This window comes from Mobula hypostoma, chromosome 9 (genome assembly GCF_963921235.1).
Source record: "Mobula hypostoma chromosome 9, sMobHyp1.1, whole genome shotgun sequence".
NCBI lineage: Eukaryota > Metazoa > Chordata > Chondrichthyes > Myliobatiformes > Myliobatidae > Mobula > Mobula hypostoma.
Window position 1 is genome coordinate 63,266,699 of NC_086105.1, and position 144,179 is coordinate 63,410,877.

Genomic DNA, 144,179 nt, shown 5'->3' on the forward strand with positions numbered 1-144,179 from the left:
AAAAATATACTATATGTTCCTCTCTCCTCTAATCTCCTTACTCACTTCTTTAAATCTATGCCCCCTATATCTTGACTCCATCAGACTGAGAACTAAATCGCTAGCATAGACTCTACATGTAGAACGTAAAACAGTACAGGCCCTTCGGCCCACAATATTATGCTGACTTTTTAATCTACTTGATGATCAGTCTATAACCCTTCCCTCTCACATAGTCCTCTATTTTTCTTTCATCTATGTGCCTTTCTAAGTTTCTTAAATGTCCCTAGTGTATCTGACTTGACCACCACCCCTGGTTGTTCCACATACCCACAATTCTGTGCATAAAAAGCCCTATGTCTGGCATTCCTCCAATCATCTTAAAATTTTTTCCCTCATATTAGCCATTTCAATCCTGGCTGTCCACTCTATCTATGCCTCTTATCATCTTGTACACCTCTATCAGGTCTTCTCTCTTCTTTGGATCCAATTTCCGACTCCCTTCCTAAAATTCTATTCCACCCAGCCCAACCTCTTCTGACTGGGATCCTGTGATATCAGGTCTTACCAAATCACCTCAGTGTTTTTCCTCATTAAGCCACCTTCCTCATACTCCATGTCAATGGCAGGATGATCCTGTACAAGGCTTGGGTCCTACTGCAGAGCAGGAGGTGAGATATTTATGGGACTCAGAGTGAGTGTGACCTGGGTTGAATTAACACAGTAAGAATAGAATAGATAGAATTCTCCTGAAATTTGGCCAATAAGTTTCCAGGAATTGTAATTTAGCAACTAACTTATACACACCAAAATCTCCAAGTAGTAATCCGTGGAAATGCAGTTCTTCAGTTTATTCAGGCTGGGAAGTGAATATAGAGATGAACAGGAAGCAGATGGGGTGTTGTTCCTGTCCCTTCCTCTCCTTTCCGTGACTGAAAATAGCAGAGACAAGTTTATTACAAATCACAGTAAATATAAATATTCACTGGAGGAAACTTCCCATTGCAAAGCTTTCAGTATACATGGAAAATCTTCCAGGACATTTTCTTCTCTTTACCTCATTAACATCATATTAATGGAAGTCTTTGTCTGAGGCTGACCCTTTAATGTTGCAAGGATATCTCATGGCGTGCCAAAATCAAGCAATACCAATAGCAAAGGTCGCAGCCCGATGGCGATCAGAAGTCCAGAAGCCAAAGTCCCATGGCGGAAGCCCTGAGTCTGTGAATCTGCAGGTCCACTGGGGTCTCCACTGGAGTCTGGAGGCTCGGGAGGGTAGGGGTGTAGGGATGTGTGTGTGTGTGTGTGTGTGTGTGTGTGTGTGTGAGAGAGAGAGAGAGTGTGAGTGTGAGTGTGTGTGTGTGTGTGTGTCTGTGTCTGTGTGAGAGAGAGTGTGAATGTGTGTGTGTGTGTGAGTGTGTGTGAGAGTGAGAGCATGTGTGTGTGTGTGTGTGTGGGGGGGGTGTTTGTGTGAGAGTGAGAGTGTGTGTGTGTGGTGTGTGTGTGTATGTGTGTGTGTGTGAGAGTGAGTGTGTGTGTGAGAGTGAGAGTGTATGTGTGTGTCTGTGTGTGTGTGAGAGTGTGTGTGTGTGTGTGAGAGAGGGAGTGTGTTAAGGGGTTAAGAGCCTTGTTTTGTTGCTGTGTTGTTGTTATTCTGCGAACACGGTGGGTGTGCAGTATGCCGGCACTTGTGGGCTGCCCCTGCCCCCAGGTTGTGTTGGTTGTTAATAAAAACAACACATGCGATGTATGCATGATAAATAAATGAATCTGAAATGCAGATTGACACCGTGCCACATTAGGAGATATTGGGGCAAAGATTCAACAAAAAGGTACAGTAAGTTCTAAGGAAGGTCTTGAACAAGGAAAGGGAGGGTTTGAGCTTTAAGGCGGGAGTGTCAGATCTCAGGCCCTGGATGCTGAACACACAGCTGGCAATAACAGAGCGAATAATCTGAAGAGCAGAGGAGGTGGAGTAGCACAAAATGGTGGATTGGCAGGATCTATGGAGAGAAATGGACAGTCAACATTTCAAACTGACACCACCCAACTCAGCCTGAAACAGTCTGGTACAGACTGGATGGGCCAAAGGGCCAGTCTCTATGCTGTAGAGCTCTCGGACTATCCCTGTCTGAACTGGATGGAATAGTGCTGCCTGACTCACCAAGTTCTTCCAACATTTACACAAGAGATTTCAATAGCTTTCTAAGGTACATTTAGTGTCAGACAAATGTATACAATATACATTTCTTCGCAAACATCCACAAAAACAGAGAAGTGCCCCAAAGAATGAATGACAGTTAAATGTTAGAACCCCGAAGCCCCCACAACTCCCCCCTCCCAGGCATAAACAGCTGCAAAACAATGACCCCCCTGACCCCCACCAGCAAAAAGCATCAGCATCCCCCACCGAGCACTCAAACATGCAGCAAAGCACCAATAAAGACACAGACTTGCAGTACCCCAAAGACTACTCATTCACCCAATAATTCGACATACCACAGGCTCTCTCTCTCATCTAATAAGGGTAAAAGAGGTGTCTCCATTTCACAGTGAGAGTGGAGACATAACAAACAACTCGCTGATTTACAATGTTAAAAACCTGTTGTGTTGCTTTTTCCGAGTTCTGCACCCAGAGACTCGGCCCCAGAAGGGCGCAGCTCTCCAGACACACGATCCCCGGCAGCTGACCCGCTGCTCCCGATGTTCCATGTTCTCCCACAATGCTTCAGTCAGGCACCGGCCTAGAAACAGCTCGTCTCCAGAGCCACAAAAATCCGGCACCCTGAAGGCGCGCTAGTCTTCCAGGCCGTGTCCTTGGCATATCAAAAAGCGGCTGATCGTGAGGCCCTAAGAGCAGGTCCCATTCCCCCAAAGAACCAAAGTCAGAGTGTAACTCCAGGTCAGGGTCTTCAAAAGAACCTTGAAAAGGAAAAAAGGAGATTTCAAAGTTAGAAATAGAGCTGATCCCGAAGATGTAAGCAAAGGAATTGCCATTTAGCACCATCTTGACTTTGCTCCCATCCCCTCCAGTTCTGCAGATCTCTCCCAGCACTTACCTCTGCAAGCAGCCAAAGTCCTACACCTGCCCATTCACCGCTACCCCACCCCACCTCCTCCATCCTCATTCAGGGCCCCAGACAGTCTTTCCAGGTGAGGCAACACTCCACCTGCAAATCTGCTGTGGTTGTCTAATGAGTCCAACACTCCCAATGGGGCCTCCTCTACACCGGTGGCACCCATCGTAAATTAGGGGACCTCCCCATCAAGCACCTATACGGCAAGAGCGGAACTTCCCGGTGGCCAAACATTTTAATTCCGATTCCCATCCCATTCTGACATGTGGATTCATGCCTCCTCCTGTGCCATGATGAGGCCACCCTCAGGGTGGAGGAGCATCACCTTATATTCCATCTGGGTAGCCTTCACCCTGATGGCACGAACATTGATTTCTCCTTCTGGTAAAACAAAATGTTTCCTGCTCCCTCCCTCTTCTATTTCCCACTCTGGCCTCTTACCTCTCCTCACCTGCCTATCACCTCCCTTTGGGGCCCGCCCCCATTCACTTTCTCCTGTGGTCCACTCTCCTCTCCTATCAGGTTCCTTCCTCTCCAGCCCTTTACCTTTCCCACCCACCTGGCTTCACCCATCACCTCTATCTATCCAGCATCCCCTCCCCACATCTTTTCATTCCAGCACCTTCCCATTCCTTTCCAGTTCCGAAGTAGGAACTCGGCCTGAAATGTTGACTGTTTATTCATTTCCAGAGATGCTGCCTGACCTGCTGAGTTTCTCCAACATTTTGTGTGCATTGTTTTGGATTTCTGCTGACGCTAGGAATCTAGAACCGCACACACAAAATGCCAGAGGAACTCAACAGGTCAAGCAACATCTATGGAGGGGAATAAACAGTCACCATTTTGTGCCAAGACCCTTCATCGAGACTCTCCATCCAACATTTTGTGTGTTGCTGCAGGTTGCAGTGTCTGCACTCTTGTGTGTCTCCATTAGAGGAGATGGATAACATGGAGGGTTGGAGAGCTGTGCGGAGACTGCAGAGGCATGGACTGGCAAGATGGTGAGGACATTGAAAACAAGGATCAGAATTGTAAATAAAAGCAAAAAATACTGGCCGCTCTCAGTAGACCACTCAGCACAGTCTGATGAAACAGAGAACAGTACAGGCCCTTTGGCCTATGATGTAGTGCTAAGCTTTTTACGCTACTCTAAGATCAACATAACCCCTGTATTTTTCTATCATCCACATGCCTATCTAAGAGTCCCTTAAATGACCCTAATGTATCTGCCTCCACCACCACCATTGCAAAGTGTTCCAGCTCTCACTGTGTAAAAACATTACCTCTGAAACCCCCCCCGAAACTTTCCTCCAATTACCTTAACATTATATACCCCTCCCCAAAGAAGTGTCTTTGACCTGAAATGTTGTGTTCCTCTCCCCGCGACCTGCTGAGTGTTCCCAGCTTTTTCTGTCCACATTTCCTGCAACTTTGTAGATTTACATGTTCAGTTTAAAATGGAGGTGTAGCTTAATGGACATGCAATGGTTTAATTACCCAAAAAAAGGAAATGAATTGTAAGCAACAAGCAAGCTGCAGGATTCCGTCCTGATGTCGGGTTTCGACCTGAAGTGTCCACAGTTCCTTCCCCCCACAGATGCTGCTTGACCTGCTGAGTGCCACAACAGATTATTTGTTAAGGAGATAAAGAGATTAGTTTTATTTTTCACATGTACATCAAAATATCAGACTGTGTCATGTGCATAGACGATGAGCTGGGGGCAGCCCACAAGTCTTGCCATACTTCAGGCCCTAGCACAGCATGTCCAGGGTTACTTATGTTTGTATTACCTATTTATTTATTTATTTATTCATTTATTATTTGTTTTTTTTTGTATTTTTACAGTTTGTCTTCTTTTGTACGTTGGTTATCAGTCTTTGTGTGTAGTTTTTCATTGATTCTATTGTAAGACCACAAGACATAGGAGCAGAATTAGGCCAGTCAGCCCAGCTAGTCTGCTCCAATGTTCCATCATGGCTGATTTATTATCCCTCTTATGGTAAACCATGTATAAGGTTGCAACTGGGTTACCTGTCTGGACATGCCTGGACAGGTCCCTCTGCTGACTGCTCCTGCGGCTCCTCCCACAGACCCCTGAATAAAGGCGATTGTGTCACTGCTCCTCCCTCAGTCCGGGGCAGATACTCAGCAGGGACGCTGGACTATTTACTGTTAATAAAAGCCTATCAGTATTTACTCTACTTCCAGTCTTTTGGAGTAATTGATAGTGCATCACCTCTCAAACCCATTCTCCTGCCTTCTCCCTGTAACCTTTGACACCCTGATTAATTAAGAACTTATCAATCTGCACCTTAAATAAACCCAGAGACTTGGCCTGTACAGCTTTTTGTAGCAATGAATTCACAGTTTCACCTCCCTCTGGTTGAAGAAATTCCACCTCATCTCTGTTCTAAATGGATGTCTCTCTATTCTGAGGTTGTTCCCTTTGGCCCTGGACCTCCCTCCTCCCCCACTGTAGGAAACATCCTCTCCACATTCACTCTATCTAGGCCTTTCAATGTTCAATAAGTTTCAATGAGATCACCCCTCCAGTGAGTACAGGCCCACAGCCATCAAGTGCTCCTTGTATGTTAACCCTTTCATTCCTGGGATCATTCTCATGAACCTCCTCTGGACCCTCTCCAACGCCAGCACATCGTTTCTGAGAAAAGGGGCTCAAAACTGCTCACAATAGTCCAAGCACAGGTACAGTCTGACCAATGTCTTATAAAGCCTCAGCATTATGTCCTTATTTTTGTGTTCTAGCCCTTTCAAATCAATGCTAACATTGCATTTGCCTTCCTTGCCACTGACTGAACCCGCAAGTTAACCTTAGGGAATCCTGCATGAGGAATTTTCTCATCATTTAGAAAATAGTTCATGCCTTTATTCCTTCTCCCAAAATACATGACAATGCACTTCCCTACACGGTATTCCATGAGTCGCTTCTTTGCCTATTCTCCCAATCTGTCTAAATGCTTCCGCAGACGTCATGTATCCTCAACACTACCTGCTCCTCCACTTATCTTCGTATTGCCCGCATACATGGCCACGAAGTTATTAATTCCCTTATCCAAATCATTGATGTACAACATGAAAAGAAGTGGTCCCTACACTCACCCCCTTTGGAACACCACTAGTCACTGGCAGCCAACTAGAAAAGGACCCATTTATTCCCATTCTTTGCCTCCTGCCTGTCAGCCAATCTTCCACGCCAGTACACTGCCTGCAATACCATGGGCTCTTATCTTGTTAAGCAGCCTCATGTGCGGCATTTTGTCAAAGGTCTTCTGAAAATTCAAATAAACAATACCCACTGACTCTCCTTCATCTAACCTGTCTATTATTTCCTCAAAGAACTCCAACTGATTTGTCGGGCAAGATTTCCCCTTGTGGAAACCATGCTGACTACGGCTTATTTTATTACATGCCTCCAAGTAAAATACCATCCAGGACTCCTCATCCTTAATAAACGACTCCAACCTCTTCCCAACCACTGAGGTCAGACTACTGGCCTATAATTTCCTTCCCCATGCACAGAATCTGCTTTCTGCTCCTCTAATGATGGAATCCCCTATCACTGCTGCAATCCTCTTCTGCCCCTTCCCTTCTGAGCCACAGAGCCAGACTCGGTGCCAGAGACCGGTCACTGAGATCACCTCTCTCCCCACTGCAGGTCATCCCCCCACCACACCCTCCCCCATAAGTATCCAAAGCAGTATATTTATTATTGATGGAACAGCCACAGAGATACTCTGCACTGGCTGCCTATTCCCTTCGCCTCTCCTGACAGTCACCCAGCTACCTGCTTCCTGTAATTTAGGGATGATTACCTCCCTGTAGCTCCAGTCCACCACCTCCTCATTCTCATATATGAGCCAAAGGTCATCCAGCTGAAACTGCAGTTCCTTAATTGTATGACTTTGTTCTACTGAGAATGCCTGCAAGAAAACGAATCTCGGGTTAGTATATGGCGACATATACATACTTTGATAGTAAATTTACTTTGAACTTTAATTGTACTTAATGCTTCGTAAAACTTAGTAATCCCAACTGTATGTCTTTGGAATGTGGCAGAAAACTGGAGCGCCCAAGGAAACTCACGTGGTCACAGGACAGCATACGACTCCTCACAGGAGCGGCAGAAATTGAACCCCAATCTTACAGCTGTTGCTGTAAGGTGTTACACTAACCACTATGCCACATGCCTCCCAGATTTCACATCTGTGCTACGTTTCAATATCTGCAGTCTATCGTGTGCACACAGCTTGCTTTGAATTGTAAGACCAGTGATTACCGCAATATTTCCTCAATTCCTGTCTGATTTTTTATGCATTCAGAGGAAAGATATATTTATAATGGCACTGTGTGGAGGAGATTAGAAGATTAGACAGTCTAGAGGAAAAATCTATTCCTCTGCATGGATTGGACACTCCCAAGGCATGTAGAAGACAGGAAAATACAAAGGAAAGACAAAACTATGAGCGGTTTTGCAGACACTGGAAATCCAGAGCAACACGCACCCAAATGCTGAAGGATCTCAGCAGGTCAGGCAACATCCATGGAGAGGAATGAACGGTCAACGTTTCAGGCCGAGACCCTTCATGAGGACTGGAAAGATTTAGGGTTTTTCTATTTGGAGCGAAGAAGGATGAGAGGTGACGATAAAGGTGTTTAAGATTATAAAAAGCCTAGATTGAGCGGACAGCCATCACCTTTATGGCAGGGTGACAATGGCCAAGACCAGAGGACATCAGTTTAAGGTGAGTAGAGGAGAGTTTAGGGGGGATGTCAGAGGTAGGTTTTTTACGCAGAGAATGGTGTGTGACTGGAACGCACCGCGGGGTTTGATGGTGGAGGCAGATACATTAGGGATATTTAAGAGATTGTTAGATAGGCACATGGATGAAAGAAAAATGGAGGGCTGTGTGGGAGGGAAGGGTTAGATTGGCCTTGGAGTAGGTTAGAAGGTCAGTACAACATTGTGCAGGTTCTGTGAGATGGAGGTTAGCAAGGAGGGATGAGAAGTGTTTAAGGAAAGATCCAACACATTGAGCTGCAGCTTAGAAGAGTGTACGGGCTTGAGTGAAGCTTATGAGATCTGGAGCGATCCTGCCTGACAGAGTGACTGTGGGAAGGATGTGGGAGAATCTAGAACTAGGGCTGATAATTTAAGAATAAAGGGTATCCTTTTAAGGCAAAAGATAGGGCCGTTTTTTCCGATCTCAGTTGCCCATGAGTCTTTAGATCTCAGAATCAGAATCTGCTTTATTATCATTGACCTATATCATGAAATTTGTTGTTTTGTGGTCCAGTATGGTGCAGTACATAAAAAATTACTACAAGTTACAATAAATGAATAAAAGATGAAGATTAAAGATTACCTTTGCTTGTCACATGAACATCAAAACATACAGTGAAATGTGTCGTGTGTGTTGAGGGTGTGCAGGTGTTGCTATGCTTCCAGCACCAACATAGGATGCCCGCAACTTACTAACCCTTATCTCTTGTCTTTGGAACGTGGGAGCAAACCAGGGATGGGGCATCTGAAGGAAACCAACATGATAACCAGGAGAACATACAAAATAGTACAGAGAACAGAACAGTGAGGTGGTGCTCACGGGTTCATGGACTGTTCAGAAATCTGATGGCAGAGTGGTAGAACTGTTCCTAAAACATTGAGTGTGTGTCTTCAGGCTCCTGTACCTCCTCCCTGATTGTAGTAATTAGAAGATGTAATTATAGATGTAGTAATTACATCCTGGATGGTAAACTTATGGATGCTTTCGGCCTGGAAGGCCAAAGAAAGCTGAATCTTTGCATATTTTTAAGGTCAATGTAGATAAGGCTGTTGCTCGGCAAAGGGGTGAAAGGTCACCAGAGACAGGCCGGAAGGCTGTGACTGAGGTTACATTCTCAACTGCCATTGGACATCAGGACAGGGTGAAGGGGTGCCTCATTTCCTGTGTTGTTTATTGGTAAGCTTGTGAAAGAGGTCACTCCTTCCCCACCTCCCTACCACCACATCTATCAAAGCAATTACTTCTGCTGCTGCTCTCCAGAACACAGATGTCAGACAGGGAAACCACAGGCTGAATGAAAATCAGGGTTCGACAGCCAACAGGTCCAGGGGCAGAGCCATCCCTGTGACATTCCCTGGCCTGTCTGCTGTGTTTAAGTAACAGCTCTGCTGTGAATGTGGGCCCAAGGTGTTTAGTGCTCAGGAAAGAGATAAAGCATTAATTTTATTTAGAGATACAAAATGCTTACGGGCCCTTCTATCCCAAAGAACCCATGCTGAGTTAACCTACTAACTCAGGTGTCTGAGATGTGAGAGAAAACCAGAGCATCAGGAGGAAATCTATGTGGTCATGAGGAGAACGTACAACCTCTTACAGACAGCAGCAGAAATGAACCTGGATCGTTGCGCTGTAACAGTGTTACACTAGCCACAACACTGGTGTGATGTCCATAACTAATGTGGACAAATAACCAGCATGGTAATTGTCAAAGAGGGAGTTTAAATCGCAGCTTTCACCCATTTGTATTTTCACAAACTAATTCCCTGCATTGTGTCAATAGAAAACACTGCTTGGAGTGTTTACACTAAATCAAGCATCACACGTGGACAATCTTGAGACTGGCTGGGTTCATTTGGAAGCATTCTTAGCGGACTGAGCAGAGGTAAGATGAAGGTGCTGATGGGTGTGGAGGTGGCAGAGAGGGAGTGTAGGTGATAGATTGTCAATGAGGGACCGAGGGAGTGCAGATTATAGAGTTGGGTTGAGGCACCGAGGGAGTGTAGGTGATAGAGTTGTATTGAGGGACCGAGGGAGTGCAGATTATAGAGTTGGGTTGAGGCACCGAGGGAGTGTAGGTGATAGAGTTGTATTGAGGGACCGAGGGAGTGCAGATTATAGAGTTGGGTTGAGGCACCGAGGGAGTGTAGGTGATAGAGTTGTATTGAGGGACCGAGGGAGTGCAGATTATAGAGTTGGGTTGAGGTACCGAGGGAGTGTAGGTGATAGAGTTGTATTGAGGGACTGAGGGAGTGCAGATTATAGAGTTGGGTTGAGGCACTGAGGGAGTGTAGGTGATAGAGTTGGATTGAGGCATGAAGGGAACGCACGTTATAGAGTTGTATTGAGGGACTGAGAGAGTGCAGGTGTTTGAGTTGGATTGAGGGACCGAGGGAGTGTAGGTGATAGAATTGGACTGAGGTACTGAGGGAGTATAGGTGATAGAGTTGTCAATGAGGCACCGAGGGAATGTAAGTGATAGAGCTGTCAATGAGGCACCGAGGGAGTGTAGGTGATAGAGTTGTCAATGAGGGACTGAGGGAGTGCAGATTATAGAGTTGGGTTGAGGCACCGAGGGAGTGTAGGTGATAGAGTTGTCAATGAGGCACCGAGGGAGTGTAGGTGATAGAATTGTCAATGAGGGACTGAGGGAGTGCAGATTATAGAGTTGGGTTGAGGCACCGAGGGAGTGTAGGTGATAGAGTTGTCAATGAGGCACCGAGGGAGTGTAGGTGATAGATTGTCAATGAGGGACCGAGGGAGTGCAGATTATAGAGTTGGGTTGAGGCACCGAGGGAGTGTAGGTGATAGAGTTGTATTGAGGGACCGAGGGAGTGCAGATTATAGAGTTGGATTGAGGCACCGAGGGAGTGTAGGTGATAGAGTTGTATTGAGGGACCGAGGGAGTGCAGATTATAGAGTTGGGTTGAGGCACCGAGGGAGTGTAGGTGATAGAGTTGTATTGAGGGACCGAGGGAGTGCAGATTATAGAGTTTGGTTGAGGCACCGAGGGAGTGTAGGTGATAGAGTTGTCAATGAGGCACCGAGGGAGTGCAGATTATAGAGTTTGGTTGAGGCACCGAGGGAGTGTAGGTGATAGAGTTGTCAATGAGGCACCGAGGGAGTGCAGATTATAGAGTTTGGTTGAGGCACCGAGGGAGTGTAGGTGATAGAGTTGTCAATGAGGCACCGAGGGAGTGCAGATTATAGAGTTTGGTTGAGGCACCGAGGGAGTGTAGGTGATAGATTGTCAATGAGGGACCGAGGGAGTGCAGATTATAGAGTTGGGTTGAGGCACCGAGGGAGTGTAGGTGATAGAGTTGTATTGAGGGACCGAGGGAGTGCAGATTATAGAGTTGGGTTGAGGCACCGAGGGAGTGTAGGTGATAGAGTTGTATTGAGGGACCGAGGGAGTGCAGATTATAGAGTTGGATTGAGGCACCGAGGGAGTGTAGGTGATAGAGTTGTATTGAGGGACCGAGGGAGTGCAGATTATAGAGTTGGGTTGAGGCACCGAGGGAGTGTAGGTGATAGAGTTGTATTGAGGGACCGAGGGAGTGTAGAAAATTGGGCAGCGCTGGCTGATTGGGTGGGAAGGGCCTGTTAACATGCTTTATCTGCAAATAAAAATCAATAAGTAAAGAAAACTCAGCAGATCAAGGAGCAGGGGAAACGGACAATTGGGATTTTGGGTCAAGACTTTCCTCTGGACTGAAAGAGTAGAGGGGAAATAGCCGGGAAGGGAGGAGCAAGGGAGAGAAGTGGATCCAGGTAAGAAGGTCCTTAGGCAGAAGGAGAAATGAGGACGATGTCAGAAGCTGGGAAGTTACAAAGGGCTAAAGAGAATGGAATCTGATAGGAGAAGAAGGTAGATTATCGAATGAAGGGAGGTTGGTGGGGGAGGGGGGAGTGGAACCAGTGGGGAGGGAGGAGTGTGTGAGTGATGGTGCCTGAAGCCTGGCGACACTTGCACAACCCATTCTGATTTAATTTGACACAGACAACATGTTTCACTATATGGTTCGATGTTTCGATGTACCTGTGACTAATAAAGCTAATCTTTAAGACCTTTAACCTTTAATCCCTTCATGCCTGCCACTCAACTGGGATGGAACTGGCTGGTGGGCAGTTCTCTCCAGCATCTAGGGCGTCTACAAGGAGCAACGTCCATCATCATGGACCCGCACCGCCCAGGGCTGGAGGGTGACTGCCAGGATCAAGCACAGCCTCTATCCCACTGTAATGAGATTCTTCAACAGACCCCTGACATGCTAAAGATGAATCTTGATCTCCCAGTCTACCTCATCAAGGCCCTTGCATTTCCTTTGTCTAACTGCACTGCACTTTCTCTGTAATTCTGCATTTTTTTTCTTTTGTGCTTCCTCGCTGTATTCATGTATGGAATGATTTGTCTGGGTAGCAGAAATAAACAGCTTTGCACTGTGTCTATGTACAGGACTGTGCAAAAGTCTTTGACACATACAGTGCCTGTAAAAGGTATTCATCCCGCCTTGGAAGTTTTCATGTTTTAATGTTTTACAACATTGAATCACTATGGATTTAATTTGGCTTTTTTGACACTGATCAACAGAAAAAGACTCTTTCATGTCAAAGTGAAAACAGATCTCTACAAAGTGATCTAAACTAATTACAAACATAAAACACAAATAATTGATTGCATAAGTATTCACCCCCTTTAATATGACACACCAAATCATCACTGGTGCAGTGAATTGGTTTTCGAAGTCACATCATTAGTTAAATAGCGATCACCATATGCAGTCAAGGTGTTTCAATTGATCGTAGAAGGTCCAACTGCTGGTCAGTCAGTATCCTGGCAAAAACTACACCTTGTAAGCAAAAGAACACTCCAAGTAACTCTGTGAAAATGTAATTGAAATTTCCAAGTCACTGAATATACCTTGAAGTAGAGTTAAATCAATCATCAAGAAATGGAAAGAATATGGCACAGCTGTAAATCTGTCTAGAGCAGGCCGTCCTGAAAACAATGAATGACCATGCAAGAAGGGGACTAGTGAGGGAGGCCACCAAGAGACCTATGACAACTCTGGAGCAGTTACAAGCTTCAGTGGCTGAGATGGGAGAGACTGCACATACAACTGTTGCCTGGGTGCTTCACCAGTCACAGATTTATGGGAGAATGGCAAAGAGAAAGCCACTGTTGAAAAGAACTCACATGAAATCTCAGCTAGAGTTTGCCAGAAGGTATGTGGGGACTCTGAAGTCAGCTGGAAGAAAGTTCTATAGTCTGATGAAACCAAAATTGAGTTTTTTGCCCATCAGACTAAACGTTATGTTTGGCATAAGCCAAACAACGTACATCATGAAAAACACATCATCCCTATCGTGAAGCATGGTGGTGGCTGCATCATACTGTGGGGATGCTTCACTGCAGCAGGCCCTGGAAGGCTTGTGAAGGTAGCGGGAAAATGAATGCAGCAAAATACAGGGAAATCCTGGAGGAAAACCTGATGCAGTCTGCAGGAGAACTGTGATTTGGGAAATTTGTTTTCCGGTAAGTCAATGACCCCAAGCATAAAGCCAAAGCTATATAGGAATGGCTTAAAAACAACAAAGTTAATGTCTTGGAATGGCCAAGTCAGAGTCCAAACCTCAATCCAACTGAAAATTTGTGGCTGGACTTGAAAAGGTCTGTTCACTGAGGACCCCCATGCAATCAGACAGAGCTTGAACAGTTTTGTAAAGAAGAATGGAGAAAAGTTGCAGTCCAGATGTACAAAACTGTTAGAGAACTATCCACATGAATTGCTGCCAAAGACGTATCTACTAAATACTGACTTGAAGGAGGTGAATACTTATCTTGTGTCCTATATTTGTAATTAATTTATATCACTTTGCAGAGATTGACTAGAAAGAGTCTTTTTCTGTTGATTAGTGTCAAAAAAGCCAAATTTAATCAACTGTGACTCAGTTTTGTAAAACAATAAAATATGAAGGCTTCTGGGAGGGGTGAATACTTTCTATAGGCACTGTAAATATAACTAGGGAGCCTAAGACTTTTGCACTGTACTGTAGTAAATGTATGTATTTCACTGTACTGCTGCCGCAAATAAAACAAATTTCATATCATATGTAAGTAATGATAAACCTGATTCTGATTTGGGTCTGTACTGTGGACTGAAAGTGGGAAGGAAGCAGGGACAGGGGAATCATGGTTGGGAAAAGGGGAAGGGAGAGGGGAGGGAGCGGGAAGCATCGGGGGGCAATTCTGTAATGATCAGTAAACCAATTGTTTGGAATCAAATGACCTTATCTGGTGTCTCAGGGCTGGGTGTGTCTACATCCCCACTCCCTCACTCCTCTGCCACCTGACCCACACCCCACCCTCGCCATTCCCAACATCCTTCGCTCCCACCAGATTTACAAACTCGCTCTCCACTCCACATTGACAAATACAGTACTGTGCAAAAGCTTTTGACACCCAAGCTATATATACTGTATATGCCTACCACTTTTGTACAGTACATGTGACAATTATAACAAATACTGATTATTCATGGTTCTAAGATAGTCGTAGGTTTAAAGTCAGTAATCAGAATCAATGTAAACCTATTGGTAGAGGGGGTATTGAAGATGACTATCTATGAGGATTGGCTCCTGATCAGTATTGTTGAACAGGCTGGGATAGGGAAAGGACAACTTTGCCTGGATTCATTCCAACCTTCTTTCATCCGGCAATTACGTCATAACTACGGAATCCTGAGACACACAATGAAGTAAATTCACCATTAAACTCAATCATGTCAATTCAACTGTAATTTAGCACGCATTTCTTCCACTTGGGCTTAAGCTACACTAATTACTTTTCACCTAATGACGGTATCAATTGTTGGAGTTTGGTCATTGCTTGAAGCTTTTAAAGTACTAAAGTGCCTAATGTTGAATCCCAATGGGCAACAATTTCAACAAAATAAAGATTTGTTTTTATGAAGTCACGAAAGACTGCAGATGCTGGGGGAGCTCGGCCAGTTGAGCAGCATTGCAGAGTTTTAACCTGAAATGTTGACATTTCTTTTCACCTACAGAAGCTGCTTAACTCTCTGAGATTCGGCAGCAAGATTGTCCGCTGCATTTATGAAGTTCTTTTAAGTGCCCTTGCAGGCAAACACAAGCTGTTCTGCTGTGGTTATGGACAGGAGGTTCTCGAAGGTTGAGCACCTTCGCTCTATCTGTACAAGCTGGATGTCCCAGTCTCCAACCATTTTACTTCCAGTGCCAGTTCCCATTCCAACGCGTCCGTCCATGGCCTCCTCCACTGCCACAAGGAGCCACTGTCAGGATGGAGGAGCAACATCTTATATTCTGTCTGGGTAGTCTCCAACCTAATGGCATGGACATCGATTTCTCTAATTTCTAGTAATTTCTCCTCCCTCCTTCTTTCCTGCTTTTTCCGCTCCCTACTCTGACCCCCTCTTAACCCTTCTCTTCTCCTCACCTGCCTATCGCCTCCCTCAGGTGCCCATTCTCCTTCCCTTTCTCCTATGGTCCACTGTCCTCTCCTATCAGATTCCTTCTTCTCTAGCCCTTCACCTTTTGCACCTATCACTTCCCAGCTTCTTACTTTATCCTCTTCCCATCCATGTACCTTCCTCCTCACCAGGTCTCACTCATCACCTGGCAGCTCCTTACATTATCCCCTCCTCCATCCATCTACCTTCCTCCTCACCTTTCACCTCCCAGCTTCTCACCTTATCCCCTCCCCCATCCATCCACCTTCCTCCTCCCCGGGCCTCGCTTATCACCTAGAAGCTCCTTTCTTTCTCCTTCCTTTTCCAGTCCTGATGAAGGGTCTCAGCCTGAAACATCAACTCTTTATTCCTCTCTATAGATGCTGCCTGACTTGCTGAGATCCTCTAGAATTGTGTGTGTGTGTTGCTCTGGATTTCCAGCATCCGCAGAATCTCTTCTGTTTATGATGTGCTGAAAGGTCATCAGCCCCACCATTAGCTTACAAACAATATATCTCTCCCTCTCCCCCCACCTTCTCATCAGCGAAACTCACATCACCTAAACTGAATTTTAAAATAGCAAAACAAGTGTTTGTTTTATTTATTTCAGATCTATGGCGTCTGGAGTATTATGCCTCCATAGAAACAGTTGATCTGTCTCGACTCCTCGCTGCCAGCACAATCTGGGACTTTCCACCCACCTGAGACTTTCTCTCTTCTCTCCTCTCTCCTCCCTGATCGGGCAGAAGATACAAAAGCCCAAAAGCACATAGCTTCAGGCTCAGGGACAGCTTCAGCATCTGCCCCCGTTATAAAACTATGAACAGTTCCCTAGTTCAGAAGATGGACTATTGACCTCACAAACTACCTCGTTATGATTTTGCACCCTCATCGTTTATCTGTGCTGCACTTTCCCTGTAGCTGTTACACTTTATTCTGCATTCTGTTAGTGTTTTACCTTGATCTATTTCAACACACTGCGTAATGATCTGATCTGCATGAACGGTATTCAAGACAAACTTTTCACTGTTTCTCAGTACATGTGACAATGATAAGCCAATTCCAATACCAATTTAGTTAATTTCTTATTAAAAAGGTAATCTTTTGTGACTCCAGGTTAAAAAATGTGATAAGGAACTGCCTAAATTAAGAGGCAGGAAATGCCGTAGTCCAAACTACCTATGAGAACTACCATAGTGAGTCGCCTTTCTGACCCACTGCAGTCCTGCTGATGAAGACACTCTCATAATTCTTCTGAGTGTGGAGTTCCAGGATTTAGACCCAACACTGGTGAAGGACTGGCAATGTACACAAAATGCTGGAGGAACTCAGTGAGCCTGAGTGATGATGAAGGGTCTCGGCCTGAAACGTCGACTCTTTTCCATAGATGCTGCCTGGGCTGCCGAGTTCCTCCAGCATTTTGTGTGTGTTGCTTGGACTTCCAGCACCTGCAGATTTTCTCTTGTTTGTGGAAGGATTGGTATTGTGGTTCTGAAACATCCACAGATGTTGGGCTGTCCCAGACGGTTGGTCCCGGGATCAGATGTCTGTGCAAACAGAAGGCATGAGGAGCCAATGGGGCCAGTGTGCTTGGAATTCAAGCCCGAAGTTCTAGGTCCCATCTTCAGCTAGTCCGGGGTCAATATAAAAGATCGGGGCCCAAAGGTCAGTCGTAAGTCCAGAAGTTGAAACCCGATGGAACACAAGAAGATAAAAGTACATACCCTTCACTTTCCGTAAAGATTAGCTTTATTTGTCACATACATCAAAACGTACAGTGAAATGCATTGTTTGCATCAACAACCAACACAGGTTGAGGATCTGCTGGGGGTTACTCACAAGTGTTGCTATGCTTCCAGTGTCAACATAGCATGCCTACAAGTCAGTAACCCTGACCTGTGCGTCTTTGGAACGTGGGAGGAAACCAGAGCACCCGGAGAAAACCCACACGGTCACGGGGCGAACATACAAACTCCTTATAGACAGTGGCAGGAATTGAACCCCGATCAGCGATCGCTGGCGCTGTTAAGTGTTTTGCTAACCACTGTGCTACCATACCTGTACTGATAAGTAAACCCTGAAAGATGCAATTAGCTGTTTTTATTTTTTTATCTAGAGATCAGCGGGGTAACAAGCCATTCTGGCCTAAGGAGCCTGTACTGTGCATTACACCCATGTGACCAATTAACCTACTGCCCCATACATTTTTGAAAGTCTTTGAAAATTCACTCTCGCTCAGTGCACTGTGTAACGATTTGACCTGTATGGACAGTATATAAGACAGGATTTTCACAGGTCACAATAAACTCATTCCAATTCCTATGTTCCTGTTCTGAGTGGATTCCCTAGACGCATCTCGCCCTCTAGTGGCCAATGCATGAACACCAGGTACATCCTCCCGACTGTTCATTCTTTCCAGAGCTTGCTGTTGATTCGAATAAACTAAATGAGCAAGACCTTCAGTCCATGGTAACTGCAACCTGCAAGGAAATGTCACCTTACCACCCCCGCCCCCCCCCCCGGGTATGATTTTCCATCCAATAATTCTATAAAAGGAACTACAATCCTCAAGAAACAAGAGAAAAAATGCAGATGCTGGAAATCCAGGCAACAGACACAAAATGCTGGAGGAGCTCAGCAGGCCAGGCTGTATCTATGGAAAAGAGTCAACAGTCAATATCTCCAGCCAAGAGACCCTTCATCAGGACTGGATTGGAATAGGGCCAACATTCCATATGAAAACGCTGATCTTTCAAATTCAATATCCTGGTCTTCCCCTGATCTCTCTTCCTCCCCTCAAAAAAAACACATTTTTCCTGAATATATTTAAACATTTTTCCACAGCAGGTTTCCATGGTTGAGAATTTCATGGATTCACCGCTCTCTGGTTGGTGAAAACTCCTCATCCTAGGCTTAAATGGCTCACCATAAAACCACAAGACATACAAGCAGAACAAGGCCAGTCATCTCATCGAGTCTGCTCCATCATTCCATCATGACTGACTTATTATCCCTCATAACCACATTCTCTTGCCTTCTCCCCGTATCCTTTGACCAATTAAGAACCTGTCAACCTCTGCTTTAAATATACCCAACGACTTGGTCTCCACAACCGTCCCTGGCAATGAATTCCACAGATTCACCACCATCCGATGTTCCTAAGAGCAGCCTCCAGTGCTCCAACACTTCCTGACATTTCAGCCCTTTGTATTCCACCTTTGACCTGAGTTCTGTTCAACATGAACTCTGTTCTTGCTGAATTGCACTGGCTCCCTCTGCCCCTCCGTCACCCACCCTGCCCACCTCTCCAATGTGCACCAGCCTGAAATTCCTTAAACAGCTACTAATTGTTGAAAATCTACTTGGCCCACCCGGGGGAGGTTGCAGTAGTAGAAAGATTCACTCCTGACTTTTTGGTGAGACATTCCTTCTCTCTGCTGTAAAGTTCGTAATGGCCAAAATTTGTCTCTGGGTATGAAAACAGACCCCTTATTCATCTGCACATCAAGCAGCTTTTACAAACACCTTTTACCAATGAAACTGCTGCTGTTTTAAAACACCCATCGTTCAGACTGTGAAAACTATCAAACTCTTTAAACTCAGCATGACCTCTGACTAACCTGGTCTCACCTATCACCTCTTTTCCCCACTTTTCTATTCTGGCTTTTTCCCTCTTCCTCTCCAGTCCTGATGAAGGGTCTCAGCCCAAAAACGTCGACTGTTTATCCTCTCCATAGACGCTGCCTGACTTGCTGAGTTCCTTCGGAATTTTATTGTGCATTGCTCAAGATCTCTGGCATCTACAGAATCTCTTGTGTTTAAAATTTCACAACATACATCAGCAATAATAAGCCTGATCCTATCGTTGAGCTCATCTGCAAGGAGCGTGGCCACAAGTGAGCAGCATCAATCATCGAAGACCCCACCATCCAGGCCGTGTTCTCCTCTCACTGCTGCCACACGGAAGGAGTACAGGAGTTTTAGGCACCACATCACCAGGTTCAGGAACAGTTGTGAAGATTCAGCCTACTATCTAAAACTTTGATGAACTTCTCTAGATGTGTGGTGGGGAGTATATTAACTGGCTGCATCATATTGGTATGGAAACACCAAGGTCCTTGAACGGAAAATGGCCCAGGGAAAGCCCTCCCCATAAATGAGCACATCTACATGTAGTGCTGTCGTCGGAAAGCTGCATCCATCATCAGGGACTTCTACCATCCAGGACAGGCAGGTAGGCAGGGGGGGACGGGGTGGCTTTGTTGGTAAAAAAAAAATTAAATCAAACCTTAGAAAGAGGTGACATGGGATTGGAATGGGGAATCCTTGTGGGTAGAGCTAAGAAACTGCAAGGGTAAAAAGACCCTGATGGGAGATATACACAGGCCTCCAAACAGTAGCAAAGATATGGGCTACAAATTACAACAGGAGATATAAAAGGCAATGTTATGATAGTGTTGGGGGATTTCAGTATGCAGATAACGTGGGAAAATTAGGTAGGTGCTGGATCCCAAGAGGGAGAATTTGTAAGATGCCTGCAAGTTGGCTTGTGGATGAGCCCACTCAGGGATCAGCTATTCTGGATTGGGTGCTGTGCAATGAACCAAAGGCAAAGGAACCTTTAAAGGTGATCATAATGATAGACTTCACCCTGCAATTTGAGAGGGAGAAGCTAAAGTCTGATGTATCAGCATTACAGTGGAGTAAAGGGAATTACGGAGACATGAGAGAGGAGCTGACCAAAGTTGATTGGAAGGGAACACCAGCAGGGATGATGACAGAGCAGCAGTGGCTGGAATTTCTGAGTATTTCAGAAGGTGCAGGATAGATACATCCCAAAGAAGGAGGAATCTATAGGCAGGATGAAGCAACCATGACTGGCAAGGGGAATCAAAGCCCACATAAAAGCCATATAATAAAGCAAAAATTAGAACGAAGGTAGAGGATTGGGAAGATTTTAAAAACCAACAGAAGGCAACCAAAAAAAGTCATTAAAGTAAAGATGGAATACAAAGGAAGGCTAGCCAAAAATATCAAAGAGGATACCAAAAGATCCTTCAGATATATAAAGAGTAAAAGAAAAGCAAGAGTAGGTATCAGATCACTGGAAATGCTGCTGGAGAGGTAGTAATGGGGGACAAGGATATGGTGGATAATAAGTACTTTGCATCATTCTTCACTGTGGAAGACACTAGCAGTATGCTGGAGGTTTGGGAGTGTCAGGGAGTGGAAGTGTGCGGAGTTGACATTATTAGGGGGGTTCTTGGGAAACTGAAAGGTCTGATGCCACATAGGTCTTCTGGACCAGATGGCCTACACCTGGGTTCTGAAAGAAGTAACTAAAGAGATTGTGGATCATTATTAATCAATAGATTCTGGCATGGTTCTGGAGGACTGGAAAGTTGCAAATGTCACTCCACTCTTCAAGAAGTGAGAGGCAGAATAAAGAAAATTATAGGCCAATTAGTCTGACCTCAGTGGTTGGGAAGATATTGGAGTCGATTGTTAAGGATGTGATTTCGGGGGTACTTAGAGGCATATGATAAAGTAGGCCAAAATTAGTATGCTTTCCTTAAGGGAAAGCCTTGCCTGACAAATCTGTTGGAATTCTTTGAAGAAATAACAAGCAGGATAGACAAAGGAGAATCAGTGAATGTTGTGTTCTTGGATTTTCAAAAGGCCTTTGGCAAGGTTCTGCACATGAGGATGCTTAACAGGTTAAGGTCCTGAGGTATTACAGGAAAGACAATAGCATGGGTAGGAGATTGAGTGGCAGGAGGCAAAGTGTGGGAATAAAGGGGGCCTTTTCTGGTTGGCTGCTGGTGACAGACAAGGGTCTGTGTTGGGGCTGCTTCTTTTTACTTTATATGTAATGATTTGGATGACAGAATTGTTGGCTTTGTGGCCAAGTTTACAGATGACATGAAGAAAGGTGGAGGGCAGGTAGTTTTGAGGAAGTAGAGAGGCTACAGCAGGATTTAGACAGATTAGGAGAATGGGCAAAGAAATGGCAGTGAGTGTTGGGAAGTGTATGGTCATGCACTTTGGTAAAGAAACAAAAAGCTGTATTTTCTAAATGGAGAGAAAATTTGAAAATCCAAGGTGCAAAGGTGCAGAGCCCTTGTGCAGGATTCCCTTTAAGCAGAGGTTCTTAACCCGGGGTCTATGTTTGGATGAGAAAAATTTATATCTTTATTTTCACTAACCTCTAACTGAAATTTAGCATTTCGTCAATGATGAATGTAGGCAACAAACCACAGTAGTATTAGTCATACCTGTGACTTTGTCACCAATAGAAATCACAAGTATTTTCATATCACATTACAGTTGTTACAAATATCTCAAACTATTGTTTACAGCACACTCATCGCTACTTTCAAATGATGGTAGTTATGCTGGTAGATTGAACATGATCATAGTCTTCCTGTCTTCGGATGCCCATGCAATGTAGTTGGCCAACTATCAGGCAGCCCTGTGATTGGACGCCCAACATGACATGCCAGTTGCTTTGTCAAAATCCACCCTACTGTTTAATATTCTTATTCAAGCCAAGCGACACCAGACTTCACACTGATATGTTTTCAAAAATATGAATTTTAACTTGCCTACATTTTTAAAGTATGGTCTTATTAAAGAAGCACATACAGTTTATTACTAGATCACAAATTTGTTTTTCTTAATATTTTCATAACTATATTCAATATAATTGTTTTTTTTTGTAACCCTGTGTATTTTTATTATATATTTGTATAATACATCCTTCTGAGAAATGGGTCCATAGGCTTCACTGGACTGCCAAAGGGGTCCATGACATAAAAACGGTTAAGAACCCTACCCTAAAGATTAATTTGCAGGTTGAATCAGTAGTGAGGAAGACGAGTACTATGTTAGCATTCATTTTGAGAGGACTGTATAAAAAAGCAAGGGTGTAATGTTGACGCTTTATAAAACCTCACTTGGATTATTGAGAGCAGCTTTAAGCCCCTTATCTGAGAAAGGATGTGCTGATATTGGAGAGGGTCCAGAGGAGGTTCACGAGAATGAAAGGGTTAACATACGAGGACTGATTGAAGGCTCTGGGCCTGTACTCACTGGAAGTCAGAAGAATGACGGGAGATCTCATTGAAACCAATCAAATGTTGAAAGACCTCGACTGAGTGGATATGGAGAGGATGTTTCCTGTGGTGGGAGAGCCTAGGACTAGACGGCCCACCCTCTGAATAGAGACGTCCATTTAGAATGGACATGAGGAGGGATTTCTTTAGCTAGATCTGTGAATCTGTGGAATCCGTTACCATAGGTGGATGTGGACATGAAGTCACTGGGTATATTTACAGTAGAGGATGATGGATTCTTATCTTAATTAGTCAGGGCATGAAAGGATGTGGGAAGAAGGCAGGAGATTAGGGCTGAGAGGGAAATGAATCAGCCATGATGAAATGGCATAGTTGACTAGTTGGGCCAAACGCAATCTCAATGGCACTCTACACGGCTTTAGACCAACTGGATAACACAAACACCTACGTCAGGATACTGTTCATTGACTATCACTCAGCATTTCATACCATCATTCCCACAATCCTGATTGAGAAGTTGCAGAATCTGGGCCTCTGTACCTCCCTCTGTAATTGGATCCTCAACTTCCTAACCAGAAGTCCACAATCTGTGCGGATTGGTGATAACATATCCTCCTCGCTGACGATCAACACTGGTGCACCTCAGGGGTGTGTGCTTAGCCCACTGCTCTACTCTCTATATACACATGACTGTGTGGCTAGGCATAGCTCAAATACCATCTATAAATTTGTGACGATACAACCATTGTTGGTAGAATCTCAGGTGGTGATGAGAGGTGTGACGAGAATACACATAAATTAAGATGTTTGCTGGCCTGGGCTAGCATCAGTGGCATCAGCAGTTGGTCTGCCACCTGTCCTCAGGGGAGGGAGAGATAAGGCACACAATGAAGCAGCATTTGGAGATGTTAATGAAGGAGCCATCAGTCTGGGTATTGTCAAGATCGGCTCCCCCTTTGAACCCTGAACTGTTTGAGGTGATGAACAGGCGATCTGGAGATGTGTAATGAAGGGACGGGAGAGAGAGCTGTCTCGAGCGGCTCCCCCTTTGAACCCTGAACTGTTTGAAGTGATGGACAGGCGATACCCCAGCAAGGGGATAAAAAGGGACAGGTTCGCTAAGGCAGGACACACACGACACTACGAAGTAACGAGACCCTGGAAGCGGTGCCCCCCCCCCCCGCAAGTCGGCGGGAGTCGTTTTGGAAGGCTGGTGGCGGAACCAAGCCTTAAACGCACAGGGTGGAAAGGTACGATCAGCGGGAACCTGGTGTGTCTCCGCCCTTGCTTGGGTGTCAGGTTCACTGCAGAGGATCGACCGCATCTGGAGGAGGGGTCACAGTCGGTGACCTCAGGTGACATCACAAAGGACCCGCCCGAAAGCTGCTTGTGAGCAATATCGCCGGTCTGTGAGTGGAAGCCGTTTTGAATGATCATTCGTTCTTGTTCTCTCTCTCCTTCCCCCCACATTGTCCATCGCCGTGGCAACGATTACTGCGAACTGAACTAAATTGAACTGGACTTTGTGTCACTTTGAAATTGGTCATTTACCCCGAGACAACGATAGAGCTTGATTGATCCTGTTATCTTAATTCTGTGCACATGTGTGTTTATCATTGCTGAACTGTTGCATTTATTATCCTTTCGATTACTGTGTTGCTTGTTTCTTTAATAAAACTTTCTTAGATCTAGTAATCCAGACTCCAACTGAGTGATCCATTTCTGCTGGTTTGGCAACCCAGTTACGGGGTACGTAACAGAGGGCGTAGAGGAGTGAGATATGCCAACTAATGGAATGGTGCCACAGCAACAACCTGGCACTCAATATCAGTAAGATGAAAGAGCTGATTGTGGACTTCAGGAAGGGTAAGACAAAGGAACACATACCAATCCTCATAGAGGGATCAGAAGTGGAGAGAGTGAGCAGTTTCAAGTTCCTGAGTGTCAAGATCTCTGAGGATCTAACCTGGTCCCAACATATTGATACAGTTATAAAGAAGGCAAGACAGCAGCTATACTTTATTAGGAGTTTGAAGAGATTTAGCATGTCAACAAATACACTCAAAAACTTCTATAGTTGTACTGTGGAGAGCATTCTGACAGGCTGCATCACTGTCTGGTATGGGGGGGCTACTGCACAGGACCGAAAGAAGCTGCAGAAGGTTTTAAATCTAGTCAGCTCCATCTTGGGTAGTAGCCTACAAAGTATCCAGCAGGGAATGGTATCTCAGAAAGGCAGCGTGCATTATTAAGGACCTCCAGCACCCAGGGCATGCCCTTTTCTCACTGTTACCATCAGGTAGGAGATACAGAAGCCTGAAGGCACACACTCAGCGATTCAGGAACAGCTTCTTCCCCTCTGCCATCCAATTCCTAAATGGACATTGAACCCTTGGACACTATTTCACTTTTCTAATATATATTATTTCTGGGTTCTTTAATCTATTCATTATACCTATACTGTAACTGATTTACTTATTTATGTATTTTTTTTTGCTTCTTCTATATTATGTATTGCATTTGAACTGCTGGTGCTAAGTTAACAAATTGATAATAAACCTGATTCTATCTGAAATGCCCCTCATATATCTGCCTCTACCACCACCCCTAGCAGTGTGTTCCACACACCCACCATTTTGTGTAGAAAAACTACCTCTGATAGTCTCCCTATACTTTCCTCCAAGTACCTTAAAGTGATTCCTCTCATATTAACCATTTTCATCCTGGGGAAAAAAATACACTCTATCTATGCCTCTCATCATCTTGTACACATCTATCAAATCACCGCTCATCCTTCTCTCCAAACAGAAAAGGCCCGGGCCGAGCAACTTCTCATAACCTACTCAACTCTTTCAGACCTTGGACTACCAAACTCCCAACGCCAAATCTCAAGCTACACTGCCTGGAAGTGGCTCTACTACTACCACTATGCTGGATAAATGGACCACAACTTCCCAGCTCTCAGGTAATTCCTAGCTTGATGTGTCAGGGGTGAGAAAAAACATTATAACTGTAAAACACGACTCCTTATTACTGTATTCAAAGCTGATGCAGTGACCTAGTCTAGAATAAGATGTATTAAAATCACTGCATAGATACACACGCAATCACACTGCATATACACACATGCCCACACAGCATGTATACACACACTGCATATATACACATGCATACACTGCATATATAGACACACACACACACAGGATTCCCATCAATTTGATCTTTATTAAAATATGCCACAGCTTACAAAAGCCATTTTATTCAAATTCAATATCTTAAAAAGTAAAGAGAGTAAATTCTCTTTAATAAAAAATAAATTTCCACTTGCAGTCAATATAAATACCATAACACTCAGTCCTATACACTGCTTAAATTTGTGCTTCTTCACACACGCAAATCCACGATTAAAAGTCCAATGACCATTACTTATTTGTACCCTTGCATATGCGGACAAAGCAGTGATGGTGATTTAAATGATACAGAATACAGCTCATGGCTTCGACTGGGAGGATCAGCAGTACATGATCAGTGTTTGATTACATCAGTGGAGCCTTAGTCACAGTTTCCACCGCAGCTGGGAGTTGCAGTAAAAACACAACTCCAAACTTGACCAGCTCCCCTGGAGTAGAACCACCAGTGTGTCATGTGACGCACGGGCGTCACCAATGTTCTCTGATATTCCCAGAGCGGCGTGCAAACACTTCAAGTAAAGGGTTAATAAGAAACTACCATTCACAGTAAAAGCATATGAACCCATTGCTGCTCTCTTGCTCAATCAGTTCAGAGCAAGAGGGCAGACATCCCAACAAATATTATAAGACTTTTTGCACAATGTCTACATGAACCAAAACAGCTCAGTATGAGACTTTGGTACAGTTTTTTTTTTAAAATTAAGAATACAAAATGGTGTTACAATGGAAAACACACCTATAAATTAAATGTCAAGTTTCAATTCTTTTTCTCTGCTTCAGCAACAATTCCCTGATGAGCTAAAGTGTCCTAATTTCATTCTTTGGTACTAGCCATCACACAGTAAAAAGGCAACTCAGTGGGCAGCGGTAGCTCTTCCCTCCTTTTGGCCCATCTCCGTTTGGTTCTCTACCCTGCGATCACCGTGTGGCTCCACAACAGACCCCTGGGTCACTGATTGGGCTTGAAGACACAGTGTTCACCTGTTGCCCACCAACCCCTCCAGCTAAACCTCCAAAGGGGGATTAAAAAAAAGCAACTCCATTTGGATACAGAAATAGTGTTGAAAAAAGTGGAGATCTGCTGCATGATAAGAACGGGTCATCTCACAGGGTAGAGGTTTCAGTGACGCAGAGAGGATCTTCAATAAAGGAGGATCTTCCTCACCCCACTGTCCTTCTGCTTGTCCCAGCTACAGAGGCACTGGACCACTTGTTATCTTTCTCTGAGGGGGCTGGTGATAGTGAGGTGTACAAGGAGCGTCTCCCCATTCTCACTGCAAACCCCACCCCTATCCAACAAGACTGAAATAGAATAATTTAAAAAAGAATCTTTGGAAGTTTTTCTCCCTCCCTCTTCCCCCACTGATCCATTGATAACCAAGTTCTCAATTCACAGCAATTTTAGAACAACTAATCAATCATTCTTTGGAAATGGTTCCAAAATCAATACAGTAGCCACACATTAAATAATAATTGAACAGCAGCAAGGGGAAGGAGCAAATTATCTTTGGTCCTAAACTCCTTCCAGAAAACTTGTGGCAAAGACTGGATCATTCGGATTGAAGAGGACGGGTTTCCATATTGAATAGCGTCATTCACAACCCCTGGACGCTCCAAGGCACTTTACACCCAGTCAAGAGAAGCAATATACCCAAACACCATAAAGGGCCCCTGGGTGGGAGATCTGTAGTACAAGGCAAGTCCATTGAAAGCATAAACCCCTGTTTAAAAATACACAACACACAAGGAATCTTCCACACCCACCCCTGTCCCATTTGTTGGTTCAAATGATACATTGCCACCAGGTCCGTATCTGAAGCCTCTGTCACAGTTAGGTGACCAGATCAGAATCAGGGCTGGATATTGGGTCCTTGCTCCACTTCGTCGGGAGTTTTGCTCTCCGCCAACTGCAAGGCACACAAGAGATGCCAGAGTTGTCAGGAAGATTGCATGGACTGAACCGCTCGCTGTGAAGGAGATGGAGGCGGAGGCATTGGACAGAACACACATTTTATGTGCGCGTGTGCACGGCTGTTGAGGGAAGGGGAGGTGGCCAGATATTTCATGTGCTTGCCTTTTCGGTTATGCACCTTTCTCCTCACCACAAACAGAGCCACCACAAATCCAATTAGTGTTCACCCTGATCACGTTTGACCATTTTAATCATCTACACCAGTTCAGTGTGGTTTAACAGCTTTTGCAAAGCTAAGTGTCAGGTGACTACACAAACCCTGGACTTGCTGCCAGAAGCTCTGGGACATTTCGTGAGTAAAACACTCAGGCAAAACAATACCCACAAGCCAATCGAGGAGGTGACTCCCAAAAGCTGGGGCCAATCAGAGGAGGTGACTCCCAGGACACAGTGGAAGTGGCTGTAATCCACACATTTAAATTCAATGGACTATTTCTTTTTGGGATGTACAAAAGGATCATGACTTTGTAAATGTGGGACAAGACAATTTTGTATCAGATTTCTGACAATCTCCCCCAGGCGTGTTCCTTGTCCAGTCCAAGTCTTGTGTAGCTTAATTAATAACTAGCATGACTATTCTTATTGGTTAACAACTTCTTATTCTTTTACCTTTGAACTACCATGGATGATTAAAGCACAATCTTTAGGTTGCCAAAACTTACAAGTCACACTGCATTTCTGTGCACCTTTCACATCCCAATTTTAAAGCCCAAAACTCCCAGAATAAAGTTCTTTGGAACGTCCCATTGCAGGATGTCAAAAATCGTTCTATGACAAATGAACCACTTGTGATGCAAGGTCACTGCTGTAAAGTAGGAAGCATGGCAGATAAATTTACACACAGTAAGATCCCATAACTGTCAGGACCAGTAGGTCCAAATGGCCAAGGAGCATGGAGAGAGCCAAGCCCTGACAGAGACCAAAACCAAGAGTCATTGTCCCAGAGAAGAGTCTAGTGGAGGGCTTTGGGCACAGGCACTCCTCTGGGAGAGAAGAACAGTGAAGACTTTGCTGCAGGGCTGGACTCAGTAGAATGGATCATCCATTACCTGATAGAGGAATACAAGAGTAAACCCAATGATAGTTGACATACAGGTCAAGAATAGAAGGCAAAGCATACACCAGGTGACACGTAACCAGGAGATTTGCGAGGAACAGCCAGAGAATACTTGGGAAGAGATGCTCTCCAATTAACGAGGGTCACTGGGTGTGCCCAACTGCCCTCACAATCAGGTAGTGGCTTCAGCAAGCTTTCAGACCAATGATGAGGACCATTACAGTAGTCAAGAAAAAAGGTGTGAATGGAAACCAACCGAACCAGACGAGATCAAAGAGGCACTTAAAAGGGATGGAGGAGAAAGAGATCACGTCCTGGACAGAGGGAAGGGGGATGTAGTCCTGGAAAATACTGTGTCTAACAGCAAGGTCTGTTTCAGAGACTCATAATGCCAAATGATTGTACTAATTCCCAGGACCACAGACCAGGAATTATTGAAAGGCATCAATAACTAATGTCCAATTCCCATCAGCCCTGTGCTTAGAAGATTCTCATCAAAGTCCCAGCAAAGAGGCTGAGTGAGATGGTTAACATCAGACCCACACAGATAGGATTTGCAGAATAAACACCAGGAAGACAATGAAAACATGACAATCCTATGGAACATGGAGAGACAAGGAAAACCCATAGACTGAAGCTGACTGAAGATAATCTGCTGTCCAAGGTGCTGAGGATGAACCCACTAGAAGGTCTGGAGACACCAGAGAGCAGATGCTGAAACCTGGAGCAAGAAACAATCTGCTGGAGGAGCTCAATGGGTTAAGCAGCATCTGCTGGGATAGAAGGAACTATCAGTGATTTGTGGTGAGAACCTTCACTGGGACTGAAGAGTGGAAAGCGGAGACAGTGAGGGGTAGAGGGTGGGACGGGGGAAGTAGGAGATATGTAGGATTACGGGCAGATCAAGCCAGGTAGGGGAGGGTGACAGCAGAGACCTGTCCATTAACCCAGCCACAGTTAGAGGTCAGAAAGGGGAAGACTAACCCAATCAAAACCAAGTCATTATACTGGGAGCTTTTACACTTTAAAACAAAACCAACACCTAATAACAGGAAGATCAAGATGACCAAATTTATAAATTGCGACAAGATGCCTCAAGATCTGACCAACAGAATGCACATGCTTGTGATCTTTTCTGTAAGCAGCTTCTGAGAGTCACATTCCCTCACCCCTGGGTCTTCCTTATTCCCTGCCACCCACTATGGCAAGTTATCTATGTCTGTTTCTTTCTTTATCCCCACTCCCTCTCTCTCCTCATCTTTTTCCTCTCTTTTTCTCTCCATCTCTCTCTTTCCCCTTCTCCCCATCTCCTTCTCACTCTTTCTCGTCTCCTCACTTTCTCGCCCATTCTCACTCACTCTCTCTCCCTCACCCCATCTCACACTTCACCTCTCTCTCACTTTCTTCACTTTCTCTCCCTCTCTCACTTTCTTCTTTCTCTCTCTCTCTCGCTCTCTCAAAACCAATTCAAGCACAATGTGGCTAGTCCACCTTCCCATTTTTCTTCAAGGGCCTCTGGGTCAGCTTGCCACATGGGGAAAGAATGCTAAGTCCTTTGGGCTCAGGTCTTCTTCATGACATATGAAGCCACTTGGCCTATTGAGAAAGTCCTTGGGCTCAGGTCTTCTTCATGACATATGAGGCCACTTGGCCTATTGAGAAAGTCCTTGGGCTCAGGTCTTCTTCATGACATATGAGGCCACTTGGCCTATTGAGAAAGTCCTTGGGCTCAGGTCTTCTTCATGACATATGAGGCCACTTGGCCTATTGAGAAAGTCCTTGGGCTCAGGTCTTCTTCATGACATATGAGGCCACTTGGCCTATTGAGAAAGTCCTTGGGCTCAGGTCTTCTTCATGACATATGAGGCCACTTGGCCTATTGAGAAAGTCCTTGGGCTCAGGTCTTCTTCATGACATATGAGGCCACTTGGCCTATTGAGAACAATCCCATCAGCTTTATCACCTCTCATCTGATTTTCCGTGTCATGCATTTTGTTCTCTCCCCATGTCCATCAACTCCCCTCTTGTTGCTCTTGCCATTCACTCACACTGGGGGGAATGCACACCAGCCAATTACTGGCACAGGGGAAACCCACACAGGCACAGGGAGAACGTGCATACTCCACACAGACAGTGGATGGATTTGGCAACAAACTTGGGGTGTGAGAACATGCCACGCCCAAGGGCCTATTTTATTCTCCTTGTGGACAACAGTTACTAGACTGCACAATCACCTGTTCTCACTCCAAGTAATGCGCACGCTGCCTGAGTGATGCTACATCTGCAAAATAAGAGGCCCAAAACCGTGGTTGGAAGGGTGAAAAACACCAAAGGCCAAGAGGCCCTTCCTGAAGCCAATGTCAAGTTCTCACTGCGCCAAACCTGAGCCAATTATCATCAGCCAATCAGCAGCTGCAGGCATAAGAACATGGCCCTCAAGAGTATAATTCATGCACTGCTGAAGCCTGCTTTAAAGCTTTTCTGACCTGCCACATCACACAAACAGAACTCCTTCCTCCAAACCTAAATTTCTTTCCATCTTAGTCCCAGTACAACAATCTGCCGACATGTCCAGGAGACACAAGGTGATGGAATCTGAGGCAATGCACAAGAATCAGCAGGTCAGGGAGCATCGATGGAGGGAAATGGACAGTCAATGTTTGGGGAGATGCATTTCTTTCCAAAGACAGTGCCTGATCTGCTGAGTTCCTCCAGTGTTGTGTGCACTGCTTACATAATAACCAATCCATAGCTACTATTCAGCAAAGTAAAATAAATTTTACTTTGATTTGGGAGCTCTTTAATCCATTTTGTCCTTGACCCCCAGAGCACTTCCTTTACACAGTATTTAACCCGCCCACTTCCCTTGGCCTACCTCTCACCTCCCCACCCTTCGCGCTACATAATGTCTCATGCATTCCAACCCTGCAATCTCTTCCTATCCTGCCGGAAAGCTTTTAAATAATGTTCACACATAAATTAGTATCCTTAACATATGTATTGCAACAATAAAAGTCATTTGGCACTGCATATTTACAGGAGGTTGAGGAACAGACGGTTCAGAAGGGTATTCCTTTGCCATTCTCAGTTTGGAGGGAAGGCCGAAGGGTTTTCACATTGACCACGGTCATCTCGTGGCTACTCAGTGTCTACACAAGCAGGACAACAAAGCCACGTATTGTAAGGCATCAGGCTGTCAAGGCTGGGGTGTTTGAACTACCGCCATAAATGCATTATACACAAAGTAAGCACAGGGAGATCTCACCACCATTACAGTGCATCCGAGCAGCTCGTTAATAAATAACCTTCACGATTGTCCAACAAACTTGGCAGCTGTGCAAGCGAAGATATAAGATGGAGGTGAGGCCTGGCCTTAGCTCAATGGGTTCAGTGCTTCAGGTACGTTCTGTTTCCGGTGCTGAAACAGAAGTCTTCAGGTTTGAAGGCTGGCTATACTTGCCCTGTGTCCCCTGTCCTGAAGCATGCCCGCACCGAGACTGTGCGTTGCTTTGCATCTTTCCGGGGATTAATCCGGCTTCCCTGTGGCTTTCAGTGCTGCCTCAAGTTTGGCTTTGTAGGTCACGTAGCACCTTCTCAGCAGCTTGAACTGTTCCTCTTCCTCTTTGTCCAGGATCCGCAGGAAGTTTTGCAGTTCTGGGAGACTGAAGGCTTCCCACTAGGGAACAAATAATCAGAGATTAAAGTATGGGGCAAAGAAAACGAAAACAAACCAGGGCCTCTGAACCAGGGATCAACACAAGTACATTCAACAGGCTCAAGTTGTGGCCTTAGACCTCATAACACACGCCTGTTGAATGTGCTTGTGTTCATTCCTTGTTTGGGGTCCAAGTTCAAAGTTAATTTATTATCAAAGTGTGAATATGTTACCATATACAATTCATATTCATTTTCTTGGAGGCATTCAGTAGGTTTCAATAGGTAGATTTAATGTATGGGAAATGTGTACAATATACATCCTGAAATATACATTCAGAGTAAAACAAAGAAATAGAATAGAATTCATTTAAAAACTACACACAAACGAAGACTGACAAACAACCAATGTGCAAAAGAAGGCAAACTGCAAACAAACAAATAAATAAGTAAGTAACACTGAGACACAAGTTGTAGAGCCCTTGAAAGTGAGTCTATAGGTTGTGCAATCAGTTCAGAGTTGAGGTGAGTGAAGTTATCTAAATTGGTTCAGGAGCCTGATGGTTGTGGGGTAATAACCGTTTCTGATCGTGATGGTGTGGGACCCAAGGCTCCTGTACCTCCTTCCTGATGGCAGCAATAAAAGAGAACATGGCCTCTCTGGGGGGTCATAATCTTATCTTTAAAACCAGGACAAACATGGGCCCAAAACCCAGAATCAATGCTGGTCCATACAACAGGCTTGCTGTAGGTTATAACCTCTAATGTCAAGATCTCTGAGGATCTAACCTGGTCCCAACATATCGATGCAGCTATAAAGAAGGCAAGACAGTGATTATACTTCATTATGAGTTTGAAGAGATTTGGTATGTCAACAAAAACACTCAAAAACTTCTTTATAAGTACTGTGGAGAGCATTCTGACAGGCTGCATCACTGTCTGGTACGGAGGGGCTACTGCACAGGACTGAAAGAAACTGCAGAGGGTCGTAAATTTAGTCAGCTCCATCTTGGATACTAGCCTACAAAGTACCCAGGACATCTTCAGGGAGCGGTGTCTCAGAAAGGCAGCGTCCATTATTAAGGACCTCCAGCACCCAGGGCATGCCCTTTTCTCACTGTTACCATCAGGTAGGAGGTACAGAAGCCTGAAGGCACACACTCAACGATTCAGGAACAGCTTCTTCCCCTCTGCCATCCGGTTCCTAAATGGACATTGAACCCTTGGACACTATCTCACTTTTTCAATATATATTTCCGTTTTTAATTTATTCAGTATACGTATACTGTAATTGGTTTACATAATTATTTTTTCCTTCTATATTATGCATTGCATTGAACTGCTGCTGCTAGATTAACAAATTTCATGACACATGCTGGTGATAATAAACCTGATTCTGATATCTTATTGACCACCTGCATTAGAATTAGAATTACTTTATTACTGTCTCATGTCACACGCATTTTCTCTTTAACACTTTACGCTGTTACTGTTCTCCTCTGTACCGTTGTAACGAAATGGCAGGCAACCAAAGTTTTTCACTGTACGTCGCTACACATGACAATAATAAACCAATTTAATTTACCAATTTCCAGCCCTTGATTCAGTGGTAACTTTCAGCACTGGAACTAATGAATAATGTCTCTGTGCTGGATCATGATAAGACCGTAATAAGACCGTAAGATATAGAAGCCGAATTAGGCCATTCGGTCCATCGAGTCTGCTCCACCATTTCATCGTGGTTGATCCAATTTTCCCCTCAGCCCCATTTTCCTGCCTTCTCCCTGTATACCTTCATGCCCTGACCAATTGAGAATCTATCAACCTCTGCCTTAAAGATACATAAAGACTTGGCCTCCACGACTGTCGGTGGCAAAGAATTCTACAGATTCACCACTCTCTGGCTAAAGAAATTCCTCATCTCTGTACTAAAAGGACACCCCTCTAATGTGATGCTGTGTCCCCTGGTCTTAGACTCTCCCACCATGGGAAACATCTTCTTTACATCTACTCTATCAAAGCCTTTCACCATTTGATAGGTTTCAATGAGGTCACCCCTAATTCTTCTGAATTCTAGTGAATATAGGCCCAGAGCCATCAAATGCTCTTCATTTGACACTCCTGGAATCATTTTTGTGAACAGTGATGGACAATAAAGAAATACAGTCAGAGGTGATTGTGGGCTTCTCCTTGATTCTGAGGAGATAAGACAAGGACAGTAACTGGTCAAGTGTCTGCTTTGGGCAGGAGATACAGAGGTCTTTAACCACCACACAACCAGGTTCAGGAAACGTTGTAACCAGACAACCATCAGGCCCTTAAACCAGTGTAGATAGCTTCAGTTACCACTACTCTGAACTGATTCTACGACCTACGACTCAATTTCAAAGACTCTTTGCAGCTCATGTTTTCAGCCGCTACTTGCAGAGTTTCTTTTCTGTTGTACAATGCTGTCTGTCAGTCTTTATGTATGGTTTTCATAAAATTCTATAGTATTTCTTTTTTCCCTGTAAATGCCTGCAAGAAAATGAATCTCAAGGTAGTAAATGGCAACATACACATACTTTGATAATAAATTTACTTGGAAGTTTGAACTTCAAACGGAAAAATCCCCAACTAGTAGATCTATGAATATACTTTGTAGAACAGCACAGCACAGTACAGGCCCTTCTACCCATGATGTGCTAACCTTTTAACCTACTCCAAGATCAATCTAACCCTTCCCTCACACATAGCCCCCTGTTTTTCTTTCATCCATGTGCAAATCTAAGAGTCCTTTAAATGTCCCTAATGTATCTGCACCTACCACCACCCTTGGCAGAGTTTTCCGTACGTGTACAACTCTTTGTGTAAGAAACCCACCTCTGACATCTCCCCTCCATACTTTCCTCCAAACACCTTAAAATGATGCTCCTGTGTTAGCCATTTCTGCCCTGGGATACCATCTCTGGTACAGAAATATTCACTCTATCTACGTCTCTTATCATCCTGTATACCTCTATCAAGTCACTTCTCATCCTCCTTCAGTCCAAAGATAAAAGCCCTAACTCACTCAGCCTAACTTCATAAGACATGCTCTCTAATCCAGGCAGCATCCTGGTAAATCCTTGCTGCACTTTCTCTAAAGCTGACAGCATGAACAGCAATTTCTCTAAATTCCAGTAATTTCTCCTCTCCCCTTCTCTCTTTCTCCATTTCCCATCTGGCTCCCCTCTCACCCCTTCTCTTCTCCCCTGTCCATCACCTCCCTCTGGTGCCCCTCCTTCTTCCCTTTCCCATTGTCCACTCCTCTTATCAGATTCGTTCTTCTTCAGCTGTTTACCACCTATCACCTCCCAGCTTCTCAATTCATCCTCCTTCCCCCCTCCCCCACTCCTTCCCCTCAGTTGGGGTCACCTATCATCTGCCAGCTTGCCTCCTCCCACCTTCTTATTCTCGTTTCTGTCCCCTCCTTTTCCAGTCCTGATGAAAGATCTCGGCTCAAAGCATCAACTGTTTATTCATTTCCATAGACCTGCAGAGTCCCTCCAACATTTTGTGTATGTGTTGCTCCGGATTTCCAACATCTGCAGAATCTCTTGACTAAAGCTTCTACATTCTTCCTACAATAAGATGACCAGAACTGAAAACATACTACGAGTAGGAGTACATTCACCCAAGCGACTACATTCTTAGCTAATTGGTGGTAAATTGGATTAGTAAGTATGCAGATGATACTAAGATAGGTGGCGTTGTGGATAATGAAGTAGGTTTTCAAAGCTTGCAGAGAGATTTAGGCCAGTTAGAAGAGTGGGCTGAAAGATGGCAGATGGAGTTTAATGCTGAAAAATGTGAGGTGCTACATTTTGGTAGGACTAATCAAAATAGGACATACATGGTAAATGGTAGGGCATTGAAGAATGCTGTAGAACAGAGGGATCTAGGAATAATGGTGCATAGTTCTCTGAAGGTGGAATCTCATGTGGGTAGTGTGGTGAAGAAAGCTTTTGGTATGCTGGCCTTTATTAATCAGAGCATTGAGTATTGGAGTTGGGATGTAAAGTTGAAATTGTATAAGGCATTGGTAAGGCCAAATTTGGAGTACTGTGTACAGTTCTGGTCACCGAATTATAGGAAAGATGTCAATAAAATTGAGAGAGTACAGAGAAGATTTACTAAAATGCTGCCTGGGTTTTATCTCCTAAGTTACAGAGAAAGGTTGAACAAGTTAGGTCTTTATTCTTTGGACCGTAGAAGGTTGAGAGGGGACTTGATAGAGGTGTTTAAAATTATGAGGGGGATTGATAGAGTTGATGTGGATAGGCTTTTTCCATTGAGAGTGGGGGAGATTCAAACAAGAGGACATGAGTTGAGAGTTAAAGGGCAAAAGTTTAGGGGTAACATGAGGGGGAACTTCTTCACTCAGAGAGTGGTAGCTGTGTGGAACGAGCTTCCAGCAGAAGTGGTTGAGGCAGGTTCGATGTTGTCATTTAAAGTTAAATTGGATAGATATATGAACAGGAAAGGAATAGAGTGTTATTGACCGAGTGCAGGTCAGTGGGACTAGGTGAGAGTAGGAGTTCGGCATGGACTAGAAGGGCCGAGATGGCCTGTTTCCGTGTTGTTATGGTTATATGGTTATATAATAACGTCCAGGTCTGGTGAACAATTAAAGGATCAGTCAAGTTTTAACAGGAAGCTGACCCCGAAATGTCCAATCAACTTGTTCATTTCCTGGAACAAATCAAAGATTCAACTTCCTGTTTGCAATAGAAACAGATTCACTCAGTGGGTCAGGCAGCATCTACGGAGAGAGAAACGGTGAATGTTTTCCAGTGGCAGAGAAGGTGGGAGGGATGGGTAGACCGAAGGGAACATCTGCATTAGGGTAAGGCGAAGTGCACTAGCATTGTATTATGCATCTTTGTCTATAGATTGAACTGCAATCTTTTCACACCGGCACACTCCTTTGCCTGCAGTTCCACATTAAGATGGGGGAAAGGCCACTTACCAACACTTCCCCAGTCTCGTACTCCCGCAGCACAAAACTCAAGGCATCCATGCTAGGTCCTGCCAACAGCCGCAGGTACAGGGGATGCTCGCCATCTGACAGCTTGCTCGAATAGACTGCAGAGAGAGGAGATGAGACAAGTCGATTATACACGTGTCCAGCATCCCAGGTGGAGCAGGGTCTTCCTCCAGCTGTTCCTCAGCACCAAACACGGGAGCTTTACCCACCTTGAGTGTCACTCAGACATCAAGGCTGCAACAGCACTTCAGATTTCTGAACGGACAATGAACTCATGAACACTATCTCGCTTTTGATTATTTGCACTACTTACTTTTGTATCTTAAAGAGTAATTTTTATGTCTTGCACTGTACTGCTGCCATAAAACAAATTTCATGACATCATGGGCCAAGGGGGTCAAAGGGGTCATATACTATTGTTTGTTCAATGTCAGCGTTATCAAACTTGATTCTGATAGTCAATAAAACAACCTTCTCCATTTATGTAGTGCCTTTCATATGACAAAGATGCCTTGAAGCATTTCCTAGCAGCATTACTGAATGTGTCGTGCAAGGAAACAGGCAGGTTCAGAGGAGCAGCTTCAAGGAAAGAGAGGTGGTGAATAAGGTGAGAGAAACTGAGGCATCAGGCCTGGGGGCACAAATACCAACACACCAGACAACAAAGGAACTATTACGCCAGAGAGACCAGGGTTAGAAATTCCTGAAATTCTGAGGGTTCTGGGTTACTACAGGGACACTAGGACAGGAAGTGGAGCTGGCCATTCTCCCTGCCCTGCCAGATTGTGGGCCAAGAGATTCTGCAGGTGCTGACGATCTTGAGCAACACACAAGATGCAAGTCAGGCAGCATCAATGGAGAAGCATAAACAACCAACAACCTGGCTGAGACTCTTCATCGGGACTGAAAAAGAAAGCCAGAACAAGGTGGAGGAGAAATAATGAGCACAGACTGGTGAGACCATCTGGGAGGGGATAGGTAGAAGAGGTAAAGGGCTGAAGAAGGAAGAACCTGATAGGAGAGGACAGTGGACCATAGGAGAACGAGGAGGAGGAGGGGCATCAGAGGGAGGAAATAGGCAGGTGAGAAGAGAAGGGGTGAGAGGGTAAACTGAATGGGGAATGGAAAAAGAAAGAAGGGGCAGAGTAAGAAATTACTGGACGGTAGAGATATTGATGTTCATGCCATCAGGTTAAAGGCTACCCAGGTAAAATATGAGATGCTGCCCCTCCAACCTGGTAGAGGAGGCCATGGACAGCCATGTCAGACTGGGAAAGGGAAAGTCGAAACTAAAATGGTTGGCCACCATGAGAGCCTGGACACAGAACAGGTGCTATGAGATGTGGGTGTTGCTCTGAAAGTCAGTATCACGTATCACCACCTTGAATGGAGTGCAAGGCGGCGCCGGCGAAAAATGTGGATTTGCTTTGTGGGATTATGAGGTTCACGTTGCACGTGTTCCTGGATTCTGGTTACTCCTCTTGTTGATGTTTTTGAGGAGTTTGATCAGGACGATCAATGCAGACTGGAACGCTTCGGCAAAGACTGAACTGAACTAAACTAAACTGAACACTCCTGGTTTGATGTTTGAGATTCTGCGTGTTGTTCTTTTTTTTTTGCCATTTGCGCAATTTGCTCTTTTTTGTTGCACACTGGGTGTTTGATGTTTTCTTGCACGGATTCCATGGTGTTTCTGTTTCATGGCTACCTGTGGGAGGGTGAATCTCAAGAGTCGTATTCTGTATACAAACTCTGATAATAAATGTAGTTTGACTTTGCATCTTTGAGAAGACCATTTAGTTCTTCAAACTGATGCTAGCTCACTGAATAATCCCATCAATCACAAACCCCCAATTACTTCCCTTTAATTATTCTCCTTCAGATATCCAGTGACCTCCCCCGACTCACTAACCAGGTGGTAATTTACAGTGGCTACTTAACCCATCGACCAACGACCAATGTGTTTTTACAACAGCTGTTCCATTGTCACCATTATAGAGACTAGCTTTCCAATTCAAAATGTAATTACCACATTTAAAATCCATAGCTGCTCTGGTGTGATGTAAACTAATGCAGACGACTGCGTACTAACCCAGTAATTTAACCACCACACCTCCTCGACACATGAGTTTGAACATGTGCTTTACACCAAACTGGTGGATTGCAGTTAGAAATTTGATGTGTTCTAATTCATCACAAATAAGACTCTTGGCTCCCTTCCATAAAAGTTTAAAAAGGGAACAATTTAGAAAATAAGTCTCCGTTTTCCAAAGCCCAGAAGGAGCCGTTCCTTTACCAGGAAGTGAACCATACATCACTGATTAGCAGCTAAACACCATTGTGTTTTGTCTTCAATGGTAGCATTCAAAGTGCTAAAAGTTATTTAATTTGTGTTTGAAAGACCCCTTTATTTTCCATGTTTATACCTGAAGGCATCTTTTCTTAAACGTAAGAAAGACACTGGCACTAACACACACAGTGTGCTGGAAAACGCAACATGTCAGGAAGCATCGATGGAGAAAAATAACGTTGACTGTTTATTTTCCTCTGAACTCTAAACTGATTCACTTTCAAGGGTGCTTTAAAACTTGTTCTCAGTATTATTTTTTTATTTACCCAATTTGTCTTCTTTTGCACATTGTTTGTATATGAAGTTACTTTCATACATTCTATTGTACATTCATATTTTCCAGTAAATGCCTGCAAGAAAATGAATCTCAAGCTAGTAATGGTACTTCAGTAACAAATTTTACTTTGACTTTGAGTTCCTCCATCATTTTGAGTGTGTGGTTGCTGAAGATTTCCAGCATCTGCAGAATCTTGTGTCCCTGTGTGTGCACTCTATTCAACTAAACTTTGAAGAGACTGCATCCCCAGTAAATCAGCTGTCCTTTCTGCGTGATTTCTGTCTCGGGTGGCAGGTGATGAAAGGGTGTGAATGTAGAACACAGAACACGACTGCATAGATCAGCCATGATCCTTCTGAATGGAAGGGCAGGCCTAGAGGGGGACTAGTGGCCTACTCCTGATCTTATCCTGATCTTAACTGACAGAAGGGTCTCGGCCTGAAACTTCTACTGTTTGTACACTTCCATGGGTGCTGCCTGACCTGCTGGGATTCTCCTGCATTTTGTGTTGCAAAGGACCTCATTGCCTTGCTTCCAAATGGAAGGGAGATCATCCAAGTACCTTATCCACCATCTAACCAACCACCAAGCAATCAGCCAGTGCAGCTTGTGGGCCCTTGCTATGCAAAAATCAGCTGACGTGTTTCCTATACACTGAAATAAGCCTTTATTGGCAGTTATGGCACTAGAACACTGCTGTGCCAAACTACTTATACCAACAATGCCAAATTAAACCGATCCCTTCTGCCTACATGTGGTCCATATCCTTCCATTCTCTGCACATTCACGTGCCTATATAAGAGCCCCTCAAATACCTATATCGCATCTGCCTCCACCACTATGTGGTCACCTCCACCCGCTCTCTGGGTAAGAAAAGATGTCCTGCATATCTCCATTCAAACATTCCCTTTCAACTGACATTCATGGCCACTTCATTACGTAACTTCTGTGCCTAATAAAGAGTTCATCAAGTGTAGTTTGTGGTCTTCTGCTGCTGTAACCCATTCACTTCAAGCTTTGACGTGTTGTGCATTCAGAGATCTCCTTCTGCACACCACTGTCGTAACCCTTCCCGTCAGCTTCATCAGTCTGGCCATTCTCCTCTGACCTCTCTTCAGTAACAAAGTGTTCCGCCCACAGAACTGGATGTTTGTTGGGTTTTTTTTTGCACCATTCTCTGTAAACTCTAGGGACTGCTGTGCATGAAAATCGCAAGAGATCAGCAGCTTTTGAGATACTCAGACCACCCCATCTGCACCAATAATCCGCCCACAGTCAAAGTCACTTGGATCACATTTCTTCCCCATTCGGATGTTTGGTCTGAACAACAACTGAACACTTTTGACCATGTCTGCATGCTTTCATGCATTGAGTTGCTGCCACATGATTGGCTGATTAGTTATTTGCATTAACGAGCCGGTGTACAGGTGTACCTAATAAAGTGGCCACTGAGTGAAAATGTATACTTTCTAATATTAGACACTTTGACTCTGGGAAAAAGATACCAGCCAGCTAATTATCACTTATACTTGGAAATTACAACGCATTTTCAAAGGAAGAACTTTTGACTGTGTCACCTGCGCATAAAATCCTACACACCTTACCTTGATCACCGACGAGAAACTGCTTGAAAAGTGCAAACTTCGCAGGGTTGTCAATCACTGTGAACTTCTTCAGCAGGGCCTCGATGACATCCTTCACCGTGTTACTGCTGCTGATGTGCAGGGTGTTGCTGGTATTCTTAGGCAAATAGAAGGCCGTCTCATTGCTGTTGTTATACACTTGACTGCCCTGAGCTGATCTGGCCCGTATGGTGATGGGTCTCTGAAGGTCCATCTGAACCTTGATGAAACCAGTGTATACTTCATTCAAGTTCTACACAGGAAAAACATTGCAGAGGTCAGGAAAATAACATCTCTGTACAGAGGGCATCCTTACCAAGAGCAAGGACAGTACCTGCTGTGTGAATGAAATCACTGGAGAAGAGTACTGATAAATACAAAGCAGCTTCTTTTTCGACAAAACAAGGTACAGCAGGCATCTTTCAGTAGAAAGGTCCCACTGGCCCAACGTGAAACTTGATATTTTATGTGCTAAATATCAAACGACAATTCCACATTTACAGTGCTTTCTTTGAAACTACACAGAAACTTCACACCTCCATATTCACACCCACACCACAGACATCCAAATGATTTTTAATCATCATTGTCTGGTCTGGGATTTATGGCTCCCATTGTTCAGACCTGCAGCTCCAGATTAATCCACAATACATATTCAGATGTGAAGACTGGCAGCCAAAGTCATTTGCTAAATGTAAATGTACTAGACCCAAACATTGCTCTAACAGTACTTACAGTCAGAATCAGAATCAGGTTTAACATCACTGTTATATGTCGTGAAATTTGTTGTTTTGCAGCAGCAGTAGTGCATATTATAATAATAATAATAATATAGGCATCCGTTAGTCTCGTGAGACCATGGATTTGCACCTTGGAAGGTTTCCAGGATGCCGGCCTGGGCAAGGTGGTAGGGAAGACCAGCAGTTGCCCATGCTGCAAGTCTCCCCTCTCCACAACACCAATGTTGTCCAAGGGAAGGGCATTAGGACCCATACAGCTTGGCATCAGTGTCGTCGCAGAGCAATGTGTGATTAAGTGCCTCGCTCAAAGACACACATGCTGCCTCAGCCAAGGCTCAAACTAGCGACCTTCAAATCACTAGATGAACGCTTTAACCACTTGGCCACGTGCCAACACAATAATAATAATAATAATAATGCAGGTGGAAATACATCTCTACCAAAGGAGGTGTGAGGCACACCTACCTCCGCTTGCCGGGGGTACCTAATAAAGTGGCCGTGAATGGAAGCATACGCTCAGCTTACGCTCTATGTTGACAAATACCCTGTATACAGTCCTGTATATATTTAAATATTATTGATCTTACAAAACACAAACACTGATCCAACATGCATGGAAAATTATGGAGGGAGTAAGACCATCAGACAAACTCCCAAAAAGTTGTGTTTGAGCAGTCACGTGAGCAACATTAAAAAGCCATCTCAGTAAGTATGTGAAAAGAGGAGGTTTGGGCATGTATGCGTCAAATGCAGGCGAATGGGACTAGTTCCCTGGGCGACATTGTCGGTATTGACAAGTCGGGCCGAAGGATCTGTTCCTCCACTGCAAGATTCTATGTTTGACTCAATCGTACTGATACAAAGACTGGTGGAGGGGCAGGTAGTGTTGAGGAAACAGGGAGGTTGCAGAAGGACTTAGACAGATTAGGAGAATGGGCAAGAGAGTGGCAAATGAAATACAATGTTGGAAAATGCACGGTCATGCACTTTGGTAGAAGAAATAAATGTGCAGACTATTTTCTAAATTGGGAGAGAATCCAAATATCAGAGATGCAAAGGGACTTGGGAGTTCGTGTGCAGAACACCCTAAAGGTTAACTTGCAGGTAGTGTCGGTGGTGAGGAAGGCAAATGAATTTTAGCATTCATTTCAAGAGACCTAGAATACAAAGGCAGGGATGTGATGCTGAGACTTTATAAGGTCCTGGTGAAGCCTCCCCTTGAGTATTGTGAACAGTTTTGGGCTCCTCATCTAAGAAAAGATGTGCTGGCATTGGAGAGGATTCAGAGGCATTTCACAAGGATGATTCCAGGAACAAAAGGGTTATCATACGAGGAACATTTGATAGCTCTGGGTCTGTGCTCACTGGAATTCAGAAGGATGAGAAGGATCTCACTGAAACCTTTTTAATGTTTAAAGGCCTAGACAGAGTAGATGTGGAAAGGGCATTTCCCATTGTGGGGGCACAGCCTCAGGATAGAGGGGCATCCATTTAAAACAGAGATACAGAGAAATTTCCTTTAGCCAGAGGGTGGTGAATTTATGGAATTTGTTGCCACATGCAGCTGTAGAGGACAGGTCATTGTGGGTATTTAAGGCAGAACTTGATAGATTCTTGATTGGACATGGCATCAAAGGTTACGGGGAGAAGGCTGGGGAGTGGGGCTAAGGAGGGGGATAAAAAAGGATCAGCCATGACTGAAGAAATGATTTGACTCAATGGGCCAAATGGTCTAATTCTGCTCTTACGTCTATGGTCAATCACTGCATCCAAATTTCTTTGTTCTTTTCTCCCTCATGCATGGAAATGACCTCTCTTTAAATACATTCCTGCCACTTGGAATCATGGAAAGAGGTCCACTGAATTAACAAGTGGATTCCCAAGCCTAGCGAACATAGAACAGTAGAGCACAGTACAGGCTCTTCGACCCATGTTGTTGTACTAACATAAACATCAGTTTAACCTTTCCCTCCCACAGAGCCCCCCATTTGTCCTTCATCCCATGTGCTTGCCTGTTTTATTTACTTAGAGATGCAACATCTCTCCACACCTTCGAGCGCACCACCCAGCAACCCCCAATTTAACCATAGCCCAATCATGGGACAATTTACAATGACCTATTACCCTATTAATAGCTACACCTTTGGACCGTGGCTGGAAACCAGAGGACCCAGAGGACGAGAATGTACAGACTCCTTCCAGATTACATCAGAACTGAACTCAGACGCCCCAAGCTGCAATAGCATCTGCCACTCTACCGTGATGCCCGTAAGCACCTCTTAAACACCCCTAGTGTATCTGCCTTTTACCACCATCCCAGCAGCGCGTTCCACATACCCACCACTCACTGCGTAAAAAGCAAGCTATTGCATTGGAAAGGCGTGTAGAGTTAACGGGATGAAAAACCTGCTGGAAATCTGCAATAAGAAGCAGAAAATGCTGGGAAACTCTCAGCACGTCAGGCAGCATCTGCGGAAAATGAAATAGCTACTGTTTCCAGTCAAAGGCTATTCGACAGTACTGGGATAAACTTTAAAAAGTAAATTTGTGTTCTGAGGATTGGTAGCACAAAGGAAAGCAGGTAAAATAATTATGGATCTCTCCCATCACAAATATTCTCCCACCAGGCAGAAGGTACAGAAGTGTGAGAGCACATACCACCAGGCTCAAAGAGAGCTTCTCTCCTGCTGTTATCAGCCTCTTGAGTGAACCTCTCACACAATAAAAGATGAACTCTTGATCTCCCAATCTACCTCAACATAGCTCCTGCACTTTATTGGAAACGGCGACATTATACAGTATTCCACTTTGTATTATTTTTATCACCTCGACTTATTTATGTATGGAATGATCTGTCTGGCTGGCATGCACGTCTAAAGCTTCTCAGTATCATACACCAACACCAACAAGGGATAGGAAAAAACTGAGTCAAACAGGTTAATGGGGCCTTCAGAAGGATGATCATTCGTCTATTGACTGATTAAGGGGGCAGTGATGTAGCAGAAGCATCAAATTGCTGCCGCAAAACAAATTTTACGACATATGACAGCGATAATATATAAACTTGATTGTAATTCTGAAAAGAATCCAATTCAGACATGAATGTGCAGCCAGTCAGTTACTGCCATTTTAATCCAGGCTGTCGCCCTCAGTAACACGCACAAACACACACACAGCCCTATATCTGGAGGACCTTTCACCAATAGGTTCTGCAGTTTTTGCAAATCCAGAACAATGCACACAAGATGGTGGAGGAACTCAGCAGGTCAGGCAGCGTCTCTGGAAAACAGTCGACGTTTCAGGCCCAGACCTGGTCATTTGCACCTAGCTTTTTCTCACAAGCAGCTCCCTATATAAGGAAAAACTGTGGATGCATTGGAAGCAGTTTAAGAAAAGTTTACAAGACTGACACCTGGAATGGGTGAAGAAAGGATGGACTCCCTCAGAGCTGCACTGGGAGTCCTGTTAAAGGGTCTTAGCCTGAAATGTTTATCATTTCCAAAGATACTGCCTGATCCGCTGAGTTCCTTTCAGCAAGTCAGGAAGCATCTATGGAGGCAAATAAACAGTCCACTTTTCAAAGGTCAAAGTAAATTTATTGTCAAAGTACATATATGTCACCATGTACAACCCTGAGATTCATTTTCTTGCAGACATATTCAATAAATTCAAAAACCGTAACAGAATCAATGAAAGACCTGGGCATACAACCAGTGAGCAAAAAACCAACTGAAAATACAAAAAGAAAGAACAATTAATTAATTAATTGATAGATACATACATAAATAAACAGACAAACAAACAAGCAAGCAAGCAATAAATATCAAGAACAGGAGATAAAAGTCCTCAGTGAGTCCACAGGTTATGAGAACATTTTAATGATCGGGCAAGTGAAGTTGAGTGAAGTTATCCTCACTGGTTCAAAAGCCTGATGTCTGAGGGGTAAATAACTGCTTCTGAACCTAGTGGTCCCGAGACTCCTGTACCTCCTTTCTGATGTCAGCCGTGAGACTGGGACCCTTCATCAGGACTCCCAGTGCAGCTCTGAGGGAGTCCAACCTTTTTTCACCCATTCCCGGTGTCAGTCTTGTAAACCTTTATAAACTGTTTCCAATGCATTCACATCCCTTCCTTTAATGAGGAGCTGATGTTGAGAACAAACTAGGTGCAAATGACTAACATCCTTTGAAAGCAGTAACTGGCTGCTCTTATAATACAATGGAGCACTCTCTACAAGTGCAAATCTTCCTTTTGAAACTCAGTGGCCACCTGTGGGGAAATCTAAATTCCTCATCAAACCTTTTGATGTTCACTTACCAAGCTCATTTTTAACCTGTCGGTAACTGAGGAGTTATAGGCTTTGATCTTCTGTCTGAGTTCTTCCTGGGTGAAGACCTTTGGGGGCTCCCGTTCCTTTCCGGCATCCTGTAATGAGAAACATTGAACAGTTTGAAGCTGAATGGCAGCAGGAACGAGAAATTCAGGTGAAGCTCCAGAGCGAGGAACGGCACAGCATCAATTTCCCTGATGGCACTGGGGAACAACCACAAAGCAGCAACACACCAAATGCTGAAGAAACTCAGCATCTATGGAAAGAAATGGACAATTGATGATTTGGGTCATGATCCTTCATCTGGACTCCAGTGCAGGCCAAGGGTCTTGACCTGGAATCTCCCTCTATAGATGCTGCCTGACCTGCTGAGTCCTTCCCAGCCTTTTGCTCGTTTTCATCCAGCATCTATGTCTCCAACAGCATAAAACAGGACAGTCTGGCCTGGAGAGCTGGCTGTTTCATAGAATACTAGAGCATAGTACAGGCCCTTCAGCCCACAATACTGTGCCCACCTTTTAACCTACTACAGGTTCAATCTAACCCTTCCCTCCCACATAGCTCTCCATCTTTCTCTCATCCTGTCTAAGAGTCACTGAAATGTCTCAAGTTTATCTGCCTCGAGCTGGCAACGTGTTCCATGCACCCACCACTCTCTGTGTGAACAACTTACCTCTGATATCCCCCTACCTTCCACTAAACGCCATAACATTATGCTCTCTTGTAGTAGCCACTTCTCCTCTGGGGAAAAAGGTGCGGGCTGTCCACTCGATCTACTTGCATCTTATCGTCTTGCAAAACTCTTATCAGTCACCGTTCATTCTCCTTTGCTCCAAAGGAAAAAAGCCCTAGCTTGCATGGAACTGAACACATAACTGCAATTACTTTCATCCCACAAGTTTCCCTCCAGCTCAGCCGGTTACTTCTCACAGGAGTAGGCCATATGGCCCGATTTGTCCATAATCACAGAGATGTCTACTTGTGCTAATCCCATTATCCTGCATTTATCACAAATCCCTCTATTTGTTTCCCATCCGTGTGCCTGTCTAAATGCTTTTCACATGCTGTAACTGTACATGACTCCCCTGGTAGTTTGCTTAGTACATCCATAAACTTTTGTATGAAAATCCTGCTCCCTCCCTCAAAAATCCTTTAAATACCTCCTTTCTCACCTTAAACCTCTGCCATCTAGCTTTGGACTCTCTTAAACTCTCTCCCTTCCCCTTTTCCCAACCATAATTCCCATCTCCCTGCCCTCTTCCCACTCTTTGTCTGCAATAGAGACCCATATCAGAATCAGGTTTATCATCACTCACATACATTACGAAATTTAAACACGAGGAATTCTGCAGATGCTGGAAATTCAAGCAACACACATCAAAGTTGCTGGTGAATGCAGCAGGCCAGGCAGCATGTACAGTCGACGTTTCGGGCCGAGACCCTTCGTCCTGACCTCTTCCTCTTCCTAGAGATGCTGCCTGGCCTGCTGCGTTCACCAGCAACTTTGATGTGCGTTACGAAATTTGTTCTTTTTGTGGCAGCAGTACAGAGCAATACATAAAATTACTATAGTACTGTGCTAAAGTCTAAGGCACCCTAGCTATATATATGTGCACAGTACTGAAAATCTATTCTAGATTTTCTAAAATCTAGACGTGAAATCTATTGCTGCCTGCAAAAAAAGACATTAAATTACTCTAAATTATAAAGTAAGTAAATAGTGCAAATGAATGGAATGGTGAGGTAGTGTTCAGGGTTCATGGACCGTTCAGAAATCTGATGATGGTAGGATAGAAGCTGTACCTGAATTGTTGAGTGTGGGTCTTCAGGCTCCTGACGGGAGGAATGAGAAGACATCAGAGCTGTTAAAAATTGCTTTTGCCTCATTTCCTGTTTGATGGCTCCACTCCGTATAATTTAATTTCTTGTCACCAGGGGGAGCAAGTTTCCCATATTTGTTGATTTTGTTTATTTTTGTCACATGTACCAAGATACAGTGAAAAGCTTCTGTTGGTTATACAGATCAAATCATTACACAGAATAAGGGAAAACAGCAACAATGTATAATAAAGTGTAAAAGCTTCTGAAAAAGTGCACTGCTGGTAAAATCCTACAGACAGTTCGTGAAACAGCCACTTATTTTAAGTATATTTGTACTACTAATCTGTGTGCAACTGGAGCCTGTAATTTACATTTGGATAATGTGCCCTTGGGTCGTCTGAATGACCTGATGCTTTTGCTGCCTCTGAGGGAATTCGGCGTGGATTAGAATGGAGTATGTGGAGCAATGGCAAAGCGTGAACTCACGATCGGCTCCAATTCGTCGATGAAAGTATCGAGCAAAATCGAAATCACCAAGGACAAGAGCGGAAGGCGAGCAGGTGTTCAGTGCCTTCTGCCCGGTCTCCATCTCTGCCACTGGAGAGGATGGCACAGAAATCTTGGGTCTCGGGCACGGTTTGATCGGTGTGGTTTGTAGATTGGAATCATTTTTAGAGGACTCTGCAGTCCATGATATACATGTTGCTGGTTACTCCTTTGTTGCTATTTTGCGCAATTTTGGTCGGGCAGACGGCTCTGTGGCCTGCAGTCAACGGATGACAGCGGTGACTTAAACTGACTGTTTCAAGGACTCTGTGGTTTGATGTCTTAATATGTGTGTTACTCACTCGCAGGATGTGCTGAGGAACAGCCCACAAGTGTTGCCATGTTTTAGTGATTTCATAGCACACCCACAACTCATTAACCCTAACCTGTACAACTTTGGAATGTGGGAAGAAAACCCACGTGGTCACAGGGAGAACGTACAAACTCCTTACAATGGTGGTAATTAAACCCTCTTACAGTTAATGCTGTAATAGTGTTACATTAACAAATTTCGAGACCTGAGCTTTAAGTTTCTCGGTATACACATCACTGAGGACCTACTTGATCTGTACGTACCAGCTACGTGGTGGAAAAAGCACAACAGCACCTCTTCCACCTCAGACAATTGAAGAAGGTTGGCATGAGTCCCCAAATCCTAAGGACTTTCTACAGGAGCACAACTGAGAGCATCCTGACTGGCTATATCACTGCCTGGTATGGGAATCGCAGGACTCTGCAGAGAGTGGTGCAGACAGCACAGTGCATCTGTAGATGTAAACTTCTCACTATTCAGGACATTTACAGAGATAGGTGCGTAAAAAGGGCCTGAAGGATCACTGGGGACTCAGGTCACCCCAACCACAAACTGTTCCAGCTGCTACCATCCTGGAAATGGTACTGCAGTATAAAAGCCAGGACCAACAGGCTCCGGGACAGCTTCTTCCACCAGGCCATCAGACTGATTAATTCATGCTGATACAATTGTGTTTCTAAGCTATATTGACTGTTCTGTTGTATATCTTACAGTACATACTATTTATGTAACGATTTTTACTCCTCACATAGGTGAAGTATGTAAGAAATAAAGTCAATTCAATTCAGTTCATTTCAATGCAGCGATAATAAACTAGGTTCTGAGATTCAGATTCCAGAGGTTGGGAAAAGTGACAACGAAGGATCAATGATATCTTTCCAAATCAGTATGGCGTGGGATTGAAAGGGAGCCAAAAGGTGGAGGTGTTTCCATGCACCTAATGCCCTCGCAGAGGATACATGTTGGGAGACTTTTATTGGAGGAGGCTGGGTGCACAAACACAAAGTTTAGTAAATGATGTACACCGCAGTACATAGAGCAGTGCAGTACGAGTCCTTCCATCAACCTGCATAATCCTATTGCACCAGCAATCTAAACCTTCCCTCCTATGCAGCCAACATCACTTCACTTCCCTACGTTCATGTGCCTATCTAAAAGTCTCTGAAATGTCCCTAATGTATCTGCCTCTCCCACCACTCTCTGGAAAAACCTACCCCTATACGTCCCTTCATTCACCTTAAAGGGATGCCCTCTATCAGCCATTGCCACCCAGTTAAAAAAGGTGCTGGCTATGCCTCTCATAATCTTATACATTGTTGGAGGGAGTAGATGCTTAGGAAGGTGGATGGTGTATCAATCAAACAGACAGCATGGAACTGGATGATGTTGAACTTAAATGTTGTTGGGGTTGCACTCATCCAGGCAAAAGTAGCGTTGCGGGACACAAAAGATTCTGCAGATGCTGGAGATCCAGAGCAATACACAGAAGATGCTGGAGAAACTCAGCAGGTCAGGCAGCATCAATGGACAAGATTTGTACGTTCTCCCCATGACTGCATGGGTTTCCTCCGGATGCTCCAGTTTCCAAAGACACATGGGTTAGGGTTAGTGAGTTGGGGGACATGTTATGTTGGCACTGGCAGTGTGGCAACACTTACAGGCTGCACAACACAATCCTTGCTCAGTTGACATGACTTCACAGTCCTTTACACGAGTACAGGAAATGACATTAAACCACTTTAAATGGATGGATTTCCCTGCATGTTTTGTTGTACTGTACATATGACAAATAACCTTTAAGCACTCGACATCTCGGCCCAAAACGTGTTCTCTCCATAGATGCTGCCTGACCTGCTGAGTTCCCCCAACATTTTGTGTTTGTTGGAGAGTATTCCATCTCACTTCTGATGGTGGAGTGTCTTGGTATGAGGAAGCAAGTTGTTAACAATGTTTTACATAAATGCAAACAGGTTTTACCCAGTTGACTGTGGAATACGTAAATATTAACTAGCTACTAATGCAGTTCATTTGATGTGTCAATTTTCCAAAGAACAGGGAGAATGAAATAATCTCCCTGGATTTGGCACAGGGAACATCTTTAAAAGTAATCAATTCCTTTGCAAGGTGTACAAAATGATGAGGGGTACAGACAGAGTAAATGCAAACAGGCCTTTTCCAATGAGGCTGGGTGGAACTGGAACTAGAGGTCATGGGTTAAGGGTGAAAGGCGAAATATTTAAGGGGAACCCAAAAGGGGGAACATCTTCACTCAGAGGATTGTGAGAATGCAGAATGAGCTAGCTGCCTGCGGGTGTGGTGGATGCAGGTTTGATCTCAACATTTAATTTTAAAATTTGGATAGGTGTATGGATGGGGGGGGGGGAGCGCGGTGGTATAGAGGTCTATGGTCCAGGTGCGGAATGGTGGAATTAGGTAGCATAGCCATTCGGCACAGACTAGATGGGCTCTGCCCTCATTCTGTTCCAGTCCTGAGAAGAGTTTCGGCCTGAGACGTCGACTGTCTTCTCCTCTCCATAGATGCTGCCTGACTTGTTGAGTTCCTCCAGCATTTTGTATGTGTTGCTCAAGATTTCTAGCATCTACAGAATCCCTAGTGCTTATAAGCAGATCCTTTGTTCCCACAGAGAGGTACAATCAAAAGTATAACATATTTCATCAGTATGCAATTCCAAGTCATCCTTTTTCCCAACAATATAGAACGACAGCAGCCACTTCCAGTCCACATACTTTCAGGAGGCAGCCAACTGACCCTGAAAGCGATTTCTGTCTTGGACTATACTCAATGCCAAATGGGACCAGCTCAGGAAGCAACCTTGGTCGGCATGGATGAGTTGTGCTGTACGACCCCAGTTAGTCAAAGATCACAACACTGGTTTCACACAGCAAGAACAATTCATTCCTCATGGTGATAGGCTCCCAAGAAGCATTCAGAATAGCAATGAAAACCTTACGTCCATCCGTCAGAACTCAGTGTAATGCCAGAGAGAGGTGAATCTGTGGAATTCATTGCCACAGACAGCTGTAGGGGCCAAGTAATTGGGTATATTTAAAGTGGACGTTGATTGGTTCTTGATTAGTAAGGGCGCCCAAGGTTACAGGGAGAAGGCAGAAGAATGGGGTTGAGAGGGATAATAAATCAGCCGTGATGGAATGGCAGAGCAGACTCGATGGGCCAAATAGCCTAATTCTGCCCCTGCGTCTCATGGCCTTAAGGAAGGTGCACACCACCACTCATCAGGTGCTTCTTACCCCACTGGTGGAAGTCCCTGGTTCCCATATTGGATATATCAGCTATGTCGAAACCCATAAAACCAGACCAGAAGTCACCCTCGATCCCAAAGAACAGGATGAATCTTCTAGCAGAGGAAGAAAGACATCAACAGGAAGCAAACAGAACCTCACCTCCCTGGGTTTGACTTTCCTTAAGATCACAAGTGGTCATGGATTTCTGCAAACTGCAGGTCACCATCGTCAGGGGGAGAGTCAGTTTACTGGCAGCCCTACCATGACACCAGCACCCACACTGCTCCTTCCAGCCACAGCAGGAATCAGTCACGCAAAAGACAGCACGTAGCGTAGCGGTTAGCCTAATGCTATTACAGCGGCAGCGGCCACCAATCAGAGGCGATTCCCATCGCTGTCTGTAAGGAGTTTGTACGTTCTCCCCGTGACCACATGGGTTTCCTCCGGGTGCTCTGGTTTCCTCCCACCATTCCGAAGACACACAGGCTAGGGTTAATAAGTTGTGGGCATGCTATTTTGAGCTAGAAGCATGGCAACACTTGCGGGCTGCCCCCAGCACGTCCTTGGACGGTGTTGGCCATTGATGCTCACCATGCATTTCACTGTGCATGTGACAAAAATAAAACTAATCTTTCAAGAAGCTGTGGTATGTCGAATGCTGGGTGAAGGCGTAGCCTTTGGAGTACTGCAAGCCTGTGTCTTTGCTGTTGTTTTGCTGCATGCTTGAGTGCTTGGTTGCAGTGCCAATGCCAATGCTTTTTTGTGCCAGTGGTGGGAGGGAGTTCGTTGTTTGTTTGCTGCAACTTAAGCGTGGGAGGGAGGGGAGCGAGTGGGCGACTTTGGGGTTCTAACATTTAACTGTCATTCATTCTTTGGGGCACTCCTCTGTTTTCGCAGATGGTTGCAAAGAAAAAGCATTTCAGGACGTATATTGTATACATTTCTCTGACACTAACTGTACCTTTGAAACCTTTGAACTGGTGGGCATGTAGTGGTAGTCAACAGAGACCAGCAACATGCCCAGTCTCTCAACTCTTGACAAAAGCACAGTTAAGTTCCTTAGTCAAATTCTTCACACAAATTCCAGACAAGTATTCAATCAATCGTTGGCTTCCATGGCAACCGTTTTCCAATGGAGACAAGAGCAGAAATGTTCCAAATCTTTACAGCACATCAAATAGTTAAGATGAGGGAAGTGGCATTGCTTAGAATGCATAAACCTTCAAAGAGGCCTAAAATTACTCCCTGAAAGAGGGGAAAAAATCAGTCAATGTTTTAAGAGGAAAAAGCACCAGAGAAAGGACTTTATACAAAAAGAAGTAAACAGTGTGGTTACTTTGAAGTGTTGCCAAGGGCCAGTCACAGAGGGCAGTGCTATCAGCTGATCAGTAGGTGGGAAGTTCAAGTGCTCCAGGGACAAGGATGAACGTCTCACAGAAACCTACTTTACACTGTAAAGGAGGCATTCAGGAATACCATGTGGGACAGCTGGAGAATTATCCATGATGTCCAGGCCAATATTTAATTATCAACAAAACCTCAAGAATAATATTCAATCCCCACCCCACCCCCCAACGTTAGTGTTCGTCAGAAGTCATCATGTGCCATATTTCTCTACATAATAACAGTAACTGCCTGCGTCAGTGATGCTGCAGTAAGGAGGGTGAGGAGCTCCAGTTCCTGGGTGTCAGCATGTCAGGGGATCTACCCTGGGCCTGACACACTGATGTAATCATGAAGAAGGCACGCCAGCGACTATACTCCATTCGGAGTTTCAGGAGATTTGGTGATACCAAAGATGAGTAAATTTCTACAGATGTACCGTGGAGAGCATTCTGACTGGTTGCCTCATCGCCTGGCATGAATCTCCAATGCGCACGGTTAAAAGAGAATGCAAAGGATTGTAGACTCAACCAGCTTCAACAACCCATCAAGGACATCTTCAAGAGGAGGTGCCTCCGGAGGCAGCATCCATCGTTAAGGACGCTCACCACCCAGGACATGGCCTCTTATTGCTACCATTAGGGAGGAAACACAGGAGCCTGAAGATCCAAGGTTAACATTTTAGGAACAGCATCTTCTCTTCCAAAATCAGATTTCTGAATAGTCCATGAAGCAATGAAGAGTACCGACCGCACTACTTAGTTGGTTGTGGGACGAAGGGCCACATCCTGTGCTATATTGTTCTATGTTCTATTCCACTTTAGTGCTATTTATTTGTGATTTATAGTGATTTTTTTTGTCTTGCCGCTGACACAAAATAACAATGTCGGTGCTAGTAAACCTGATTCTGATTATACCGTTACATACACGTATCAAACTGAACTTCAACTTCGCACTTCAGGCTGTGGAAGACATTGGGAGACAGTAGATGGCACTACCTAAAGGCAGCTCCTTGTTTCTCTCGCTCAGCGGCAAAGCAGTTTGAAAACAGAGTCAAGGGATTGCGACCAAGAAGGGTATTTGCATCTGATGTTTACCATAGAGGTCAATTGGACATAGAGTTTTAGCATTACCGCAGCTTGAGTTACTTTGAAATATAAAGTCAAGGCGATTTAATTCAAAGGCTTGGGTTCAATCTCTAGCAATTGAATTATATTAACAGATGATACATTGTCTGTGATATTTCTAATTTTCCTTCCCTGCTCGATAAAAAAATATTATGTCACTCGGATTAGTTGTAGGCCAGAGAGTTAAAAGGGTCAGAGGACAACAGTGCTGATGTCTGAAGCAAGTGTGCACATGTCAAAGGGTAGTCAGACAATCTGATTGGGAATTGCATCACACGCTGTCTGGATTAGAGAGCATGTCTTATGAGGAAAGGTTAAGTCGGCTTGGGCAGAGTTGGATGAGGGGCAACTTGAGAGAGATGTACAAGATGATAAGAGGCACAGATTGAGTGGATAGCCAGAGACTTTTTCCCCAGGGTGACAGCATAACTTTAAGGTGACTGGTAAGGGGGTTACCAGAGGCAGGTTTTTTTCCTTTTACATAGAGAGTGGTAAGTGTACAAAATGTGCTGCCAGAGGCAGATGCAGTTGGGACATGTAACAGACACTTAGTTAGGCACATGGATGAACAAAAGAATGGGGGTCTATGTGGGAGGGAAGGGTTCGATTGATCTCAGAGTAAATTAAAAGTCCGTTTTATTAAATGTCACAAGAAAAAATAAATGAACACGATAGAGCTGAGAGAACAAAGAAAAAGGCAGTCATGGTCAGACTAGAGAAAACAAAAATTCCAGCGATAACAACTCAGGTATGAAACAGCCAGGTTCAAGTAGCATGACACCTGCTACTGAAAGCAAAGAAGTTTCTAGAAAAGAGCAACTATACTATAATTACTGAAAACTTCACTGGACTGGTACATGCATATAATCATATAAAAATACAAGCATAGGAAAGTTAAACTACAAGGAAATCACAATTCTACATGGTTAAATTCATTTGCGGGTGAGAAGAAAAGATTAAACACATTTAATAAGTTTTTATAAACACTTAAATGATGTCACTAAGGTCTGGGGCACATGATCGGGTTCAGGAACAGTTATTACCCCTTTAACCATCAGGCTCCTGAATTAGCATGAGTATCTTCATTCGCCCCAACACAGAACTGATTCCACAACTACGGACTCACTTTCAAGGACCCTACAACTCACGTTCGCAATATTATTACTATTATTTGATTTTTTGTTGTATTTGCACATTTTGTCTTCTTTTGCACATTGGTTGTTTGTCCATCTTTGTGTGGAGTTTTTCACTCATTCTATTGTATCTCTTTATTCCACTGTGAATGCCCGCAAGATAATGAATCTCAGAGTAGAATAGGGTGACATATACATACTGTTGTAATAAGTTTGCTATGAACTTTGAAGGATGTTTCATCCATCATTTATCCAATCGACACTCCTTGGCACACTGTGGTTTGCTGCTGCAGTCCAGTGTCTACCTGGTTTAGGGTCTGCTGCAGGAGCAGGTGAGTCGGGGTCATTTATGTCTTGAACTGCACTGCTGCCACAAAACAACAACTCTCACCACATACATCAGTGATAATAAACCTGATTCTGATTCTGATCATGGTCGGCACGCATGGGTTAGGGCAAAGGGGCTGCTTCCATGGCTCCTGTACCTCTTCCCTGATGGTAGTAATGAGAAGAGGGCATGGCGAGGGTCTTTAACGTTGGATGCCGCCTTCCTGAGGCACTGCCACCTGGTGATGGGCGGGCAATGCCCGTGCTGGAGCTGGCTGAGTCGACGGCCTGTGGCTTCTTTTGATCCTGAGCACAATGGGCCCATGAATCACTCAGAAGACTATTCCCCAAGTCTTTTAAGTGGGGAGACTCAAGATGCCAGGATGAGATTAAAAGGGAGGTGCGTAAGATGCCTCCGAACAAGAGGGAGGATCCAACCCTCTGCGATAGTGGCCTTATTTGCAAATCCTTAATTTAAACACACTTCATCCATCAGAAATTTTTCCCATGAATTCTGCTTTGTAACAACAGCCCAAAAGTCACAAAAATACTTCAACTCCAATAATATCCATTTAGATAGATGACTGAATACCTCACTGCATTAACACTACATCTGATCCCACACCATATATGGTCAGCTTGTTTCTTGAAGCTCCAGCCAGAACTCTAAACAAGTTATATTTAAATCACAATTTATTCTGTGCAGAATCTTGGCTGGTTGCAACTTCGGACTTGGCAGCCTCCAGCAAAGCTTGCTTCAAGAATATGTTTCAACAGGTTCATTTATTTCCATTTGTGGCAGGACACTTACACCAAAATAACCAGGTCAAAAACAACCAAAAGTATGAGTTCTTTCAGAGGATTCGGTCTTCCTGATCATGAGGAAAGTAGGGGGGGGGATAAAGGCTAAGTCGGTGAGACAGATGGAAAGATGGATGGAGATAAAGGGAGAGGATTGCATAACTTAGTAATGTAGAAAGCTGAGTGTTCAACTCGACTGGAAGGCACTTCAAGTTCAAGTTTAATTGCCACTCAACTGTACATGAATACAACCATACATGAATACACTTGTGGTAGCAAGATTAAAATAGGAGAGTCAGAATCCAGCTAGTTATCACTGGAATACCTCATGTTGCTTTGCGGCAGCGGCATCCAGTGCAAGGCATAAAACATACTGCAATTTACAATAAGAAATATAGAAATGTAGTGCAGAAAGAGAGTAAATGGTGAGCATCAGTATAAAAAATTAGAATCAGAATCAGGTTTATTATCACCAGCACATGTTGTGAAATTTGTTAACTTAGCAGCAGCAGTTCAATGCAATACATAACACAGAAGAAAGAACCAAAAAAAAAATTACAGTGTGTATGTATGTATATATATATACACACACACAATATATATATATATATATATATATATATACATACATACAGATAGACAGATAGAGATAGATAGGGAGGGGGAGGGGGAGGGAGAGTGTGCGAATAGATTAAAAATCGTGCAAAATAAACCCAGAAATAATATATTAAAAAAGTGAGGTGGTGTCCAAGGGTTCAATATTCATTTAGGAATTGGATGGCAGAGGGGAAGAAGCTGTTCCTGAATCACTGAGTGTGTGCCTTCAGGCTTCTGTACCTCCTACCTGATGGTAACAGTGAGAAAAGGGCATGTCCTGGGTGCTGGAGATCCTTAATAATGGACACTGCCTTTCTGAGACACCACTCCTTTTAGATTTCCTGGGTATTTTGTAGGCTAGTACCAAGATGGATCCTACTAAATTTACAACCCTCTGCAGCTTCTTTCGGTCCTGTGCAGTAGCAACGCCCCCGCCCCCCCAGTGATGCAGCCTGTCAGAATGCTCTCCACAGTACATCTATAGAAGTTTTTGAGTGTACTTGATGACATACGAAATCTCTTCAAACTCCTAATGAAGTATAGCCACTGTCTTGCCTTCTTTACAGCTGCATCAATAACCCAGTTAGGTCCTCAGAGATCTTGACACCCAGAAACTTGAAACTACTCATTCTTTCCACTTCTGATCCCTGTATGAGGATTGGTATGTGTTCCTTTATCTTACCCTTCCTGAAGTCCACAATCAGCTCTTTCATCTTACTGACGTTGAGTGCCAGGTTGTTGCTGCGGCACCATTCCACTAGTTGGTATATCTCACTCCTGTACCCCCTCTCGTCACCACCTGAGATTCTACCAACAATGGTTGTATCATCAGCAAATTTATAGATGGTACTTGAGCTATGCCTAGCCACACTGTCATGGGTATAGCGAGAGTAGAGCAGTGGGTTAAGATAAGCACACACCCCTGAGGTGCACCAGTGTTGATCGTCAGCGAGGAGATGTTATCATTGATCCGCACAGATTGTGGTCTTCTGGTTAGGAAGTCAAGGATCCGGTTGCAGAGGGAGGTACAGAGGCCCAGGTTCTGTAACTTCTCAATTAGGATTGTGGGAATGATGGTATTAAATGCTGAGCTATAGTTGATGAACAGCATCCTGTGCTATAAGTTACATTAAAAAATAAAATAAATATAAAGTGCAAAAGAGGAATAGTGAGGTGGTGTTCATGGACCGTTCAGAAATCTGATGGTGGAGGGGAAGAAGCTGTTCCTAAATGGTTGAGTGAAAGTCTTGAGTGTGTACCTTCTCCCTGATGATAGTAATGAGAATAGAGCATGACTTGGTGAGGGTACTTAATGATGGATGCCACCCTCCTGAGGCACCGCCTTTTGAAGATATCCTCAATGGTGGGGAGGGCTGTCCCTGTGACAGAGGTGCCTCAGTCTACAGCCCTCCATGGTCTCTTACGATCCCGTACATTGCAGCCTCCATACAAGGTCAAAAAGCTCTCCATGGTACATCTGTAGAAATTTGCAGGAGTCTTTGGCAATGTCTTCCAAATGCCTAATGAAGAATTGAAGAACAGCCGCTGGCATGCCTTCTACGTGACTGCCTCAATGTGTTATGCCCCAGACACAAGAGGCTGCCGGTGGAGTGACACCCAGGTTGCTGGGGAAATCAGTGGGTCAGACAGCGTCTGCAGAGGGAAATGGCCAGTCGACATTTGAACTCAAGACCCCCTTCTGAGCTGATAGCCAGAATAAAAGGGAGGGAAGGGGTGAAGCAAGAGGTAGTTGGAGACGGGGGGGAGGTGCAGGAGGAAATAGGCAGTTGAAGGGGAGAATGGAAAAGGTAATGGAGGTAACAAAGGGCTGCGGATGGCGGACATAGTAGAGCATGGATCATTTCCACCTAGCACCTCCCAGCAAGCTTTTGGGCCTATTCCCGCTCTCCCTTACCCGGATCCACTTATCACCTGCCAGCTCTTGCTCACCCCTCCCTTTCACCTCTTTATACTGGCCATCTCCCCACCATCTTTCACTGTAGTCAAAGAATCTCAATCTGAAACGTCAACTGCCCATTTCTTTCCATTGTTGCTGCCAGAGCCTCTGAGTTCCTCCACAAAAGGAGATGTTCAAAAGGTCAAAATGGATAAGTCAAAAAGCTTTGTTGCAGGTTTGGATCACAAGATAAGAGTTTTTTTTTAATTTGCCGGACCAGGAGCCAAAGTAGGTCAGCAAATGCGAGGGTGATCCTTAAAGATTTGGTGGCTCCGTTCTAAGGCCCTTGGCCTGTGACTTGGGCAGTCCCATACTAGCTCAGTGGCAGCAAAGCTAGAAAGTGCAGAGGTACTGGTGCCCTAAGGGACAAGAAATATTTCTATCAAGAATTCTGGAGCAAAAAGACAAAGAAAGCTTGGGTACATTAACTTTAGAGCTGCCTGCAGAACACAAGCCATCCCACTGAGAAACTGAGCTGTGTTTGCAAATACCCAGATTTGGCTGGGTTCCATCTACTTCACATTGAAATATTTTACCATACGTGCACACCTGGGAGTGCAATATACACTTGAAATCTCGCTCCCTATGCTCTTCTATGTATGAAGTAATAGGTGATATGCCTGAAGTTGCAATAACAAAGAAGGCTGCCCCAGTTTATAACCCTTGAGTGAACAGTATGGGTTGTCGGATCTGATTGTTTAATTCTTAGAGTGGTTAATTTTTCTTTGCAGTTTAATAATTAATTGTTAAACTGCAAAGAAAATAACAATTTGAACAGTCTAATCTAAGAATTAGATTGTATTTTATATAATTGCTTGAATTTTATATAATCATTCGTATACAAGTAACTGCTTACTATGCTTCCTAGTGGTCACAGTGTGTATATGTGATTGTTCAGTGTGTCTGCTAGTGGTTATATTGCTATGATTCTGGAAGCTTCTCTTGGTGATGCTGTATTTGAATAAGAGTTTCTCGTTAGTCTTATCTATGATTTTGAATGGAATTTTGCATGTCTATGGGTATATAAAAAAAAGCAGATTGCTTGGTAGCACCATCTTAGTCTCTTTATCATTAAGCCTTCTGCTTCAAGCTTCTATTCCTATCACTGTCCATTTCAATTTTCCTTTGTTCTATCGATACTTAATAAAATAATTCTGAAGCAATAAGTTTTGTGCTTCTTTCCTGACTTCTGAAAAACCCTTAGATTAAAATATCAGAATCCAACTGGGGTAAACAGAGCAAACCACAAAACTTTATTTACAAGCACCAGACCAAAACAGCTCATCCACACAGTCGACCAGGCCGACGTTTCAGTCACAGCAACAACAGCACAGGTGCCGTCCTTCAGATAAGACTTTAATCCAAGGATCGGCCTGCTCTCTGGGGTGGGCGTGAAAGTTGACAGGAGGACACTATTGTAAAGAGAAGCAAAGCCTGATCCAATTATCCCTCGACTAAAGTGAGCAATTATCTATTGGCACAGCAGAATTCATGGGTATCGCCAGCTCCATCACTGGCACTAGCCTCCCCAGCATCGAGGACATCATCAAAAGGTGATGCCTTAAGGCAGTGAAATCCACCATTAAGAACCCTCACTGTCGGGGATACGCTCTCTAGCAAATTTCTACAGATCTATCGTGGAGCACATTCTGATTGGTTGCATCACCGTCTGACATGGAGGTTCCATTGCACAGGATCTGCAGAGGGTTGTAAGCTCAAGAGGCTCCATCATGGGCATTAACCTCCCATCTTCAAAAGGCAATGTCTCAATAAGGCAACATCTACAATTAAGAACCCTCACAACCCAGGATATGCCCCCTTCTTATTATTACCATCAGAGACCGAAAACACACACTCAATACTTTAGGAACAACATTGTTCCCTCCGCCATCAGAATTCTGAATGGTCCATGAACACTACACCACTTTTTTTGTTCCCTTTCTGCTGTAGTTATTTACTTATATTTCTTATTGTAACTTCTAGTAATTTTTTAATGCATTTCACAACACTGTTGCCGCAAAACAACAAATTTCTTGACATCTGCTCACTGCTCCGGTCTCCCTCTCCTTCTGGGAGCAAGTGCCAGACTGCTGAGCTCTGGCAAGGTTTAATCACCGCTGTTCGAGGACTGGACTCTCTAGTTCACATTATGATGTGTTCCTGGCTTCTGGTCACTCCTTTTTTTTTGTTGCTGTTTATTGCGATTTTGACCAAGACAGCTAGATCTGCGGCCTGAAGTTAACGAATGACGCAGTACTAGATTGAACTGAACTGAATATGCCTGGACTCCTGGATGACTGTGATTTGGTGTTTGTATTCTGCATTTTTTGCCGTTGACACTATTTGTTCTTTCTTATTTTTGTGCGTGTGGGGGGGGGGGGGTGTTGATGTTTTTCTTCTAATGGTTTCCGTGGTGTTTCTTCGTTTCATGGCTGTCTGTGGGAAGACGAATCTCAGGGTTGTATACTGCAGACAAACTGAACAAAGCCTTTCTCACATTAAAATCTTCTTCCTATCCTCATTCCAAGTTTTTGCTCTGACCTCAATACCTCACTATTCCTCATTTGTACTATTTAGTTATTTTATAACTTCCAGTAATTTTTTTTGTCTTGCACCATACTGCTGTCAGAAAATAACATTTCACAACCTATACCAGTGATAATAAACCTGATTCTGCGTGCAAACTGGATGAAGCCTTTCAGGGAGTCCTTCCCTTTGGTGTTTCCTCGCCTTGTGGAGAGAACTCAATAAATGCAAATTTTGCATTGAACTCTTTCTCGCCTTGGCCGTGCTCTAGTTTCCCCTCTAAACTTCTCAACATTCTGTTCTCTAAACCTTGCTCATCTGTTCCACATGTCCACCACACACAGAGTGGAATCTACCTACATCAGCCCCAACTCTGAGGCACTGATAGTTACCATACCACAACAGGATCGACTCACAGACCGTAAGACCATAAGATATAGGAGCAGAAGTAGGCCTTTCGACCCATTGAGTCTACTCTGCCATTCAATCATGGGCTGATCCAATTCTTCCAGTCATCCCCACTCCCTGCTTTCACCCCATACCCTTTGATGCCCTGGCTAATCGAAACAACATCATTTCAATGGAGAACAAGTCTATTCATCCTTTCCTGATGAACTGGGCCTTACATACCCATTCTAAACTCCTCTTTGAAATGAGTTGGTCCCCAGTGTTGATGCAAGAACACCAACATAATCCAGGAGAAAAATTAATGTGTCCTTTTTCCTTCTCTGCTGACCTTCACAACCCTCAAATATACAGTATTTGGATTCAAACATCTGAGAATTGAACTACTCCCTGCCATGCCTTTTAATAGCAAGACTCATTAGCTTTAAGAGTTCCCCCCATGAACTTCTCTGGTCTCTGCTCCTCTATTACGTTTTGAGCCGTTAATATCCTACATTACTCTCTGCTTGTTGTACCCAGTGTCATCTCAGTTGATTAAGCAGCCAGCACGAAGACCCCACCCAACCTAGGACATTCTCCCTTCTCCCCCCTCCCATAAGGCAGAAGGTACAGAACCAGAAAGCACATACCACCAGGTTCAAAAAGCCATCCACAGCTTCTACTATAGGGCTACTGACTGGTTCCCTAGAACAGCAAGATGGACTCTTGACCACACAGTCTGGCTTGTTATAATTTTATACTTTCAAGAGAAAATTTGCAGGCTGGAAGTCAAACTTACACACACAAAATGCTGAAGGAACTCAGCAGGCCAGGCAGCTGAGTCCTCAGTCTTGACCCGAAACAATAACTGTTTCCTGCCTGCTGAGTTCCTTCAGCACTTTGTGTGTGCTACTATAATCTTACACTCTATTATTTACCTGCACTTTCTCTGTAGGTGTTACACTTGTTACTGTTTGACCTTGTTCTTTAACAAACTCCTACATAGGCATATGGATGATAGAAAAATGGAGGGCTACATAGGAGAGAAGGGTTAGATTGATCTTGGAGTAGGTTAAAAAGTCGACACAACCTTGTGTATTATGTTGTACGTTCTATGTTCCTCAAAGCACTGTGTAATGATCTGATCTGATGAACAGTTTGCACGACAAGCTTTTCACTCTATCTTGGTACCTGTGATGATAATAAACCAATTCCATCTCATGTGTGAGCTCTCCTCAGGAAGCATCTTGGGGTGTTTGTACGTAGAGGCCTTGTATCAAAGCCAGGCCTTGATTTCGTACGGCAATACTCTATCCAGGACCAGGGGCAATGGCACAGATTTGTGGACACAGCCCTGTCCATCATGAAGTCCAGCCTCCTCTCTGTCTGTACTTCCCAGTGCCTCAGAAAAGCAGTCAGCATAATCAAGGACCCCACTCACGTTAGACATTCTCACTTCTCCCCTCTCCCATCAGGTGAAAGATACAAAAGCCAGAAAACACCACCAGGCTCACAGGACAGCTTCTATCCCCATTATAAAACTCTTGAATGGACCACTTGTACGTAATAATGAACTTCTGACCTCATCCTACCTTGTCATGGGCCCTAGCACCTTAATGTCTGCCTGCACTGCACTTTCTCTGTAACTGACACTGCAGTACTGTGCAAAAGTCTTAGGCACATGTGTATAATGAAGCTAGGGAGGCCCGAGACTTTTGCACAGTACTGTATTTGTCAATGTGGAGTGAAGAGCGAGTCTGTAAATCTGGTGGGAGCCAAGAATGTTGAGGGTAAAGAGCTGTGGGAGAGGAATATGTCAAGTGTCACAGGAATGCCGGGGTGGGGTGAGGGTGCAGACACACCCAGCCCTGAGACACCAAGCAAGGCCATTTGATTCCAAACAATTGGTTTATTGATCAATACAGAATGTCTCTCTGGTGCTTCCCAGCCTCTTCCCCTTTTCCCAACCACAAATCCCCTCTCCCTGTCCCCTTCCCACTCTCAGTCCACAATAGAGTCCCAAATCAGAATCAGGTTTATCATCATTCACAAATGTCATGAAATTTGTTTTTTTTTGTGGCAGCAATACAGTGTAATACATAAAATTACTACAGTACTGTGCAAAAGTCTTAGACACCCTAGCTATCTATCTGTGCCTAAGAGCTTTGCACAGTATGTAGATTATAGAGACAAAGTCATAGAGCACTACAACACAGAAACAGGCTCTTCGGCCCATCTAGTCCATGCTGAACTGTTATTCTGTCTGGTCCCATCCACCTGTATCTGGAGCAGAACCCTCCATGCGCCCCCCCCCATCACCCAATGTATTGATAACCCAAACTTCTCGTAAACGCTGCAACTGAATACTCTGTTTTCTGATATTGCTTTCCCCTTGCACTGCCTCAGTGCACTTACGTTTTGAAATCATCTGTATGGATGGTTTGAAAAACCAAGTTTTCCACTGAATCTCAGTACATGTGACAATAATAAACCAATTCCTCCATCATCCTGAAGAGACACAAGCTAGGCACGCCTCTCCACGAGGAATTTTTTTTAGAACATCTTTTAGATCAGGAGTTCTGAACCTGGGGTCTACAGAGCCCTTGGTTAATGGTAAGGCTCATTGGCATAAGGAAGGTTGGGAACCCCTGCTTTAGATCTTTACCTCTGCTCTCGGGGTAATCGCTTGGCCTGAAGAGCAGTGTATTCTGGGAGCCTGGCATTTGCACGCAGACAACATGGCTGACCCAGCAGAGCCAACCACATGCTGAGGGCCTCGGTACTGTGAGGACGGACTGGAAGAGGACACTGGGACATGATACATCATTAATGTGGTAGGTAGGCTCGGAAGGAATTCATGAGTTAATGAACATCTTGAATATTTTAGAGGCCTATTGTACTGCACAGGAAAAAGAGCTGGTAATAAATATTTGGCACACCTTTTCCTCACGTTGGCTGCTACGAGGCTGTTGCCTGTGTCCAGCCACTGCTCACCAACCTTCCCCCACACGCCACGCAGCTGCAGGGTGCCCTATCAGCAGTTCAGGGCCAGGGACAGTGTACACTAGATTCATTCCTGCTCTGCTGGTGAATTGAGAAAAACAGAACCCAGCGACAGGGCGGATTTTCCACTCCAAAACAAGTGACCGCTCATTTGTGAAGCAAGTAGTTAGAGATGGGCAATTAACATTTCATAGCATAATACTAACATAGGGACAGCACAGTAGCGTAGCGGATAGCATTAACGCCTCACAGCACCAGCAATTCGGGTTCTATTCCCGCCACTGTTTGTAATATTACGCTCCGGTTTTCTCCCACATTCCAAAGACGTATCAGCTAGCGGGTTAACTGCTCGGTATCTCTAAATAAAACATTAGCTCTGCCTAATGTCTGGGGGGGGGGGCGGTGTGTGTGTGTGTGTGTGTGTGTGTGTATGTGTGTGTGTGGTCTAAGCTGCAGGATTTGAATGGAACCTGTGCGACGAAGGGAGGCTTGGGAAGGCGGGAGATTGGCAACCAGGAAGCGACTCTGTAGCAGCTGACCGGCAGCAGCCTGGGACTTGGAGAGCATTGACTGGGTGAAAGGTGGGTGGTGGTGTTACATATTCCGTGAGCATCATGTAATGGTCTTGTGATAATGGGGTGATGTGATGCAACGTGATGGCATGGTATGAAAGTAAAAGCCTGCCACGGTGACACAGTGCTCATTTTTATTTTGAGTGTAACGTTGTGCTGGCAGTTTCACCAATCGTTGCCAGTTTTTGTTTGTTGCACCTTTGTTTTCCTTTCCAGTCCAGTATCGGAGAGTGAAGACATTATCAGAATTATCCAAGCAAAGGATTGGGTAAAGTTAATGTCATTCAGCTTCTTGGGAATGATCGACCTTTTTAACCTTCGTTCGGGAATTGTGGCATGCACATTTGAGTACAACCCCTGCCAGGGTGGGAAGGTTTGTGCAGTGAGCACCCTCCAGTCAAAAGGTCAGTTCCTTTATTTCTTCATAATACCTTCGGACAAGGCATCTCTCGGCTGAGATCAACAGATTCGTCATTGCTTCGAAGAAATCGTTGTTTCGAGGAAGTCTCTCCTTAATAACTGTATAAATCACATGGACTTTTGAATTTACCACTTTAAGTCTGTGCTTGGACGAGAACTCTTTAAGAACAGTTTATAAGTTTGACTGTTTGTTTGATATAGTCACCTAACTGTTAACTTCTGGTTAAGTTAGTCGTTCGTTTACTTTTCGATGTTTTGAGAAGAGGTTAATAAATGTCGTTGTTTGTTTATATAACCTGACTCAATTTCATATCCATTGTTGCTGGACACGTGACAGGAGAAAAAGAGGTGGGATGTGGGAGGACGCCAGGTTGGAGGAGGAAAAGGGAAGCAATGGGTAGGGTAAAGGCCAAGAAGCAGGGGTTAGACGAGTGGTGATTGGTTTATTGTTGTCACATGTACTGACACACCACGAAAACATGCCAGCCAAACAGACAATTCTATACACAAGTCGAGCAAGTTGATACAAAAGGAAACAGGACCATAAATACAAGAGATTCTGCAGATGTTTCTGGTTTCTACCCCCTTCCCTTCCAGTCCAGATGAACAATCTTAGCCCAAACCTTTGACTGTTTATTCCCTTCCACAGGTACTACCTGACCTGCTGAGTTCCTCCAGCGTTTCACGTGCAAAACACAATGCCAGAATATAGTGTTACAGCTCAAGAGAAAGCACAGTGCAGGTAGACAGAAAGGGCCAGCAGAAAGTAGAACTGGCTTCAATTGACTTTATTTCTTATACCCTTCACATATAGAGATGGTGCTTGATACTCAGTGTTGGAGGGTTGATTGGAGCTCGAAGTTTTCGGACGACTCAGAGTCGGACTGTGGTCGGGCATGGCAGGGAGAGCTTTCTTCCTTCTCCCATCTGTGTGAGATGTGGGACTTTTGAGAGACTTTGAAATTTTTTACTGTGCCATGGCCTGTTCTTCATCAAGTTATGGTATTGTTGCACTGTTGTAACTATATGTTATAATTATGTGGTTTTTGTCAGTTTTTTAGTCTTGGTCTGTCCTGTGTTTCTGTGGTATCACACCGGAGGAATATTGTATCATTTCTTAATGCATGCATTACTAAATGACAACTAAAGAGCACCGCGTGAACTCAATCTAATATCCTTCATGAGGGGTTAAAATCTTTACGTTACGTCTCCATCTCAATATACAATGTACAAATTATAGTAATTTGTAATAAATAGTATGTACAGTAAGATATACAACAGAACAGTCAATATAGTTTAGAAATACAATTGTGACAGCATGAATTAATCAGTCTGATGGCCTGGTGGAAGCTGTCCCGGAGTTTGTTGGTCCTGGCTTTTATGCTACGGTACTGTTTCCTGGATGGTAGCAGCTGGAACAGATTGTGAAAGCAAAAGTCCATCTTTAATCTATTAGAGGTCCATTCAAAAGTCTATCAGCAGTTATAAACCCATTGAATGTAGGCCTAGTGGGATTAACCTCACAATCTAGCTCCTTATGACCTGCACCTTCTCGTCTGTCTGTCTGCACTGTAATTTTGCTCTGCATTCTGTTATTGCTTTTCCCTCAGGTACAAGAACGGGAGCTTATACAATTCCACATGTTTGGCCCTTGGTCCCAACTCGTCTACCCTGGAGTTGGTTCAGAGAGGCTGAAGGAAATGTCATGGTTCACACATCACAACAGCAGCCACACTTCAAGGAGTTCCTCTTTGGCAAAGCAGCCTTGTGGGATGCCCTGAGCTTCTTAGAGGTGCTACAACACGAAAGAGAACAATGGTGGGTGTGGCTGGAAAGAAATTAAATGTGAACACAAACAAGGGAAAATCTGCAGATGCTGGAAATCCAAGGCAAAACATACAAAATGCCGGAGGAATTCAGCAGGTCAAGCAGCATTTTTGGAAATGAATAAATAGTCGACATTTCGGGCCGAGACCCTTCATCGGGACTGGGGGAAAAGAAAGAGGAGAAGTCAAGAGTAAGGAGGTGGGGGGAGGGGAGGAAGTAGTACAAAGTGGTAGGTGATGGGTGAAATCCAGAGAGGGGGAGGGTGTGAATTAAAGAGCTGGAGAGTAGATTGGTGAAAGAAACAAAGAGCTGGAGAAAGGGGAATCTGATAGGAGAGAGCAGAAGACAGGGAAGGAGGAAGATCACCAAAGGGAGGTGATGGGCAGGGTAAGGAGATAGGAGAAGGATGGAAACAGTAATGGGGAATGGTGAAGGGGGTGGGTGGGAGTAACTTACCAGAAGTTTGAGAAATCGATGTTCATGCCAGAGACTAGAGGCTACCCAGACGGAATATAAAGGTGTTGCTCCTATAACCTGAGTTGGCCTCTTCGCAGCAGTAGAGGAGGCCATGGACTGACATGTCAGAATGGGAATGGGAAGTGGATCTGAACTGGGTGGCTACCTGGAGACCCCGCTTTTCCTAGTGGATGGAGCGTAGGTACTCTGCATAGCGGTCTCCCAGTCTACATCGGGTCTCACCAATATACTGGAGGCCACACCTGTAGATACAGTAGATGATCCCAACAGACTCACGGGTGAAGTGTCACCTCACCTGGAAGGCACTTGTTCCGCTTGCAAGGATAAGTGCCAAGAGGGAGATTGGTGGGGAGAAACAAGTGACTGTTTGGGGCTTTGAATGGTAGTGAGGGAGGGGGGGTAGGGGTAGGTGTGGCACTTGTTCCGTTTGCAAGGATATGATGTTCACACATTCTCTCCGTGACTGTGCTGGTATCCTTCAGGTGTCCTGCTTTCTGCCTGCATCCCAAAACACGTCTGGGTTGGCAGATTCATTCACAGATCAGTGTTACTTGTCACATATTCATCCAAACATACGGTGAAATGCATCATTTGTGTCAAAACCAAATCAGCGAGGATTGTGCAAGGTAGCCCACAAGTGTCTCCAAGCTTCTGGCACCAAAATAACACGAGAACAGCTCACTAGTCCAACCTGTATGTCACTAACAGCTCACTAACCCAACCTGTATGCAAGTGTTGGATGCTGAGAGAGCAGAACAGAATGCAGAAAAGAATAAAGATTGCGATTAAAGTAGGATTAGTGTAATTGGGTGGTCAATGGCCAGCACAAATGTAGCGGGCTGAAGGGGTGGCACAATAGCGAAGCGGTTAGCGTTAGCCACTCGGTCTCCTCCCACATTGCAAAGACACAAGGGTCAGTAGGTTGCTTGGTCACACGAGTGTAATTGGGCAGGGTGGGCTCATTGAACTGAAGGGTCTGCTGCTGTACTGAATCTCTAAATTAATAAGAGTTGCTGAATATCTGGGGATGAAGCGCTGATAGTTAACTTGTCACCCAAGGAACATTGCCAAGCGCTGCACAACTTTCCAGAGATGTCACTGAACTTGGAGAACTTAGTCCCAGGTTAAGAGTGCCAACAGCTACCCCAGAAGTGAAGTAATTTAATGCCTCAAGCCAAAGAGATTCTGCAGATGCTGGAAATCTTGAGAGACACGCACACACACCAACCCACCCCCCCAAGCTGGAGGAACTCAGCAAGTCAGGCAGCATTAATGGAGGGAAATCAACAGTTGTTCTTTCAGGCTGGGGCTCTTTAGGCTCAGTATGAAATGCTGACTGTTTATTCCCCTCCATAGATGCTGCCTGGCCTGCTGGGTTCCTCAGGCATTTTGTGTGTGCTGGTCAACGCCTCATGTAGGCAGCACTGTGAGAGACTCAAGTGTGTCCAAGTGGCTTCAAATGTCAGCACAAGCCCATGGGGTTGGGTTGGGTATCAGATACAATGGGAGTGCCTTATAATGCGGACAGACTGCTTTCTGCAGAAACAAAGGTACCAGCTAGTTATACAACATACATCTGTCAGTAACTCACTGGCGTACATAGTTAAGGACAAATGTTTTTGCTCACTGATATAATAAGCTATGTTTGTGTGACTTAGAACACATGAAAACAGGAACAGGAATAGGCCAGGCCAACAGACTTCTCAAGCCTGCCCTGCCATTCAATACGATTGTGGCTGACCTTTTCTGGCTACAACTGCTCTTCTCTATCAGTTTTCCATATTCACCGATCATTGAAGCAGAGTCATAGAGTCCTACAGCACAGAAAGAGTCTGCTGACTCCCACTGACCTACACCCAGACCATAACCCTCCATATACCACTTCCACTGGCAGCTCGTTCCACTCTCACCACCCTGAGTTAGGATGTTCCCCCTAAACATTTCACCCTTAACCCTTGACCTCTAGTTCTAGTCTCACCTAACCTCAGTGGAAAAAGCCTGCTTTTATCCATATACCGCCTTTTGGAAGACTAAATACTGGTTTCCCTCCATCAAATCTCCCAGGCACATCCGCAAGTAATTTGAGCTAATATAAGTTATCTATCATAAAACCATGTTGAATAGGCTTGGTAATTTGGGGCAGCACAGGACCATAGAGGTGAGCATGACACTTTACAATACAGACCACCCAGGTTCAATTCCCACCAGTGCCTGTAAAGAACAGGAATTCTGCAGATGTTGGAAATTCAAGCAACACACATAAAAGTTGCTAGTGAATGCAGCAGGCCAGGCAGCATCTCTAGGAAGAGGAGATGCTGCCTGGTCTGCCGTGTTCACCAGCAACTTTTATGTGTAGTGCCTGTAAAGAGTTCATACGTTCTCCCTGTGACCATGTGGGTTTCCTCCAGGTGCTCCGGTTTCCTCCCACAGTCCAAAGACATACCAGTTTGTAGGCTAATTGGACAGTATAAATTGCCCCGTGATTAGGCTTGGATTAATTCGGGGGATTACTGGGCGGTGGGGCTTGAAGAGCCTATTCCATGCTGTATCTCAGTTAATTAATTTTGAATTCTCCTAAATGATTAACTAATTCCTCTTTGCTTGCTGAGTTTACTATCTCGCCAACAACAGATGGTAAACCAAATGGTTCATCACTTCTTCCCCTTGTAAACAAGCAAGTCAGGTTTCAGAATGTGCACCTTTACTGAAGCAATTTCTACGGACACACGGCGGAGAGCATTCTGACTGGTTGCATCACCGTCTGGTACAGAGGCTCCCATACACACAATCGGAAGAGGCTTTAGAGGGTTGCAGACTCAGCCATCTCCATCACAGGCACCAGCCTCCCACCATCGAAGCCATCTTCAAAAGGTGGTGCTTCACGAAGGTGGCATCCATCACTACAGATCTTCACCACCCAGGACGTGCCCCCTTCCCATTATTACCATCGGGACGAGAGACATCTCAACATTTTAGGACCAGCTTCATTGTCTCCGCCATCAGATTTCTGAACGGTCCGTGAACACCATCTCACTATGCCTCTTTCACAGTATTTAATTATTTATTGTAACCTGACGGGTATTATTATGTCCTGCACTCTACAATTGCCACAAAACAACAAATTTTGCAACACGTGTCAGTGATAATAAACCTGCACGGTATCAGATCAATTGTGTGAACGTGCAGTCCTTTGAGAGTGTGGTGAATCGACTGGGCCTGCTGTGCACGCAGGGCTCTCTCTTTTGGTCGTGGGTTTTCCTCAGTGGGTTTGTAGCTCTGAAGCTGCAAGTTGCCCAGCACGCACCATTACCAATACGACTCAGTAAAAACATTTAATCATACTACCCTGTCATTGTTCTTGATTCATGGTAACGTAACCCGATTCTGATTCTGAAGAGCGAACAGTACTTAGACACCATGCATCTCTCCTCCTCCATCTGCTCATCACCCCCCCAAAGCCCTCACTTCAGTCCTCCTGTGCTTGAGGGACAGAATGTTGCTGCACATTCTGCAACGTTGACCTAGTGTGCCATCCTCCTTTGGCAGAAGGCCCCTGGGCAAGAACTCCAAACGAGGTCACCACACCAAGTAGACCAAGTCCTGCGGTGGAATTTGTTCTTGGGCTCTGTGATAAGTGTAAAAGTTTGTTACCGGTGACAGGAAGTTACAACACAGTTATCTAAAGCAACACTATGGGGGACTAAAAGGAACCAGCGGTCCCAGCCAACAGCAACTCAACCTAAACAATAGGCTATAGTAAAAATATCTAACCCGTCCATTGTTACAAAACACACACTGAGCTCCTGCCAAGATCAAGTAACCCTGACGATCGCGGTGCGTGCACACACACACACACATCACATCCACCAATATCTATAATGTGTACTGGCTTGTCGCCAATTCTCTCCACATGGGCCCTAAGCCCTCCCCAGCCCTGCCTACTTTAGGGTGCAGAGGAGATCCACCAGGATGCTGCCTGGATTAGAGAGAATGTCTTGAGAGGAAAGATTGAGTGAGCTCGGGTTTTTCTCTTTGGTGAGAAGTGGATGAGAGCTGACTCAACAGAGGTGAATGAGGTGATAGAGTGGACAATGACTTTATCCTAGGATGCCGATGGCCTATACTTGGGGGGGGGGTCATACTTTTAAGGGGTTATGTCAAAATGTTTGTTATGATGCATCTAGTGTAGTAGGTAGTACTTGGCATTCTCACTTTCAGCTTCCACCACTGGCTAGCAGTCTCAAAAAGGAGAGCTGAATGTGTAAGTCTCTCCCTGCCAGTACACAGTCTGTCCAACAGCAAGCCTCATGTTGTGTCTCCTCGCTGGCGACACACAGAAACTTAACTTCTTTTAGACTCAGGCTGAACTACAGAGGACAGGGAGGAAGTCTGGCCCCCGCACACGTAGCACGCAGGCCTGCCGGCAGGTGGACACACCCTGGTGCTTGTGAACCAAATCCCCAGCTGTGGGAGGAGTAAACCCAGAGCGAAGCCCGTAAGGCAGCTGGACGTCATTGAACATCCTTCGGGCAGCTCCTGCAGCCAAGCTGGTCCCAAACGTATTGCTTCATAAACTTTCCTTTAGACTACACGGGTGAGGCCGAGGGAGGGAGCGGGGTCTTGACGACTGGGCACCTCAGGATCTCCGTACGTTCCGCCCAGGCTTGTGATGATGACCATCACCCATTGTCCTTCGAGACAGATAGATGCCAACCACTTTTAAGGGGATTGAGGAAAGTACAGCATGGATGACAAAGGAACACAGAGAGTAGTGGGTATGTAGAACACACTGGCAGGCTGGCAGTACAGCCAAACACATTAGAAACTTTTAGATGAAAGGAAAATGGGAGGACTAGGTAGGAGGGAAGGGTTAGATTGATCTTGGAGCACAACATCGTGGGCCAAAGGGTCTGTACTATTCTGGTTCTATGTACCTTCTAAAAAACACTGGGTCTCGGGTCCCTCAGGAAGTCAAATACCAACTTGTTTTTTGCAAGTGTAACATACTCAACTTCCTCCGAAAGTATTTTTGATATATCAACATACCCTTTATTCATAATAAAAAAATTTACAAGAATAAACTGTGCAGTGCCTTTTCACACAATGTGCTAAATAATGTTCTATTACATTTCTTAAAACCAAGAGTACAGTTGCAACTCAAGTGACCCCCTGGGGGATAAACAACAACAATAATTGAGGGATTCCTCATCCATTATTTCAATCCTAAATGCTGATTCTTGAACCAACCTGAAGTATGCTAAATTCCACATCAGTACAGCAACACTATGACCACTTTGCACTATAATCAGTTTTATCTGTTTGTTCTACTTGTGTTCCTTCTCATAAATTTGTGTTTAATTTGTGTTGTTCTAGTGCATGTTGTGTATCTGCGGTCATGTCCCTGTGATGCAGCTGCAAGTAAAGTTTCTCATCAAACCTGTGCACACGTGTACTCTGTACCAATGACAATAAACTTGACTTTGACCCTGAAACGGCAACACCCCCACCATCCAGGCCATGTTCTCTTCTCACTCCTACCACTGGGAAGGAGGTACACGAGCCTTCGGCTCACATCACCAGGTTCAGGAACAGCTATTAATCTTGAGCACCAGGCTCCTGGCCAGCGTGAATAACTTCACCCACCCCAACGGTGAACTAGTTCCACAACCCACAGACTCACTCTCAAGGTCACTGCAACCCTTGCTCTTGGCATGAATATTTTTTTATTTGCACAATTTGATTTCTTTTGCACTTTGGTTGTTTATCCGCCTATATTTATGATAACATTCAGAACTGAAGTTCACAGAAGTGCGTTCACAACAATGAAGCCAGTCATCACTGCAGCCGGTCAGTTGCACTTCACAGCCTCAGTTCAGCGCAGAGACGAGTCAACGACCCTCGCCTCTGGCCCTGGCACCCTGACCTTTTCAATCTGGCCCAGTGCCTAAATCAGCCATAAAGTGTCAAACACTTTAAATATCTCGAGCTCTCCATCAGCTTCAGAGCCACCACTAAGACTAGTTTTTAAACTTGAGTTATTTAAACATTTAAGTTTAAATTCCCTTGGTGACTGCATGGAATATGAACTGATATCTTCACTCCCAAGTTATCATACCTCTGATAGTGTCACTCCAATCACAGCCACAACTCGCTACCATCCTAAGTACTTCACAGTTTCCTTTCTCAACATCAGCCCGTCCTTTCTAAGTGAACCATTCTTCTAGCTCCTGGGTTACATCCGGCAGAAATCCAGAAAGCACCTTCCCCTTGGATTGCGTGGCTTACAGCAAATTATAAACGAGAAAGTTTTGAAAGATATGAGCAACTGTCACAGTATAAACCCAACAAGAAACCCAAGCCATTCCAGATTTCAATCTAAAAGTTATCTCTCCTCATTCACAATGCCAAGTCTGGAATCTGGGACATTAAAGAGATTTTTAATATTCATCAGTCTAGGCTCCTCTTGGAAAATACAGCTGGTTTATACAAGGCTGCTGAAATTGTATAAACACTAACATGCCCACACTTATCAAGCTTCATAATTAATGTGACAGCTGCTCCAAAGCTGACACGACAATACCAGCTGTGGTTGTCCCTTTCCAGCCTTAGTTTCACAGGCGAATCCCAGTAGTGGAGGGGAGAATAAAAGACCTGAATTTATGTTGTGTTCTTCACCAATAGAGGAAGCTTCAAAACACCTAATGAATACTGCGGCAGAGTAGCAGGTAATCTCTGTGGAGTAAACTACCACGATCAGAATAAGAATCAGTTTTACCATCATTGACACATCCCTGTCATGAAATTTGTTGCTTTGCAGTGGCAGTACAGTGAAAATGTTCCAGAAGCACAAAAACACACAAATAGTGAAAAAGATGAATAATGAGGCAGGGTGCATGGACTGTTCAGACATCTGACGGTGGAGGGGAAGAAAGTGAGAGACTTCAGACTCCTGTGCCTTCTCCCTGGTGGTGGTAATGAGAAGAGGGTACGTCCCGGGTGGTGAGGGTCTTTGATGAGAGAGAGCGATAATGCGCGAGAGGAGTGTGAAGATTGGAGACAGGTATCTCCACTGTAGGTCCTTCAATTAAAACGTAAAGACATTTACAAGTCTAATTCCCAGTCGAGGGTACTAAATGAACAGAGGCAGCACACTGTGGTGTACCTCTGAAATTGTAAGCCCAGTGATGTTGTGGGGATGGAACTGGACTCTCTCACGGTGGTGTCTGAAAAGAGGATGCTGTCTAAGTTGCATGCCATCTTGGTCAATGTCTCCCATCCACTACATAATGTACTGGGTGAGCACAGGAGTACATTCAGCCAGAGACTCACGCCACCGAGATGCAACACAGAGCGTCATAGGAAGTCACTCCTGCCTGTGGCCATCAAACTTTACAACTCCTCCCTTGGAGGGTCAGACACCCTGAGCCAATAGGCTGGTCCTGGACTTATTTCATATTTTACTGGTATAATTTACATATTACTATTTAACTATTTATGGTTCTATTACTATTTATTATTTATGGTGCAACTGTAATGAAAACCAATTTCCCCCGGGATCAATAAAGTATGACTATGACTACGACTATGACTAAATCCAACACAGCAAACCCAAGCGGGTAGAATTTCCAAGGGTGGAGCTATGCTGTTCCTGCCCTTTTTTTTTCTTCTCTCTCTCTCTCTCCCTCCCTCTCTCCCTCCCTCTCTCCCACCACAGGTAAAGTTGACAACGGACTTACATTTTGTTAAAATATCCAAATTGTGCATTGCAACACACACACACATGTGCACATACATACACGCACCACAGTCAGTGAAAGACAGTGACTGCTGTCTTTCCCTAACACCAGTGCCCTTCCCCCACACTCAGGACTTCTAATTGATTCCAAGACCTTGGCCGTCACACTCAAGCCAATTACATGGTGGAGGAGTTCTTGGAGAGAGCTATGGGAAAGAACAGGATAGGGGGATTATCTGGATCAATCTCAGAAGGATTGGAACTGGCTTGATAGACCTTCTGTGCTGTTATATTCAAAGATACTTGTCCTAAATTCACCCTTTACTCTGAGCAGCAGCACCTCAACAGGCTATAAACATTTTAGTGGTGTAATGCTTTCTGGCAATTTAACTACATATGCACTCAGTGGCCACTTTATTAAGTATAGCTGTACATCTGCTCGTTAATGCAAATCAGCCAATCATGTGGCAGCAATTCAGTGCATAAAAACATGCAGAAATGGTCAAGAGGTTCAGTTGTTGTTCAGACCAAACAACAGAATGGGGAGGAAATGTAATCTGAGTGACTTTGATTGTTGCTGCCAAGCAGGGTTGGGTTTGCGTTTCTCAGAAACTGATCTTCTGGGATTTTCACGCACAACAGTCTCTAGAGTTTAGAGAGAATGGTGCAAAAACAAAAAGCATCCAGTGAGCATCAGCTGTGTGGGTGAAAACGCCCTGTTAACGACAGAGGTCATAGGAGATTTGCCGGATTGGTTCAAGTTGACAGTAACTCAAATAACCGCGCTTTACATTAGTGTGCGGAAGAGAATCTCTGAATGCACAACACATCAAACCTTGAAGTGGATGGCCTACAATAGCAGAAGACCACACCGGGTTCCACTCTTGTACCTAATAAAGCGGCCACTGAATATTCTTTACGCTTTCCCTTCCATAGCAGATGGCTGCTGAGAGTTGGGTTATGGTTTCCGATCCACTCTATTTCTCAGTTTTGTGGTGCTAATTCAAACTCAGTCCAAGATGTAACTCTGTCTGGAGTCTCAGTGAGAAGCCCCTTGAAAGTTGAGCATCAACCACAGAGGGAGGGTAATTCACACAAGCCTGTCTCCCCTCCCCCCCCCATTTTATATTGATTTGTGACTGTTTTCGTTTATCGGAATATCCCCCTTCAGGAAGGGGAAGCCGAGAGGACTCACACCAGTCGCCACCGAGGGGCCAGCGGTGGATAGTGTGAGCAGTTTCAAGTTCCTGAGTGTCAACATCCCAGAGGAACTACCCTAGGCCTAACTTCATAAAGCAATCACAAAGAAGGCATGCCGGCAGCTGTATTTCTTGAGGAGTTTGAGATTTGGTACGTCAATGTCTCTAGTAGATTTCCACAGAGGTACTGTGGAGAGCATTCTGACCGGTTGCATCACTGCCTGACACGGAAGTTCCAATGCACAGGATTGAAAAATACTGAGAGGGTTATAGGCTCGGTCAGCTCCATCATGGGCACAAGCCTCCACAGCTTCGAGGACCTCTTCAAAAGGTGGCATCCACATCAAGGACCATCACTCATCCAAGACGTACCCGGTGGGTGGAGATACATCTCTACCAAAGGAGGTGCACGGCGCTCCTTCCATCCGCCACCCCGCAGGTCACCCTTGGGTGAGGTGTAGCACCTGCTTAGCCCCCCGATCAGGGTCACGTGAAGCAGGTGGTGATGGTCCTATGTGCAGTTGATGCAGATCACAAGTCCTGGTTGTGTGACCACTGTTGCCAGGCAGACAATCTCTGAAGAGTATTGACAATGGCTGGGGTCACCCATCTTGTTAAGATGCTGCCCAGCAGAAGGCAATGGCAAACCTCTTCTGTAGAATTTGTCAAGAACAATCATCATGGAAAGACCGTGCTCGCCCACATCATACGACATAGCACATAACGAACATCAGGGAGGAGGTACAGGAGCCTAAAGACACACACTCAATGTTTTAGGAATAGCTTCTTCCCCTCTGCCATCCGCTTTCTGAACAGTCCATGAACACTGTCTCACTATTTTGCTATCTTCTTGCACTTCTTTAATGTAATTTTCTTATGTTTGCACTGTACTGGTGCTAGAAAACAGTGACAATAATCCTGATCCCAGTCACTCACGGCATCCAACATTAAAGATTCCCACCACCTACGACATGCCGTCTTCTCATCATTACCATCAGGTAGGAGGTACAGAAGCCTGAAGGCACACACTCAGTGATTCAGGGACAGCTTCTTCCCCTCTGCCATCTGATGGTCATTGAATCCGTGAACACGACCTCACTACTTCTGCTTTTGCTCTACTTATTTTAATGCAACTACTTAATACACATATACACTTACTGTAATTCAGCTATTTTTTCTCGTTCATCATGTATTGCATTGTACTGCTGCTGCAAAGTTAACAAATATCACGACATATACCGGTGATATTAAACCTGATTCTGATCTACAGAAGGCACTGCCTCAAGACGACAAGGGTCCCTGCCGTTCCAGAAACATGGGCTGGTGTGTGGTGGGTGCAAGAGGAGCTAATCATTGGCAGGTGGTAGGAAGAGGGACAGTTTCATGGAGCCGGTATATCCGTAAACGGTCAAATTAAACTCAACAAAGAAGCAGCGTGACAAACCGTGAGCTGCAACCTCAAAAGAAAATGTACACCAGCCTCCACCCCGGATCTGCAGAGTCAGCTTCACGCTTGTCACAGGAAGCACCTTGCTTCCTCTAAAACTTCCAGCAAAGAAAAATCCACAGAATTGTCGGTGTTGGAGTAGCGAACTTGGTCCAGAGATTTACTGTTCAGCTGACTGTTGCAGGGCCATGGGATCTTGACACAATCAAACAGGGGTTTGATGACAACGTGCAGGAACAGCCTTGTCCCATAACTACAACTCAAAGCAGAAATGAGAGGCAGGGAAAGGATTCCATCTTCGCTCTGTACCTTTAGCTTAGAGATGCTATTGGTATATTATTGTCACGTGTATCAAGACACAATGAAAAGCTTTTGGTCGCATGCCATCCTGATCATGCTGTACATAAGTACGTTGAGATAGTAGGGAAAAAAACAGAAGGCTGAATATAGTTGTAGCTACAGAAAAAGTGGCATGCAGGCAAACGAAAACAAGGGCCATGACAAGGGAGACTGGGAGATCAAAAGTACATCTGTGACATCTGAGATGTCTGTCCAAGAGTCTGATAACAGTGGGTTAGAAGCTGTGCAGCACATACAAAAAGCTGGAGGAATTTAGTAAGTCTGCTAGGTAGAAGAGGTAAACAGCTGAAGGAGGAGAAATCTAATAGGAGAGCAGAGTAGACCATGGAAGAAAGGGAAGGAGGGCACCAGATGGGCAGATGAGGAGAGAAGGGATAAGAGGGGAGCCAGAATTCCAGTTTCTTACTTCATTCCCCCTCCCTCACCCATTTCCCCCCCTCACCAGGTCTCATCTGTCACCTACCAACTTGTACTCCTTCCCCTTCTCCCACCTTCTTGTTCTGGCTTTTGCCCCTTTCCCTTCCAATCCTGATGAAGGGTCTCAGCCCAAAACATTGACTGTTTATTCCCTTCCATCGATGCAGTGTACTTTTAAATCAATTTAGTGATCTACAGATTTCACAATCTTCTGAAGGACTCAACGGACCAAGCAGATGTGGCACCTCTAAGTGGACGAAGGTTCATTGACGTGGCCAGAAGCGAGGCAGGAGGGGGAACTGCAAGCCAGGCTGAAACACAGAGGGATGAGACCCCCTCTACCCAGCATCTTGTTAGCAAATTCGCAGTCGCCAGAGAACAAAATTGAGGACTCTAAGGAAAAATTGCTATATCGGAGGGAAATGAGAGATTGGTGTGTTCTCTGCATAATCAAAACATGGCTTACTCCCAGACACCAGATACAGCTATCAAGCCCCAAGGCTTCTCAATTCACAAGATGGACTGAGCTGCAGATTCAGAAAAGGAGGTGGTGTGCGTTTTATGATAACTCTCAACGGTGCTCTGAAGTGACGATTTTGTCGAACTCGTGTTCCCCTGACTTGGAACACCTGATGGTCGAATGTCATCCATTCTATCTACCTAGGGAGCTTTTAACCTTGACCACAGTTTACATACCACCAGCGTTCGACTATAATCAAGCGCTCATCATACTGCATGATGCTGTCTCCAGACAAGAAACAGTCCATCCCGGGACATTTCAAATGATAGCCAGAGACTTCAACAAGGCTTGGTTGAAGAAAACAATTACCATCAAAATATAATCTGTAGCACCAGAGGTCCCAACACACCAGCCCACTGTTACACTAAGATAAGGAATGCCTACCGTTCCATGCCTGGACCACATTTCGGTAAATCTGATCTCCTACCTGCTGTCCTCCTACCTGCATACAGGCAGGGACTAAAGAGCAAAGCTCCAGAGACTAGGACAACAAAGAGGTGATCATGGCAGACAGGCAGAGGAGTGACTACGGGATTGCTTCGAGTCAGTAGACTGGTCCATGTTCAAGGACTCATCTGTGGATCTGAATGAATGCACCAAGGTTGTCATGGATATCTCACAGGTGAAGTGGTGATTCTGGACCAAACCTGAATCATCGAAGGATGCTCGACAGTTGTGGCACGGCTTGAATGCTATCACCCCTTATAAAGCAAAATCAAGCAACAATATACGCGACAACAGGGCTTCACTTCCAAATGAACTCAATGCCTTCTATGCTCACTTTACACTGTCAAAACATGGAGCAACCATCATGACCTCCCACAGTTATGGATGATCCTGCGACTTCAGTCTCTGAGTCCGACATGCAAGCAGTCGTCGGGAGGGTGAACCCCCATGGAAAGCATCCAGCCCAGGCGGTATACCTGACCGAGTACTAAAAATCTGTGCTGATCAACTGGCTGGAGTGTTCACTGAGATCTCTAATCTCTTACTTCGGCAGTCTGAGGTACCCACCTGCTTCAAGTAGACCACTTACACCGGTACCCAAGAAGAACATGGTAACCTGCCTCAAAGACAAGTATGATGAAACATACCAACTCCTGCCTCAGAAGCGACTTGGACCCACTCCAATTTCCCTGCCAGCACAAGTCCACAGCAGATGCCATCTCACTGGCTCTTCACTCAACGTTGAAACGCCTGGACAGCAAAGCTGCATATACATCAGGATGCTCTTTACTGACTACAGCTCGGCATTCAATACCATCAACTAAACAATAAGCTTCAAGAACTTGACCCCAATACCCCCTTGTGCAATTGGACCCTGGATTTCCTCACTTGCAGACCCCAGTCAATTTGGATTGGCAACAACATCTCCACCACAATCTCCATCAGCACAGATGCACCACAAGGCTGTGTAATGTGCTTAGCCCCTTGCTCTACTTACTTTACACTCATCATTGCATGGCTAAGCACAGCTCCAATGCCATATTCAAGTTTGCTGACAACACCACTGACATTGGCTGAATCAAAGGTGGTGATGAATCAGCATAGAGGAGGAAGATGTCAGCAAGACCAACGAGCTGATTATTGACTTCGAGGAGGAGGAAACCAGAGGTCCATGAGCCAGTCCTCATCAGAGGATCAGAGATGGAGAGAGTCAGCAACTTTAAATTCCTCGTTGATATTATTTAGGAGAACTTAACCTGGGCCCAGCATGCAAGTGCAATTACAAAGAAACCCTAGGAGTTTGCAAAGATTCAGCATGATATCTAGAAGTTTGAGAAATTTCTATAGATGTGTAGTGGAGAGTATATTGACTGACTGCATCACAGCCTGGCATGGAAGCACCAATATCCTTGAATGGAAAATCCTACAAAAAGTAGTAGATATGGCCCGGTCCATCATGGGTAAAGCCCTCTCCACCATTGAGCACGTCTACAAGAAGCATTGCTACACAATAGCAGCATCCACCAGGCAGGTCATGCTTTCTTCTTGCTGCTGCCATCAGAAAGAAGGTACAAGGTGGTTCAGGATCAATTATTACTCCTTGACCATCAGGCTCCTGAACTAAAGGGGATAACTTCACGTGCCCACTTATTGAAATGTTCCCACAACCTATGGACTCACTTTCAAGGATTTTTCATCTCACGTGCTCGATATTTATTTATTTATTCTTTCTGTTATATTTGTGCAGTTTTGCACACTATTTGCATACCCAAGTTGATGCAGTCTTTCATCAATTCTATTATGGATTTACGGAGTATGCCCACAAGAAAATAAAACTTGGGGTCATGTACGTACCTTGATAATCAATTTACTTTGAACTTTGATGTACTTGTAATAAATAAAGCTAATTTTTTATCTTTATCTGTATAAGCAGTATTCAGAAGCTTTTCACTGTATCTTGCTAGATATGACAATTAGCAAAGCCAATCCCTAGACCAGATGTTGCCGTTCATCGCCTCTCTAAATCCTCACATCCCAAAGCAACGCTAATTAATTGTCCAGAGCTGGTCAGATCACGGTAGCCAAGAGTCAAGGCCATCTCTGATGATTTGTTTATAACTACGCTAACAAAGACAAAGATTATTTATTCTCAGGATATCCCAAAGCTCTTTAAAGGCACGCTTTCAGAGAAGCAGCCAAAGACATCAAGCTGAGCCAGCCCGTGTTGTGACAGACATCGTCTGCTGCAGTGGTCAAGGCTGTGGGATAAATCCAGGCCAAGACAGCAGGAAGGCTCACAAGCTCTTCCACAAAGGAGTTCCACAATGGCTCTTACATTCCAAGGTGATGATTTAACACACTGTCGGCTTGGGACGAGGCAAAACTCTTCTCGATGCTGGGCTGAGATAGCAAGACACTCAAAGGGAGATAGTAGCATTAGAGTGTTTTGATTCAGAGTGGCAGGCATCTAGTACACAAGCTATTTATTTTCTTTTGAGGCAGTTCCTCAGCATCGAGGCTGGAGGACCAATACCTCATTCAGTCTGGGTGACCTCTAACTGACAGCGTCAACACTGCTTTCTCTAAACACTGGTAACCACTCCTCTCAGTTTAGAACATAGATCAGTACCACACACTGTAGGCCCTTCAGCCCATAATGTTGTGCTAACTTTTAACCTGCTCCAAGATTAATCTAACCTTTCCCTACTACATAGACCCCCATTCTTCTTTCATCCATGTGCCCAAGAGTTCCTTAAATGACCCCTCTCTTTTTGTTTTCCCTCATTCTGGTGGCCCTCTCTCCTCTTCTCTTGACCTGCAATCACCTCCCTCTGATTTCCCACCTCTTCCTCTTTATTTCATGGTCCATTCTCCTATCCTATCAAATTCCATCTTCTTCAGTCTTTCACCTTTTCCACCTATCCCCTCTCAGTATCTTACTTCATTACCGCACCCCCCCCCACACCTGACCTGGTCTCACCAATCAACTGCCAGCTTGCATTCGGGTTACCTTGAACTTGCACCCCGCCTCACCACCTTCTTATTCTGGCATCTTCCCCCTTCTCTGTCCCAGTTTCCTACACCCTATTCCAAGCTCAGAAACTCAAAAGAGACCCATCCTCAAAAATCTCCCCCACCCCTGGGTTTCAGCAGATGACAGGTCACAGACACAAACCCACAAAAGTGGGAGAGAGGACGATGTCCTGGTAAACTTGTTAAATTAACTATCAGTGGGTCCTGGAATTATAGGGTGCCACAGTGGCGTAACGATTAGCGTGGTCAAGAACTCGGAGTTCAATTTCAGCACCGTCAGTACGGATTCTCTGTACGTCCTGTGAATGGAATGTGTGGGTTTTCTCCAGCCAGGTCCTCTGGTTTCCCCCCACAATCCAAAGCCACACCGGGTAGGTTAGTTGGTCAATGTAAATTGCCCTATGATCGGGTTAGGGTTAAACGGGCTTGTCAGGGGTCGCTGGGGCGGTGCAACCTGAGGAGCTGGAAGGGCTTATTCCATGTTGTATCACTAAATAGTGACATTTTCTGGGGTTATAGAAACATAGAAAATAGGTGCAGAAGTAGGCCATTCGGCCCTTCGAGCCTGCACCGCCATTTATTATGATCATGGCTGATCATCCAACTCAGAACCCCGCCCCAGCCTTCCCTCCATACCCCCTGATCCCCGTAGCCACAAGGGCCATATCTAACTCCCTCTTAAATATAGCCAATGAACTGGCCTCAACTGTTTCCTGTGGCAGAGAATTCCACAGATTCACCACTCTCTGTGTGAAGAAGTTTTTCCTAATCTCGGTCCTAAAAGGCTTTGCCTTTATCCTCAAACTGTGACCCCTCGTTCTGGACTTCCCCAACATCGGGAACAATCTTCCTGCATCTAGCCTGTCCAATTCCTTTAGGATTTTATATGTTTCAATCAGATTCCCCCTCAATCTTCTAAATTCCAACGAGTACAAGCCCAGTTCATCCAGTCTTTCTTCATATGAAAGTCCTGCCATCCCAGGAATCAATCTGGTGAACCTTCTTTGTACTCCCTCTATGGCAAGGATGTCTTTCCTCAGATTAGGGGACCAAAACTGCACACAATACTCCGGGTGTGGTCTCACCAAGGCCTTGTACAACTGCAGTAGTACCTCCCTGCTCCTGTACTCGAATCCTCTTGCTATAAATGCCAGCATACCATTCGCCTTTTTCACCGCCTGCTGTACCTGCATGCCCACTTTCAATGACTGGTGTATAATGACACCCAGGTCTCGTTGCACCTCCCCTTTTCCTAATCGGCCACCATTCAGATAATAATCTGTTTTCCTATTTTTCCACATTAAATTGCATCTGCCATGAATTTGCCCACTCACCCAACCTATCCAAGTCACCCTGCATCCTCTTAGCATCCTCCTCACAGCTAACACTGCCGCCCAGCTTCATGTCATCTGCAAACTTGGAGATGCTGCATTTAATTCCCTCATCCAAGTCATTAATATATATTGTAAACAACTGGGGTCCCAGCACTGAGCCTTGCGGTACCCCTCCAGTCACTGCCTGCCATTCTGAAAAGGTCCCGTTTATTCCCACTCTTTGCTTCCTGTCTGCTAACCAATTCTCTATCCACATCAATACCTTACCCCCAATACTGTGTGCTTTAAGTTTGCACACTAATCTCGTGTGGGACCTTGTCAAAAGCCTTTTGAAAATCCAAATATACCACATCCACTGGTTCTCCCCTATCCACTCTACTAGTTACATCCTCAAAAAATTCTATGAGATTCGTCAGACATGATTTTCCTTTCACAAATCCATGCTGACTTTGTCCGATCATTTCACCGCTTTCCAAATGTGCTGTTATCACATCTTTGATAACTGACTCCAGCAGTTTCCCCACCACTGACGTTAGGCTAACCAGTCTATAATTCCCCGGTTTCTCTCTCCCTCCTTTTTTAAAAAGTGGGGTTACATTAGCCACCCTCCAATCCTCAGGAACTAGTCCAGAATCTAACGAGTTTTGAAAAATTATCACTAATGCATCCACTATTTCTTGGGCTACTTCCTTAAGCACTCTGGGATGCAGACCATCTGGCCCTGGGGATTTATCTGCCTTTAATCCCTTCAATTTACCCAACACCACTTCCCTACTAACATGTATTTCGCTCAGTTCCTCCATCTCACTGGACCCTCTGTCCCCTACTATTTCTGGAAGATTATTTATGTCCTCCTTAGTGAAGACAGAACCAAAGTAATTATTCAATTGGTCTGCCATGTCCTTGCTCCCCATAATCAATTCACCTGTTTCTGTCTGTAGGGGACCTACATTTGTCTTTACCAGTCTTTTCCTTTTTACATATCTATAAAAGCTTTTACAGTCAGTTTTTATGTTCCCTGCCAGTTTTCTCTCATAATCTTTTTTCCCCTTCCTAATTAAGCCCTTTGCCCTCCTCTGCTGAACTCTGAATTTCTCCCAGTCCTCAGGTGAGCCACTTTTTCTGGCTAATTTGTATGCTTCTTCTTTGGAATTGATACTATCCCTAATTTCTCGTCAGTCACGGGTGCACTACCTTCCTTGATTTATTCTTTTGCCAAACTGGGATGAACAATTGTTGTAGTTCATCCATGTAATCCTTAAATGCTTGCCATTGCATATCCACCGTCAATCCTCCAAGTGTCATTTGCCAGTCTATCTTAGCTAATTCACATCTCATACCTTCAAAGTTACCCCTCTTTATGTTCATGCCTAGGTAACACGAGGTGTCCACAGGTATCATGAAGGTTTTCCAGGACCATTGGGCACGGAGGGGATAAATGGCTTCCTAGATGCCGAAGGGAACATTTTAGATTAGTTCATATCAGTTACTGTTTCTAGTGTTTCCTCTGTACAATTGCAGTCATGTACAACTTGAAATAAATATATTTTGTAAAAACACTAATACTTCACTGGTAGCAAGGAACCATAGAGTCCAGTCATTGAGATCACCACACACACACACACGCATGCACACACACAGAGTCCGACCGAGGTACAGCAGTCACCACACACACAAGAGTCCAGTTACTACACACATGAAAGGAGGGGGAAACAGTGACCTCACAGCTGATTTAGAGATCAGACTTTCATGAGGACGTGGGAGAGTGGCAGAGCACGCTCAGACTCCCCAGACAACTCTAAACAAGATCTTGTGGGAAAGTTGCAAAAGATTATCTTTATTTGTCATAAGTACATCAAAAAATGCAGTGAAATGTGTCAAATCAAATCAGTGAGGGAGCAGCCCGTATGTGTCGCCACACTTCTGGCACCAACATAGCATGTCCACAACACACTAACCCCAACCGTTTGTCTTTGGAAATGGGAGGAAACTGGTACACCCACGCGAACACGGAGAGAACACATGAACTCCGTACGGACAGCGTGGGAACTGAACCCCGATCTCACAGTTGGCACAGGAAGCTAACCACTACCCGCACATCCCGTTTAAAATTCATGCCCCTTTAAACCTATGCTGTCTGGACTGACATGTCCACTCAAGGGAAAAAGACAATCCACCTTCCTGATGCCCCTCATAATTTTATAAACATCTATCACATCTCCCCTCAGCTTCCGACGTTCCGGAGAAAACAATCCAAGTTCATCCAAACTCTCCCTATAGTTCACATTATTGAATCCCAGTCACAGCCTGGTGAAAATTAAACCCTGACTGTGCAGCTGACGTTGTAAAGTACTGTACTAACTGCTACACCACTTTACGCCCCAAATTACTTACACACACACACGCACACGTTACTATGGCACACCTGCTGCTCCAACCAGCACAGGGAATCCCCAACTGATTTCTAGCCCATTGCCTCAAACCACTAAGCATGACCACCATGCTGCTGAGAGCTCTCCAACTCTCCGTCTCATTGTCATATTCACATTGAGGGGATCTTCCATCGAGAACATCAGGCCTGCAAAAACAACCCTGAAAGGAATGATCTACAGAAAAGGCAGCTTGGTAACCAGGCAACAAAAAGAAACCCCCCCCCCCGCCCCACCGTCACCCCTACTCCCAGCTCGAGCCTGGACGGTGATCTGCAGGACTGTGTCAGATACATTGGAGTCCAGTGGTGACAAGGCCGATGGTTATATACATAGAACCAATGAAAAGCACAGGGACAGAACCACAACCACCCCCACCCCTGGAGTGCCAGGCTTGTATGTCAGCAACCCCACAAACTTCCAATACATGAATAGAACTCACTAATACGGTCAGCTTCAACAGTGTTAAACATAGAAATCAAACAGTGTAGTCAGTGAACTCCACAGACAAAATTCTCAATGTTTACAAAACTATCAGTCAACTTGAAGGTGACCAAAAGCATGGTTTGGAAATTCTTAAACATTTTAGCAAAGCCATTGTATTAAAGTTGAGTCTCATTTCACACAAATTTCCACACAAAATGAGTGGGCAAGATTAATTCATAAACCCATTGCAACACAAATCCAATAAAGGTTTGAAAATAATAAAGCCTGCAGATGTTGAAAATCTGAAATAAAAACAGAAAGTGCTGAAAACACACAACAGGTCATTCAGCCTCTGTGCAGAAGGAAACAGAGCCAGCCTTCATCATGATCAGGTGCTGCGCCCAGTTTCAGCTTTGACTGCCATGGCGCCCACACTCCTGTTTCAGGTCAAGTGGATCAATTCATTGGTATTCGTTTCCAGTTCTCCGGCTGCTGTCTCCATCGTCATTTGTCTTTGTCTTCCTCTTGCTTTCTTCCCTTCAATCTTTCCCATAATTACTGTGCATTCTAACTCCTCTTTCCTAATCACATGTCCAATGAAGTTACGCTGCCTCTTCATGATCTCATTATTTCTCTTTTTGTGTTTGCGCTGTTGATGACATCCTCGTTAGATATTCGTTTCGTCCAGAATATTCTTCACCTGAAACATTAAACCCATTTCTCCTAACACACACGCAAATGTCAAAGGTCAATCTGAAAAACTATTTTCACATTCTCTCCACAGGTGCTGCCTAACCTGCTGAGTATTTCCGGTGTTTTCTGCTTTTTTAAATCCCAGTAAATACTTTACTCTAGGATTCAGGGAAATTCCTTTCACCATCAAAAGCCTAAAACTTTGAGAAAACAAATCTTACGAAACTCTACCTTGAGCAGAGGCCATATGGGATATTTCTGCTGTCACTACAGATTAGCAAGACACGAGGTGGAGGGAGGAAGAGAAGAAAATCTTTCTTCAAGGTTAGTCTGTATTTGCTTCAAAGAATTTTCCATTTTCTGAAGCACACAAAGGCTACTCACAAGGTAGACACACAAAGCAGCTGTCAGATAGACACCCCAGGATAAATAATACAGCAGGTACTATCATTAACACAGCATTACAGAGCTCTTTCCATCTGAAACAGATCCTATTCAAGATCACTTGACACTGCACCTACAGACACATTGCCACGATATACATCCAATACATCTCAACAGCACCACACAGAAAGACCATTCTGCCCAGTGTTCACGTGTGGTCCTTACAGATGGGTAGGGGTGACACAGCAGCATAGCGGTTAGCGCGACCACTGACCAGGGTTCCTTTACCACTGCTGTCTGTAACGAGCTTGTACGTTCTCCCTGTGACCACGTGGGTTTCCTCCGAGTGCTCCGGTTTGCTCACACATTACAAAGGCGGGCAGTTGGGATTAGTCTTAATGAGCTGTGGGCATGCTATGTTGGCACCAGAAACTTGGCAACATTTGCGGGATGCCCCGAACACAATCTTCAGTTGTCGGAGCAACATGATGCATTTCATTGAATGTTTTGATGTACATGTGACAAATAAAGATCTTTCTTTTTTCTTCAGTCTACCGGTAAAACTCCTTCCTTCTCACACTTTATCCTATCAGTTCTGCAAGAAACTACAGAGAGCTGTGGACTCAGCACAACACAGGAACCAGCCTCCCCTCTATGGACTCTGTCTACACTTTACTCTACCTCAGTAGAGCAGCCAACAGAATCAAGCACCCCACCCACTATTCTCACTTCTCTCCATTCGAATTGGGCAGAAGATACAAAAGCCTGAAAGCACATCCCACCAGGCTCAAGGACAACTTGAGGAAGTCTGGCCCCTGCACACACAGCACGCAGGCCCACTGGCGCATGGACATACCGTGAACCAGATCCCCAGCTGTGGGCAAATAGCCCCACTGCCTTGTGGGCAGCCTCGAGAGAGACAGAGGCTACAGGAGTAAACCCAGACAGCAAATCCAGAGTGGAGTCCCTTAGGCAGCTGGATGTCATTGAACATCCTTCCAGCAGCTCCTGCAGCCAAGCTGGTGTCAAACATATTGCTTCATAAACTTTCCTTTGGACTACACAGGTGAGGCCAAGAGGGGGATCTTGACAACTGGGAATCTCAGGATCTCTATACCTTCTGCCCAGGCTTGTGAAGATTATCATCAGCCATCGTCTTTCGAGATAGACGGATGTCAACCAAATGGATGACAGGGCTACATAGGAGGGAAGGGTTAGATTTATCCCTTAAAAGGTTGGAACAACATCATGGGCTGAAGGGCCTGGACTGTGTTCTAACACCAATACCAAATTTTCAGTTTAACTACACTGAACATCTATTCCCTCCAAGTCTGGTGCACAAATTGCACCAGAGTTACTCACCCAGCCACTCACGGGGCTACTCCACCAGCACCCCTCAAACTCGGGACCTCTATCACCAAGTCCAAGTTCAGGCATATGTGCACAGGGTATACAAATGCTATGAAATTTCCACAGCAGCGGCACGGCACATTACCGCAATGATAAACATACTGAGCATTAATAGGCTTAAGTTCACAAACTACATGCAGTTTACATGACAAAACAAACTGAAATAAACAGAATGATATTAATGCAAGCTGAGAGAAAGAAGAATCACGGACTGAGCACAGACACAAAATACTGGAGGAACTCAGCAGGTCAGGCAGCATCTATGGAGGGAAATGAGCATTCAACATTTGGGGCTGAGACCCTTCATCAGCACTAGTGAAATCTAGACCAAGGTCATGTTAGGGTTTTTTCAGTTCAGTTCAAGAATCCAATGGGCATTGAAGCCGTTATTTAACCTTGATGTGTGTGCTCCTGTCTATCCTGCCTGAGGGCAGCATTGAGAAGAGGTAAGGGGAGGGGAGTGTCCCTGATGACCAGTACCACCTTCCTGGGACAAAGCCTCATGTAGATGTCCTTGATGGGGGGGAGAGCCAACGACAAGGGCAGCAGGCAAGTGGGAACACCACCACTTGCAGGTTCCTCTCAAAGTTGCACATCATCCGAATTAGTAAGTGCATCACCACCCTTCACTGTCACTCAGCCCAAGTCCTGGAATTCCCTGCCCAACAGTACTATGGGAGAACTTTCAACAGAATTCCAGTGGGAATGTAAGTGGCTCATCTCCAGCTTCTCAAAAACTACTTGGCCTGAGCCACCACCCATTCCTAAGGAGTCCAAGGTCCGTTGGAGTATGCAGGCCTCTCCTTCACATTCTACCAGTCTGTCGCCACCAATACAATCTTCTATGTGGTGGCATGCTGGGGCAATGGCATCAACACAGGTGATGCCAACAGGCTCAAAAAACTGATTAGAAAGGCTGACTCTGTTATAGGAGTCAAACTGGACACACTGGAGCCTGTAGTAGAACAAAGGACCCTCCAGAAAATTCTGATAATTCTGGATAATGTTTCTCACCCTCTACATGCCATCTTGGCTGAACAGAGGAACACTTTTAGTAATAGACTGAAACAACTGCACTGCTCCAAAGAGCGCTATATGCGGTCATTCTTACCCTCGGCCATTAGGCTCTATAATGAGTCAACCTATAGCCTGGGAAGTGATGACCACCCGCCCCCCGCCCTCCTCCCACCGTTAGACTGTTTGTGGTAACTTTTTTTTATTCTTTCTACTTAACTTCTAATATTTACATCTGTGCACTTGTAATACTACTGTGACACCATAATTTCCTTTGGGATCAATATAGTATCTCTCTATCTATCCAACTTCCTTCCTGCATCCTGTTATCAAATTAAAAGTTACTTATCAATTCTCGTAACTGTTTAACTTTTCAGGGATTACATTCCAGGTTATAACACAATGGAAATAAAATACGTTCCTTTGTCAATGATCTGAAATCTGCGTTTTCTGAAGATTTGTAATAAATCTGTCCTCAAGCAGAAGTCACTGCTGCTGCTTGTACAGATTCCATCCCCTGTACTCAACCACTGCTCAAACCTGGAGCAGACACAAGGTGTACAAACGTTATGAATGCAGAGTTTTGCAGGAGAGGTGAAGCCATGGGTTAAAGATGAAAGATTTGCTTTATTTGTCACAATTACATTGAAACATACAGTGAAATGCGCCGTATGCATCAAATCAAATCAGTGAGGATAGTGCTGGGCAACCTACAAGCGTCACTGTGCTTCCACCATAAACACTAGAGATTCTGCAGATGTTGGGAGTGCACAGCCTCACACAGAATGTCAGAGGAACTCAGCAGGTCAGGCAGCATCTATGTTAAGGAATAAACAGTTGACATTTTGGACCGAGACGTCTCATCAGGACTGGCCATGGATGCTACAGGACATAGAACATTGGCAACTTACTAACATTAACACGTACATCTTCGGAATGTGGGAGGAAACCGGAGTACCTGGAGGAATTGCACACATACAAACTCCTTACAAACAGCAGCGGGAATCAAAGCCCGATCAATTTTACAGTTGCACTCCCTGCTATGCAACGGTGCCTTTGCCACAAGAAACAGAGGTAACATTAAGTTACTATTTCAATGCTGTGGGATCTTGCTGTGCACACGTCACCACAGATAGGGAGGTGGTGTAGGAACAGAAGACCCACACTCACCACTTTAGGAACAGCTTTGTCCCTGCACCATCAGAGTTCTCAACTGTCCACAAACATCACCTTTCTATTCCACTTTTGCAACTTTGATTTTTGTAACTTCACAAACCATCTCAAACTGCACATATCAAAGTTGCTGGTGAACGCAGCAGGTCAGGCAGCATCTCCAGGAAGAGGTACAGTCGACGTTTCAGGCCGAGACCCTTCATCAGGACTAACTCTTCCTTCAGTTAGTCCTGACGAAGGGTCTCGGCCTGAAACGCCGACTGTACCTCTTCCTAGAGATGCTGCCTGGCCTGCTGCGTTCACCAGCAACTTTGATGTGTGTTGCTTGAATTTCCAGCATCTGCAGAATTCTTCTTGTTTGCGTTTTCAAACTGCACATCCCTATTTTTTCACATTACCGCACAGTACAGGCCCTTGGGCCCATGACCTTTTAATCTACTCTACAATCAATCTAACCCTGCCCTCCTACATAGTCCTTCATTTTTTTTTTGACATCTGTGTGCTTATCCAAAAGACTCTTAAATGCCCCATATGGGTCTGCCTTGACACAAGAAATTCTGCAGATGCTGAGCAACACAGAACAAAATGCTGAGGAACTCAGCAGGCCTATAAATTTTATGTCTTGCTTTGTACTGTTACGGCAGAACAACCAATTTCACAGCATACAGCGGTGGTGATAAATTTGATCCCGATTATGCTGCCAATTCACTTTCTGCAGAACAGTTTTCCATGCTGGGTTGTGCAAAATGTTTTAAAAGGCAAGCTTCCTTCCCAAGTTTACACAAGAATCAATTCTAATTACGTTGGAAATAAGCAGACATGCTGCTTATTTTACTCATAACAAGATACTTGGTCAAATTTACTCTGGGTTTAATGCAACTTCTTTCCGCTTAATAAATTAGAATTGCTGCAAGATCAGGGTTCGGTTCTCGCTGTCTGTGAAGAGTTTGTTTGCTCTACCTGTAACTGCACGTGTTTACTCCAGGTGCTTCGGCCTCCTCCAAAGATGCACAACTACGGGGTAAGGTTAGTAAGTTGTGGACATGCTATGCCGACACTTGTCCCAGCGCATCCTCACTGATTTGATTTGATACAAACAATGCATTTCACTGTATGTTACGATGTAGATGTGACAAATAAAGCCAATCTTTATTGTCATGTGTACTGAGGTACAGTGAAAAGCTCGCCTTTTATACTGTTCATACAGATCAATTCATTACACAGTGAATTGATATATTTCCAGGTAAAGCAATAACAATGCAGAGTAAAGTGTAACAGCTACAGAGAAAGTGCGGTGCAGGTGCAAGGTCATAATGAGATAGAAAGTGAGGTTAAGAGTCCATCTTATCATAATAAAGCTTATCCCAAGGTTCCTTCACATAATACTGTCTTTGCCCAATCACTTCATCGGCTCTATTAATAATTTATTTTCCTACCTATCATTGTGTTATCTGCAAAGTTAGAAACCACATTTTTGGTACCTTCAGCCAAGTTACTTAGTTCAATAGAATGTTGAGGCCCCAGCAACAATTCCAGTGTGCAGTATCCTAAGTGATTGCAACAGGGCCTGGCATGGAAACGTCTGCAGACAGTGCAGCACAGGAAAAGCCCTCCCGACCACTGAGCACATTTACAAGGAGCACTGCCACAAGAAAGCAGCATCCATCATCAAGGACCGCACCATCGAGACCATGCTCTCCACTCACTGCTACCATCAGGCAGGAGGTAGCAAAGGCTTAGGTCCCATGCCATTAGGTTCAGGAATAGTTATTACTCTCCAACCATCAGACTCCTGCACTGGCATGGTTAACATCACTCACCTCAACACTGAACTGATGCCACAACCTAAAGGACTCTACAACCCATTCTCAGTATATACCTACACATTTTACATTTTTTTTCCCCACAGTTAGCTTTCTTTTGCACATTGGTTGTTTGTCAGTCTTAATGTATAGTTTTTCAGAAATGTGAGAAACACTATGGAATAGAACCCTTCAGCTCCTTTGAGGCCTACGGCCCAGCAACCCCTAATTTAACCTGAGCCTCATCACGGGGCAACTTACCTGTCTTTGGACTGTGAAGGGAAAACTACACGGTCACGTGGAGAATGTATTAACACCTCACAAATAGAAATGGGAACTGAAGCCAGGTTACTGGCACTTTGAAGTGTTGTGCTAACCACTATACCACCATGCCACCCCTAAATTCAAGATCATCAGTGTGGAGATGCCGGGGTATTTATTTTCCTGTAAATGCCTGAAGGAAATGAATCTCAGGGTAGTGTATGGTGATAAATACATACAGTACTCTGATAATAAATTTACTTTGACATCACTTGCTACTTCATGTCAACAGAAAAATAATTAAGCCTGCTATTTCCTGTTAGCTAATCTTCTATGGCAACATGTTGATGTCAAAACCATGAGCTTTTTTTATTTCCCGATAACCTTAACCTTTGATGTGTTACCTTATCGAACGCCTGCTGGAAATCTTAAGCATAGCACACCCATCGGTTCCACTTACCCCTAAATGCGTTACTTCTTCAAAGAATAATAAATCAGTCAAACATAAGCCATGTTGACTTTCTCTGATTACTGTGAATTATTCTAAGTGCCTTGTTGTAATGTCTTTAATAGTAGTTCCTGACATTTTCCCATGTGACAGATGTTAAGATAAGGAGCCTGCAGCTTCCTGCTTTCCCTCTCTCTTTCTGTTTCTGAATAAGAGAGTCTTATTTGCTGTCCTCTGGTCTGATGGAGCCTACCCCAAAACCAGGGGATTTCATTTTTTTTTTAAAGATACAGGCTCAATGAGCCTGTGCTGGCCTATCACACCCACGTGACCAACTAATCCAGATGTGGGAGGAAACCAGAGCCCTGGAAGAAACCCACATGGTTCATGGGAAAAACATGTAAACTCCTTACGGGCAGTGACGGGAATTGAACCTGGGTCACTCGCATTGGAATAGCTTTTTCTGATGACAGCCACACTACCATGCTGCCCATCTATGTTGTCTTGCCACCCATGGTTTTGGAAAATTAAAACCCAACACTTCAGATCAGTTTCTGTAGAGTATATAAGCTAATCCTTTGTACAGTACATACAGGCATACTCAGTTACTGCTCGAAACGTCGACTGTACTCTTTTCCATAGATGCTGGAGGAACCCAGCAGGCCAAGCAGCATTTTGTATGTGTTTCTCAGTTACTTGTACATTTTGTTTCAAAGGATTGGTTTTGTAATTATATTTATTGTCTTCTTTCCAGTTATTGTACTTTTATAAGCTGCATGGATCCAGAGTATCAATAATTTTGTTCTCCTTTGCACTCGTATACCGAAGAGTGACAATAAACGTTCTTGAATCTTGAGTCAAAATGATCTTGATACATTTCACTCTCTCAAGCACACTAATCAGGAGCAGGCGTGAGATATTTAACCCTTCAGAAGGGTCACGGTTGGTCTGATTGCACCCTCAATTCCCCATGGCTGGTGACCTTTCACCCTCTTGCTTATCAAGAATCTAACTCTGCATTAAAGTATAAATCAGCCTTGACTCATATTACAATCCGTTTGATCTGTGTCTTACATAGGCAACCTTTTTTTAAAGTAAAGGCCCCCAAAGCTGGACTCTCCCACAGGAAGAAACATCCTCTCTACATCAGCAGAGAACCCAAGTACTGTTCATATTAACGTCAGACAGTACAGCACAGTACAGGCCCTTTGGCCCACAAAACTTCTCGACCTTTTAACCTACTTCAAGATCAATCTAATCCTTCCCTCCTGCATGGCCACCATTTTTCTTTCATCTGTGTGCCTGTCTAGGAGTCTTTTAAATGTCCCTAATGTATCTCCCTCTACCACTGCTCCTGGCATTCCCCCACCAAATAAAACCTACCCTCTGACATCCCCCCTATACTTCCCTCAAATCACCTTACAGCTAAGTCCTCTCATGTCAGCCATTTTGGTCCTGGGAAAAAATTTCCAGTTGTCCACTGTATCCATGCCTCTTATCTTGTACTCCTCATCCTCCTTGACCCCAAGGAGAAAAACCGTAACTCACTCAACCTTTCATCTTAAGGATCCTAGTAAATCTCCTCTGCACCCTCTCTAAAGCTTCCACATCCTTCCTATAATGAGGTGACTAGAACTGAACGCAATTCTCCAAGCATGGTCTGACCAGAGTTTTATAGATCTGCAATTACATTGGACCATGCTGTGCCTATGCTAGTGATGAGGGCCTGAAGTTATTTCATTCGCTACCAAGCACTTGACGACCACCTGAGGGAGAGTGAGCAGCTTTATCAACAGGAACAGCTTCTACCCCACGGTTATACTACTGAATAGATCCATATGCATCTTATTATTAATATATTATCTATTATCTGACATTTAATATCTGATGTAATATTTTGATATATTATCTAATATTCTATTAACATCTTAATAGAAAAGCTAGGGCTTTTCTGTTCTGAGTGAAGGAGGATGAAAGGTGGCTTGATCGAGGTGTACAAGATGATGCCACAGGTGGACTGGCCAGCCAGAGACTTTTTGGCTAATACAAGAGGGCATAATTTTAAGGTGATTAGAGGGAGTATAGAGGGGAGTCAGAGGGAGTATTTTTTCAAACAGAGAGCGGTAATTGTTGGAATGCACTGTAAGGGCTGGTGCTAGAGGCAGACAGATTCAGGATATTTAAGGCACATGGATGACAGAGGTGCACAAGATAATAAGAGGCACAGATAACATGGACAGCTGGAGACTTTTCCCCAGGGCAGAGATGAGGGGGCATAATTTAAACGTGATTGGAGAAAGGTTGTGGGGAGGGGGTGTTGTCAGAGGTTTTTTTTTCTTCCATATAGAGCAGAGTGGTGGGTGCCTGGAATACATTAGGGAGTGGTGGTAGGGGCAGACACATTAAGGACATTTAAGAGACTCTTATATAGTTACATGGATGATAGAAAAAATGGAGAGAAGGGCTAGATTGATCTTAAGGGAGGTTAAAAGGTCAGCACAACATAGTGGGCCAAAGGGCCTGTAACGTGCTGTAATACATGGTGGGCCAAAGGGCCTGTAATGTTCTATGTTCTTTAATATGACAAGTTGGATACTTGACCAAGCAACCTACTTCAATGTGATCTTGCATCTGTACTGCACTTTATTCTGCTGTTATTGTTCTACCTTGTCCTACCTCAATGCACGTGTAATGATTTGAACTGCATAAACAGCATGCAAGATTCTCACTGTATCCTTGTACATATGACAATAATAAACCAATTCCAAGCTTCCCATTCCTTCTTGCCCAGACAGGGCCAGGGCCCTCACGTTCGGGACATCAGCACTGCAGTTAAAACTAGCTGCCCCTTTGCTTCACCCTTTCCAAAATTAAGTTTATACAACATCTGGATGTAGAAAGGACAACTGTATGCACAGAGAGTGGTGAATCTGTGGAATTCTCTGCCACAGGAAACAGTTGAGGCCAGTTCATTGGCTATATTTAAGAGGGAGTTAGATATGGCCCTTGTGGCTACGGGGATCAGGGGGTATGGAGGGAAGGCTGGGGCGGGGTTCTGAGTTGGATGATCAGCCATGATCATAATAAATGGCGGTGCAGGCTCGAAGGGCCTACTCCTGCACCTATTTTCTATGTTTCTAAAACTGAAGACTAACCAAAAGCACAAAACACAGATATAATTAAAGAGGAAGGAGGATAAATGGTTTACAGTGTGGTGGGAAGTTTTCAAATGGGAGTCATTTTGTGTTTTATTAACTGTGGCAAGAGTAACACTACACCTAGAATTATCAGGACACTGGATTAGGTTAAATTTCTGAACAGGTCATTACCTCCTCCTATCCTCAAAGCACCACCCACTCAAAGTTCAAAGTACAAAGTATACATTATACAACCTTGAGATTCATCTCCTTTTGGGAGCCCACAAAACAAAGAAAACCAAAAGAACCCAGATAAAAAAAACACCCAACACCCAATGTGCAGAGTTTACAAAAACAAACCATGCCAACAAGTAGTTTGGCACCATCATCAACCAAAAAGGGTCAAAACCTGAAGTCCTTGCAAGGACAGCAACGCTGGTTAAACTAAAGCCAATCCGGAGAGACAATAATAGGAACAGATCCACGTTGAAACCCCTGTATGCACTTGTGTTCTCCATCTTCTTGTATGCATGAGAATCACGGACTTTGACAGCAGAACTGCAAAAGAACCAGGCAGTAGAAATGAGATGCCTCAGCATCTCCTGTACAGACACTGTCTCAAACAGTGAAATACCAAGAACCATCAGCCTGCCCATGAGACTCTAGAAAAATCTACTGTCCACAGTAAAGCAAAAGGGGCAGACAGTGGAAGAAATGGGCAGACAAGATTGCTGAGCGGACCGGAGAGAGTACTGCCACAACCCAGCCACTTGCCCACAACCCTGGAAAATGGAGGCAACTGGTGCAGCGCTCATCTATACAACGTCCCTACAGCCCAGGCAGGTTGTGGGATCCATAACCATACTGTTGCCACAAAACAATAAATTTCACAACATATATCAGTGATAATAAATCTGACTCTAATTATATGCAAGTTTGGTCTTGGGACACAAGCCACACTGTCAAAGCAATTTTTATTGCTCCTCAGTCACCAGCAATGACTCTTAGCTTTGAAGCTGTGGAAATTTCCACAGACTGGCCTCAAAGCACAGAGAACCAGTCAACCGCTTTCACAATAACTCATGAACAATAAGGAGATGAAGTCATCCATAAGATTGAAACTAACCTGATCGTGAGGTGTTAAAACCAGCTCCCCTTTCCTGTTGGAGTGGTTTACTACTGAATCAGTAAATAGAGACCATAAGATATAGGAGCAGAATTAGGCCATTCAGCCCATTAAGTCCACTCCACCATTCCATCATAGCCCAATTATCTTCCCTCTCAACCCCATTCTCCTGCAATTGTACGAATACAAAAAAAAGGGAGGGGAATAATAAATAAATAAGCAATAAACATGAGATGCAGAATCCTTGAAAGTGAATCCACAGGTTGTGGGAACAGTTCAGTAATGGGGCAAGTGAAATTAAGTGAAGTTATCCCCTCTGGTTCAAGAGCCTGATGGTTGAAGGGTAATAACTGTTCCTGAACCAACTGGTGCGAGTCCTGAGGCTCCTATAGCTTCTTCCTAATAGAGAGCATGACCTGGGTGGTGGGAGTCCCTGATGATGGACACTACTTTCCTGCATCAACGCTCTGTGCAGATGTACTCAACTGTGGGGAGAGATTTACCTGTATCCACCATCTTTGTAGGAATTTTCATTCGAGGGCATTGGTATTTCCATGTGCAACCAGCCAAATGGCCTGCTTCCATGCTGTAATTGTTATATGGTTAATACACTCACCACCACACACACACATCTATAGAAGTTTGTCAAAATTTTGGATGTCATGCCGAATCTTCGCAAACTTTTAAGGAAATAGAAGCTTCTGCTTGTGTCTCCCGACTCCCAACTTCTACAGTTTTTTCTTCCAAAAAGCAGCCTCTGAGATCTGATTACAGGATCTTCCTTAGGACATCCTTCCACATAGTGGCATTAATATTTAGAATAATCTTCCACAAGAAACACAATATTTCACACATTTCACTTTGGGCTAAATGGCAACTAACTGGCGGCACCACCGTCTGGTATGGGGGAGGGTGAGGTGGGAGGCACTGCACAGGATCGAAAGCAGCTGTAGAAAGTTGTCAACCCAGTCAGCTGATGGGCACCAGCCTCCACAGCATCCAGGACTTCAAGGAGTGACGATGCAAAGAGGCAGCATCCATCATTAAGGACCCCCAACACGCAGGACATGTCCTCTTCTCAATGTTACCATCAGGGAGGAGGTACAGGAGCCTGAAGATACTCATTCAACATTTCAGAAACAGCTTCTTCCCCTCCGCCATCCGATTTCTGAATGGACACTGAACCCGTGAACACTACTACCTCACTACTTTTTCCCCCTCTCTTTTCACAGTATTTACTTAACTTTCTAATATTTATATACTTTTTGTAATTTATTTGTTTATATTTTGCAATGTACTGGTGCAGCAAAGACAAAAAATTTCACGACAGTGATATTAAACCTGAATCTGAAACTTGAGAATGAGGGTAAAGACCTCAGGTTTACTATGATCTCATTCAAAGGTGTGCGAGACTAAACAGTTTCCTCCTGTTCTTGTATTGCAACGAGAGACATAATAAACTGGCATATCTCTTCTTTTCTCAGAGCCGTGGTGTTGTTTAGTCTTTATTATCTCATCTACTTACAGATTGTGTTTTTCCCACCAGGGTAGATTGAAGCAGGTACAGTATTTAACGCAAGGCAGTCATGGAGTGACAGAGACAAAGAGTAGCTTCTGTGCATCAATGCTATATGCGTGTGACTCCACGTAGTGTAAGCGGTTGGGGCAACGCTTCACAGCGCCAGTGATCACGGATCAGGTGCAATTCCTGTCGCTGTGTGCAAGGAGTTTGTTCATTCTCCTCATAACTATGTGTGTTTTCTCTGGGCACTCCCGTTTCTTCCCGCATTCCATATGGTTTGTGAGTTATGGGCATGCTGTGTTGGCCTCAGAACTGTGATAACACTTGTGGGCTGCCCCCAGCACAATCCCTGAACTGTGTTGGTCATTGAAGCAAAAACACATTTCAATATAGATGTGACAAATAGAACTACTCTTTAATCTTAAGCGTCGGGCAGAAAATACTGCAGGAGCTCAGTACATCAGGCGGCATCTAAGGAAATGAATAAACAGTCGACATTTCAAGCCGAGACCCTTCTTCAGGACTGGAAAGGAAGGGGGGAGAATCAGAATTAAAAGGTGGGGAAGGGGAAGGAGGCTGGCTGGAAAGTGATAGGTGAAGCCAGGGGGGTGGGAAAGGTCAAAGGCTGGAGAAGAAAGAAACTGGTCAGAAAGGAGAGTGGGCCATAAGGAGAAAGGGAATGAGGAGGGGACCCAGGGGGAAGTGAAAGGCAGGAGAAGATGTAAGGGGCCAGAGTGGGGAATAGAAGAGGGAAAGGGGAGGGAAAAAAATTACTGGAAGGTGGAATTGATATTCATGTGGAGGCTAACCAGATGGAATACAAGCTGTTGCTCCTCCACCCTGAGTGTGACCTCATCATGGCACAAGAGGCTGCCAAGGATTGACATACCACAATGGGCATCGGAATCAGAATTAAAATGTTTGGCCACTGGGAAGTTCCACTTTTGGTGGATGGAGCGGAGGTGCCCGACGAAGCCACCCCCCCATTTTAGAGAAGGCTGCATCAGGAGCACCAGGCACAACAGACGATCCCAGCAGATTCACGGGTGAAGTGTTACCTCACCTGGAAGGACAGTCTGGGGCCCTGAATGGAGGTTAACGGGCAGATGTAGCACTTTGGTAGTTTTCAGAGAGAGGGATATGGGGAAAAAGCCAGAAATTGGAACTAGATGAGTGAATAATTTAGCTCATGGGGGAGCTGTGGAGCAGACTCGATGGGCCGAATGGCCTACTTCTGCTCCTTTGTCTTGTGATCTTGTGAAGTGCCGGGAGGGAGATTAGTGGGGAGAGACGAATGGACAAGGGAATCACAGGGGCAGTGATCCCTGCAGAAAGCAGAAAGAGGGGGTGGGAGGCAAAGATATGTTTGGTGGTAGAGTTTATTTACCCACCCCACCCCTCCTTGTCTGCAAGTTTTATGGTAAGGTTGGGATTGGTGCAGAGAGAGTGGATGGCAGGACATTCAGAGGGGGTAAGGAGAGAGGAGTACTGAAGTTGAACTAGTTAATGTCTTTTTTTTAAAAAATCATTACTAGTAACAAGTTTATTGTGCTGAATGGTCAAGGTGCACTTGCAAAGAGGGCAAAATCATCTTTATTTAGAATGTATAACAATGCATGCCTCAATAAACTTGCAAATACAGTACTCAGCATTACTTGTAAAGTCAGTAGCCACAAGATTACGAAAACTGTGACTGGAGACGGGAGTCCTGAGGTAAACAGAGGGTCTTCACGGACGTGCAAGATGATAAGAGGCACAGATACAGTGGACAGCTGGATACCTTTCCCAGGAGGGAAATAGCTAACGAGGGATCATAATTGTAAGGTGTTTGGAGAGGCAAGTTTTACTTTACACAGTGATTGATGGGTTCATGGACCACACTGCCAGAGGTGGTGGTAGAGGCAGTTACATTGAGGACATTTAATAGACTTTTAATTAGGCACATGGATATACAAAAATGGAGGGGAATGGTTAGATTGATCTTGAGTAGGTTAAACATCACAGGTCTGTACTGTGCAGTAGTGTTCTATGTTCTAACCTGTAGCTCAAATGATGTCCTTAACTAATTACGCCCAGTACAATGGGATCAAGGCAGAGTGAGTGGTCCTGACATAAAGTATATATGCTCAAATGGAGAAACGTGGATACACATGCATGAGCCAAGCACATTTTGAACTGAGACACAAAAGATTCTGCAGATGCTGGAACTTTGCTTATGTTTAACTAATTACTCTCAGCAAGGAATGCTGAGATTTGTACACAGATATACTGAACAAAAGCTGAGGATGTGCACAGTATACCAGTTTTACATGGCTGCAGTTTTATAAAACTCTAGTTAGGCCACATCTGGAGTAGTTCTGGTCACCCCATTATAGGAAGGCCATCGAGGTTTTGGCAAAGGTGCAGAAGAGGTTTTCAGGATGCTGCCTGGATTTGAGGACATGTGCTGTCATGAGAAGTTGGGCAAACTTGGGCTGTTTTTTCTGAAGCGGTGGAGGCTGAGAGGAGATCTAACAGAGGTTTATAAGATTGAGAGAGGCCGGGAAGGTGGATTTGCCAGCTGCAGTGAGGATGCAAGTCTAGCAAGTGGGAACTTGGTGCATTGTCATACTTACAACTTCCAACTGTCCAGGTTACAAATAGTTCATAGGAGCAAATCTCTGCCATAGCATGGAGAGGACCTGTACAATACCTCCAGGGACGAGAGATTTCAACTCCGAGAAAGTAGCAAGATCTCTCGTGAGAGGCTTATCCTGAAGATTAAGAGGCATGGGACTGATGGTGGATTCAGAACTGGCTTGCCCATAGAAGACAGAGGGTAGTGCTTGAAGGGATTTATTCTAGCTGGAGGTCTGTGATTAATGGGTTTCCACACAGATCCATGCTGTTTGTGTTGTATGTAAATGACCTGGATGAAAATGTAGATGGGTGGGTTGTAAATTTGCAGATGGCACGGAGATTGTGCAGAAAGTAGAGATTAGTTTAGATGGCCATCTGATTACTAGTTTAATTGGTTTGGCACGACACTGTGGAGTGAAGGGTCTGTTCCAGTGCTAAGCTGAGCTTGTTTTCCTTAGAGCAAAGGCAGCTCAGTTCAAATTTCAAAATACATTTATTATCAAAATATGTACCAAATAATACCTAGAAATTCACTTCCTTGCAGGCAAGAAATAAAGAGATAAAAGAGAATTTACTACCCATTCTGAAATGTCATTCATGACATCATCCATTGCCACAATATACCCACTCAGGTTGGAGGTGCAACACTTCATGTTCTGTCTGGGTAGCCTCCAACCTGATGGCATGAACATCAATTTATCTAACTTCCAGTAATTTCTCCCCCTCCCTCTTCTCTCTTATCCTCCATCACCCATTCTGGCTCCTTTCTTACCCCTTCTCCTCATCTACCCATCACCTCCCTCTGGTGCTTCTCCTCCTCCCCTTTCTCCCATGGTCCACTCTCCTCTCCTATCAGATTCCTTCTTCTTCAGCCCTTTATCTCTTCCACCTATCACCTCCCAGCTTCTTACTTCATTATCCCTCCCTCACCCAGTCTCACCCATCACCTGCCAACTTGTATCTCTTCCCCTCCAACCAACCTTCCTATTCTGGCTTTGACCCCCTTTCTTTCTAGCCCTGGCCCGAAACTACCCCCTTTCTTTCCAGTCCTGATGCAGGGTCCTGGCCCGAAACTTTGACCATTCATTCCTCTCCATAGTTCCTCCAGCATTTTGTGTTTGTTAGACCACAAGCCATAGGAGCAGAATTTGGCCATTCAGCCCATCGATTCTGCTCAGGGTATCCAGCATTTGCAGAATCTCTTTGCCTTAATAAAGCTGGAAATACCCAACAGGACCTGGAGAGGGAAAGCAGACAATACCCCAGATCCACAACCTTTCATCAGAAACTAAATTATAATGTTTCTCTCTCCATAGATGCTGCCCAACCCGCTGAGTACAACTGGCATTTTATGCGTTTTAAGATCTGCATTACTTTTCATTTTCAAGACTGAAGATTGCTTAATGCCATTTCCAGTACACAAGTGTAAAGTAGAACGAAATTATTGTTACTCGGATCCGATGCAGCATTAAAAAAATACAATAAGATAAAGAACACAATAATTAAAAAGCACACAATAAATATAAATACATAAGATAGCCTATATACATAGATTGTATGTACTTAAAGTGACGCTAGGTACAGGAGTGTCTGTACATAAGGTGACTCTTACGCTAAGAGTTTCTTTTTAAACTCACCCTGGAAGAAATGACAGAAAAATCATAAAGAGTCACAAACCGCCTTGTACCCACACACGTCTCCCTTATCGCTAACTATAAACAGTCTTTGCCAACAGTTGCACAGAAAGAGTGCGTTAACCCCGCCGTCTCCCAGAGCTACCAATCCATGTGTAACTCGTCCGATCACCTCAAATGCACATTGACCTCTCTTTCTTAGTAAATTCCAGCAAATATTAACAATGGGTCTGAAAATAAATATTTTTCCCGTGTCAGGTTAACAAAACTTAAGTGTGCTGACGGGGGACAGCCACAGAGACCGGTTGCTTGGAAGTCGACAAGATCGCAAACGTTTCCCGAGTTCAGACCACTGGCAGGGTACGTCGACTATCAATCAGCCGAGTTTGCAGAAAATATTGCTCCCTTTTTTTAAAAACATACCATCTGTGGCCAACAGCGCTCAGAGAAGGGGGAAAGCACACTCACCCGCTCGGGTTTAGATCTAGCTTGAGGCTTCTTGAAGAAGGAAGTTCTTGCAGTGAAAAAGAACTCCTCGGAATCCTCTTCCAGGCTGCTGTAACCGCTGCTCATCGTGCTGGTCCACGTCATGGGCACCGTTCCCGTTCTCTCACACACTCACGGTCCCTGCTGCTTCGCCCGGTCACTCACCGAGTGCAGTTCCACTTCCCGCACTCGGCAGTGCGCTCAGCTCCCTCTCGCTCGCACTGGCTTCTGTCTGAGCCCTGACATTCCACAGGCGTATTTCCCCCCTCTCTCTTTCCTGGCTAAAAGCTTTCCTTCAGCTGCCAAAAATACTTAGAAACTTATTATTTTACACGCCGAACTCGCCGAGAGAGAGAGAGGAGGGGAGGAGGGAGACCCGCACAAAACGGCAACGAACACACTCACTTTCTCATCGCAAAGCTGTTCTGAACTCAGCCGAAAACAAATCAGAAGCTCACTATTCCAAAACTCACACCCACACGAAAGGGAGCTGACGTCATCGCCATCCAACAGATTCCGCGCTCTGCAATTAGCAATCAGCCCGGCTCCCTGGATACGTTGCAAATGAACCCTGCAGGCTTGGATGGGCTGACAAGAAGTTATACAATCACTTGCAATTTGCTCTGAGCAAGTGTCATCTGCGAAAGGGTGGAGAACCTGCAAACCGCGTTGGAACATAGAACAGTCCATCGCAGGGAGAGAGAGGCTCTTCGGCCCATCTAATCCCTTCTACCCCACGGAGGGGAGGTGCAGGAGCCTGAAGACACGCACTCAACGTTTTAGGAACAGCTTCTTCCCCTCCACCATCAGATTTTTGAACAGACAATAAATCCATGAACACAACCTCACTATTTTTGCACGATTTATTTATTTTTCTATATATTTATTACTGTAATTTATAGTATATTTTATGTCTTGCACTGTAATGCTGCTGTAAAACAACAGATTTAACAACTGAGCATATATCAGTGATAATAAATCTGATTCTTCATTCCCTTTATACTGGAGTGCCCTTTTAAGAGCCTCTTAAATGCCTCTGTCTGATTTACCTCCTTCACCCATGGCAGTGGACTACCACTCTCCATAATAAAAACATGCCCCGGTACTCTATCTCCTTTGAAATTATCCCCTCTGGTATTGGACATTTCAACACTGGAAAAAAAGATACCGGTTGTCTACTGGAGCTATGCTTCTCATAATCTTCTAAACCTCTGTAGCTCCCTTGAGGCTCTGCCACACCAGAGGAAAGAAGAACCTCTCGTTATTGTACTTGTCCCCTAATCCTAGTGAACAGTGGGTGCTGAGAAGTGACAGTAGTTCATCTCTGAGTGCAGTCACCCCTTCAGATTTCACTACAATCTGTAGCAATGCACACAAAATTGGAACTAAAATGGTTGGCCACCAGGAAACTCTGCTTTTAACAGATGGAGGCGGAAGTGCTCGACCAAGCGGTCTCCCAATTTATGATGGGTTACCCGGAATTTCCGGGCAACCAACCATTTAATTCCTATTTCCATCCTCGCTGCAACGTGGAAATGTCGGTGGCACGGTAGCATAGTGGTTAGCACAACGCTCTACAGTAACAGCGACTTGGGTTCAATTCCCGCTGCTGTCTGTAAGGAGTTTGTACGTTTCTTTCTGTGGGCGTGTAGATTTCCTCCAGGTACTCTGGTTTCCTCCCACTGACCCAACACCTACTGGTTGGTAGGTTGATTGGTCAATGTAAATTGTCCCGTGACTAGGCTACGGTTAAAATAGGGAGGTGCAGGGTGAAATGGTATCTCAATAAGTACTGGTCCATGGCTTCCTCCTGTGCCAAGATGAGGCCACTTTTAAGGTGGAGGAGCAATACCTTATATTCCATCTGAGTTCCCTCCAATCTGATGACAGGATCGTCAGTTTCTCCTTCCACTTCAAAAATTCCTTCCATTTCTATTTCCCGCTCTACCTCTTACCTCTTCTCACCTCCCTCTAGGTCCCCTTCTCCTCTCCTATCAGATCTCTTTACCTTTCCTGCCCCCACCTTTGGTTTCACCAATCACCCTCTAGTTTCTCCCCATCCCCCCACCTTTTTATCCTGGCATCTCCCCGCTTCCTTTCCAGTCCTGATGAAGGCTCTCAGCCTGAAACATCAACTGTTTATTCCTCTCCATAGATGCTGCCTGACCTGCTGAGTTTCTCCAGCATTGAGTGTGTTGGTCTGGATTTCCAGTATCTGCAGGATCTTTTGTGTTTACAATCTGTAGTGGGTTTTTTTTTTGGCCCTCTTTGTTGTATTTATTACCATTTATACTGTTTTCATGCAAGTAATTTAATTGTGTGCAGATGTATATGACAAAAAAACTAAACTAATCACAAACTAATTGAGTATTGGGTTCAGTTCTGGTCACCTCATTATAGGAAGGATGTGGAAGCTTTAGAGAGGGTGCTGAGGACATTTGCCAGGATGCCACCTGGATTAGAGAGCAGGTCTTATGAGGATAGGTTGAGAGAGCTAGGGTTTTTCTCTTTGGAGTGAAAGAGGGTGAGAGGTGATCTGATAGAGATGTACAAGATGACAAGAGGCAAAGATAGACTGGATAGCCAGTATCTTTTCCCCATGACAGAATTGGCTAATACATGATGGCATGAAATTTAAGGTGGGTGGAGGAAAGTATAGAGGAGGTTTGTCACAAAATGTAGAGGGAGGTTTGAGCCAAAAGCAGAGCAGTGGAGACAACTTAGCAGTGAGCGATCATTTTAATAATAAACTGCAAAACAACAAGCCACAAGGACCCACAAAACAAGAGAGAACAGATACTAAACACAAAGGCAACAAGGTAACTGAACACTAGGAGCAACGGTTGAGGCTGCCTGGTTCGATGAGTGAACAAGGAATGAGTGAGAGCTGGGTTTAAATAGGCTGCAGGTGATGAATTAGAAAGATTAGCAGTGACTCCAATTAACTGAATGGAGGCCCGACAGACATCCACCTCCCCCACCACCCCCACCCTACAGCCAGCTCTAACTGTCTAGGGTGATCCAGATGGGTTTGCTAGATCTCCTCAATGAGCGATAGATCCAAGATTGACAGATCCAATTGTACGGCAGCCAAAACTTCTCCTCTGGGCCGTACCCTTCCCAATCAGGTGCTGCACAATACATCCAAGTGACACGAATCCAGCAACCAGCAAACTGTGCACACAGGACTACCTCCCACTATCCTAGGTTCTGGAGATTAGGCTCAGCTGGTTTGAGTGATCCATGCATAATGGGCTTTAAGCAGGACACGTGGCAGGTAGGTGTGATCCTGAGAAATGTTGGCAGCTGCAGGAAGTGACTGGATTGATGCGATGAGTAATCTTGAAGGGACCAATAACCCACGGCGGGAGTTTGCGGGAGTCAATGCACAGGGCAGATCTTGGGTGGACAGTGAGGCACAGTCTGCTGGCCAGGGTGGTACGTCTGGTGCCAATGGCAGGTGGCCTGATGGCTGGTAAGTGGCCCTCCATGCCCTCTTCTAAGTATTCAGGCATCAGCAAAAAAGGGTCCTGGCAGAAGGGACTTCCGCCATTGGCTCCTCCACAGAGAACAACAGGAGTTACTAGTCATGAAGCACTTTGAAGGGTGACAGAGGAGGTGTGTAGATTGTGGGACAATAGAGCCCAGAGCAGGCACTTCTTCCTTCTGGGAGGGTTGGAGGTGGCAAAGCATTGCAGAAACTTCTCCACATGTTCTTTTTTACTGACCATTGGTCTGCAGATGATAGCCAGAGGACACACTCACTGAGGTGCAGAGGAGGGAGCAGAAGGAAGTGGGAGATGATTTGTGGACCCTGGTCCATCACAATGTCCTGAGGGAAGCCGAGGAGGCGAACTACATGTTGGAGAACCTGGTCCACCATCTCCACAGCTGACAAAAGTTTGGAGGAAGTGAACCGGACACGTTGAGGGCAGCCAGCAACACACTGACATACGTCTGCGATCACGGTGGACCACCAGAACCAGCGTCACAGAACATCCAGTGTCTGTCATCCGCTTGAACGGCTGTAAAGGAAGGTAAGGAGCAACTCTTCTTCCACAAGAGTACCTTGAAGCATACAGCTGCCAGTACGCACACGTAGTTGTCAGGTGAATCAGCTGGGTCAGCTCATGCTACAGGGTCTGGGGGGTTTGGTATTCAAGGTCCCTGATGATTGGGGCAAGGATCTGAGAAGATGGAATGATAGGCTAAGGGTCGTCCTCCATTTCCACTGGGTCGAACTGTCATGACAGGGCATCTTGGAATCGGGTCGGTAGAAAATGATAATGTTGAATTGCGCGAAGAAGGGGGCCCAGCAACCCTGACATGGGTTGAGTTGGTGGGTCTGTTGCATGGACATGAGGCTCTGGTACTCAGTCCAGATCAGAAAGGGCTTGGCATTCCCCATCAGCCAACGTCTCCACTTGTGTAAGGCCCACTTACTGGCAAGTAGCTCCCCGTCTCCTGCTCCATAACGGTGATGGGTAGAATTGAACTTGCGCGGGAAGACACAAGGGTGTCTTCCCATCCTTGCTGGAAGAGGATGGCTCCACCGTCCACCTCTACCACAAACGGGCGCCACGGAAGCATAGCAGTTAGCGTGACAGCTTACATCTCAGGGCATCAAAGTTTGGGAGTTCAACCCTGATGTCCTCTGTAAGGAGTCGATGTACATCCTCCCTGTAGAGTGCGTGGGTTTTCTCAGGGTCTTCCAGTTTCCTCCCATAGTCCAAAGACATTAATTGGTCATCGTAAGTTATCCCGTGATTAAGTTAGGGTTAAAGTCTGGGTTGTTGGGGGTTGCTGTAGCACTAGTCAATGTAGTCGTTCATGGCTTGGGTCTCAGGAGGGGAGAGGGAGATCAGATGACCTTGGGGGAGGGATGGTGCCAGAAGGAGGTTGATCGCACAGTGTGGTCTGTGAAGTGGCTGGGCGCTGGCTTCCCCTTGAATGAAGGCAACAGCAAAGTCACGGTATCCCTGTGGGAGATTGGTGAGGCTGTAGTTTCCTCCATCACCATTGATTTATGGGGTGAAATCAACTGAGGTTGCAGACAGGTGGTCCCCAACTGAGACAACGACCCAGACGAGCAGGGGAAGTGAGGGTCGTGAGTGGAGAGCCAGAGGTAACCCAGGGTGAGAGTAGTGTCAGGTGCTCAATCAGGAGGGATTCGGTGGACTCGTGATGCTTATGCACAGGCCATGAGCATGCACTGACCATCACAGACCTGGAGGGATGTCCATCAACGGCGGCAATGCAGAAGAGGTGAGAATCCAGTCCAGAAAGTTGCCTGCTGCACTGGAATCCATCAGAGCCATCGAGGTGTGGAGGAGGACAGAGAGAGCAAGTCAGGCTATGATGCTGGAACAAGGGCCAGGGAGCTTCCCAGACGGGAGGCCTCTCATCTGGTACATGGATGCTATTTCCCGGATGCAGTGGGGATGTGATGCGTTGGGGATCAACCGCTCCCCAGTAAGCCCACAAACTGATTTTTCACTGACGCTCATGCTCTTGGGGGGGGGGGGGCAGTAAGGGAGCTCTCCCTAACTACATCGATCTGAGATTGATCTGAGGCACTGATGATGAGGGGCCTGCAACCTGACGTGGGTCCTGGGAACAGAACTGGGGGTGTGGCTGCTGACCTAAAACACTTGTCAATATGGAGGACCAGAGTGGTATGGCTTTCGAGGTCAGTGGGCATCTCCCGAGTAAACAGCTCGTCTTTCAAGCACTCCAAGGGGACAGGATGGTAGCGGGCCAGCAGTCCTTCTGCATTCCAGTTGCACTCCGCCACGAGGGTCCTCAACTCCACGGCATCATCTAGCACGGGATGGGAGCCTTGGCGCAGGTGAAGCACCCAATCCACTGCCCCCCTTCCACTTCTCGGATGGTCGAAAACCCAACGCACCTCAGCAGTGAAATCCTCAGACTCAGAGTGGTCCAAGGGAGGAGGTTGACTGGCGCAAGGTTGGCAAGTTGGTTGAGAGGGGCAAGCAGATGGCCAATGGTTCCCTGCTGCTTCCAGACTATGTAGTCACATCAGCAGACAGCTTCCATTAGGTGAACATACTCTACCGGGTCGACTGTGGGTTCACTCATCCTGTCACAAAACGTAGAGGGGGCTTGACCCAAAAGCATAACAGTGACAATAACTTAGCAGCCTGCAATAACTTTAACAATAAACTGCAAAACAACAAGTCAGAAGGGGCCACAAAACAAGAAAGACCAGTTACGATACCCAACAAGCTAGCTGAAGGCTAAGAGCAACAGGTTTTAAGACTGGCTGGTTCAATGAGTGAGCAAGGACTTTGGATGGGAGTTGTGTTTAAATATGGTGCAGGTAATGCGTTAGAAACGAGTGGCAGGTGACTCCTATGAGCTGGATGGATGCTGGGAGTCGACGGCATGTGCAGGCCTGGAAGGGTTGTCAGAGGCAGGGTGTTTACACACAGAGTGGTGGAGCATGCTGCCAGGGGTGCTGGTAGGGGCAGATACATCAGGGACATTTCAGAGTCCTTAGATAGGCACATGGATGGGAAAAAAGGGCTACACGGGAAGGAAATGTTAGATTGATCTTCGAGTGGATTAAAAGGTCAGCATAACATTGTGGGCCGAAGGGCCTGTATTGTGCTGTACTGTCGGATGTTTGACCCAAAACGCTGGCTGCCTTTTACCTTCCACAGATGTTGCCTGAACTGCTGAATTCTTCCAGCATCGTTTGCTGCTCCAGATTCCAGCATCTGCAGACTCTTGTGTCTCTAATCAGTGGTAGTTAACCCCCAAGTGTAATGGTAACAGCAATAGTTTAACAACTCACAGTTATGGACCTCTTCTATGATAAGATGGACTCGATCTCACAATCTACCTTGTTAATGCATTTTACCTGCATTGCACTCTTTCGATGGCTTTTATACTTCGTTATCGTTTTAGACCGTAAGACATAGGAGCAGAATTAGGCCACTCGGCCCATCGAGTCTGCTCTACCATTCCATCATGGCTGATTTATTATGCCTCTCACAACGAATTCCACAGATTCACCACCCTCTGGTGAAAGAAATTCCTCCTCATCTCTGTTCTAAATGGCTGTCCCTCTATTCTGAGGCTGTGCCCTCTGGTCCTAAGTTTCCCCACTATAGGAAACATCCTCTCCACATCCACTCTATCTGGGCCTTTCAACATTTGATAGGTTTCAATGAGATCCCCCTCATTCTTCTAAATTCCAGTGAGTACAGGCCCAGAGCCTTCAATCGCTCCTCGTATAATAAGTCTTTCATTCCTGGAATCATTCTTGTGATCCTCCTCTGAACCCTCTCCAATGTCAGCACATCCATTCGTCACTAAGGGGCCCAAAACTGCTCTCAATACTCTTTACCTTACTCTACCTCAATACACTGTATAATGATCTCATCTGTATACACAATGCAAGACGATCATTTCACTGTGTCTTGGTACATGTGACAATAATAAACCAGTAACAATCTATTTGACTCAGCCTCTCGTCATCTGCATGAATACATGGCTCAGCGCCAGTTTTGGTCTGATAACCTTCCTGTCAATTGCCTTGGGAGGTGCTTGCAATTAGCACTCAGCAATCAACTAGGCTTCCTGAATAGCTTATAATGGCCACAGTCGGGTTAGATGAGTTGACCAGAAGCTGGACAATTATCTGCAATTTACTCTGAGCACATGCCATTTATAAAAGGGTAGAGAATCTTTAACCTTTGTGGAACATAGAACAAAACAAGTAGAGGAACTAGTAGTAGATGAATTAAGAATTTTTGTTGTGTAGAGCAGACTTTGAACAGGGTAGTTGTGGCAGGTACAGTAACAATAATTTTATTTATATTTTTAATGTGTTTTATTTTGTATTTGCATAATTTGTTATCTTTTGCACATTGGTTGTGTATCTGTCTTTCTGTGCAGTTTTTCATTGATTCTATTGTGTTTCTTTGTATTGACTGTGAATGCCTGCAAGAAAATGGATCTCAGGGTAGTGTATGGTGACATACAGTATGTACTTCGACAAAATGAAAATGAAATATCTTTGTTGTCATTGCATAGTACAACTTGTCATGCACCAATACAGCGAAAATTAGTTTGCAATTCTTATACTCAATGCTATAAAACAACAAATAAAATAAATAAACAATAAATAAAATCAAGTAACCAGCCAGTACAAGCAATGTCCAGCAGTACAAAAGCACAACTCAGATGCATGACGGCCATAAAACCAGTATTAAAGTAGCAATATAACAAATTTACAGAAGATGCTTGATCGATTGGTTCAGAGCAAATATAGCTCTGGGGGAAAAAGCTATTTTTCAGTCTGGAAGTGCGGGCATAGAAAATCTTATAAGATCTGCCAGATGGAAGAAGTTCAAACAGATGATTGCATGGGTGTGTATTGTCCTTACAGATGCTTGTAGCTTTCCTTAGGCAGCGAGAGCTGTAGGTGTCCTCCAGGACTGGGAGCTGTGTCCCGATGATCTTCTGTGCGCTAGAGACGACGACCCGCTGAAGTGCTTTCCTATCAGCTGCTGTACAACTGAGATACCACACAGAGATGCAGTATGTTAAGGGGCTTGCTATGGTGCAGTGGTAAAAGGTCACCAGCATCTGTTTAGGTAGACCAGCTTTCTTCAGCTGGTCTAATAAATTTACAATAAACTTACTTTGAACTTTGACTATCTAAAAGGTATTTGGATATGTCCATGGATAGGAAAGGTTTAGAGGGATGTGGGCCAAATGCAGGGAACTAGCTTGGGTTGCACCCTGGTCAGTATGGATAGGTCAGACCGAAGGGCCTGTCTTCATGCTGTGTGACTCTAATAAATCAGACATGTTTACATAGTGCGGTGCAAAAGAATCTTCAGTTTGGACTGAACTACTTTCTCAGTAGCCATATGTTACAGGGTTAACTGCCAGTGTGTTTCTGACAGCTGTCACCCAGCCCGTGCGTTCTGGCAAAGGGATCCTTTGGCAAGCATTGTCAGTGAGTAAACAGTGACGCACTGGCTGGCCTCTTCCTAGAGCTGTCCCTGCACCCTTTACAGCTGCTGGAACCACTTGCCTTCGGGAGTCTTCGCCCCAACACCTGCCAACCCCATCGTCTTCTAAAATGTTGAGAATGCTGAATATTGTGAGACCCAACTGTGCTCAGTTAGCTTGTGTCTGAATGTCGAAAGCTGGCTTTCATCTGGGTGTTCCGAGGATATGACTGGTGCTCTATAAACACATGTCATTTCTTTATCATCCATTGACAGGAGTGAGATATACCAGCTAGTTAAGTGGTGTCATAACAACCTTGCACTCAATGCCAGTAAGACCAAAGAGATGATTGTGGACTTCAGGGAAGATGAGGGAACACAAACCAATCTTCATGGAGGGATCAGAAGTGTAGAGAGTAAGCAATTTCAGGTACCTGGATGTCAAGCTCTCTGAGGATCAAACCTATTCCCAACAATTAAAGAAGGCAAGATGGTGACTATATTTCATTCGGAGTTTGAAGAGATTTGGTTTGTCACCTAAAACACTCGAACATTTCTATAGATGTACCATGAAGAGCATTCTGACAGGCAACATCACTGTCTGGTGTGTGTGTCGGGGGGAGGTACTGCACAGGACCAAAATAAGCTACAGAAAGTTGTAAAATTAGTCAGCTCCATCTTGGGTACTAAACTCTGTGGTATCCAAGACCACTTCAAGGAGTGGTGCCTCAGAAAGGTGACGTCCCTTATTAAGGGCTCCCATCACCCAGGACATGCCCTCTTCTCACTGCTACCATCAGGAAGAGGTACAGAAGCCTGAAGGTACACATTCAGTGATTCAGGAACAGCTTCTTCCCTCTGCCATCTGATTCCGAAATGGACACTGAACCCATGAACACTACCTCACTTCTTTAAAATATATATTATTTCTGTTTTTGTACTATTTAAAACCTATTTAATATACGTATATACTTACTGAAATTGATTTACTTTTTTTTTCCTTTCTATATTATCATTGCTTTGTGCTGCAGCTACGAAGTTAATAAGTTTCACGACACATGCCTGTGATTATAAACCTGATTCTGACACTGGCTAACATTCCTGACTACCCTTCCATCCTGCATGACCACTACTGACCACCTCTCTCCCTCGGTGTGCTCTGGGCACAGACTCCTCCCTGTCCAAATACATGCACCCTATCACCGCCTGTTGGTTCACAGCCTGAGTACACATTGACAGTATCAGAATCAGCTTTACTATCACTGATTTATATGAAGTACAATATGTTGTTTTGCCGCAGCAGTTTAGTGTAAATACATACAGTAAAATTACTTTAAACTACTGAAATATATACGAGGGGTGATTGATATGTTCGTGGACTAAGGTAGAATGAGTCAATTTTAGAAAACCTAGCACATTTATTTTTCAACATAGTCCCCTCCTACATTTACACACTTAGTCCAGCAGTCGTGGAGCATAGGGATCTTGGACCTCTCCAGAAAGTGTCCACAGATGGGTGATTGATAAGTTTGTGGCCTAAGGTAGACGGAGATGAGTTATACAGCTCTCGTTACATGCACATGCAGGTCAATTCTTTGAGTGATTGTGCAGAAAGTTTGAAGTTAATAACTCATCTCCTTCTACCTTAGGCCATGAACTTATCAATCACCCCGATGAGTTATTAACTTCAAACTTTCTGCATAATCACTCATGTTGAACTACATGTGCATGTAAAGAGAGAGCTGTATAACTCATCTCCTTCTACGATAGGCCACGAAGTTATCAATCACCCCTGCTGTGGACACTTTCTGGAGGTCCAAGATCCCTATGCTCCACGACTGCTGGACTAAATGTGTAAATGTAGGAGGGGACTATGTTGAAAAATAAATGTGCTAGGTTTTCTAAAATTGACTCATTCTACCTTAGGCCACGAACTTATCAATCACCCTTCATAAATAGTGCAAAAAAAATGGAATAACAAGGTCATTTTCATGGACTGTTCAGAAATCTGAATGTAGTGGGGAAGGCGTACCTGAATCACTGAGAGTGGGTTTTCAGTCTCCTGTACATCCTCAGAATCAGAATTGGTTTTATTATCACTGATATGTTGTGGAATCTGATGTTTTTTGGTGGCAGTACAATGCAATACATAAAAGTTGCTATAAATTAAAACGTACCCTAAATTTACCAAAAATATACCATAAATTGCAATCTCACCGGCTCTCCACTCAGAGAGAATTGATGGTAGTATCTAGAAGGGGGTACCTGGATGCTGAATGTCGCTCGTAATGGATGCTACCTTCTTCAGGAACACCACTTGCAGATGTCCCCGATGGGAGGAGGGATGTGCCCCGTGATGGAGCTGACTGAGTCTACAATCCTTGTGATCCTAGGCATTGGAACCACCATACCAGGCTGTGATGCAACCTGTCAGGATGCTCTGCATGGTATGTCTACCCACAGATGTTCACACATACACATACACACACAGGTTTGCCAGCACTGCTGCAGGTTAAAGGTTACAACTAGTCTAGGCAGCCCTAGACTGCTCCCTTCTCTTCAACTGTTTGACAATCCTAATTTATTCTTCAAGTTAATTCATTCGCAGAATTCCTACAACAGCAATAGCTATATCTTCTTATGGCTACTTCCCCCTTCCTATATGTCTACAGCAGGTGCAATCTCACTGGCTCTCCACTCGGCCTCGGGCCACCTGGACAACAGCAGTACCAACGTCAGGATTCTGTTTATGGATTACAGCTCAGAGTTCAACACCATCATCCCCCTCAGTACCAATCAACAAGCTTCAAAACCCGGGCCTCTGTACCTCCCTTTGCAACTGGATCCCTGACTTCCTCATCAGGGGATCGCTGACAGTGCGGATCATAAATAACAATTCCTCCTCGCGAACAATCAGCATTGGAGCACCTCAAGGATGTGTGCTTAGCCCACTTCTCTACTCTCTTTCCACTCATGACTGTGTGGCTAAGTACAGCTCAAATACCATTAACAAATTTGCCAATGGCACAACAGTTGTTAGTAGAATCTCAGATGGTGACGAGGAGGCGTACAGTAGTGAGATAGATCAGCTGGTTGAGTGGTGTCCCAGCGGCAAGCTTGCACTCCACGTTAGTAAGACCAAGGAATTAATTGTGGAATTCAAGAAGGGAAAGTGGAGGGAACACATACCAGTCCTTATTAAGGTATCAGCAATAAAAAGAAGTGAGTGGCTTCAAGTTCCTGGGTATCAACATCTCTGAAGATCTATCCTGGATCCAACATATTGATACAATTATGAAGAAGGCACAACAACAACTATATTTCATTGGAGTTTGAGGAGATTTAGTATGTCATCACAGACTCTAGCAAATTTCTACAGTTGTACCGTGGAGAAGATTGTAAGTGGTTGCATCACTGTCAAGTATGGAGGCTGTAATGCACAGGCTCTTAAAAAGCTGTAATCTCAGTCAGCTCCCTCATGTGCCACTAGTTTCCCCACCATTGAGGAGATCCTCAAAAGGTGATGCCCCAAGAGCGGAAAATCCATCGCGAAGAACTCTCACCATCCAGGACGTGCCATCTTCTCATTGCTGCCATCAAGGTGGAGTATCTCAGCCTGAAGACACTCACTCTACAGTTTAGGAACAGCTTCTTCCTCTCTACCATCAGATTTTTGAATGGTCTGCGAACCCAGGAACACTAGCTAACTTTTTTTTTGCACTGCTTATTTTTAAATATTTCTTGTTATAACTGATTATAAAGTATTACAATGTACTTCTGCTGCAAAACAACACATTTCATGACAAATGTCGGTGACAATAAACTTGATTCTGAATCTGAATACAGACATCATGGGCAATGTCAGCATTCATTGTCCTCTGTTAATTGCCCCTGAACTGGAGAGGTGGTTAAGAGTCAATTACGTTGTGGGTTATGTTATGTTAAGAAACTTCAAAACGTTAAACTCCTTCAAAGGAAGACACGGTAGTCCAAAATATGAGTCTAACTTCATGTTTACTTTAAGCAAGGCGTGCATGTATCATGAATTATTTAAACGAACAAGAATGCTTAATCAACATACATATATATACAAGATTACTCAAATACAACTGGAAATATTAAATACACAACAGGTTAGGAATCACATCCAGACCAGATGGAGGAGGAGAGCAGATTACCTTCCCAGGAAGACGTTACTGAATCAAATGGGTTTTCACAGCAATTAGGTAGTCGCATGGTTCTCATTTGGCGTCTAGATTTCTTTTCCAAGTTCTGTATTAATTTGAATTTATCATTCCCACCTGCTGTAGTAGGATTTGTTAGTGATAGTCGTACAGCATGGAATAAGGCCGTTCAGCCCATCTAGTCCAAGCTGGCCAAGGTGTCCCATTCAAGCTCAATCCATTTGCCACAGCCTGGCCCATGACTGACTGAACCTCACCACTCCATGCTCCTGTCTGAAATCATCTCTCCAGATCCACAGTGTAGAATTCTGACTATAAGTATTAGAATTTAACTTGGACAAATGAGAAATGATGCCTTTTGGGAAGTTAAACTGGGGCAGGACATACATACTGAATGGTGAGGCACTGGAGCGTGCTGTTAAGACACCAAGAGCTAGGGGTACAAATACATAATTTCCTGAAAGTGGCAACACGGTTAGATACATTGGTGAAGAAGACATATTTGTTTAGAGATAGAGTACGGAACAGGCCCTTCCAGCCCAATGAGTCACGCCATCCCACAACCCACCCACTTAACCCTAGCCTAGTCACAGGACAATTTACAATGATCAATTAACCTACTAACCGGTACATCTTTGGACCGTGGGAGGAAACCAGAGCACCCGGAGGAAACTCGCGCGGTCAAAGGGGGAACATACTAACTCCTTACAGACGGCGCCGGAATTGAACTTCAAACTCCGAATGCCTCGAGCTAAAGTAGCATCGCGCTAAACGCTACGTTACCACGGCGGCCGAGCTTTGATCACTGAGTACTTGTGTTGAGCCATCACGTTACAAATGTACAAGATGTAGAGTATTGAGTGCACTGCCGCACTATAGGAAGGATGTTGTTAAGCTAGGCAGGGCGCAGAAATTTTTCACAAGGATGTTGCCAGGACTACCACTTCCTCCGGCAACTCATTCCATACACCCAGCACCCTTTGTGTCAAAACCCTGCCTCTCAGGTCCCCTTTCAATCTTTCCCCACTCATCCTAAACAAACGTCTCTTAAGTGTTGCAAATTATCCAGCTGGACCACTTCCTTTGGCAGCTCATTCCAGGTCCTCACTACCCTCTGTGTAAAGAAATTACCTCTCAGGGCTCGTTTAAATCTCTCCCCTATCTTGTGTCAATGTCCTCTAGTTTTAGACTCCCCTACCCCGGCGAATAGACTGTGTTCATCTACTTTATCTGTTCCCCTCATGATTTTATAAACCTCGGTCACCACTCGGCCTCCTTCGCCACAGTCCCGCCCTGTCCTCCTAACTCAAGCTCCCCAATCTCAAAACCATCCTCGTGAAACTTTTCTGCGACTTAATCGCATCCTTCATACAGTATGATGAGAAGAACTGCATATAATTTTGGCTTCTAAACCCTGGAACTCCTGCCCAAAAACATTGCATGGGTACCTTCACCAGAAGAACCACCCTAGTTTATGAAGGCAGGTCAACACAACTTTCTTACGGGCAATTAGGGGTGGCCTTGCCCAGATCATGAAAAAAAAAGAACACCTCCATAATGTCATAGAGTCACTGGGTCACAAAGCACAGGTCCAACATTTCCAACTATGCTGGCCTTATTGGCCTATACCCCTCTAATCCACGTGCCTGTTTGACTGTCTTTTCAATGTTGCTTATGTACCTGGCTTGACCATTTCTTTCAGCAGCTCAGATACAAAGCCCTGGAAATACATATCTCCAGGCAGAAGCACAGCCCGTATCCTACTGCTATCAGACTCTTTGATGGTCCTCTTGTACAATAAGATGGACTCCTGACCTCACAATCTACCTTGTTATGGTCTTGCACTTTATTGTTTACCTGAACTGCACTTTCTCTGTAGCTGTTACACTTTATTCTGCATTGTTACTGTTTTACCTTTGGAGGTGATAAACAGTCGAAGTCTCAGCCCAAAATGTGGGCTGTTTATTCTCCTCCCTAGATGCTGCATGACTTGCTGAATTCCTCCAGCATTTTGTGTTTGTTGTTCAATATTTCCAGCATCTGCAGAATCTCTTGCATTTATTGTTTTACCTTGTCCAACCTCAATGTACTGTGAAACAATTTGATATCTATGAACAAAGTTCAAAGTTCAGAGTAAATTTATTATCAAAGCACATATATGTCACCATATAAAGCCCTGAGGTTCGTTTTCCTGCGGGTATGCTCAGTAAATCCAAATATAATAGAATCAATGAAAGATGGCACCCAACAGGACAGACAACGACAAACTGTGCAAATACAAAGGATAAAAGAAATTAATAATAAATAAATAAGGGATAAATATCAAGAACATGGGATGATGAGTCCTTGATAGTGAGTCCATAGGTTGTGGGAACAGTTCGGCGAGGGGATGAGTGGAGTTGAGTGAGGTTATCCCCTCTGGTTCAAAAGCCTGATGGTTGAGTGGTAATAACTGTTCCTGAACCTGGTGGTGTGGAACCTGAGGCTCTTGTACCTTCCTCCTGAGAAGAGAGCATAGCCTAGATAGTGTGAGTCCTTGATGATGGTTGCTGCTTTCCTGCAACAGCGCTCCATGCAGATGTGTCCAGTGGTGGGAAGAGCTTTTCCAGTCCATCATAGACTGGGCCTTATCCACTACTTTTTATAGGGTTTTCCGTTCAGGGACATTTGTGTTTCCATACCAGGCCATAATAAGTCAATATACTCTCTACCGCACATCTATAGAAGCTATTCAAAGTTTTAGATGACAGGCCAAAACTTCACAACTATCCTTGAACCTGGTGGTGTGGGACCTAAAACTCCTGGAGCTCCTTCCCAATGGCAGCAGTGTAAAGACAGCATGGCCTGGATAGTGCAGGTCCTTCTACAGAGATTTGTTTAAGTTTTAGATGTCATGCCAAATTTTCGGAAACTTCTAAGGAAGTAGAGGCGCTGCAGTGCAGTACTTTTCTGTAATTGCATTTACATGCTAGTCCCAGGACAGGTCCTCCAAAATGATAACACTGAGGAGTTTTAAAGTTGCAGACTCCCTCCATCTTTGATTTTCCCAGTGATGACTGGCTCATGGACTTCCATTTTTCTCCCCTTGAAGTCAATAATCAGCTCCTTGGTCAGTGAGAGGTTGTGGCACCACTCAGCCAGATTTTTATCTCCATCCCATATGCTGATCCAACACCATCTTCGATTTGGCCAATGACGGAGGTGTCGTCAGTAGACTTAAATGTAGCATTTGAGTTGTGCCTCAGTCGTAAGTGTGAAGTGTAGGGCTAAGCATGCAGCCTTGGTGACCTGTACTGATGGAGATTGTGGAAGAGAGGTTGTTGCCAATCCAAAATGACTGGGGTCCACAAGTGAGGAAATCAAGGATCCAATTGTACAAGGAGATATTGAGGCCGAAGTCTTGGGGCCTATTGATTCATTTTGAGGGGATGATAATACTGAATGCCAAGTTGTAACTGATAAAGAGCTTTCTGATGTATATTCAAGTGTTCCAGGATTGAGTGAAGAGCTAGTGAAACAACATCTACTGTGGACCTGTTGCTCCAGCAGGCAAATCGGAGTAGATCTATGTCGCTCCTCCAGCAGGAGCTGATGTTTCATCACCAGCCTCTCAAGGCACTTCATCACAGTGGATGGAAGTGCTACTGGATGGTAATCATTGAGACTATACAATACAAGCTTCTCACTGTATCCTGGTACATGTGGTAATAATAAGCCAATTCCAACTCATTTACAGGTTTCCTCTGGGTGAAAAAAGTTGTCTGTCAGGTTCCCATTAAATCTCTCCTCTCTCTCCCTACACCTACGTCTTCCAGTGTCAATGCACACCCCCCTCCACCCTCAGCTGATTATGTCTGCCCGCACTGGTGCATCTACACTTTTTTTTCTGAAGCAGTGGAGGCTGAGGGAGATCTGATAAAGGTTTATGAGAGGCATAGATAAGGTATACAGACAGTATGTTTCGTCCCATGACTGAAATGTCTCAGGTGAGAGAGGTACATTCAAAGGAGACGTGAAGGGCAAATTTTTTTATACAGAGAGTGTGGGTGCCTGGAATTTGCTGCTCAGAGTCGAGGTGGAGGCAGATACATTAGGGACTTCTAAGAGAAGTTTAGATCGGCACATCAATATGAGGGAAATGGAAGGATGTGGCCATTGTGTAGGCAGAAGGGATTAGTTTAGTTGGCCATTTTGTTACAAATTTAATTTGTTCAGCACAGCATTGAGGGCCAGAAGGCCTGTTCCTGTACTGTACTGTTCTGTAGTCTATACATTCTCTGAGAGGCTAAAGAATGTGAAATATAATGGATAAACTCAGCACATGAGCATGTTGTGAGGGAGTGCAGGCCTTTGTAGTCAACAGATAACATTGGCATCCTTTGTAAATCAGAACACCAGTCTCCTCGGGCAAATTGTGTGAGCAGAAAGGATAATTAAAGAAAGAGCATTTCAATGAACTGTGAATGTAAACCTTTTATGTGAATGCCTTTGACCCTAGATGCAGATAAAACCTACCTAGCTGGAGGCTGCTGCTATGAGTGGTAATTGTTACCATATTTACAAACACTTATATCTCTTGGGTTTTAACCACCTCGCCTGTTTACTAGTTCAGCTCAAGTCTATGATATTCAAGATGTACGAACTATGACCTGCCCTAAACTGTTAAAACATTGCAACTACAGATTTTCTCTTGCTTGTGAAAAGATTACAACTGCAATTTTCGACATTTTCCATCAATGGCAAACTGAGAATGGGGAGATGGGCAATGCCGAAAATGACTGAGACAAGCTGAGGGAGCATTTATCTGATGTGCAGTTCATTGGTGGAGATTTAACCACATCCTCGTTATGCATCTGAATGAGTTTCAGACGCCCAGGCCCCTCGTTGGTTTGTTTCCTAAGTGGCTTTTACCGAGTGGATGGAGAGAGGATGTTTCCCCTTGTGGGAGAGTCTAGAGCTAAGGGTTACTGATTAAAACAGGGGATCTCTTAATTAGAAGTCTTGTCCAGAAAGGTAATGGGAACAGAGACTTCTAATAATTTTAGGGCACTGGTAGTTAGGTTCTTGGAGTTTAATCCGAGCATGTGTGTGTGAGGCATTGCATTTGGGAGGTCCAGTGCAAGGGGAAAGTATACAGTATACACACAAAATGCTGGAGCAGCATCAATGGAATGGAATAAACCGGTGATGCTTCAGCCTGAAACCCTTCATCAAGGCTGGAAAGAAAGGTGGGAAAAACCACATATACAGCATCTGCAGAATTTTTTGCATCTATAGTAAATTGCAGGCTCCTTTACGGTGGGCGATTAGGACCCAAGTCCATAGCTTACTGATAGTCACACAAGTAAGGAAGGTTACCTTCGTTGGTTATGGCATCGAGTGAGAAAGGTCAGAAAGTCACGCCACAGCTATAAATATCATCATTTCAAAGAAACATATCAGTGTGTTGTACGCTAAAGTTATAGTGAGAATTTATTTAATTATTTTATTCAGCACTACATCACGGTAACAGGCCCTTCTGAACCAACAAGCCAACGCCACACAATTAGATCCATGTGATGAATTAACCTACTAATCCGTACATATTTGGAATGTGGGAGGAAACCGGAGGACCCGGTCAAGGGGAGAACGTACTAACTCCTTACAGACAGACAGACGGCGCCGGAATTGAACTCCAAACTCCGAACGCCTCGAGCTGAAGTAGCATCGCGTTAACCGCTACGTTATCACAGTGCCCGAGCTTTGATCACTGAGTACTTGTGTTGAGCCATCACGTTACAAATGTACAAGATGTAAAGTATTGAGTGCACTGCCACACTATAGGAAGGATGTTGTTAAGCTAGGCAGGGCACAGAAATTTTTCACAAGGATGTTGCCAGGACTACCACTTCCTCCAGCAACTCATTCCATACACCCAGCATCCTTTGTGTCAAAACCCTGCCTCTCGGGTCCCCTTTCAATCTTTCCCCACTCATCCTAAACAAACGTCTCTTAAATGTTGCAAATTATTCAGCTGGACCACTTCGGCAGTTCATTCCAGGTCCTCACTACCCTCTGTGTAAAGAAATTACCTCTCAGGGCTCATTTATATCTCTCCCTTATTATCCTGTGTCAATGTTCTCTAGTTTTAGACTCCCCTACCCCGGGAAAAAGACTGTGATCATCTACTTTATCTGTTTCCCTCTTGATTTTATAAACTTCGATAAGGTCACCACTCGGCCTCCTTCGCCACAGTCCCAACCTGTCCTCCTAACTCAAGCTCCCCAATCTCAAAATGGGCAGAATGTACAAACTCCTTACAGACTGCGGCGCTTGGCGACAGATGGGAGATGTATTCCAGAGGACGCTTTAAATCAGGGTTCACGGACTGCTCGGGTAATGGCAGGGGTCCATGGTATGAAAAAAGTTTGGGAACCCCTACTTTAAATGGAAGCAACAAAGAGATCTGCTGAAGGAACTCAGTGGGTTGAGCAGCGACTGTGGTCGACTTGGGTCTAGACACTGCATCAGGTCAGAGTCCAACCCGAAATGCCCGGCAGATTATTTGTTGCTCTGGGTTCCAGCAGTTGTAGCCTCTGTGCCTGCACCTTAAATGGAAGCCCTGATATTAGTTCAAAGGGGAGTTCTTCCTAGCTAGGGTAGCATGATACCATGGCAGTTAATGTGATCACTTTAGAGAGCCAACCATCACCGATCGGGGTTCAATTCCTGCTTCTGTCTGTAAGGAGATTGTACACTATCCCTGTGACCGCGTGGGTTTCCTCCGAGTGCTCCGGTTTCTCCCACGGTCCAAAGATGTACGTGTCAAAGTGAGTGAGTTGTGGGCACGCTATGTAGGTGCCGGAAGCATGGTGACACTTGTGGGCTGCCCCCAGTATAATCGTCATTTATTTGTTTTGACGCAAATGACACATTTCACTGTATGTTTCAATGTTTCACTGTGCACGTGACAAATAAAGCTAATCTTTACTCTTTAACCCCAGATCTGATCATTAGCTCACTATTACATCAACTCTCTGAGAGTTCGCTGTGCGTAGATCACCTGTTACGCACCTCCACATTGTTCTTCAAAAATATTACTTTAGCTGTGTCACGTATTAGGACTCTGTGCCATTGTGAAGGACACAACAGGAATACAATCCGTTCTTTATCTACACCTAGCGATCACAATTTTGTATGAAAGTTGGCACATTAGAGTATAGAATTGATAATTTTCTAGTACGTTTCTTACAGTTTGACTTTCCTATGCTTACTGATAATTCTTATGTAATCTTCTTTTTACATGCTCTCGGTGGCAGGGTAGAGATACGTCTCTACCAAAGGAGGTGTAAGGTGCTCCTTCCCTCCGTTAGCCTGCAGGTCACCCTTGGGCGAGGCGTAGCACCCACTTAGCCCCCCAATCAGGGTCACGTGAAGCCATGGGAGCAGCAGGTGCATGTCACAAGCCCTGTGGTTTTGCGACCACTGACACCAAGAGTATTGATAATGGCTGGGGTCACCTGTCTTGTGAAGACACTGCCCAGAAAAAGGCCACTTCTGTAGATGTGTAGATGTAGAAGATGGTGCCAGTGAACAACACACCCAAGGGTGACATCCTTCAGACGGTTCCCAAAATAACTTCTTTCACTTCATTTTCATATTCTTTTCCTTTTGAATGCTGTTCTACTACTGTTGGAGCCTAGGATCCACATCTTGATAGTGTGTTTTCAGGCCGATTGAGCAATCTGGTGCTTTGCTTTTTCCGAGGGGGTTTGGCGAGGTTATGAGTGAAGCCTGCGGCCTTGAAGCCAAGAAGCCTGGAGGCAGGGGCGCGAGATCCATTTCTTGCCAATTAAAGCGTTGAGGAAGATTGAAATCAACGAGGGGAGAGTGGAAGGTGAGTGGGTGTTCAGTGCTGTCTACCAACCTCTCACTTGCATCTGCTGCAGGAAGGTGTCTGTGTGTGACAGTCTCTCTCTCCCTGTCACTTGCTGCTCCCAGAGGAAGGTCCATGCATTTGAATGGGATTTCTCTGCCTAATGTTGTCGGAGGATGGTGCCAGAGTCTGGGTTTTAGATGCAGTTTGTGTACTGGACTCTGTAGTTTACATTTTGATGTGTTTCTGGTTTTGGGTCGCTTTTTTTTTGTTGCTATTTTTGTGAGATTTTGATTGGGGTGGCCTGCAGGGAGTGAACGACACAGCACTAAACTGAATATGTCTTGACTATTTCGATGATGACCTTGTGGGTTGGTGTTTTGTATTCTCTGTTTCTCGCTCATTTTTTTTGCCGTTTGCGTGTTATGTTGTATTTTTTTGCGAGTTGGGGGAGGGTTGATGTCTTTCTTTGAACAGATTCCATGGTGTTCCTTTGTTTCATGGCTGTCTGTGTGAAGACTAATATCAGGGTTGTATACGGAAGGTATCAAGTCAAGTCAAGTTTATTGTCATTTAACTATACACATGTATATAATGTATCTAACCATAAATGTATATAGAAATGGGTCGTTTCTTTGAAACAGGGTGTGAAGCACAGTGGTATACCTAACACACAATAACGTATTGTGGTAAGGATAAAATCTACAAGTGGAAGGTATATACTTTGAATATAGTTTTAAGTGTACTTTGAATCTTTGAAGAATTTGCCGAGAACAGTCATGGTCATTGGTAGACAAGGAAGTCCATGATGGCTTACATCATACGACACGGCACATATGCTCAATACTAAAAATTGCTGAAAAATTATGTTGGGGAAAATATACTAGAATCAGAAAATGTGAATTTATGATAAGTTTGTACCATTACCAGTGTAATCACTGTTGCGTGAACTTAAAAGCACATCTAGTTCAGTGCTACCCTTTATGATGGACAACGGGCATAGCTCAAAATACAAGGATGTACCTTTAGAACAGTGATGAGGAGGAATTTCTTCAGCCAGAATTGCCACAGACAGCTGCGGAGGCCAAAGTCATTGGATATACAGTACTTAAAGTGGGGCTCGATAGGTTCTTGATTAGTAAGGGCGTCAAAGGTTACGGGGAGAAGGCAGGAGAATGGGTTTAAGAGGGATAATAAATCAGACATGATGGACTGGCAGAGCCTACCCAATGGGCTAAATGGCTTAGTTCTGCTCCTGTGTCCTATGGTCTTATTCTATAATGGTGATGATGAGTATAGCTGATTTTGTATCTTCTAGAAGCTCTGCTGTAGCAAGTGTCACACCACTTCAATCTGGCTGTAGATTAAATGTTATCACTGTTGTTTCTCTCCAGTCCAACTCTGAGATGATCGCAGCTTCCTTTCTTTGTCCTTCTTCATTCTTTGTTCAACATAAAATGGCAGTAGGCACTAGGGTTAATGCTTCATTCTCGACTTCCGAAGGCCACAGATCAACATCACCAGATCCAACAACATTTTATTTTGCCACTGAACATTTTCTACCCAGAATCTTCTAAGGAGGCTGCAAAACTGCAGCTGAAACTGGCCACAAACCGTGATGATCTGATACGTTGAGTTTTTTCCTTGCCTCTCCTCCGCCAGGCATGATGAGGCCACATGTGGTATCACAAGATTTATGCTGTAGTTTGGGCCAGTTTGTTCTTGATATTTATACTGAGCTGCCTGGTGTTCCTCTCAAGCATAATTATTTATATTAACCTTCAAAAATGTGGTGATGTAATGTATATAGTAAAATGAACTGATAACATTCGAGGAATAAAGAGAAACTAAAATTTTACAATACGCTTCCCATGGCCTCAACACTGAACTCATTTAACCTGGTGAAGAAAGGTAAAAATGCCACTAAGTCCATTCTCTGCTTGCAAGAGGGGCAAACTTATAGAGGTTTTTGAAATCACGAGGGGCATAGACAAGGGGAATAGCCAAAGTCCTTTCCCCAGAGTAGGGGAGTCCAAAACTAGAAGGCAAAGATAATTTAAGGTGATAGGGGAAAGATTTAAAAGGGACCTGAGTGAGGGGCAATTTTTTACTCATTGGATGGTGGAATGAGCTGCCAGTGGAAGTGGTAGACATGAGTCTAATTATGGCATTGGAAAGGCATTTGGACAGGAATACGGAGAAAAAAGGTTTTGAGGGATCTGAGCCAAATGGGATCCACTCTAAGCACCACACTCTACCAGCACTGGATGCAGAGGAGACGTACCGAGCTGGCGATTGATAGTGATGAGATTACACAGGCTGGGTCTGTCACCCTTGGAACAAGAGCAGCTGCATAGAACTTCTGTTCAGTCACACCCGGAGAATTATGCCCAGTTCTACTTGGCACATTGCAGGAAGGAATGTGGCTTTGGAGGGGATGTAAAAGAGGTTTCCAGGATGCTGTACAACTTTGGAGGAAACCAAACGGTATTAGCTATGAGGTTGGACACACCAGATTGTCTGCTCTGCAGTGTTTGGAGGCTGAGCAGTGTCCCGATGGAAATGTATGAAGATTTAAAACAAGATTAGCTTTATTTGTCACATGTGCATCAAAACAAACAGTGAAATGAGTTATTTGTGTCAAATCAAATTAAATCAGCAAGATTTATACTGGCAGCCCTCAAGTGTCACCACAATTCCGGCACTAACATCTCATTCCCACAACTCACTAATGCTAACTATATGTCCTTGGAATGTGGGAGGAAACTGGAGCACCTGGAGGAAACCCATGTGGTCCCAGAAAGAAATAAAGACTCCTTACAGACAGAGGTGGGAATTGAACCCCCATGTTACATCTGGCACTGTAAAGCTTTGCACTAACTACTGCCATAAATATAAGATTATAAAATAATTGTGATAACCATAGCTAGGGTTGATGGTAAAAGTCTTTATTTATTTATTTATTCATTCGTTCATTTACTTAGAGATGCAGCAGAGAAGAGGCCCTTCTGGCCCAACGAGCCACACCACCCAACTCATCTATTTAATCCTAATCTAATCACAGGACAATTTATAATGGCCAATTAACCTACGAACCTGTACGCCCATGGACAGTGGGAGGAAACACACGATTCACGGGGAGAGCGTACAAACTCCTTGCAGACGGCAGCATCTGTGGTGAGGATTAAACAGACGATGTTTCAAGCTGAGACCCTTTGTCGGTGTAAAGTATTGTTCAGACAGCACCAGAATTGAACTCCAAACTCTGGAACGCCCCGCGCTGTAATAGCGTCGCCAGGATGGAAATGTCAGATACTGGAGGGAATAACCTTAAGGTCAGAGGGGAAACGTTAAGGAGATGTGCAAGGCAGGTGCTTTCTAAACTGGGAGTGGTGGGTGCTGGTAGGGAGTGGCCTGGGGAAGTGGTGAACTCAGATGTGACAGCAACGTTTGGTAGACCGACGCATGAACATACGGGAGTGGATCTAGGTCATATGCAGACAACTGGGATTACCTTAACTTGGAATCATGGTCAGCACGGAGATGATGGGCAGTACTGTTCTATGTTTTAAACTGAGGGGAAAGAAGGAGAAGATGGACAGGAGGAACACACTTCCTTTAGCATGGAGGCCAGTGAACTAAAGGATTGGATTACTCCCCCACCCCCTTCTCTCTTTTTCTAATCCCCACTCTGGTTCCCCTCTCACCCCTTCTCTTCTCCTCACATGCCCATCACCTCCCTTTGGTGCCCTTCCACTTTCTGTTCTCCTAAGGTCCACTGTCCACTCCTACATTTCCTTTACCTCTTCCACTTCTCCCCTCCCAGCTTTTTACTTCATCCCTCCTCTCACACCTACCTAAATTCCCCCTCACATGGTACTAACTATCACCTGCCAGCTTGTACTCCACCTTCCCAGAACATCTTATTCTGGCCTCTTCCCCCTTTCTTCCCAGTCCCAATGAAGGGTCGGCTGTTCATTCCTCTCCATAGATGCTGCCTGACCTACTGGGTTCCTGCAGCATTTTGTGTGCGTGGTCACCAACCAATCCCAGCTGTCTATGAAACGCCCTGATCAGGAGCAGGACCTTGGTTAGAACGTAAGAAGGCAGACAGGAAGGGGATGAGATTCTCACAGTTACGCGGAAAGAAAATGAAGATGTTGTTGAAGAAATAGATGAACTATTGATCTCTCAGTGACTACATACACTGCACCTTCTCTGCAACTATACCACTATATTCTGCATTCTGCTATTGATTTTCCTTTGGTAGTACCTGGATGCACTTGCACTTGGCATGATCTGTCAGGATGGCGTGGAAAACAAGTTTTTCACTGTATCATGGTATCCATGTTTGTAATAAAGCAATCACTAACCTATCTGTAGTAGTTATTACTTCCACTTGCAATTTAGTGACACGTTATAGAGTTTGAAAGTTCATGTACCATTTGAGTGAATTTTTTTAAACAAATAGTTTAGGGTAATTAGGTGATAGATTTTGGGTGAAATGTTAAATATTCAAAAGGAATCTGAGGGAGAACTACACGCACGTGGAACAAGCTGCCAGTGTAAGTGGTGGATGCATTTTCAATTGAAGTTTGGATAGATACATGGATAAGAAAGGTATGGAGGGCTATAGTCTGGTTGCAGGTAGATGGGACTAGGCAAAAAACAGGCCAGCATGGACTGGATGTTCTGTGGTATCCATTGACTCTACGCTATAACGTTAGTGTCCGAAATAAATGAGAGCTGAACTGAACCAAAAGTGAAATCCAAATTATTCAAGGTCTGAATGCAAAATATTAATCTCATTGGCATAAATAAAGTAATACTCAGAATGTCTTGAAATGCTCTATAGCCAATAATGTTACTATGTACAGAACCTGGTAGATTATTTATATACAGAAGCTCCCACAGGTGTTTCACCCAGAACGCTGAACAGCCAAGTAACTCCAGCAGCAAACAGACAGATTTACAAATCATTTTCTAGGCGTGGTGGCAACTGAATTGTGAAAGGAACCTGAGGCAGCGCTATTTTTGTAAAGTTACGTGTCTTCAGTTATGACTCAGTGAATGAGTGATCGGTGGGATGATAAGTGCGAGTTGGCCCCACTGTACTGAACCGTAGTCCAAACAAGTCACACCTCATATGGGGCAATGGCTCCTTCAGTGAATGAGGCGGGACGGCTACGATCTCATTATAAAACATGGAACTTCCATCCAAGTACAACACCACACCAAACGTCTACTTAGGTCCACAAGATAACATGACTTCAAGCAAATAAACATTCACACAAAATGACACTAAAATTACCACCTAAAAATGAATTGGGATTTAATGTTGAAGTTGTGTAAGACATTGGTGAGGCCTAATTTGGAGGACTATGTGAAAATCTGTTCAGGAAAGATATCAATGAAGAGTGAGGGAGTAGAGAGAAAATTGACAAGGATGCTCCTGGGACTTGAGGACCTGAGTTATGGGGAAAAGTTGAATAAGTTAGGACTTTATTCTCTGGAGCGCAGGGGAATGAGCGGGGGGGTGGGGGAAGATTCGATAGAGGTTTACAAAATTATGATGGCTCTAGATGGGGTTAGTACAAGTAGGCTTTTCCCACAGAAGCTGGGTGAGACTAGAACACAAAGTCATGGGTTAAGGGTGAAAGGTGAAATCTTTAAAGGGAGAACTTCACTCAGAAGATAGTGAGAGTGTGTGGAATGAGCTGCCAACACAAGTGTTGGATGCAAGTTTGATTTCAACATTTGAGAGAAGGTTTGATAAGTACATAGATGGGAGGAGGATGGAAGGTTATGGTCCAGGTACGTCGATGGGAGTAGGCAGGAGAATAGTTCAGCACAGGCTAGATGGGAGAAAGGGCCTGTTTATATGCTGTAGTGCTCTATTATTCCAGGACTTTATGACTTTGAGAAACAACAATCAGATCGATTCCTACAGAAAGAGGCCCTGGGTTCCACTTCTGTCTCTGTAGATTCTTTGTAAAGATACCTGAGCTGACTCCCCCTTCTTCCCACACACAATTCTCCTTTAAGTACAAATGTTTGTATTTATCTATTTCCCTTTTAAAGGTTCCCACAGTTATTCAAATTTATTTACCACATGTACATCGAAACATACAGCGAAATGCGTCGTTTGTGTTAACAACCAACACGCTGGCAAGTGCCACCAAACATTCCAGCACCAGCATTTATTGCTCCTCCAAGAAGACTATTTCAGATCACAAGAACATGCTGCATTTCAAAATAATTTCATCGTGTCTCCTCTAATTCTAGAACCAATCATCCTAAATCTGCATCTTCTGCCATGGGAAACAATCCCTCCTGACGTGATCAAAATCTTTCATGCCATTCAAAATGCTGGAGGAGGTCAGCAGGATCAGCAACGCCTATGGAGGGAAATGAACAGTCGATGTTACAGGCTGAGACCCTCCATCAGAACTCACCAGCATGCTGCCTGTTGGCTGAGATCCTCCAGCATTTCGTGTGTGTGTCTTGCTCAAGCCTTCCAGCATCTGCAGAATCTCTTGTGTCACTCATAATGATTAACTGCTCTGTCTAATCTCTTCGCATTCCCTGCTCGAAGGAGACAATCATTCAAATAGCCTATCATTTATCTGCGAGGTCTAACTTGGTATGATATATTAAATTAAGGTATACATTAAGGTCGGCAAAGTAGTGTAGCGGTCAGCGTAGCGCTTCACCGCACCAGCGACCCGTGTTCACTTCCTGCTGCGGTCTATAAGGAGTTTGGTGCATTCTCCCCGTGACTGCATGGGTTTCCTCTGGGTGCTCTGGTTTCCTCCCACATTTAGGGGTTAGTGAAATAAATTGTGAGTATGCTACATCAGTGTTGGAAGCATGGTGACACTTGCGGGGCGTTCCCAGCACATCTTGGACTGCGTTGGTCATTGATCTGCCGTAAATGGTACATTTCACTGTATTGTTCAATGTTTCAATGTGACAATGTAATCTTTAATCTTTATCTTCATATAAAAAGATTCAATAAAGAAAAGTACAAAGGTTCTTTTATGCACACACACATAAAAATCTTATCATTATTGATTCAGAGTATATTCTGGAATAGTCAAACACAACCTGGCCAATTTTCCCTGATAGGTGTAAACTCTCAACTATGATATCATCATCATAAATATTCATTGTTTCCTCAAAACAATGCCTCTTTATATTATGCAAAAATAGTTGAATGTGTTTCAACTGTGCTCTGGCCAAGATCCTACAGCATAATTATTCTCATTTTCAATTTACATATTGTACATTAGCATCAAGTCTGGAGTAACAATGACAGCCTATATGTAATGGTGACTACAAAACTAAAAACTGATGGCTCTGGGTCTGTACCCACAGGAGTTTAGAAGAATGAGGGTGGATCTCATTAAATCGGTCGAATGTTGAAAGCCCTAGAAAGAGTGGATATGGAGAGGATGTTTCTAATAGTGGGGGAGTCTAGGATCAGATGGCACAGCCTCAGAATAGAAGGATGTCCCTTTAGCCAGAGGGTGGCAGATCTGTGGAATTCATTGTCATAGATGGCTGTGGAGGCCAAGTCATTGGGTTTATTTAAAGCGAGGTTGATAGGTCAGGGCGTCAAAGGAAATGGAGAGTGTGGTTGAGAGGGATCATAAATCAACCATGGTGGAACAGGTTTGCTAAGTAATTCTGCTCCAAAGTCCTGTGGTCTTATAGTATGAAACTATTGAACTGCTACTTAAAACCCCATCTGGTTCCCTAATGCCCCTCAAGGAAGGAGGTTTTACCAAGTCCACCCTGCTTCTAACTCAAGACCCAGAACAATGTGAAGGATACAAGAGCCTTTAGATGCTGGAATCTGGAGCAGCAACCCGTGGAAGGAAGTCAGCAGGTCAGGCAGCATCTATGGAAGGAGATGGACATGCAAAACCTTCTCCACCATTGAGCACGTCTACAAAGAGCACTAATACAAGAAAGCGGCATCCTTCATCAAGGTCCCCCACCATCCAGGCCATCTCGCTGCTGCCACTGGGAAGTAGGTACAGGAGCCTAAGGACCCACACCTTCAGGTTCAGGAACAGTTATTACCCTTCAGCCTAAGGACCCACACCTCCAGGTTCAGGAACAGTTATTGTCCTTAAACAGTCAGGTTGATGAACCAGCATGGACAACCACTCTCCTCAACTCTGAATTGATTCCACAGCATATAGGCTCACCATCAAGGACTCTACAACTCATGTTCTCTGTTTTATTTATTCACTTATGTATTTTATTTGCACAGTTTGTCTTCTTTTGTACATTGGTTGTTTGTCAGTCCTTGCTTATGTATCACTTCTCATTGATTCTATAGTATATCTATGTTCTGTGAATGCCTGCAAGAAAATGATTCATTGAACTTCATCAGTGTTACAACCCCATACGTTGACTTTTCATTTCCATCCACAGATGCCACCTGATCCACTGAGGACTACAGTGACATGCTTTATCCTTAAGAGCATACTGAAAAGGTCCAATTAAGAAGGGCAACATGCATCCACCTTGTCAATAAAGCCAGCGCTTCGTAAAGATGATTGATAAGGAGCCTCGCCTCACATAGAACCAAAGCTTTGTCTCCCCAGTTCTCGATGAGAAGATCTATCCCGTGTAGGGCTTGAAAACAAGTGTGTTTATGATTGCAGCTGCGATTCTGACACACAGTTCCCAGCAAGAGTCACCATGTGACACTCAACAACAATCAGCATTTATGTTATAGAGTCAAAGAACACTATAGCACAGAAACAGGCCCTTCAGCCCATCTAGTCCATGCCAAACTATTATTCCCATTGACCTGCACCTGGACCATAGCCCTCCATACTCCTCCATGGAATTTAGAAGGATGAGAGGGGATCTGATTGAAACATATAAGATTATTAAAGGATTGGACACACTAGAGGCAGGAAACATGTTCCCGATGTTAGGGGAGTCCAGAACTAGAGGCCACAGTTCAAGAATAAGGGGTAGGCAATTTAAAATGGAGTTGAGGAAAAACTTTTTCACACAGAGGGTTGTGGTTCTGTGGAATGCTCTGCCTCAGAAGGCAGTGGAGGCCAATTCTCTGGATTCTTTCAAGAAAGAGTTAGATAGAGCTCTTAAAGATAGCAGAGTGAAGGGATATGGGGAGAAGGCAGGAAAAGGGTACTGATTGTGGATGATCAGCCATGATCACAGTGAATGGTGGTGCTGGCTCGAAGGGCTGAATGGCCTACTCCTGCACCTATTGTCTATTGTCTATTGTCATACCCCTCCCCATCCATGGACCCATCCAAACTTCTCTTAAATTATGCAATCAAATCCACATCCACCACGTCAACTGGCAGCTCGTTCCACACTCTCACGACCCTCTGAGTGAAGAAGTTTTCCCTCATATTCCCCTTAAACATTTCACCTTTTGCCCTTTACCCATGACCTCTTGTTCTAGTGTCACCTAACCTCAGCGGAAAAAGTCTGCTTGCATTTACCCTGTCTATACCCCTAGACTTCTATCAAATCTCCCCTCATTCTCCTGCACTACAGGGAATAAAGTCCGAACCTGTTCAACTTTTCCCCATAACTCAGGTCCTCAGTTCCTGGCAACATCCTTGTAAATCTTCTCTGGACTCTTTCAATATTATTGACATCTTTCCTGTAGATAGATGACCAGAACTGCGAACAATACTCCAAATTAAGCATCACCAATGATTTATACAACTTCATCATAACATCTCAACTCCTGTACTCAATATGTTCAATATGTTTATTTATGTAGGCCAATGTACCAAGAGCTGTCTTTACGACCCTATCCAACTGAGAGCACTTACGATGCAATGGGGAAAGAGCAGAAGAAATACAAATTTCAATGCGACTTGGCATGCATTGTGTTTCTCTGACCTATTGTTCTGGTTTAATAATCATAACATAAGGCCATTTTAATTGGCCACATTCTCAGTGGGAATTTCTTCTGAAAGCAATAAAGTCTGAAGTACAAGTGTAGGCAATCAAACAGGCTCTGAACATTCAGTTCTTTCTCTTTACATTAGCAGATATCGTAAAAGGCTTTGACTGCAATGTGCTTTTCAATTTAAGAAAATGGCTAAAACTAGAAGGCAGTTTTATGAGTTTCTCAAAGGTCCCTTTTAGAACTTTAAAAATGAGTTACAATTAAAATACTTCAACTTAAAGCAGGGGTTCCCAAACTTTTTCATGCCATGGACCCCTAACACTAACTGAGAGATCCGTGGACCCCAAGTTTGGAACCCCTGATTTAAAATTATTATTTGTAGATAGAAATAATTTTCAGCTGTACAGGCATCGTAATATCCCTGAGGTATGTCAAGGCAGTTTTTGAAGACACAACACTAAAAAAAATCCCTACATCATAAAACTGGATATTGCTATTTCCTGATAAACTATGTGTCAGCAAGATGTGATTGAACTTGAGAAGCAGGTCAAAGGAAGTACTTCTCAAAATGTATTTTAGTAATTTTAAAAGAATGGCTTTATTTCTCGGTGTACATCAAAACATACAGTGAAATGTGTCGTTTGCATCAATAACCAACACAATCTGAGGATGTGCCAGGGGGCAGCCCACAAGTGTCACATGTTTCCGTCGCCAACAGAGCATTGCTCCAAACTCATGGGTCTTTGGAATGTGGGCGGGAACCAGAGCATCCACGCAGTCAGGGGAGAATATATAATGGAAGAACCCAAACACTAGGCCTTGATCCTTGCTTTAACACACCATCACTTCATTTCTGTATCAGTTTGGCTGACATGCTCAAGGACCTATTACTTTTGAACCCTTAACCTCCTGACCCCAGACCTAAGTGTTACCAGCTGGGTAAAAAAAATGACATTAATAATGTCAGGAGCTATCTACTGACCTCTCAAAAAGGGTTAATGAGATTTTCCAGTCTGGACTGCTCAAACAGAGTTCCTGATTTAATCCCAAATCAGTTGAGAGTTTACTAATGGAAAATGGGATGGTAAAGTTGGACAGAAAATCTTTCATGGCTTTCTGTTATCCAGTAAATCCTCCAAGGAGCATGCTTGTGTGGAGGCTTTGAGTTGCGTGGAGCATAGGAGTTAAGTTGCCTCTCTGCCAATTGCCATTTTTGGTATAGTAACCAAAAGTGCCTCATCGTGTATATACTCTCAGTGGCCATTTTATCCGGAACCTTGCATACCTAATAAAGTGGGCACTGAGTGTATGTTTGTGGTTTTCTGCTGCTGTAGCCCATCCACTTCAAGATTCTTGTGTTGTGCATTCAGAGATGCTCTGTAGTTATTTCAGTGATTGTCACTTTCTTGTCAGCTTGAACCAGTCTGGTCATTCTCTTCTGGCCTCTCTCATTAATGAGGCATTTTCATCCACAGAACTGCCACTCACTGGATGTTATTTTGTCTTTCTCACCACTCTCTGCAAATTCTGGAGACTGTTGTGCATGAGAATCCCAGGAGATCAGCAGTTTCTGAGACACTCAAACCACCCTGTCTGGCACCAACAATCATTCCATGGTCAAGCCACTTCAATCACATTTCTTCCCCCATTCTGATGTTTGGTCTGAACAACAAATGAACCTCTTGACCATGTCTGCCTGTTTTTATACATTGAGTTGTTGCCACATGATTGGCTGATTAGATATTTGCATTAATGAGCAAATTACACACGTCATCAGCAATCTCTCGTAGTCGAATATGATTATACTCCTGGTGGTTGATCTGGTCACTTGTGGGTCTTGAGCTGACTGAAGAGGCCGATCCGTGATCCACAAGTCCTATTGCAGTGCTGGCAGGTGTAGGTCACTGAGGCAGTGGTGGATGTAGCTGGATGGGCCTTTCCCCGTCTCTCCTTATGTTGAAGCTATTTAGTCTCAGCGGCACGGTGGAGGAACTCCTCAAGCTGTGCAGTCCCTTCATAGAGAGTCCCGCTCCAGCTTTCCTTATCCTGTGCTAATTTCTCCCATCCATTCAGGTTGCCGTGGCCCTTCCTCAGCTGGGTCTTGATACTGTCCTTGAACTGCTTTTACTGCCCTGCAGGACTGTACTTTGCATCGTTGAGTTGGCCGAACAGGAGTTGTTTAGGGAGACGGAAGTCAGGCATACGGATGATGCGGCCGACTCATCACAATTGGTGTTGAGTCATGATTGTGGCTATGGAGTTAATGTTAGCTTCCTCCAGGATGCTGGAGTTAGTACGCCTGTCCTTCCAGCTAACTCTCAGAATCTTTCAGAGGTATCTTTGGATCTGCGCCTTGGAAGGTTTCCAGGGAGCAGGCAGTTGCCCATGCTGCAAGTCTCCCCTCTCCGCGCCACTGATGTTGTCCAAGGGAAGGGCACTAGGGCCGATACAGCTTGGCACCGGTGTCGTCGCAGAGCAATGTGTGGTTAAGTGCCTTGCTGAAGGACACAACACGCTGCCTCAGCTGAGGCTCGAACTAGCGACCTTCAGATCACTAGACTGACACCTTAACCACTTGGCTACGCGCCATATAAAGTCCATATAAAGTGGGAGATTTTGTTCCCGGGCTTTCTCCTGCAATTGAAATGCTGTAAAAATCATGCCAGATGTTCCTCTGGCTGGACAGAAGCCACACCGAGACTCAGGCAGGAGATCTTCGGCCAGAGGTGAAAGCTGATCACATAAAATTCAAGTAAGAAAGGAGGGAAATGCCTCTATAGTTTCCACAATCAGCTTTGTCACCCTTTTTGAAGAGTGTGAGAATCAGGGTGTTCCTGAGTTCAGCTGGAATCTTCTCCTGTTCCCAGGTATTGACAAGCAGGTCATGAATATGATTTAAAAGTTCTGTACTAAGTTCCTTGAGGATTTCTGCTGGAATTCTATCAGACCCGGTGGCTTTGTTGTTCCTCAAGTTCTTGCAAGTCGTCTGCACCTTAATACTACGAGGCTTACTCATGTCCTCCTTCATGGGTCATTGTAGGAGCTGGTTGAAGACTTCAACGTCAACAGTGGTATTACGATTAAGTAGCTCCTGAAAGTGTTCCTTCCATTGAGAACTGTTGGCATCATTGTCTTTTCGCAGCCTTTACCCATCTTTGGAGCAAAGGGGGTTTAGGCCACGATGGTTTGGACCACACACTGCCTTGGTGGCAATAAAGAAACCCCTAATATCACCAGAGTCAGCAAGCTGCTGTATTTCTAGAGCCCTCTCAGTCCACCACTGATTCTTTGTTTCCCTTGCTGTACGCTGGATTACAGCCCTAGCTTTGGAGTGAGCTTCTCTTTGTGCCTTGCACTTGATGTCCTTCTGTCAGGCACAGAAAGCTTTCCTTTTGTTGTTGATTAGCTCTTCTATTTCATTGTCATTTTCATCAAACCAGTCTTTGTTTTGCTTGGTCTTGTATCCAATGATGTTTTTACAAGTATCAAGGATGGTGGTCCTCGGTGTGGTCCAGTGTGCTTCAATGTCCTCCGGGTACTGCTTTGGGAGTCTTTCAGAAAGGGCAGCCTGGAGATGTTGTACCTTTGCTGTGTCTTTTAGGCTCTCGATGTTGAACTGGGATGGTTCAGCTTCTTTTGCGCTCTACTCTGCTGCATGATTTTGTGAGTGAATAAGCCGATGGTCTGTCCGGCCATCATCAGCACTGATCATGACTCTTGTATCCTTTACATCTCTGTGATCCCTCCTCCAAACAATGATATAATCTATAAGATGCCAAGTCTTTGAACAGGGATGCATCCATGAAGTTTTCATCTTATTTCTCTGGTGGAACAGGGTGTTAGTAATAGTCAGATCATGTTCAGCACACTTGGAGAGTAAGAGCACTCCTCTGGAGTTGATGTTGCCAACAGCTTCCTTCCCAATTGTGCCTTTCCAGGAGTCGCTGTCCCTGCCAAATCTAGCATTCGTCTCCAAGAAGAACGACCTTATTTTCCTTGGGAATATCTGATAGTATGCTGTCTAGGTCAATGTAGAGGTCTCCTTACCATCATCTAGTGCGTCCAGGGTTGAAGCGTAGGCACTCACAGTAGTAACCATTTGGATGTTGGCGGCCTTAAGGCGAATCGTCATGAGGCTTTCATTAATACCAAATGGAAATTCGGAGAGGTGACTGATGATGCTGTTCTTTATGGCAAATCCAACTGCGTGGATTCTGGGTTCAACTGCTGATTTCCCCTTGCAGAAGAAGGTGTATCCACCCTTCTCCTTCTTTGATTGTCATTCCTCAGCCAATCGCCTTTCAGAGAGGGCGGCAAAATCAATTTGGAATCTTCTCAGCTTTCTTGAGATGATGGCAGTACGTCTTTCAGGACGATCACTGGCTTCACTGTCCACAAGTGTCCACACATTCCAGGCTCCAAAATTCATATGTTTTTGTTTCAGACCACATTTTGGTGATCCCACTAGAAGTGGTAATCCAGTGAGAAGTGAGGAGGCAGGAAACTTTTAGAGCACCTTTTCTAGCCCCTTCCCCAGGTGGAGTGTGCAGAGCGGGTCCTGAATAGGGCTGCTCAGTCATGGGTGCAGCCGTGGAAAAGCTCCATCTGCCTCAGTCCAAGAGCAAAACATCTTTATCCAACACCTACCGTCTGTGTGCCAGGTTGTGGCTGGGAACTCCCAGCCTTCAGTGTCCTGCTCCTGTCACCAATTCCTGATCGCCACAGGGCTTTGTCCAAGCTGGTCGATCGGATTGCCAAACCAGGAGAAAAGCCTGCGCATCAGGTCTTTTAACGTGGGAGACTGATGCACAAGCAGCCACCACATGGTCCTTGACAGAGAAAGGGCCAGAATCCAATGGCACGGAGACCAAGACGATTGGGGCCCTCTTCTGCTGCAGCCTTCCTCCACCCTCACAGCCACTGTGGTGGGCCAAGATAAGAGACTCTAATTTACCACCATCCTCTGCCTGCTCCGTTGCTGCGGTCTTGGTAAGACTTGCCTCTGTCTGGATCCTCCCCCTTGACCTTACTGCCATGGGTGACCCTACCAGGAGCTAAGCTCCCGATGGCATCACTACACTGATAAACACTAATAAAGTGGCCACTGGGTGTAGAGTGGAGTTTTAGCTCACAGTGTTCAGGAGAAGCGGAATCAAGTTCTTCACAACTCAGAAGCCAGGTGGGACATTCATTTTATTTGTCTGCTGTTTTACCACCACAGATGAGTATCCCAAGTAACCTATATCTTCATATTTTGTCAGAGTTCTGTACAATTACCCAACTTTTCATTGGTTTTCAGAGATGTGTACCTAAGTAGCCTACATCTCATTGGCTTTCAGATGTGTTGACCCAAGCACCTTACATCCAATTGGTTTTCCACCATGAATACTCCAAGTACCCTTCATCCCATTGGTATTCAAACATGCCTACAAGAACCCTACATCCTATTGGTTTCCAGAGGTGTGTACCCCAAGTACCCACCTTCTCACTGGGTGTCAGATGTGTGTGCCTCAATACCATGCACAACTAGAACTAGAGATCATAGGTTAAGGGGATCATAGGAAAACTGAAATACAGTACTTAAGGGGAACATGAGGGGGATCTTCTTCAGTTAGAGGGGTGGTGAGGACGTGGAATGAGCTGCCAGCAGAAATGATGGACGAGAGTGATATGGTCTGGGTGCCGGTAGATGCACTAGTCAGGCTGAAGAACCTGTCTCTGTGGTGTTCTATGGCTATGTCATTGGATTTCAGATGGGCGTAACCGAGGTACCCTACATCTCATTGGTGTCAGAGCTGCAGACATCCCACCTGCAAAAACTCATTTCAGGGAGGTAGCACCATCAATTTGCGGAAGACTCCTGGAACTTCCAGGAGAGGTGGAATGTCTGCAATAGAGTAGCTCCTTAGCAGCTAGCCAGCTGGTTTAAATAACGTTAGCTATACTAATGAACGAATGACACCTGTTAAACTCACCCCAATATGTCTTTTACAGTCTTAACCCACCATGGGCAATAGAAAAGTCACTGTTACAAACAGTACAGTGAGCAACAATGTCATTATTTTTGACCCCTATTAGGCAGGGGTACACTTTAGTGTAGTCTGGGGTGAAGTACGTTTTATATTTTCTTTTTTGGAACACTTTGCCATGGCGCACGCGCGTGCTCTCTCTCTCTCTCTCTCTCTCTCGCACTCTCGCGCTCTCTCTTGCGCTCTCTCTCGCGCTCTCTCTTGCTCTCTCTCTGTCTCTCACTCTCACACTCTCTCTCGCTCGCTCTCAAAAAAAATCGATTTCCGGGATATTGTATAAAATTTGCGAGCATCAGGGAGCCGCTGTCAATATGCAGGAGGCTCCCTGAACTTCCTTGAGAGGTGGGATGTCTAGAGCTGTGGCCCCGCCAGCCAAACACTCCACATCTCAATGGTTTGCAAACCATGGGGATTGCAGGTTCAGTTCCCAATTGATGTGCTCCACACAGAGACTGCATGACTTTGCAGTTAATTTACTGGACTACAATGCAGAAGCTTGGGCAATTGACCCAGAGGTAAGGCATTGGATGGCTGGGGAATTTAAATTGAAATGAATACATGTGGGATAATAGTACTGAGTCCCTGTGTGGTTTCCCTCCTTCCCAACACTCCCATCAAAGTGCAGGAGAGTCTGGTGCAAATTGGACCGTGTCTGGGACACTGATAGCAAAAGGCTTCTGAAGGTTGCACCCTTGGAGACCAAAGCTCTGCTGCCCAAGTCATCTGTTGGGTGGCACAGTAGTGTAGATGTTTGCGCAATGTTTTACAGCACCGGCTCTAAGATCGGGGTTCAATTCCCGTTGCTGTCTGTAAGGAGTTTGTATGCTCTTCCCGTGACCGCGTGGGTTTCCTCCGGGTGCTCCGGTTTCCTCCACATTCCAAAGTCATATGGGTTAGGGTTGGTAAGTTGTGGGGTTGCTATGTTTCCACCAGAAGTGTAGCGACACTTGCAGGCTGCCCCCAGCACACCCTTAGATTGTGTTCATCATTGACGCAAAGGACGCATTTCATCGTATGTTTTGATGTTTCAGTATACATATGACAAATAAGG

General features: G+C 44.6%; 1 protein-coding gene across 1 annotated transcript; it reads right to left on the bottom strand.

Moving 5' to 3' along the window:
* Positions 1 to 25,633: 25,633 nt before the first annotated feature.
* On the bottom strand, positions 25,634 to 106,616 carry rassf3 (Ras association domain family member 3). Its single transcript, XM_063058409.1, has 5 exons — positions 106,140 to 106,616; positions 46,611 to 46,718; positions 41,536 to 41,806; positions 37,287 to 37,402; positions 25,634 to 32,318 (listed from the first exon to the last, which is right to left on the bottom strand). Exons 1-5 carry the CDS (start codon positions 106,260 to 106,262, stop codon positions 32,169 to 32,171), a joined length of 768 nt encoding a protein of 255 aa, XP_062914479.1. The 5' UTR covers positions 106,263 to 106,616; the 3' UTR covers positions 25,634 to 32,168.
* Between the last annotated feature and the right edge of the window lie 37,563 nt (positions 106,617 to 144,179).

Coding starts and splice junctions, on each gene's coding strand:
- rassf3 (XM_063058409.1), bottom strand. CDS start 106,262: ATGACGTGGACCAGCACGATGAGCAGCGGTTACAGCAGCCTGGAAGAG. Junction 46,719..106,139: donor CTAGATCTAAACCCGAGCGG/GTGAGTGTGCTT, acceptor TTCTCATTACAG/GATGCCGGAAAGGAACGGGA. Junction 41,807..46,610: donor ACAGGTTAAAAATGAGCTTG/GTAAGTGAACAT, acceptor TTTCCTGTGTAG/AACTTGAATGAAGTATACAC.